The 144,179-nt window shown below is 38.6% G+C and overlaps 2 protein-coding genes and 1 long non-coding RNA gene across 9 annotated transcripts; all 3 read left to right on the forward strand.

Moving 5' to 3' along the window:
* Positions 1 to 915: 915 nt before the first annotated feature.
* Positions 916 to 84,509, forward strand: LOC117293746 (girdin-like). Of its 5 annotated transcripts, XM_033776177.1 has the most exons (27): positions 916 to 975; positions 20,720 to 20,798; positions 21,527 to 21,606; positions 23,617 to 23,652; positions 27,739 to 27,847; positions 47,582 to 47,794; positions 48,414 to 48,548; positions 51,702 to 51,941; positions 55,613 to 55,771; positions 57,589 to 57,874; positions 58,110 to 59,494; positions 59,906 to 60,033; positions 60,571 to 60,660; positions 61,136 to 61,267; positions 61,661 to 61,736; positions 62,186 to 62,838; positions 63,823 to 63,928; positions 64,791 to 64,936; positions 65,826 to 65,912; positions 66,503 to 66,545; positions 66,699 to 66,858; positions 68,098 to 68,235; positions 68,781 to 68,876; positions 69,294 to 69,374; positions 71,991 to 72,125; positions 75,377 to 75,624; positions 80,802 to 84,509. In XM_033776177.1, the coding sequence occupies exons 2-27, from the start codon at positions 20,745 to 20,747 to the stop codon at positions 81,609 to 81,611; spliced, it is 5,826 nt and encodes a 1,941-aa protein (XP_033632068.1). In that variant the 5' UTR covers positions 916 to 975; positions 20,720 to 20,744; the 3' UTR covers positions 81,612 to 84,509. The 5 variants fall into 5 exon arrangements, with proteins under 5 accessions (XP_033632068.1, XP_033632092.1, XP_033632084.1 ...); XM_033776201.1 differs by lacking the exons at positions 916 to 975; positions 71,991 to 72,125 and having other exon boundaries at positions 20,126 to 20,798; XM_033776193.1 differs by lacking the exons at positions 916 to 975; positions 69,294 to 69,374 and having other exon boundaries at positions 20,126 to 20,798.
* Positions 84,510 to 89,275: 4,766 nt separating this feature from the next.
* Positions 89,276 to 94,856, forward strand: LOC117298899. The gene is made up of 3 exons (XR_004520011.1): positions 89,276 to 89,372; positions 92,816 to 92,877; positions 93,906 to 94,856. It is a non-coding gene; the product is annotated as an uncharacterized LOC117298899 (long non-coding RNA).
* A 29,296-nt stretch (positions 94,857 to 124,152) lies between these two features.
* On the forward strand, positions 124,153 to 131,809 carry LOC117294665. 3 transcript variants are annotated; one of them, XR_004519568.1, is made up of 7 exons: positions 124,153 to 124,233; positions 127,997 to 128,113; positions 128,683 to 128,899; positions 129,195 to 129,234; positions 130,099 to 130,382; positions 130,502 to 130,939; positions 131,721 to 131,809. XR_004519568.1 is itself a non-coding variant. In XM_033777174.1 (7 exons), the coding sequence occupies exons 3-6, from the start codon at positions 128,813 to 128,815 to the stop codon at positions 130,525 to 130,527; spliced, it is 432 nt and encodes a 143-aa protein (XP_033633065.1). In that variant the 5' UTR covers positions 124,153 to 124,233; positions 127,997 to 128,113; positions 128,683 to 128,812; the 3' UTR covers positions 130,528 to 130,939; positions 131,721 to 131,809. The 3 variants fall into 3 exon arrangements, 2 of the variants coding, with proteins under 2 accessions (XP_033633065.1, XP_033633073.1); XM_033777174.1 differs by having other exon boundaries at positions 129,195 to 129,229; XM_033777182.1 differs by having other exon boundaries at positions 124,206 to 124,233; positions 127,986 to 128,113; positions 129,195 to 129,229.
* The last annotated feature ends 12,370 nt before the right edge of the window (positions 131,810 to 144,179 follow it).

Below are 144,179 nucleotides of genomic sequence, written 5' to 3' on the forward strand. Positions count from 1 at the left end.
CAACGTTTAAATTGTTGTATCTTTCATTTCGGTGGTAAACCGATCTGGACTGAGGTGTTAAATGCTGCACAGGAGGCCCTTCTATGTTATTGGTTGTACTCAACCCCGTTCATTATGTCCCAACCCCGGGTCGTAATTGACCTTGATAAATATAATTTGGGATCAGTCTTGATCGGGAAAGGTGTCTATTGTCTCTGTCATTTTGTTTACGTGACGTCACATGTGTGATGTCACAAAGTTTGTTGTTGTAGTAAACTATACAAATTTTGGGCGTGATGGCGCATGGACCAGATATAGATTGTGAGCTATCGAGTATCTGTCCCTTTATAACTCAGATTAACGAGTTGGAATTTGCACTCGCATCAAATACCTTGACTTGCATGAAAGCTACCACCACCAAGTCAGCACTAAGCATTGTCATCATAAGGCTGAGTTTGCCTTGAAGAATTAGGAAGCCATATAAAACAATTTACAGTGCAAATCTTCCTTAATCTTTACCATGGTCAAACGTGGCGTTCTCTCGCTGCTAATTCTATGCAATATACAGTGTTTGAAACATTTTGTTTACCACCACTGTTCATAGCTGCCAACTATCCCCGATTCTTCAGAAAGCTCCCTGAAAATACACCAACCTTTCCATGTTCTGATATACAAACTTGGCAATCTAAATTTGGAAATTCTGTCTTAGTCCCCAGTGTGATGAATGTAGTTCTTAATATCTTTTAGAATGTTTTGCGAAATCTCCCCGATTGCCAGATGAAAAGCTCTGACAATGTAGTCCATCAAATTGCCAAATATTTGTTTGTGTCTTAGATTTTATGAGAATAAAATACCCAACTTGTACACAATCACCCTGTTATATTGTTACTTTAGTGTTATTTTGTAAATATGTTATTTCATTTCGTTTTGCAGTTTGATCCTTGACAAGCCACGCTTTTTTAGGAGGCACACAACCAAGTACAATGGATTAACCTGGTAAGTCTGCTGCCACCTAGCGTTCAAAAGTCCCCCTTTGAATTGCATATAACTTGTCAAACTATCAAGCTGCTCGATTGTATTCCCTGTATTCATTTTGATGACTTTTCCTGTGAGTGTTTTGATTTGGTGGTGTGGTAACAAACTCTGTGAATGGTGGCTCTCAGAGGAGCTAATCCACCGGGAGAAATCGCACTAAAACCTCGCCCGCCTTTATGATTAGTTTCCGCTCGTTGATAAAACGAGGCCGTCTATTTTTTTCACAAAAAGACTGTATTTTGTTCATGCATGATTGCAAGGACTACTGGATTTAGCCTTCTATGGGATTTAAATGATGGCCATATTGTGTAAGACATAGAGTCATACCATTCTATGTTACTTTAGTTTGTAGGCCCATGTGTGAGTTGTGAATCCATGAAAGTGGATGGTGATAAATAGGCTACTTGAGTTTTAGGCAGAAACTGTATTTTGAATAACTATGCAGACTGCTTGTTACTAAAGGAAAATCATAAATAGAACAGCATTACAAAAACTCCAATAGTAATATTAAAACAATTGTAAGCATGTTTAATTCGTGCATTTCGTGCTTAGAAACTTTGAATAGTTGAGGTATCATAAATTAAACCATATTTGTGCAGTCTCCAGCCCAACCATGATATCTAAACCCACAAAATCCACAGGGGACTAAGTCCACAGTACACAAGCCATGGGGTTTCCCCATGGACCCAAGCCTATGGTACTTGTGGTAGTTTGAGATGCCTGTGTGTTGTAGCTGATTTTTTTGTTATTCAATTCGTATAATCCACCGATCGGATGAATTTCCAATCTGCAAAAAGATTTGCTTGTTATGTTTGATTACAGAAACATTTTTACCGTGTAACATGATGATAAATCGTATATAATCTTCAGAAAACGCCCGAAATGCTTCTCTGTCATAAGTTGAAAGATAACACACGGTACAATACGCCTGCTAAAGCGGATTATATCCAAGCATTGCTATCCGTGCACGGTTTGATCCAATGCCAGTTAATCTCTCCACATAAACCCATGCTTAGTTTCAGCAGATAAGTACTTCCTAAGTACAACAAATTGATTAGTAAAAAACATTATTAAGTATAACACCATCAAAATTGTTATAAAGGAAATACACCGTGGTCTCCCTGCTTTAGCGCCAACGGAACAACCGGATCGGGAGGTCTCTACCGGTAAATTTGAAGCACTTCACCTATAACACGTGTTCCGAGCGCGTTCCGGGTAACTAACAGGGTGATCCGCGGGCGTGATTCGGAACATTACGCCAGGGCTATTTCCATTAATCTTATGCGGTAAAGTGACAAAGTATGCGGATATCGAAACCCGCTTGGCTTTGAAACACATGTTTTTTATAAGTACATTTGCCCCATTTTTATGAGATTGAAACAGTTCTCATGACGCTATTGCGTTATTTCACTTGGAGATCGCTCGCCGTGCGGGCTCTCGAGTACAACGGTTGAATTTCACACACGGGGTGGCTGTGCTATATGCAGCGGCTAAGCCATTCTGCTCGCCGTAAAATGTCTGATAATCCAGGCACCTAATCATCAAGAAGTAGAACAGCCTCACATGAATAATGTCCAGACATGTTTTGTATCTAGAATTCAAACCCATGACATCATGTAAATTGTTTTATAAGTGTATATACAAGAAGTGTTTTAAAGAGCATTGATCTGGCCTACTGGATCTTTGCATCCCTTATTAGGTTTATTTTCTTGTTTTGCATTGCAAGATATCTTTTTAATCTAGGCGTTGGTGGCTGAGCCTACTCAAGTTTCCTCTCAATTCGTCTGGACTTCTTTGTGAAGATTGGCTAAAGTTACAGTTTTAAAGTTAAAAAACAAGATCTGGAAACGTTAAAGTGCAGTTCGGCGATCTTTGATTATAAATGATGGATTGAAAATTGTTCTGGTTACCTGTTCCTAATGAAAGTCAATCTATATCAATAATACTTTTCAAACACGCAGTTGTGTGAAGATCGGTTAATGTTACAGTGAGTACAAAATCAAGAACGTTTGAAACGGCAATCCAAAGAAATAAGAAAATACTCTTCAAATATTCGGTTTAATTAACTGAACGGACTATACCACCAATACGTACACCCGATAGTACGTACTGAGCATAATACGCAATACTTGGGTTGGGTTCTTACGTGAGTGGATGTACTATTAAAAACTAATGCACTCCACTCAAAACTGCTTTCTCATTCAGCCAGTTTTTTTCATCTTCCAACCAATGTCTGGTAGATGGAGCTTTAAACGAGTGGTCACGAAGCTCTTTTGTTAATTTGGCGACCTAATTCTACCCAAATGACCGCAATGTGAAGTTGTTGAAGTCAACGACTGTGTGGCACAATGCAAGTGTCATGAACTACACGTTTACCAATTCAACCATGTTAAAGAAGTGTTGTCATACACAAATGGGCTCCAAAAGTCAACAAACTTAAAATGCAATTCCATATAATAGATTTATCTGTTAAAGAGATGGAACCATACTTCCTGACTTAAGGTACAAATAAGTTGAAATCGGTCAAAATAGTTTGACATCTGATTGCGACAAGCTTGAAACGGATGAAGTTAGCAATGACATAATATTGTCTGAATCAGCAATGTTGTTGATGTTCGATGTTGTTGTTTACAGAGCACTGCCGTATAATAGATGTTCTTTTCTTTTGCAATCAGAACACGATGTGAATGAGGTCATATCATTTCTAAATAGTTCCCATAACCAGATCCTAAGGAACTTGATAATATCAAAGTAGTGTCATGCGCCCATTAGGTAATATAACTGGAAGTGGGAAGGAAACGTGTTTGCTATTGCATCTTTTCTTGGTCAAATGTGCAGTCTCCCTAGAGAGTATAATTACCCGTTTTATCAAAAAGACAGCAAATTGACTACTTTAAATGCAATCTTGGTAACAATGTTTACTGGGGCCGTTGTCTAGCTCATCTCCGGTCTCATATTGACCCTTTTCTTGTACTTTTCCTAGAATGATGTTCTATTTTGGTGAAAACTCTAAATGCCATGTTTCCCCCCATCGCCAAGTATGTACTTTGGTTTGGGGTTTCCAATCCAATTTCACAACTCTCATCCCCCGGTTGAAATTATCTCCAGAATACACCGATAGACCAAACTCATTACGATAGGTCGTCACTCTCTAAGCACACACCATTGAATAGTACACGTACACCGTATCAAGTAACGAATAGACAAAGGGTGATTGGTAAAACGGATACGTTCACTTGCACCGAACAAAAATACTATTAATTGATTTTCACATGGGATTGTCAAAATACCTGGAATGGTTTTGTTAGCTTATAGGGGGATGTCTACTTCATCCTGAAGGGTTGTTTTTGGTAAATCGATATTATTAATTTCTAGTGAGTTTACACGCCGTAGAAAAACATGGGTTAATCGTGGTACGGAAGCACGTGCCTTTGAGTAGATATACACATTCAAACCGGGACCTATAACAAAAGAAGACAATAGGGTCCACAGTTCGGGAAAGGTCCACAGTTGGAAAACGTGTACAACACCAATGGGAGCTGTTTATACCAGAAAGTTAGGATATAAACAAAAGATGGACAAAAGGATTGTCACACGGTTGCAGGCGTATAAGGTTGTGTGGGTTGTACGGAGTACGGAAGTGCCTTTGGGCTGGTTGCACGCAAGTGGTATCCATAAGTCATTTTGGCCAAGGAGTCAGAAATCTACGTAATGTTGCAAGATCTGATCACACTGATAAATGTTTCAACTCAGGGTGTTGCTTTGACAGACACTTTCTACATGAAAGCTTTCACTAATCTAGAGATACGACACGAAGTCATGTTGTGACGTATTAGTGACGTTGCTGCGCGCGCTCGTTCATTACCCTTTCGATTTTTAGTCGTCAGTCGACTGTGTGACACCAGATGTAGCCCAGAACTAATGTGACCAAATTTGAGTATCTTAAATATTGTCCAAACCTACATACAGCCCAGCCTCGAATAAATGTAGCCCCAATATAAGCCTAAGTATAGCCCTTCATAGTACCCAAGTGTAGCCCAAACCTAAGTGTAGTCCCAGTTTGTACCTAAATGTAGTTCAGACCTATGTGTAGCTCCAACATTCAACTTGTACCTAAATGTAGTTCTTAACTGTAACTATAGCCAAATTGTAGCCCAAACCCCAAACGTAAACGTTACCACAGTCATACATAAAATAAACCCGGACCTAATGAGCCCAGACTTGTACCTGAATGTAGCCCAGACATAACTGTAAGCACAGCCTTGTACTTACATGCAGCTCAACCTTGTATCTAAACGTAGCCTAGACCCAAACACAACTACATGGCTCTGGCTACCTGGGGGGCCGAGCTACAGTATGTGTGTTTGTGTAGACAGACGATTAGTGAAAGAGCGAGATCATTGCGTGCTATCTCTATTTTATCAATGTTCATAATTCCCTTTAAGGAATCGACTATCGGTATCCCCCCAAAATTATTACAAATCCAGAATCTAAATGAAATTTGCCTCCGAACTCCTTTAAATATCTTGCATATTGTATTCCAGCTGTGCACGAAACATTGCTAACTCAGCAGGTAGTGACACCTCTTAAAATTACAAGATGCTCTACTTGACACAAAACATAGAGGGACAGAACCTACGGGGAACTAAGGCAGGGGCTTGGGGAGCCATCAGCTCAGATTTCTTACCATCAGATGAAAACAGATTTATACAGGGCTTACGAGACGGATTGTGAACAACTCTCTCAACCCACGTTATTTGGTGTCGTGTGGCGGTTGAATTTCGACTCCCCTGGCTGCTCGGTGCTGCAATCTGAACGTAATAGTCACCTAGGGTGTTTTTACGCTGTGATTGGTGTTGGGTGCTGGTGGTTGATGTAATTATCTATAAAGGGAATATTTGGGTTAATGCCCGCCATTTAGAAAAGCTGCCCTGTGACGTCATAGGGGAAAGGCCACAAAAGGTGTATTCTCAGGACCCGCAAAGCTACGAGGCCAATGTATTAGAGCTGGTCAGATAGCCCAATACACAATACTGTTGCCCGGCCCTCGTAGCAAGCAGAGCCATGTAGTCATGTTTAGGTCTAGGCTAGGTTAAGATACAAAACTGGGCTGGTTAAGGTACAAGCCTGTGGTTACATGTCTGGGCTACCTATTTATGTAGAAGTCTGTGCTGCATTTAGGTCTGGATGGGCCACAAAAGGTCTACTCAAAGGATCCGCAAAGCTGCAAAGCCAAAGTGTATAATTAGAGCTGGTCATTACAATCATTTTACTGAGCATAAATAAATGTTGGCTTAAAGAAATATGTTAACACCTCACTGACGCATCTGGATCTCCTGGGAATTGACCCATTAAAAATGGGTCATTTTGACTTACCATCTGTGTTAAACTGACTCAGATATTGGTCAAACTGACGCAGGATACGGGTCAAAGTTCACTTCACCAGTTTCCGTGTCAGCCTGGCCCAGAAACTGCAAAAACAATTACACTGTGTGTTCTTAACACCTAAGATATTATTATTATTTTTTTTAATTTTTTATTTATTATGTGACACCATTCCATGGTATCAGTTTTAACACCCAGATTTGTGCAGTGCAAATCCCCATAGTCCCCTTTTGATACCACGTCTTAAGCTTCAGATTATGCTCTGTCAGTTGTGTATAAAATGTGCATATCGGTACGTGGCTTTATGTGGAGCCTTAGCTTATAAGACGTGGTTTTAAGAACTGCTTAGGCCTATGTAAAGGTATGTTTTTTGTACATTCACAATTAATATGATGAAAGGCTGTTCTTTTGAAAATAATCATCACTTTAAGCTGTCTTCAAAACTAGACTACAGCCCCTATACGCAACATTGTGGCTGTCTTCCACACAACAACAATGTTGTCATCGTTGCCAAAAGCCTTTAATTAAGCCGTGGTTGAACTGTCTAATGTATAACGAATGTCACCTTTAAAAAAGATGCATTTAAAAAAGATTGTACATCAATGAAGAAAAGCTTCTTTTAAAATGATTCTCACTTTAAGCTGACTTCAAAACTACACTACAGCTTGGCAATAATGAGACTGCTTTCATTTAAAGAAATTGTAAATCGTGGTTTGAAAGCGGCTGTACTATTAAGAAACAATTGATGCACAGATTGGCTACAGATCCCGTATTAATACAGTCAGAATTACAAGGCACTCCACTTCGTTACAATCGGAAGCTTTTAGTATCCGACGTTGATTTGAATGCAAAGTCGCTGAATTTGTTAAAAGCGCTTAAAATGTCACTCTTCAAGATCGTGGCTCACGATAAGGACGAGTAGTCAATACTTGTACACATTAACCATCGGCACCTGATACCACTGTACGTGCGGGGTTTATGTAGACTAGACAACTTCACCCTGATCGTCACCACTTATTAACGTGTTTAAGGACGACTAACTGGCAACCGAGGATGAGATATAGGGACCAAAAGGAGGAAGGGTTAAACACTGATTCGTGAGTAGGTGCATTCATTGTAAACCTTATTTTCAAGTGATGAAGTGATGTAGTCTTCGAGAAAGAAGTATATTTTCCACGAATTTGATTTTGAGACCTCAGATTTAGAATTTGAGGTTTCGAAATCAAGCATCTGAAAGTACACAACTTCGTGTGGCAAGGGTGTTTTTTCTTTCATATTTATCTCGCAACTTCGACGACCAATTGAGCACAATTTTTCACAGGTTTGTTATTTTAATAATTATGTTCAGATACACCGAGTGAGAAAACTGGTCTTTGACAATTAGCAATAGTGTCCTGTGTCTTTAAGTCAGAAAACGATATGTGCGTGCAACGTCAGAGAAGCCTGCAATGACAGGAACAAGTCCTGAGTTTGTAACTTTGTTGCTGACAGAAAGTGCGACATCGGGATGCCCAGGAAAAACATCAAGACCCTCGCGAGGGACTGTGGATTTGAAGAAAAAGAAAAAAAACGACGTTCCGGAAGTTGCCCGCATTCGCTCGCACTCTCTCATTTTGGTGTTGTCAGGCAACGCTGTGGTCATCTTTAGTACGTTTCGCATGACACTCTTTATTCCCATCGTTTTGCTCCGGCTGGAAACAAAATAGTGTGCCTAAACTCTTGCAAATCATGTTTAATACATGTCCAAGCTTCTTCCTATTTTCTTCGAGACGACTGCTAAAGGGCGATGCAGGGTTGTTCTTAGTTGTTCTAAATATCAAATGCTACGAATGCCCTAATGACTGCGATCGTCAGGCAACGTCGGTTTGCACAAATTACGTTTGGTGTTTTTCCTCGAGGTAAGAAACTCTGAGCTAATAAGCTGAACTGATATAAGAACTTATCTATCAACACTGTTTGTTTGTCCCCGGGTATCCTGAGAGCAAGTTTCAGAACTAACGCAAATATTGTTGTTTCCGAGAGATGTCGTGTTTACTCTGTAACTGTTACATCAAGAGGAATACGTATTCGTGTCGCTCTCCTTGTCCATAGGCATGCTGTAATGTTACAGTTAGAAAAACAATGCAGTCGAGCTGGGGGAAAACACACGATTCTGTTTAACTTTAAACACATACCCTGTTATTCTGAGAAACAGGTTTGTTCAAGGCAATGGACACTATTGGTAATTACTTAAAATGGTTGTAATCAGCATAACAACTTATTTTGTAACGAGAGCTGTCGATAGTATAAAACATTTTGAGAAACGGCTCCCTCTGAAGTAACGTAGACTTGAGAAAGATGTTATGTCTCACTCTATAATTCAGGCCTGAAGTCTTTTTTAGGCATCTTGAAACTAACAAATGTGTCCAACAAGGGTGTTTTTTCTTTCTTTCATTATTCTCTTGCAACTTGACCAATTGGGCCAAATGTTTACAGATTATTGTTTATTTTGTACATAAACAAATGTTGGGATACACCAAGTGAGAAAATTGGTCTTAGACAATTATCAAACGTGTTCATGGGTCGATTTTACAGGACTAGTCCTAGGAGTTATTCAAAACGTAAGGCCAGTCCAAAGTTAGGAAGAGTAAACCTAACTCGAGATAAGACTAGTCCTAACTCTTTGAAAGTCCCCAAGTCTGTAAAATCCACCCAGTGCCTTTTAAACACCTCTTACAAACTGGTTGGAAAGTGTACTGAGTTGCTCTTTAATGTCTTGCGTTTCAGACAAACGTTCAATGTGAAGGTCGATTATGAAGAGCCAGACTAATACAGATAGAACTTTCACAATAAAGGATAACAACTAGTTTTAGTATCCAACCCTAAAGGACAATTCCTATCCAGACTGATGTATGACTTTCGAGACACAAAACCCACCTGCGTTCTCGCTATATCGGAAGTTATGAAGCTGTAACCAAGAGAAGCCCAGAAGCTTGACTTGACCCGTCTTTTTTTGACCCATCTTGTGACATCCCAGAGGCAATTTGTTTTTCTGTGCATCAAAATTGCCATACTCAAAAATTGCCCTGGTTTTTCTTTTTTTAAGGATTCCCTTTTCCAATCGATTTAGAACAAAATAAGTAGGATTTGAAACTTTGCATTGTGGAAATACAATACATAATACTAAAGGTTTGCGGTTATACATGTAATGATAATCTCTAAATGAGTTTGGGTGGTTCTGAAAAGAACCGTTGGTTTCAACTCGACGTTTCGAGTATGCTCTGATCGTCATTTGAACAAAATAATTCCCCATTGAAAAGCACTAGGACAGTGGCCTTTTTTTTGTAGGTACAGAAACAAAATTGCATCCTGGAGCCCTACAGGTTATACCCTTTCCAACCTCGTCCCCATTTCTAGTCCATTGATAACCGCTATAGTAGTTGAGTAGTTTCACCTTGGATGGTGACAGGAGGTCGACACGGTTTCGCCATGAGAAGTGACGGGGGGAAAGAGACAGATAGTGTTTGCCTTGAGATGCTTGGCGAGGCTTACAATAATTTGTTGGCTTTATTTGCTTATGGCCAGGTCCTAACTTCTTGGAGCTGCTTAAGGACATAAATGAACTAAGCACAATTCAATTTTGCTTAGCAGAATAAGATTACCAGCCAATACCATGTCACATAGACCATTTCTGGATGGAATTCTGTCTAATATCTGCTGAGCAGTTTGTTAAGCAAATTGTCTGATAAGATTGTCTGCGTATTAGATACCCCAAAAAAGCAATATAGTATAGGGTGTTAAAGTACACTAATTTCTGCCAAAACAATTATACTATGTAATTTTACACGGTTACATTTGATTATTTTTATGTGTATTTATGTGGCAACACCCTTGGTGTCAATTTGAACACTTAGTGTTTGCAATGCGAACTCTGCCACACTCGCACACTCCGCTCGGGCCGACTAACGCGCCGCTTTTGAATAAAAGAGAACATATATTATGAGAAAACTACTAACATTTAAAGGATTTGGGTACTTTTTCAAAATGTCCATAGTTTTACATTAAACTTACAGGGTTTGAAGATAATGTTAGTGGAAATCTTCCCATCAAATCTTACTTACTGAGGTGCTGTAGTTTTTTAAGAAATGAGTAAAACAGTGTCATGAAAATACGTTTGTTAATGATTAAAATAATGTTCGCCTCATGAGACAAAAATTATTTTCATGACATTGTTTTACTCATTTCCCCAAAACTACAGCACCTCAGCGCGTAGTATTTTCAGGGAAGCTTTCTGCTATTATTATCTTCCAACTGTGTAAGTTTAGTGTAAATCTGTGGACATTGTGTTTTTTGTCCTACAAAAGTTACATAGGCCCTTTAAAAACAAATGTAGTTCACAAGAAAACTTTGCAATGGGAGCGTCTTCATCTTTATAATGTCTACCAGGACCCTGGGAGCGTGTCCGGGTCCCTGCGTCATCGCAGCTCATCAGTGCGCACTTCCATTGATGATGTTCCGCGCCCTTTAGCATAGATCCTGGCTCGTGGATAAAGTTGAAAGAAACGTAACCATAGATATAGGAACCATCCCCCAATTGGTCAATATGGATCTACGCCGGTGATTGCTTGCATGTTTTAAACGAGGCACACACTTAAAGTGATTGCTGCCCCCTATCGTCTTAAAAAATTCCACAGCACAAAATAGTCTATTGAGTTCCAAAATCTACTCCACAGCAAAATAATAAAAATCGAGACAAGTTCTCAAAGAACAAATCTTCGCAGCAATGAATTAAAATAGTATAAACAGTTTGTTATCGCAAACCAAATAATACACTATCTGTGTACTGTTTCTGGGAATTGAAGAACGAAAACAATCACCACTTTGAATTGAAATATGAGAAAAACACATATGGATTGATGGAGATTAATTCTCTATTGATATTGATTTTAAGATTGTATTCCAGTTGTAGGGGCAAAGCAGTGCTGTAGTTTTAAAAATAAACATTGCTATAAAAAAAATGATATTTTGTCATGCTCATAAGCAGAAGTGGTATGTGCACTCGCTACTAAATAAAACTGGATGTATGTCTCTAAAATATGACTTCAAATTGATTTTATATTATCGCAAACCATTCGTTTCTTTCATTGTTCTATGAAGCCCAAACGATGATAATTATCCCCAACTTACTATAAATTCTAGGTTAGTTTTAAAACCAGCAGCGAATCACTTTTCACAAAAGGACCAATTGGTGTGGTGCGGTGTCGTTTAAAAAGAAAACAATGTAGATTGCCGACAAATTGTAGTTGGGTTAGTTTGAAAACCAGATTTTCTATATGTCGATTCTTTTCAAAAAATAAACTGAAACAAATATCCGTGTTTGTGTCTTTTAAAAGAGAATGCCGGCCGATAAAGTACGCGTACTAAATGAGTGAGTTTAAGGAAATAGGCTAGTATTAAGTATACTCTAACATCCCCTTCGTCAAACATCAACGTCGACTCTGTCTAAAATCTTCTGCACACTCACCGTGGCAACCGGTCGCATAAGGCGCAAAGACGAACGGTTTGTAAAGATACGATGTTAGGTAAGACAGTTTTTTGCGAAGACTAGAAATTGTCTTAATTAACTTTTTGTAAAGACGACCGCCTATCCTTTAGTGTGTACCGAACTTGAAGGTTTTTCCCGAAACCTTAATTCTAATTTCGTACTAACTTGTAAGATATTCAATACGTCCAGGGTTGGATTTTACAAAGGGTTGAGACTACAGTCTTATCCCAAGTTAGGACGAGTTACTCCTCCTTACTTAGGACTAACCTCAAGTTCTTATCAACTCCTAACGAATCATAGGACTATATAATAACAATAATAATAATAAGTTATAACAATGATCTTCGTGAACTCGAACCCAGCTTCTTTCATGGTGTTGTAATATTCATTACTGCAATGGATGAAAGGAGTTTGTTGTACTTCATCGTAAACAGTTGACCCTAAGTTTTTAACCACGTCACGCAGAAAGTCGTCTCTCTTGTGCATGCTAATTCGTTTAGCTTCATTGTTGTTTGTTTACTTCAAATTAGAAAAATAATACGATCGGATGATTTCGTCTTAAACTGAGTGAATGTCGAACTTTAATGATCTGGCAAAACAATTCATGAATTTATAGTATGTAATTTAACTCATGTAACCGATAACGAAATAGACTCCAAATTGCAAGTCACATTGTCTAATTAGCAACAACACTACATACAAGTTAGCCGGTTGAGGTGTCCAATTCATCAATTTAAATCGATCTCTGGTGATTTACTTACCCAAGTACAGATCCTCCAGGCTGTTAGTGTGACTGAATTACATAGTGTCTAGAGCATCATAGGCCTATACCATCAGATGTAATGTCACAATGTCTAGAGCGTAAGACGCCGACTCAATCTCAAAGTTGACAAATTAAGTGTTTGTGATGAACTGGGCGGTCCGATCCTTTGGTGGCGAGTATGATCCCTTTGCGTGTATTTTACCATAGAGCAAGATCTGGTATCTTTTTAAGACACCAGTATTGTGGCAATGATTCCGTAGGCTGGGATAGTCAATTCATGCTGGTTTATTCGCAGTGTTCATCCAACAAGTTGTGCTGAAACTTAGCTCCACAGCCGACTGAAGCTTCTGAATGAAATGTTGACATCGCACCATGCGCTCCCGTGTATAAAAAAGTGATGTTCACAGCGCATTCCTTTCGCGCAGTAGTCACGCACCGAACTCTTTTACGTCTTCTGTAGTAGAAAGCACAACGCACTGTTTGCATTGGCGTGGTATCCCCACTGGCCTCCTCGCACGCTATGCATATGCGCCTGAGGTGATGGGGAAAACTCAGTGTCGGCACCGACCTAAACCTTTTCTACGTAATCGATTGGTCATTAGTACTGACAGGAAGTGAGAGATTCCTCCATGGCTGGTTCAACCCGATACACCTGCAAGACTCAAGAAGTTTTTTAGTCTAGGCTCTTCACCATACCACCTTGAGTATTGCTATGTTCTTATCCCTTCGGAGGGTACTGGTGAACCGACTTCTACGCCGGCTGTATGGCAGGCTTGTGACACACCATGCGTGCGAGTGCAGGCTTCCAGAATTGCTGAACAATCAATATGTATACACGATGTGTTATGATTCGCTACCTTATGGAGACCGAAGACAAAACAAGTAAAAAACAGAAGGTCTTCGTAAGGAATTATGTAAATGGGGCTCCAAAAGGAAATTGTTTTAAGGGAGGATGTTGTGACTTAACACTTTGTATAGCGTTTAGTTGAAAATATTTCACTCGTTTATTTTACGCCTGTTATTTATGATGTCATCGAATTGTGCCACACAGCCGTGACCAATTGCTTCGTCCTTCAGATGGGACGTAAAGCCGTTGGTTCCGTGTGTTGTGTAACGAACGTACACAACCCAGTTCACTTATTGTAATAAGAAAGGGCTCGCCTCGGTGGTCCTGATTTGATCGGCTGCATATTGCGCCACAACACTTTGTAAACCGTTACATTGTCCTATGTAATTCAAACGTAGTCCCACATCATGTGCAAGAAATACTAAACGTTTTTAAACAATTTGTTTGCCACGCACCTATAGTTGTTTGTAATTTACGCAAAATGACCCAGCACACTTTTCAACAAGAGAAGGGTCTCGCCCTAGTCTTTCCGGTATGGATGGCATGGGCCAAACTTAGCCTCCCTTTTTTACACGTCATCGTTAATTTTGAAGTGAAGAAAAATTGTATCGTTGAATAGTGCTGCCAGCCCCGTCGATAGAGGGGGCAATTTTGATTGACCACCTGGATTATTCATGAGTATTTTTTTACCGTGCTGCTGTATGGCATTGATCTCATAACAATATTTAAAAAGGTGCAAGAACCGGTGTTATGACAGCAACAGTTCTTTGCAAAAAAAAACACCTCAACTCAAAGAGGTATTGGAAGAAACTATAAATAAAAACAAAGAGATATGCAGCCATGTGTAAATCTCTTTTGTGTTGGCTCTGAAAAGAGCCGTGGTCTCGACGTTTATGGGGATATGAATTTATTTACATTGTTACGGTAAACCTTACTAACGATTGGTTTGATTTGGTGCTATGAGCTTCGTTAACGGAAGTTATTCTAACAGACACCACTGAAGTACCTACACCTTATAATCAACGTCATCAATTTGCAATGATAAAAAATACAAAATGGCCACCGGCGTTTACAGTAGCCTCGTTACACAAAACCACTACACATTTCTCTCTCGCCTAATTTCCTTTTCCTTTACACTTTTAGTTTGTGGAACTATTAGCATAAGCGACGCCACACATCCTGGTTATCCTATGCCTGGGGTATAAGTCATTTTGAAGTTCTAGTCACAAAATAATAGATGATGCTTGGTTGCTTTGTAATTGATTAAATGACCCTTATACTATAGACGTCTGTGATTTATTAGAGTCTTATAGGGATTGTTTGTAAGGCAATTGTAAGCAATCAACATGAATGGGTTACAACTACTGTTGGACAAAAATGTGAAGATATGAGTGGTGTAATGGTTTGGGATGGTTTGGGGACAGTTATTTAGTTTGAAAGCTAAACGGGTCAGTGAGTTTTATATAAAAAACAAAGTGTTATCGACACTTTTCGGTCGAGTCACCAACTTTGTACTTTTATACAGCAAGAGTTGCAATTTAGAATAATAATAATGATTACATAGAATGCTTGTTGCAAGAAGAAACAACAGAGAAAACAGAATTTATCAAATGTTGTTCAACCTCAATGTCATAATAAAGATTGTCAGACAACTCGTCCGTCGGACAACTCGACCGTTCGGAGCTTGTTGATAACGGAGATCAGCCATTCAACCGTCGACTTGTCTTGGCCATCCGTCGAGTTGTCTTAAAGTCGAGTTGTCTCAACAATTGAGTTGTCCAAACGGTCGAGTTGTCCAACGGACGAGTTGCCAGCCGTCGGTTGACACGGTTTTGCCATGAGAAGTGACGGGGGGAAAGAGACAGATAGTGTTTGCCTTGGGATGCTTGGCGAGGCTTACAATAATTTGTTGGCTTTATTTGCTTATGCCCAAGTCCTAATTTCATAGAGCTGCTTAAGGACATAAATGAGCTAAGCACAATAAAATTATGCTTACCAGAGTGAGCGTATACCAGCTAACTTAGGATTAATCTTAATGTTTGCATGCTACAGTGCAGGGTTTGGACTCGTCCTAAGTCCTAAGATTAGTCTTAAGCTAGGAAGAGTTTTGTGAAATTGACGGCCGGACACCATAAGAAAACCAATCCTCTGTACACCACGAGGTAAATCTTCTGATACTGTAAAATGCAAAATAAAATGCAACAATAAAAAGTAAAAAATTAACAACGCCGGCCACACACCCACGCTCATCGTTCTCCCGCATTTGCATTTCTGGATCATCTTCTTCTACATTTGTATGTAGATTAATTAATAATTGAGAAAGATTAGTATTTTTGTCAAAGGATTACTCTGCAAGGTTGTACTTTGGTGACATTTGAATCTCCAACGACGCGTGTCAGACTGTTAATACAATCACGTCCACAAAATATCATACCATTGATATTTAAATGCATGTTCATGTATAGAAGTATAAATAATTAAAAAAATAATAACAAATTTACATGTCTGGTTCAATTCACGTATAGACCTATTTTGTATAGTAAAATGAAGACTAAAAAAAGACAAAATTATATTTGTTAGGCGTGCATATATAATTGCGGATTGGCATAATTAACTGAAACTAGGGGGGGACCTCCTATTTATAACAAACAAAAACAGTACCGATTTGTATTCTTTGTTTCAATACATGCCGGTATACGTAATACTCTAAAAAGTAATTCAAATATAAACTTTTTTTTAGAAGCCTACAGCAAATTGTAATATAGAGAAACATTTCACTTAGAACTAATGAGGTAATGTAAAAAGGTGTCAATCAATATGCTCCAAAATTGGCATGTGAGAAGTGTTACTGTCAGAAACGTTTCTCAGATTGTATTCCTACTTGGGCTCGCTCTCTCTGCGTGGACATTATTTTTAGTGATATCTCAACAACGAGACCACATTTTGAAAAGATATTTTCGGATGTTAGTCTAAGTGTATACAATGACAATTTAAAACTACATACATCTAGATCTTTAAGAGTTCTCACAAAGCATGTTTAGCATCTAGAAAAGGGAACAGTTTCTCTTAAATTGTCGGAGCGCAGCAGAAGAACCAAGACATAAATATTGTTTTTTTAAACAAAACATCCAAATCAAATAAAAACAGTTTGCAATTATCTTTGTTTTCCATTTTATGTCTAAAGATTTGGAGAAAGACACGAGAACAAATTTTGATGTACACTCCCTTAAAATGATTTCACCTCTTGGGAGAAAATACATCGAATCTTTCCTAATCTGACCATAATAAGCCTGCGTCATTGGTTACCATGGCAACAAAAAAGACTAAAGACTAAATTATGACAAATTAAAGATCAGTACGCCAATTGTAGCATTAAAAAGTACATTGACATTTTCGTTTAGTTGTATTATTATTTGTTGTTGACATTATGAAAACACGTTGAGAACGTCCCAAAGAAAGGGACAACAAAGAAGAAGAAAAAAATGTCTTGCAAAAAAATGTGCTTACAAATTTTTACCAAGGCCTTTGAAATTATAACCCAATAATATCCGGAATGCAGGTGTAATTTGGTTTTGCGGTAACATCAGGTGTACTATTTATTATCTACTTGCTTAGATCCGGAACGTGCAATGGGCTGGGTTTTTTTAAGGCACAAAAATGTTGTTCACAGTCTTCTGCCAAGCAAACATTAATAGGATACCAGTCACAGATGATGGGTGTTAGGTATTTTACATGGTAACTGTTTTGGTAAGCAAATTGTAACGCTAGCGCCAGTTCAGTCTAGCGTCCTCTCGTGGTCGCTTGTTAATTGTTTTATGAGATATTGCCTTTAACAACACAATGCCACGGCCAATCACTTCAATGTGGGAGCTACACTTAAAGGCAGTGGACACTATTAGTAATTACTCAAAATAATTATTAACATAAAACCTTACTTGGTAACAAGTAATGGGGAGAGGGTGATAGTATAAAGCATTGTGAGAAACGGCTCCCTCTAAAGTGACGTAGTTTTCGATAAAGAAGTAATTTTCCACGAATTTGATTTCGAGACCTCAAGTTTAGAATTTGAGGTCTCGAAATCAAGAATCTGAAAGCACACAACTTCGTGTGACAATGGTGTTTTTTCTTCCATTATTATCTCGCAACTTCGACGACCAATTGAGCTCAAATTTTCACAGGTTTGTTATTTTATGCATATGTTGAGATACACCAAGTGAGAAGACTGGTCTTTGACAATTACCGATAGTGTCCACTGTCTTTAATTGACTTGGGCAGCTCAATTATAGCGACCTGGGCATGTTGCCACCTATTCCTGGGGCTGAAACAGGGTTACACCCCCCCCCCCCTTCACAGTCCGTAAAGATGTAGGCATGGGTGTCATCCACTACGAGCTTTGCTGTAGAGTAGAGCTGTATAAACAAGAGTAGCTAAGTACAACAACAAATTTGCTTACCAGAACAAGAGTACAGCCAAATTCAGCTCATATGAAATTGGGCCCAGAATGCACTATCCAAAACTGTAGTGTCGGTCCTGCGTTTAGCTCCCCCGGGTCGACCCCGGTGTGTGGCGGGTTTTTTTTTCAGGACGAACGTGTGCAGATAATTACCCACGTTCGTCCTGGAAAAAAAAACCGCCACACATCGGGGTTGACCCAGGGAAGCTGAACGAACGCACCTATATAGTTCCTCTCCGTATTCTGACATCCAACACTAAACCACCCTAGTACGAAATGCAGCATAAGAAGAAGTAGGGCAGTTCATCCCAAGTGTCATTCTTTGAATTTGTTTTGAAAATTTTGATCGATCGATAGGACTCATGGAACAATACTCTTACCCAGTATATTATTTTGTGTGGGTGATAAGTGTTTGTGCATTTCAACATGTTATGGCTGATTTTTCTTTGTTGTGACAACATTCATCAATCGTGGGGTAATCAACCATCGTTTCATAAGTGAGAATTTGTTTATCTTTTTCTTAAGTGTCCGCTTCGGGCATGCATACGAAATCGAGAAAAAAAACTAGTGTTTTGTCAGTAGCCCACACCTTTATGCATAAAACAGCTGTAGATAGGAGGACAGATACTGTTCATCAATAACCATTTTAAACATACATTTTATTTACCTATGTATTTTTTTCAGATCGGTCTTATTCATCTGGGTGGTTAGTAAGTTGTTAGATTATTCATTGGTTAACTGGGTCTGGCCGGGGGCGAGGTAAACCTAACGAAGTCCACCATACTTGAGCTGTCTGGAGACGGTGATCTGAAGAACACAAGATCAAATGATTGAGAGAGCTTTATGGGCCTCGTAGCTTTTTATGAGTTATTTTTCTTAGAGATGAGGTAAATCTCGTCACGGAAATTGTTTCAAGTTGAAATATTCTGTAATTTGTAGGTTGTCTTTGTCATGGGTAACTATCTTTATTGTGGTGTGTTTCCTACGGTGGTTGTTGGCTAGAAATTATTCATTAATGAAATATAAGTTACGACACTGAGACGTTGATAAGGAAGTTGTACCGGTAAAGAGACTATCTGCTTCGAGGAAGGAACATCTTCGTTTTGATGTCATGTTACTGTTACAGCGAATATTGCTTAGCCCCCCACTTCTTAAGCTTTTCCGGCTTAAAAGATTAACGAAAATGACCGCAGGGTGCACTTTTCTTGTGAATCAAAAATTTAGGTTATTAGGTTGTAGACTAATGACTTTTCACATCTTCATTTAAGGCGGCAATTGCTCAGAAGAAATCGTTCACTCAGATTTGGGAGGGGGGTGGTGGTCGACCCGGGAATTGGACCAAAATGACCCTTTTCCGGGCAATTCTGTCCCGTGTGTTCAGCAGTCTCTGTTTGTTCTGTGGTCATCTGGATTCTCGAATCTCGATTAAGTCTATGCAACGTCTCAAGCGATACCTGCGTAGACTACTTCATTGCCAGCTCACTCAGCAGGCCATGAGGGCGGTATGTAGATGCACTGCATGATCAGGGCCCAATTTTATAGAGCACAAAATAACCAATGCTTAGCAGAAAGCAAAGTAAGCTAGACAAGTCTCACAGAGGGACATGCCAAATAGTGTTAATGTTGTGATAATCTGTATCTAAGATTCCAAAATTTCTGTGCTTTATTTATTTTTGTACAGCTCTGCATAAAAACGGGTTCTTTTTTGGGACCAGTCACTCACATCTAAGACCAGAGCATGGTTATGTTTCGATCACTGTTTCATCTCCTACAATTGTTTTGTGTTTGTGTCTAAGAATTATAACATCAATTATAACATTCTTATTAAATATGTAGTTACTTTCATTAGTTTTACTGCTCTGGTTTTACAATCAAAATAATGCAACTACAAAAACAAAGATCAGAAAACTTCAGATAAGATGGCTGTTTTCGTTTTTGGGAACTGTAAAGAGCGCCCTCTACTCTAAAACGGCCGTTTTGGGGACCGCAAAAAGTGAAGAGCGCCCTCCCTAAAATAAAAGCAAGGCTCCTGTGTTTCAATACTATACTTGTAAGTGCAAAGGAGTCTAGGTACCATGCAATTTCTCGTCCGTTAACTTTCTGCTGCAAAAAAAGACATACCACATTTTGACGGGACGATAAAAAGAGTGTGTGAATCCCGTCTGCCGAAACTGAGAGAATTACTGGAAACTGTTTTCTTCACAGAATATGTCCTTATGGGCATAATGTATTCGTTTTGGAAACCATAAGATGGAGTAGACATTATTCTCACACGTATGTTCATCTTTAAAGGAGCAATAATGGTGGAATTTGTGGAATTCTGACGGCAGAAACCTGTTTGATTTTACGGGACGGTTAGTCACTTTTTGTGTTGTGTGGTTGAGCAAGCCAAGCGGTCAAAACATCAGCTGCAGCCCGCCTGTGTGTGGAACAATATTGCGGTGATTCATCAGACGGTAATCCTGGTCGTAAATAAACCACCATGGTGGTGTTGCCCGTGAATATCACAGCCGTGTAATTAGACATTCTGCTGGCGAAGGAGAAGGTGGAACGTCTGCCGAATCGTCCGTAGTGAGCGTCTCAAACCGCCACCCTTATCGTGGCCGTGGGTGTTCAGGATTTGTGTTCGACTTTCGAAATTCGAGTACACAATTTGTTGTTTATTGTTCAGAATTCCGCCCACTGCACTATATTTGTGTATTGACATTGAAATGTGATTTGTTTCGACTGAAGGGACCAGGAAATATACCTAGAGAAGATGTCTTCAATAACAGCACTAGAGGAATTTATGTCCCATCCACTGGTGGTGTGGGTAAGTTCATGATGTAGTATTTTTTTTATGATACAAAAAGAAGCTGCTCTGTTTATTAACTTATTTATCTTTCTGTTCGGGGGTATTATTCAAATGCATTTCTTCATATTTGCCCGATAGCCTATTTTTAGACACACTCGTATCTCTGTGAACTTGTTGATAATTGTAATGATAAAATATTTGTGTTCCTGTATTGCTGACCCCTGTTCAAAAAACATGCTGACCCGAGAAGACTCGAGATTCCGAGAAGCAAAAACAAAATCATTTCGAAAGGTTTCCTGACCGAATGCATGTAGCATGTTTCACCCAAGAAAAATCAAGAATTTAAAGAGAAATATGTTATCAAATTTGATGGCAAGCAAATGTAAGAGTTCCTTCATATTTGTATCCATCCATATTTTTGTACTTTATTTCTCAATCTGCAATCTGCATGTTAAATATTTCCTAAACTAATTTGTTATTTTGCCCCTTCTTTATCCAACCATCTGTTTTACTTCATGTTGCAGGAAACTTAACAAAGCTCAATAAGGCCTACTATTTACTGAATAACAACGTAATGTTCTTACAATTAATTAGGCCTAATTGAGGTTTTGGATGGACACTTACACCATTCTACCTCCATGCTTACACATGTACTACTACTAGGCCTAATTACATTATTTGTTTAAAGCAAATTACCAATCCTGTACTTTGACTTTCAAATTAAATATTGAACAATTTAATTTCAGGTGACGACATTTAAAGATGGCAGTTTGGATTATATGGACCTGGTGGATGGCATCTTCTTGAATGACGTCATGAATCAAATGTAAGTCCCTGGTTCCAGTCAGTTTAGAATAAAAACAAATATCCTGTTTTTCAACACTTTTGTTCTTTACTGCACGATGACTCATCATTTTTTTGAGTCTTAATTTTGAAATGCATTCGTCAGTTGCAACTGCAAGTATAGACTGTTCAATTTTGTCTCTAATGTGTTGAGTTTGTTTTTGAAATCATCAAATCATTGCTCCTCAGACTTCCATGCATGACCTTTGACCTCCTTGCTCGTTGTTACGGATTGTATCACATGTAGGCCAAGGACATGTTGATTATGAATTAATGGAATTAGTGAGTGAACCACCAGAGTGTATTTATTACCACTTTAACAGTCCAGTTAACAGTTCCTCAGAAATACATCCTTTAGTGTTTTCTGGTTGCTTTTAAAAGACACAGGTTTATGAGGCTGTTTACATCGGACTCTGTTTGAACTGTTGTTAGTTTGAGCACACCCAATTCCTGTTGTTTTTACGATATTTACATATGGTATTACCATTAAGTGAGTTGTAAACCTCACTTGATTATGTGATGTTGGTAGAATATTAGCAAGACAGTTCTTTTTAAAGAACAAAATCTACCTGGCAAGTAGATACACACATGGTGTATACTAATGTTACCGCAAACCAAGTTTGTTTACCATCTCGTTAGTGAGTAATGGTTCTAAAAACTGTACTCATTCAGCATCATCATCTGCGTTTATTTGTACCAGTGGCTGCCTCGTCCTCGCATTGTAATGGGGTGCATTCCTGGGGTCGCGGAGCCATCACCTGGTGTCTTTCAATCGCACACGTGTTATGGACAACATGCTCTGTTTATTGTCAGGATATTGTATCAAAACATAGCAGGGCTGGAATTTCATCTTTGAGATAGAATTTTCATGGTAATGTGCTTCCATTGGAAAATCTTTTAAAGTTTGTGCGGGGAATATTATGAAGGGGGACTTGTTGGGCCTCAGTGATGCCGGCCAATGCAAGGGGTCAACTGTCATCATCAAGTGAACCACCCACTGACCATTTTTTGTTCAGAGCAACGTTTATTTTAAATCGGTCATTTTGATCGCAACCATTTTTGATGTTTTCACCATTTATTATCAACCTTTTTATATCTTTCTGAAGAATAGGTCAAGGGTTGTTACCAAAAAGATCTTTAAAAAAAACAAAGACCTAAATGAAAGTAAAAAATAACATAATAATGTGATTCTTTCTAGCCTCATGGCCAAACAGCTTCATAAAACAAACAAAATCTAAGGTTACTTAATGCAAGCAAATTGGTATTGTGTGTGAGATTGTTCAGTTCATGTGCAACAAGTTAGACTGATAATTCAAAGACGCTTATCCAGCATAAGTTCTTATTAAGTGCAGATGAGACTTGTTTTCTTAAAAACAAATTATGGATACATTTGTTAACTGCCTCGTTTGTCAACATGAGGTTTTGAACCATCAAAAGTCCTCCTTCCATTTTCCCCAAAACCCCTAATTCTAACCCGAACATTCCATTATTCCCCACCCTTTCCATACCCTCACTATGACCATTGACCATCCCTTTAACCATAACCCTTCCCACCCCACAAATTTGATTGAGCCTGGTCTGCACACCTGTACCATCTGAGACCCAAACTTAAAGGTGTTGTTGCAAGCAAGGAATTTCACTCGGTATATTTATAAAGCACTGGTCAGGCATTTGTCTTGTGTGTATTAAAACATTTTTGGGACCAGTTTGGTCCCACGCACATTGCTTTAATTTGACGAAAACAAACTAGCACACTTTATTAAGCGTTCAAATACACAAGACATGAAAAGTATATCGCTTCCATTGGTTGCCTCTTGAATATCATACTGGAATATTATAAAACCAAGGATAAAGCCATAGTCAGTGATATTCCTGGCTTGTGCATGGGGTTTATGGGTGAGTTACATGTACAATGTAGGAAGGGTAAAATTTCTCTCACCCGCCCACCTCTAAAGTGACCCTTAAGCTGACCATGGTCATTTTTCTGGTTCAGATTGCGAGGAGATGTTAAAGGGAAGGTGTTTTTCAGGTAGGCGTATAACCTTCTGATCTTCCTCCTGAGTTCTAACCAACCTGTAATACATTGGTGGCTGTCTTTATTACTATTGTTATGATCTTAAAGATGTTCCTGGGACAGTCCAAAGTTTTCAACATTTTCACAGTCTTACAAAGTGTACCACAGAGGAGTGGGGGGGGGGGGGCTGGATTAGATGCTGTGTTTGAGGTACATTCTACATGTACATGTAGGACCTAAAAATGTTGAAGATGTTGGTTAAAATTCTTTCTTTGTACACTGTAATGCACAAACTAAATGTTGTACAAGGATGTACTGTACTGTACATGTTACTGTATGTAGTCAGCAAAACAAACAAGCAAGAAGTAGAACAAAATACAGAAAGAACAAACTATTATTTTTATAAAGTGCACCAACTCCCACTTTTGTTAATCACAGAGTAGTCTTTGATTTCTGAATTACTTTGGCATGAATATCCACGGTGTTGCACTTAATATCAATTGGATCTGTTCAGATCTCTAAAAAAAGAAAAAATGATATGTTCAGGATCTTCCAAGGTTATTTGTCTACTTTCACATTAGAATATAACACAAATGTCTTATTATGTTTTCTTTGTAACCCAACCTGCAAACTAAACTAAGTTTTATTTGATCTGCCTTCAAAATAGCTGATTTTGGGTCTAGCTTTCCGCTTTGTAAGGATACAAGTTTGCAACTAAATCTTAGACTTATAGCAATATTGGGTCAAAATATATTAATTTAAGGCTGATTATTTTGATTATTTATCTTGTAGAAACTATAACAAAGTTAGGACTACTTTTTCTGGTTTTATTTTTTTATCAGAAGTCCTCCTCAACAAGGTCGTTTTCCTTATTTTACGGAAACCTTTTTAAGTTCTATTTCCGTTCTTGCATGATTGGTTTGCTTTGGAATGCATGACTTACAATTTTATTTGTTTAAGTTGAACCCAAAGTTTACTTTAAGCATTAAAGCATTGTTATGAGGTCTAACCACTATTTGTGTTCAATCAACAATAAAGAACAACAACCTATTGTGTCAAACAAGCATCTCAATAAGGGTGAATAGGGCAAGATAATAATACACATCTCAGGCAAACTGGAAACTTGTACAATCTTGTTAGACTTGCATCATGTCCCTGTTGTATAACTCATTCTTGCAAGGCAGTTTTTCTTGATAAATAAAGGGCATGTCTATTACAGAAACGAACGTTTAAGTTTTTACTGTAAAAAATTTCAAGTGGCACCCAGGCAATGATTGTGAGTGATGTAAATCACCGTAGTGATGTAAATCACCGTACAGCGAAATATCTTTACCTAAAATGAGACAGATATCTTCTTTAAAAAAAAAAAGTTTATTTTCTAATCGGTCTGATAAATTCCTTTGCCTCTCCAATCAGCAATGATCGTTTCTGAGCAGCGGAACTATCTGTTGCCACAAAATTGATGATGTGAGGCCCAGCCTGTTTATTTTCCACCATGCAATCTGCATGATTGTTTTTTGTTTTATCCGTTTTGCATGTCAATCTGCATGTCAGGTGTTGTAAAACATTTGTTAATTTCTGTAAAATGTAAGCAACTTTTTTCCAGGAAGTCTTGAGCAAGGTAAGAAGATTGACGTAAATGTAGATGTTCTGTTCATACATCGTTAGAATACCTTCCATCATAAAATCTTGAATACTGCACCCCAACATCCTGGTAGCCCAAACAGATAAAGAATGCTGAGTAACAGAGTAAATACTGATAAAACCCAACACGTTTTGTAAACAGTGATTAGGTTGTGATGATAGACACAGTGATTTGTATACAAGTTTGTAAAGACTTTGTGGTAAACCTGATGTTTCAAGCAGGCAATGAAGGCAATTGCTTCTGTGCTCCTAGTATAAGTACATGTACAGAAGACGTTTGTGCTCCTTGAATTAGTTAAACACATTTACAATTTAATAGTGAATTACCTCATAGAGATGCCCTGTAATATGCCCTGTTCCATGGAGAAAGGGCCTTAGTGCCTTTGCCCAAACATGGAGCATCAGGCCTGTTGTGTCAGCAATTATTTTTGACAAACATTTTAAAGCTTGTGGTTTAAAGAGCCCATCAATACTGAAGGTGATACATTGCTACTGTTTGTTGTGGTACAAGCAGAGTGTTGGCATTAAACTAATTCAGGATTCAAAATGTAATACTCAAGTCAAAGTTCCTCTGTAAAGTTTTAAAACCCAGTTCTGAAATCCTAGAGCTGTTTGCAAAACAAATTGAATTGTTGTTATTTAACAAAATAAAATAAAAACAGGACATGTAGTAATTTGGTTGCGCAAATGCTAGCTTCACTAAGTTCACTCTCCTATGTTCAAAAACATCTTACAGCTGGGTTATATTGTAACAATGATTATCTCTACATTCCTAGTTATTGTTATCTTCATTAGCAAGGTACCTTGTGTTAAGGTTTCCTTCTTTGCACATCAACAATACAAAGTGTTTGTCTTACGTCTTAAACACTTGAGCAATAACCACATCATTTTGCCCAATGATACTTTTACGATGCATTAAGTATGCCAAGCTTGATTGAATGTTTGCATACTGTGACAACCAACAATGCCACAAATGCTATGCCAAGAGTTGGTCCAGGCCCAAATCACTAACGTAGAGGTGTCGTCTCTAAGCAACCGACAAGAATCTAGTAGTGAAGGAAGGCTGGAACAGATAACGAGATTCTTGAGTAATTAATAATTGCTGGCTGCAATGGACTTGTAATGCTACACAATACGAATGAGTTTTTATCGTTCATCTATTGCAGTATTATCATGAGGCATGAATTTGTAGTTAACCTGAGAGGAATTGGGGACGGAGATTATCAATTTTTGTAGTGGATGGTATACACATAATGAATGTTTATGAGTGCAATGGTGCGAATATGTTCATGAGTTGAAAGATGGAATGTTCTATTCAACGAGGCGGAGCCGAGTTGAATGGAACATTCCAGCTTTCAACGAATGAACATATTCGCACCATTGCACGAATGAAAAACATTCATTATTTGTTTTATATAACATCCAAGTAGATATTTGTCATTTTGATTGAAAGACACAACTTTCAAAACAAACAAAGCGTAGGCCTACAATTTGTTATTGTATAATCCGAATGCTAGTATTAGTAATTTTACTAATATTATTCCTTGCAGTAAAACTGCTGCGTTACAAAGACGCGCACGCAGTGCTGTTTTTACTCAGCTTTTTCGTTCCATCCGAAAAGTACCATTGCACGCTGGCAGCGTGCCAGCGTGCAATGGTACTTTTCGGATGGAACGAAAAAGCACGGTGAGTGACTCAGCGTGCAATGGTACTTTTATTTGCTATCACGTGACGGACAATCCTCCAATCAAATGGCAAGGATCGGCTTGGGTGTTATATAAAAGTGGTTAATGGGTCAACCCGATAGGTGATTAATTTGTTTGCATGACTTTGATACTAAAAGGTTATCGGGCTTAGAATCTGGTTATGATTTGAAATGAGTACGGGACAACTATTTGTAAGTTCAATATTTAATCTAAAATGGAAGCCTTCAGAAACAAATGTCCCATACGGTTTGAAGTTCACCCTCTCAGTGGCAGCAGGGTTCCCCAAGGATTTTTTAAAAAGGGGATGGGGGTTGGGGCATTCTGGAACCGAATTGTGAAGTTTTTGAATTAAAATGAGCCAATCAGAATCTCTTCATACATGTAAGTCTTTTGGTTAAAAAAAACCCCAAAAGACTTTGCTATTTGGGGTGAATTTCACAAGCTTTTAAGACTAGTCTTATCTCCATTTAAGATGAGTTACTCGTCCTTCTTATAGGACTGGCCTTATGTTTGTAATATCTCCTTGGACTATTCATATTTAGTTGAATTCGACCTCTTGGGCATTCTAAATGGTTTACTCTTGATGATTTTTGTGAACTTGGTCTAATTTGGTCTGATCTGTTCTAACCAATGCAATGTTCAAGGTGTGAAATGTATGGTATATGAATGATACAAATGTTTTGGCAGTAAACATGTATTATACTTTTATGATTGTGTAGTTAATTTGTTATATTGTTTTTTTTGTGTTCAGTGACCCCCGACCTAATGCACTGAAGGTCAACCGAGAGGTCAATGGAGAGGTCAACCTGAGAATCCAGAATTTGGATACCTTGCTGAAGAACATCAAAGCCTTTTATCTGGTAAGTGTGTTGCCAAATATATATACTCTGAAAATGAATGATGCGTTTTCTTCCTTTTAGTTTTTGTACCATTGTTTCAGCAGATAAATTAGTTCCATGCGTTCTAAAACCACAAAAGAAATTTGAACTTAGGGATTTTGGCTTTGGCTTTTGCCATCGGCTGCATTGTTAGGGTAATAAGCCTTTCAGGGATCTGGCTATAGCCACTGTAAAGGCCATGAGATGTTGGAGAGTTGACTGTATACTAGCTGTGTGGTGCACTAACCAAGATCATATTAAATCACCATGATAGCCGCGTAGAAGGGCCTGTCATAGTGTCATTCAAAACCAGAGGGGATGGTATTGAATGGTCAGATAGTAAGAGGGTCAACTTTGTGCTGTGTAGTGCATTCACCCCATAATTGCAGCGTTGTTTAGTTGTACCTATCATTTAAAACCACAGTGTAGGAGGGTTGACTGTGAACAATGATGTTATAGTGCTGGAATAGTTAGAAGTATAAAAACTACAGCAGGTTGAAGATGTTGAATAAGTTGGTTATAGTAGGAGGGTGGACTGTTTGTGTGCACCACATAATGTACTGTCATAATGTCATGTAGAGTGGCATACAGTACATAGTTTGTCCATCATTCAAAACCAGGAGGATTCATGGCGTGTCCATTCTGAATGATGTTGACATCCTAATCATACATTGACATAATTTGTTGTACACTGTCAATCTTGGTTCTATACTAACACACAATACATTGCACATTGACAAACTACAGTTGGGCCTTTATCTCTCATTGTTTTATGTGGGAGTCCGTCACATATTGATCTAATTTTACATCAGCTCGGCCAAACACTTAATTAGTGAGTTTTGCAGCATCTGGTACATGGTGTGCATGGTCACAGATCAGCGTACAGATGACGCCTGCAAAACGTCAATAATATTGCCATATGTAGTCGATTGGTGCTCATTGAATAGATCACAGATGAAGCATTTGGCACTGCATGATCATGGTGTGTATTAATTCATGCATCTCCAATGACTTAATGACAACTGACAGGCTTGTACTGTCAGTAACTGTTAACATTCAGGCCTCAAAAAAAGCGAGGGCACCCACAGCAATTGCTGTGGTGCCCTGTGCTTTTGCCCGTGGTACCCGCTGCAAGGTGCCAATACAAACTTACATTTTCCCCAAAGAAGCGCGCTCGAAAGTATTTAGGCAGAGAGTTTCATGATTGCGAAAATTTTTCAACTTGATAATATTTTGCTCCACTGATGCACATCTGTAACACAATAAATTATGAGCACTTCCTGAATTATAAACAATTACAATAAGTACAAAATTTTCCCTTTCACTTTTGTCTCATTGATAATATAAAATTCCAGTTATATTTGGTTCTAATGAAACTATTGAAATGAATCTGCTAGTGACTAATATTTTTGTAACAAACACTTTGAACCAGAGCGGCCTCAAATCTATGGGAAATTCTCATACCCCTGCTAAAAGATCTGAAATGAAATGTGTTGTTTTATCAACAAACAATTACTGAAAGTTTCAATTGTTATTGGTTTATTACTTGGAGATTTTAATAGAAACCAACCAAAAACTATTGTTGGTCAATCCCTTTAAAATGTTTAAAGAGCCTGGGAACCTTGCATGGTTTCCCAGACTGTGAATAGGTAACTTCCTGCCTGAGTGGAGATGGAAGATTCCTATAACAAAGGAGAACAAATCCACAGCTGAATCACTCTATACAGTAACAATGTAAGGTACCCATCTGTGTCCCTCCTGTTCAAGGTCATTGACCTTTATGACCCCATGAGGTCAATGGTGAGGAGGGAGTACAAATTGAAGTGGGTCATGGGCCAATGCATAGTGGCTAGTGGGTTTTATCAACAAAGAATGACTCACAGCAGGTCTCTCCCCAGCCATTCTTTCAAAACTTTGGGGGAATTTTGGACCCAAAATTTTGGACGTTTTGCCGAAGTGCGTTGAATTGAAACAAGGTCTTTGGAATGTTTTCTACTTGGTGTTTATCTTGGTTTAAAAGCCATACTGTGCGTCTGGAGATATCTTACATTGTTTATTCTTGGTGTTTTTTTGTGAAAGAACATTTTTTAAAGACTTTTAAACACTCGGTTATTGTCGTATCGGCCAACACTGGGAAAATAACTTAAATTGTTGTTTTAAACCATTGAAATTGAAGAACTTAAACCAAGAATGTCACATCTTTAAAAAGTAACCATGGTTAACCACATTATGACCAGAGTGTACGCTCGATTTAGAACTCAGTCATCTCACTTTACCTCATGTAGTGAGCAAGCCATTGAGGTGTGTCCCCTAACGGTATACTAATCAACAATGTAAGATGATTCATAAACTAGAAAACCCTTGTAATGCAGTCACTGCGTAGCCTACAATGTAGTCCATATGGCAGTTCACCATGTGTTTTATTTGTTGTGCTTTTAAAAGAGTGAGCAGTAGGCCTAGTGTGTAGGCATTTCCATGATTTACCAGTTTGTGTCCAACACTGGCAACAGTTCTTAAATTTACAGGAGCTGTGTACACAAGTCTCTATACACAAGATCCTTTCACAACTTTGTTAAAATTAGAATTGTATTCTATACAATTATTCATGTTTGAATGATTTGTGTTTCCAAGCACATTCCGGAAATATTTTCAATTCATACAATAAAACAGGTCTATAAATGAATGCAAAGAGTCCACCTGAGAAGATGTGTCATAAAATTCACCATAATGTTTCTTTTTATGTCCTGATATTGTGTAAACTACAGTATGTTCAAAGAGACAGTCGGGCATTTAGAAAATGTTGTAGAATACGTGTACGTGGTGAGAGACCAGAATTTGGCAGCAATCAAGATTCAAGATAAGATTTTTGACCCTCTGTTGGCAAAATTTACAGAGTGCATTTCACTATTAACTACTTGATGTACGTAGTAAAGACAAATGCACTAACAGCCATACAGCATGGGTCGTCGCTGGTTCCTGCCATTATTTGTATTGGCAGCAGTTAGCTAGTGACTTAGGTTTTCAGTAAGTTTTGTCCTGGAGCTTTTTTTTAAACTAAATAAATGTGTAAACACTGTGTGGTGTAGAGTTTATTTATACTCGTAGGATCACCCTTGATGAAAGACCTATAGATTATTTGACAGTATAGTCCAAGCTCAAACGATACAAAATAAGGAGCGTCTTAAAAAAGACAGTGATTTTTATTTACCTTTGAAAGACGTAATAAGCCGCACAAAAAAATACGCCAATAACAAATATTCACGATACATCAGTAAATGCCTTTAAGTAATTGCACACTTGTTGTTCGTGCCAGTTGGTGGCCACTTTATACATTGTGCAGTACATGTATATATGGAATGTGCATCTGTTGGATCGGACACATGTACTTGGATCTTGTACTACATCTTGAATTACTCATGCTGGTTTGGGTTTGATCATGGTTTTAATGATGTCTGGAAACCACTGAGTGATGTGACACATTAGACCTCAAGTGCTTCTGGCAGAATTGTGAATAATTCCCAAGACGAAATATAATCTGGTATGAGTAATGGCAAACACCTTCCATTTTACAAAGTGTAAAAAACAGTTGCATTTGAAGGGTGCCGTAGTCTAGGTCATATACATGTGTACCTGTTAGCATTTACTTTTATTATGCAAACTGGGTTCTTTCTTGTGCATTGCGACATGCTAGAAAAATAACTACATCTGTGTAGGCCTGTACATTCTATCTGAAGGATGAAGCAATAATGGTTGCCTTGCTCAGGGACACACATTGTCATTACCTGGACTCGAACCCGCACTCTGCTGTTCAGAGTACAGGAACGTCAGTGCGCTGCAGTAGACTGCATGGCTATGACACGTCCTCATTACTAAGTAACCAACTTCTTGAGCTGTCTCTCCCTGTGTGTCATGCACTGGGCTCAAGATCTTGTGGCTAATTCATTAGGGTGTGGGTTCGAATCCCAGTCATGACTCCTGTATCCTTCTTACCCAAGACACTTGTACATGAAACTATTTAACTGGCAGGCATGTGTGCTTTGTTTTTGAAAGGGCATGGGCACAATGCGATGTCTGATTGGTAAAGGGCACCATACAGTATTATGAAATTGTAAATTTCTATTGGAATTGAGGCAGTCACCTTCGCTGCCTCCATGAAGTATCAGGCCTAAACTGTTTCACTTTCCAATAGTTCATGAGATGGTTTTTATGGTTAGCTTTATGCAGCAACTTGTTGGCATCAACAGGATGTTTCCAGCTGTGATGCACATGTACCTATGGGTTTACTTTAATTGTAGACTTTTTCTTGGTGTAGGCTCTGGTTAAGGCACTGTAATTTTTTGCCTAAAATGTGCTCCTTTGGTGCATAGCTCAAACAGGTAGATAGATGGAGCCCAAGGCAGGGGCGAAGAAGCTAATTTAAAAAAGGCCCTTGATCTCAAGACTGGTACATCAAGACCGTTTTTACTGGTCTCTGTCTCGGACTGTCATGGTTGTGAACTGCAGCGCTAGTTCCCATTCCCAGTAGACTTTCTGGGTCACTTCCATAACCCTTCCTTTTCCTCTCAGCTCATAAATGATATCCAGTATTCATGTGTCACTCAACAACATGATGCACAGTAAGCTACTGTACATTGTACATACTGTAGGAAAATGTGGGCTGTCAACAGTACAGTGTTTTAATCAAATACAAAAGGCATTGCAGTACGCATCATTCAAACTCAGGAAGACATCATATACCTGAGAATGTCAAATTTCCAAGCACCCCTGTTAGAGGTGGCAACAGACTTATGAAGTTTTTTCTAAACAAAGTCCCCCGAAAAAAATCTTAAGTGATGCTACAGATTTAATAAATTATGAAATAAACTTTATACCATGTGTTCTTAAATGTTTACTTGAAATAGCACTATTTATAAAGCACAGTGGGGTTTTAAGACCAATATTAACACCAAGGTAGAAAACATTCTAAAGACCTTGTTTTAATTTGGCGTGGTTTGGCCAAACTTCCAAAAATTTGGTTAGGAAAAACACAATTGCCTTCTCATTTTTGCAATATTCACTGTGAAAAGAACCAGTTTCTAATGAGTTGAAAACCATCCCAGGCTAGAGATTTTATCTATGAAGTTATAGGGGGCCTAGGCTATACGGTGGTTCAACAATTTTTTAAATTTTCACAAGCAGACAGTTATTCAGTCAGTGCTTTTTTAGTAGGAAAATAACGATTGTTCCTGGTAATGGGTTGCAAGGAGAGGCTATTTTTCCAAGAAGCAGAGAGCTATAAAACTTAATCACAATCGTCCACTCCCATGTTATAGATTGGTCTGATCCCCTGTCTTTATTGTCTATCAGGATAACAGCCTTGATTTGGTGACGTCAGATGTCATAATGACTGATAAAGAGTCAAGACACTTAGACCAGTCTCTTTGCTCTGAAAGATAACAGTAGACTATTGATCCATTTATTTTATTGCTACATGATCTTGCTTGTACCTAAGTACTGTACCTGGTATACAATACGATACATGTAGACTCCATCAAGTGCTAGTCTGGGTTTGAAATTGCAGTATAAACTCGGATTCTCCTTGGATTGCCCTTGCCGGATCAAGTGTAGACAATATGTTTGTGTAGACTTCATTTTAAGTGCTGGTCCAGAGGTTTGAGGTTTTACAAACAGACAAACACAGAACATGTTACCCTTGTGAAAGCAATTTGAGCAATATTAGTACACAGAGAACAGACATAAAACAGAAGTTGAAGTGTGCAATAACATGAGACAGTTATTTATGGAGGCCATTAGTGTGTCAAACATCTGATTTACAATATGGCTTTGTTTTTGTACTCTGGAGAGTTGGTTTTTAGCCCATTATCTGCTGTAATGTTCTGTTCATGTATCCAATCTTAGGCTCGATAATACTTCACTGAGACAAATGAGGCAATTGCCTCCACGTCCCTTGATGTTGCCTTAGTGCCCCTTGTCATTTGCCTAACGGAATACCCCTTGTGCAAATTTCACTCATAGAGGTGCCTTTACTTACATTTATAACTGACTTGCCCTTACAAATGTAAGAAAGAAGTGCTTCAGGCGTTTCATCTGAAAGCTGTCTTGAAGTTGAAGGACAGTTTGTGAAGGCATCGGCTCTGTAAAAATGTAGCCCACATGTAAAAGTGTACAAGTACACGTATTTGCGCATGAACATTTTTTACATTTTGTTGGTTTATTTGCTCCATCTGTTTGTCTTTCAATGCAGGCCTGATACTTCACGAAGGCAACGAAGGCGATTGCCTCCGTTGCCCCTTGCCATTGCCTTGGTGCCCTTGAAATGCTCCAGTTTAAATTTGCAATTTCCTCATGGGGTGCCCTTTGCCAAAGAGAAAATGCCTAGACTACTTGGTGCCCTTGCCCTTTCAAAAACGAAGCATACAGGCATGTCAATGTGTTGAAGCCCTCTTGTTTATGGTGCAGCAAAATGCATTGTAAACAATTGGAATGGCAGAATTACCTTTAGCATGTCTAGTATGTTTACTTTTAAATGATGCATGGTAACTGCAATGCCATTTTGTTGAACATTCATTGTTATCTGCATGTGACGTTAACGGTAGAGCCTTAAGACCTAAAAGCGAACAAATGATATTAAATAAGACATTTTGCCTCCCTCACCCCCAGCAATTGCTATGTGCCCCTTGCAAAGGTCCAATTATACAAATTTACATTTCCCTTATGTGAGCGAAAGTCAAGGTCTGATGTAAAGCAGCTCATTATAAGTCAAAGTTTGATTATTAAACTATCAATAATGAGTATCAAGCAACATTGTGTACACACGCAGGGCCTGATACGTAACACTAGCAGAGGCAACCAGGGCGATTGCCTCCATGCCCCACTACCTTGGTGCCCTTAAATTGTTCCAGTAGAAATTTCAATACTCTTTGTAGGGTGTCATTTACCAAGGAGAAAATGCCTTGGTGCCCTTGCCCTTTTAAAAACAAAGCAAACAGGCTTGTGAATGCATCTTTAAAAGACCTGCACTTGATCTTGGGACATGTACACAAGAAAGTGCCATTGACTTACTACAATGTATATGTACTAAACATGTACATGAAGTATGCGATGTTCTTCATACTGTATTCTGAATACACCGATGCACTTTTCATATCAAGTGCAATCCATTCAGCTGGAACTATCTTAAGAATTTAGCAATCTTCCCATCCCTAATGCATTCTTGACATTCTTATTATCTATTTCCCATCTGGGAAATGGGGACTTGAGTAGAAACTTCTGTCCACAGGAGATTTAAAGCCTTGTCATGGTTGATGAAAAAAGAATGCAAAACAAATTGAAGAGGGTTCCATGATGGGAAAGGTGCATACAAGTCAATGTTTTTTTTAAGGGGCTTTGACAACTTTCGTTTAGATAGCCTACATGTTTTATGTGTAGTATGTCGGCTTTCATGGAACATTCCATCGCCATAGACGAGGCTTGAATTTGGTGTAAAATTCCACAAGCCTGCAGGTCTCGTTGCTAACATGTTTACCGAGTCAGAGTTTATTGTACAACAGAATATTCATAAAAAGAGATTTGACAGCGTTTTAAACATATTTTTAATGTATTTTGTCTAAACAAGCACTAAACACAATTTTTAACATTATTTCTCTCTGTGAAAGAAATGAAATTGTGATGTATTTTTAAAATCATTGAGAAACACAAGACCACTTCTTGCCCAGCCTAACATCAAAGGCCTCAGGCCTACAGTCCAGTAGCCACCAATGAAAATATTGGTCAAGGACACATCCAGTAGAATTTGAACAAAAAGGAATTTCTGGTTTTGGTGTTTTCCCCCTTCTGAATTTGGCTGAGTAGTGCGAAAAGGGCTTTATAATTTACCATGGTGTGTAGTTGTTATTTGAGTACAATTTACTGACACATGTACACCAACATACGTTGTACATTTGCATTTTGTTTCCATCTTGCTTCAATCATGGAGGAAGAAACATGCTTCAATTCAATACATTTCTGACATTTGCTGTTGCTCTATGCTGTATGCAATCATTCTAACACCATCCTGTCATTAGCCCCAAAACTTATGTGCTCTTTCAAGAAATAATAGCTCCCTGCTACTGTGCAAATAGACAAGTAGAACTTTACCCATGTCCAGATTGGTTAGGTAAACACATGTACAGTAAGTGTGCACTGTAGGGTAGCTTTTAGTTTGTCTGTAGTGGAGTCCGTGACTTTTCCCAAAGAAAACAAAGCTTGGTGGGGTTAACTTTTGGTAGAGGGGCTTGCCCTTCACTCAGCACAGGTGTTGCTGCTCAGTACAGGTGTTGGTGCAAGTATGACTTTGCTGTATTTCTGGACTGGGGGGGGGGGGTCAGTTTTGGCACATAAAGGAATGACTGTGACATAATGCTTTTATAAAATCTTCTTAATTTTCTTTCAAATACATGACAATAGATAATTTGCTCAAGAAATTAATTACTGACATGTGTACATCGTAAGTTTGTTTATAAATATTAATAACTTTCTGAATCTATGCATACAAAATGGCTTGCATTTCAAGACTGTAGGAATCATATCTCCACTAGACCGCAGATCATATTTTTTTAAACATCAAATCATTAAAAACAATTACTCAAAAAATTATTTTATTGTTCAGAAACATATACTGTAATGTTTGAAGATTTTTTTTCTTCTTTTTTTCTGGTGACTTTTAAAGAAAATTAGGGTCTTTGTGTTTGGAAAGCAGTAGACTGCGTTAACTTGTTAAGTTCTAGGGTTACCGGCCTAAGTGCTAAAGATGCTAGACTCTGGCCAGTGGTCCAGTGGGTATTTCAAGCCCTGCTCCAGCGTACCTTTGTACCCATAGCGAATATGTTTTTAATATGCCCATGAAGTTTTAGCTTTTCTTAAAAGCTGATAGTCAAACAATTTTGATGTCGGCAAATATTGGCCGAAGAAATATTGATCGTTTGTACTTATTTCAATGCGTTTAGTAAATTTCGTAAAAGTAAATTAGGGTCTTTGTGTTTGGAAAGTACTAGACTGCATTAACGCAATTTAGCCATTGGCTACAAGTTAAATTTTAATATACCATCAATAACAATAATAATTATTTCTTTGTTATTTGTGTGAAGGACAACATGTGTACCAGCATATCAAAGGAATGTCAATGTGAACCATAAATGATTTATTGAGTGTAATGTACTTTGAGGTGGATGACAATACAGTAATAATGATAAACCAAATATAGGCATTTTGTAAAAGTATGACACAACACCTGGCAAAAGTGCAAGATCCACATTTCACATTAGCCTGTATACTGTATACTGTACAATCATCACTACAAGTACAATTATCCACAATTATGACCAGGATTTCCCGCATGGTTCCTAGAAGTATTTAATTGTAGGGCCTATTAGTTTCTTTCCTTTTCCCATCAATTCACAATCAAAAAGAAAAATATATAAACAAATTTACATAAATAAATAGATGAATATTTTTTATTTTTTTTAATAAACTACATATATTTTTGAATCCAAAATTATTATACAACGTGAATAAAACTAAACAAAATAAACAACAGAAGGTGGGGGACCTGCGTTGAAAACAAACTGGAATTTTTAGAAAGTGAATCGTGAATACATATATGAAGGGCCTACATGTACTCCTCAGTTTTATCTCTGAATCTTCACCAGCACTGGTTCAGTTTACCTTCAACTCAACTCACCCAGAAGGATGTGTGTTTATTGATCGCATCATTCTTTGAGGAATCCGCCTGGGTGGGGCCCATGACTCAGCTCATGAATAATTCATGAGGACATTCACCTTCACAATTCATTCACTCTCATAGTAGTAGTACCCAGGAAAGTCACATCCCTGGAAATGTGCGCACAGAATGTGTTTTGGTTGCCTTTGTTTCATGCCACGTTCAAACCACTTTGTGTGTTTGTGATTTGTAATGTAAATGAGTCTGTTTAAGAGTCTAATTAAATGCTGTAGCAAATGAACTGAGACGCCCATATGGACACCTGTATGATGCTTTCATTTTCAAGATGTGCTTTCCAAACATGTAGGGCCTACTATACATGGGGCAATTGCTTGTATGCTGAGTGTTTTGTACACACAATAATTTACCAATCATTTTGATTGAGACAGCGTACACACATTGTAGCCTTCAGTGTAGGCCTTCATGTACAGTACAAGTATGTATTATACACTGTACATTTATAATTAATGTTTTTAAAAACTCAAACAGGTTGATACACATTTTATACTTTGTACAATTCACGTCACACATGTTTACAACATGTACAATATGTCTTGACACAGAATTATGAACTCATTCCCATACTGCACGCGAGCAAGCTCTTCTTGTAGACCTACCACACATACTAATGTGGGGTACATCTGAGCACCAATTTCAAATATATATAATCTTCTCCAGACCACTGGTTGTTAATGCAGTGTAGAACAAAATATCTTCAATTCCATACAATTTACCATTGAGCATTAGTTTTACTGTAAACATTTCAAGATACAATGTAGGATGGTGTCCGCAGCTGTAAGCTACACATGTAAGCTAGGGCAGACTGTGTACCCAATTTCATAGAGCAACACAAGGTGAACATTGTTGCTTAAAAACAATTAGGCCTATCTGCTAAGCAAAAATGAGCAGGATACCAGTCAAATATGGTACATTCGATATGACATTTTTGGCTGATTATTCTGGTTAGCATTTCTGTTGTGCTTAGCTATTTTGAGCAGGGTGTGAAATTGGACCCAGATGAGATCGTTCATACATGGTTCATATGACAAGTTTGCATGTTAACCGTATTCTGGTTCAGTATCTGTATTGCAAGTCATGGATAATGTACCGTAGCATGCATAGTAGCTATACTTGTACATATTTCATACTAACTTTTCCCAACCTTACTGACATCAATCTAGATCTATGCTTCAGTGAACCATGAATGAACACTTGGCTGAATGTGATTATATTCCAATGGACTGACAGCTTGTCTAGCCTTGGATTAACCAGGGACCTTTATCAAGTAGCAAGGACACGCCCCCAAGCCTTCACACATGGTGTCTGTGAACAGAGGTCCTGCCTGCCAATTGGCAGAAGCAGTCAATACAAATGTAATGTATGTTGTACATATGTGATTGCTTCTCAGCAGCCAATCCTGACCCAAATTCCTCTGAAAGCTACGTAGAGTCAGGCCTAATACTCCACGGAGAAACAAAGGCGATTGTTATCTTGCCCCCCTAGTCATTGCCTTGGGACCCTTGAAATGCTCCAGTTGAAATTTAGTTACAGTTTCCTCATAGGGGACCCTTTACCAAGGAGAAAATGCCCTGGTGCCTTTGCCCTTTCAAAAACGAAGCATCACGTAGGCTTGTAGAGATGTACATGCGTTTTTGCTCCAGGAAACACAATACAACCATGTGACAGGCCTGATACTTCACAGAGGCAATCGGAAGCAATGAAGGCGATTGCCTCCATGCCCCTGGTCATTGCCTTAGTGCCCAAATATCTACATTTTACAAGTTTACAATTTCCCCATAGGGTGCCCTTTACCAAGGAGAAAATGCCTTGGTGCCCTTACCTTTCAAAAACGGAGCATACAGGCCTAATGTGACACAGATGGATAAGAACCACCCTTGTCCACTGTGAGATTGAGAAATTTGTGCTGACCCATCTTAACACTACATGTGTGCACACAATGAAGGTCATGTAGATGTGTATCAGTTCACACAGCCAACATTTTCTATGTGAACATTCGTATTTGGTCTTAATCCAAAAGAATTCAATTGTACCCTGTGCTCTTGCTGTGGTGCCCTTTGCAAAATTCCAATACAAATTTACATTTTTTTTTTTTTTTTTTTTAACTAATTTTGTTATCCACTGAAATGCGAGAAACTCTTGAGGTAATCCAAATGTTGAATGTGTCTTTAATCCAATCACTCCCTGGCATTGCTAGCAGACTAATCAAGCAAACCCATCCCCGTGCTGACATGCAATCAAGTCTGACGCCTAGCACGGTGACAGACTCCCCTTGCTCAGACAGTTCATGTAATAATACGCAAACAGCACCTTGCTATGTGTCAAGACGTTGACTGCACCGTCAAAATTGGTGAGATATTGGATGATGGAGTGTCTGGACTGTTGTACAGTTCACTGCATGCATGTCAGACCCTGTGAATGAGTCTTGGGCAATGTGCGCTGATTGGTTGTTGCCCGGTATTTAGATGTTGCTTTACATGTACTTAAAACCATAAATCACGAGAGGGATTTATCTAACACCAATTTCCTGGCTCTGTTTCTTTCTGAGTTCTAATCCAAGCTTGTTATCACCATTCTGTCCAAGCGCTGAATTTCTGCATTTATCTGTTTAAGCGAAGATTGCCTAGTAATGTGAAATACACACGCACACATAAATACAAAATTCCCTACTGCAAAACATGTGTAACAGTAAAATACCCTTGACAAAAGGGTGGAATTCCCTGCCAATTGCGTAAGTGCCAATTATTTACCATAAAATTGAGCCATAATGGACTCCTGTATAGCATTCATCAGTTTTCTAGTACAGTCCTCAGCCCACACCATAAACTCAACACCAAACTGAAGGGAGATCGGGGTTAGTGTAGACATTATTAGTGAAAGGCAATTTTATTGTTTTATGTTTGTTGAAGCTTAGAATAATAAATAAATGACTCACAGAGTGTACATGGAGTCACGTAGCAAGTTCGTTCAAAGGGTAGCTTTTGAAGACTTCTGTGCCATTGTCATTTTAATTTCACATTTTGTCAATTACTTTCAATTAGACCATAGCAAAATAAATTCAGGAAGTGTGACCAAATATTTGTGTACAAGAACTATATATTTTTTTATCATTACAAATATTGATACTCTGAATAGAAAAAATATTTTCAAGTTAAAAGTAGGCCATCGTATTCAATGCATGTTGAGTTTGCAGTTTCATCAATGTCAATGAAACTTGAACTTTCATTCAATTGCACTCTTTTATATCATCTAGCGTCAGATGAAAAACGATCCCTGTATTTGTTCACTCTACAAAAGCACAGACGCTTTGGACGTAATGAAAAGCTGAGTCCGTCTAGAAATTTGTTAAAAGCAGAAAAACCAGGATGCTGTGTGCAAGTGGGGCTTGGAATCTAGAACTAATATAAACCTTTGTGGTTAAAATTCAACTATGATATTTATAATCCTTAAAAAGAAATCGGAAAGCTTGTCTTTTATAATGATATGTGACACCCAACTCAAAAAGCAGGCACTTTTGGGAATTAGTGAAATGGCATTGCACATGAGGTAAAATGTTCATATTCATACAGTCTTAACTTACTAGCCTTCATGAAGTTTTCTTTGAAAACTTTTATTCTTAGGACTGTAATTTAATTCCACGGTGGCATGGACTCTGTTGCCCTGATCTTGGCCTTGGTGCCCTTCAAAAGTATCCCATGATGGACTTTTAGGTTTAAAAATGGAACTGCCCTTTGCAAAGTGAAAATGGCCTTGCCCCCTCAAAGATGAAATTCCAGGCCTGTATTCTCATCCGTTTGGTGACCAAGTTAACTAGGTAAAACCCTAAGGTATACCTTGACTTTAATGCCTTCTGAAATGTTCCATTCTAAACATTTCCTCATAGAGGTCCCCTTTACCATGAAAAAGTGCCTTGCCCATACATTCAGAACAAAGTATCAACACATGTGCTTTCCTTAACACAATTACATGTAAAGAAAGGAAATAAAAAGGGCTTCACCAATCAATAATAAATAATGGGATTAAGAATGTTTGTTCTAGTGTGTGTGAGAGAGTTTTCAAAGCTTGCAAATTGGGCCTAGTGTGGATTTAAAGTACTTGAAAGCTTTCAAGGAGATTAGCGTGCTATTGTTGGCGCTAAGCTGTGAATTCAGGGTTGGTGTAGGTCAAACAGGGTACTCTACATTGACAGTTATATTGTAATAAGCTAGACTGCATACCAACACACTCATTCATGTTTGGTTTCTAACAATGGGTGTGTCTACAACCAGAAACATTTTCTACAGGTTGTTTTTCTCATGTGTTAATCAAACATGTATGCCAAACTCATGTCCCGTTTTAATGGCGAGTAAGTCGTCCTAATTTAGGATGGGTTCAATGCGTCTTAAGTTCTATGATTACGGAACTTAACTCGACCTATATATAAGTCCTAAGATTTATTCTAAGTAGGGAGAGTTTGGTTAAATCGACAGTTTGGATGTTGTGTAGGCTAGGGGGTGGGGGGCAGTACATGTACCAGCACACAGTGACAGGGCTCGGATTTTACACTGGAGCACAGGTATGAGGCAAGTGACAAGTCTGGCAATCTTGTGTTCGAATAATAAAGTCACACTGAAATATTTACAACAAAATTAAGTGGATGTTAAAATTACTCGTCTGATAAACAACTCTCAATTCTATTGAGTAATGAAGTACACATGTTGTCCGATTCTACCTATAAAGACAAATGAGACAAAACAGTATGCATGTTGAACTGTTCACTTCAGCATCATTGAAGGAGCACTAAGGCCTTTATGCAATTGGCGCCTGTGTTAAAAAAATTATGCAGCCTGACTGTTCTTTTCAGAACTGAGAAGTCTCCCGATTCCCGAACCCCTGAACATCTATTCTGCGGTAGTAGGATAAAGCAAGACAGTTCTCTATGAACAAACTCTACCTGGCAAGTAGATACACACATGGTGTTACCGCAAACCACATACATATACAATTAATTGTTGATTTTAAAAAAAATTATTATAGGGAAGAAACTGTTCTGCTGACATTGTGTTCCTCAGGAGTTAACTGGTCTGTAAATAATGTACTTAAACTGAGTGTTGCAATTAAGCTGAGTAAATACTTAACTCGTTTAAAGAAGGGTTTACTACGCTTCACCACCGTTACTGTGGCAACCCATCAACAACCAGGGCCAAATTTCATAGAGCTACTTCAGCGGAAAATATTGCTAGCAATCTTTCAGCTAAGCAAAAATAAGCAGGATACCAGTTGTACATGTGACATGCTATTTTGGCTGGTAACCTTATTCTGGAAAGCATAATTTTCTTACAAGTGCTTTCTACTTTTTGTGCTTAATTAACTGTATGAAAGCTCTTTCAGGGCCAAATTTTTGTTTGATCTGGGAAGCCATCTATGAAGCATTGAATGCCACACCTTAAAAATAGGAAGACTTTTACGCAGTCAGAGTGAGCGAGCCAACGACACAAGATGATCTGTCCAATTCTTGGCGCACTTTTTCACGTTGTTGTTGCAGTAACCGTGACCACCATGGTGACCAAGGGTGTCTTTGCAGCGAGCCGGTGCCCCGATGGATGGGTGCCTTATGCTGAGTCTTGCTACTTGGGTCTGGATGGATCCATAAAGGGCAACTGGACCACTGCTGTGATGCAGTGTGATCAGAATAACGCATCTATAATGGTCCCAAGCTCAGATGGCGAAAATGCCTTTATACATCATTCATTTCAGCGTCATGACCAAAGTTCCTTTGGTGTTTGGATCAATTGTAATGACGCTGAAGTTGAGGGCGAATGGAACTGCTACGAGGATGGTCAAAATCCGACCGAATATCGGAAATGGGAGCCAAACCAACCAGATGATGATAGATATAATAGGGATCAAGATTATGGCTTCATGATAACCAGTGTTTACAGCACAAAGCTAGACACCGTGATTGGCAGTTGGGGTGATGCTTGGGAGGTTAAAGTTTTCTTTGTTATCTGTGAGCGTCCGCAAGGCAACTGTGATCAGTCTGCTCTGGATATGTATTGCCTGACGGCAGATGAGTCTACTGGCCGCTTTACACCTCGCTGTCTCTTCAACCATACCCTGAGCAGTTATCCAACGGACACGGTAGCCACCTGCGGACAACGATGTATGGAGCGCCAAGACTGCCGCTCGTTCAACATCAAGCGGAATTCATCCGGTTCAATGCCACGTGTTTGTGAGCTCAATAACGCCACACGCTACCAAGTCTTGGGGGAGTATTTTCAAGAGAGTGCCGGTTGCTACTATTATGACTTCAAGTGTTTCTAAAAGAAAAATGGAACATCTTTAAGATGATTGATGTCTTTGGTGTAACTTGACTAGATTTGAGCAAAGAACTTCTTCGTGATCCTGTAGGAACTTCTTCAAGATCCCTGAACAATTGTTGTGAGGAGCAAGAAAAGAAAAAGAAAAAAACTGTTTTCTCCTAAAATTTTGGCTACATGAACAATCATGTGTAAATCGTCGACGTCATGTGCATGGAAAAAGGACATGATAAAAAGTTATTGGAGAAAGGGAGTATGCAAATTACTGTGCACAATTGTGATTCAAGAAAACTGAGTGTCGATGATACAATGCAACAATCATGCTATACTTCTTTGTCAGATATAATTGTATTGCTTTATGGCCGGCCTTTTGTTACTGGAGAAAGGTAATTTGTGAGCATGGAAAAAGGCATATAGCCTTACCATGCGCCCTTCTTCTGGGCAGACGATGACAAGTCTTATAAGAAGAATGCTGGCTCTCTGTTGCCATGGTCACTTACACTACCATTACATGTATACTCAGCTCATCTTCAGGAGAATAACACTACAAAAGCATTGTCTCTAACTTTTATTGAGTAGAACAACAGACATTTTGTTATGGAAGTAGAACAACAGTCATTTTGTTATGGACAAACCCAAACTTTTTCTTCTCACTATTCATGTTATTTGTGTATATTTCCCTCTCCCCTTTTGGCCCAGTTATCATTGCTGATAGCTTTGTTGCGCACTCTGGTTAAGATTTTGCACCGGTTTTTAAAAACCTTTTTGGAGCTGTAGATTGTAGCTTTTAAAACTGTTTACCCCCCCCCCCCCCCCCCCTCATTCCAGCAATGATTCTAGCCACTTGAATTTGTGATGTTCAGTTACCGTGTCATGCCTGGCGATTTAATGAATAATTAAAATTTCAAACTTCAACAATCAAAATTAAGAAGAAGCCTCAAAGGAAACTGACTGGGTAAATTTGAAAAAAATTGGGTTGAACAAATAAAATTACTAGAGGAGGATTCAAACCTGTGACCTCCAAACCTCTTTCAACTGAACTATCTATATCTAGCCTTAAAGATGGCAGTCTCCTTATTTTGTCAATATCTTCGTGAAATGGCTTCTGATTGCACCTCCCCCCCCCCCCAACAAAAATATTGATATAAATGTTGGCAACCTTTTACTGAGAGAAACGCATGAAAAATTAAAATAATAGTGAACACTAATAAGTTACTGTGCTTGTTCAGCTTGCATTATTTCTTTTTCATCAGTCAAGCCCCTTAGGCAAGGAGAGTTACATTAAAACTTATTAAGCTAAATAGTATCAGGTGTTACTTGTAACCTTCCATTGGGTTCCATGACTGACTGTACAAGCATTGCACATTCATAGTTAACCCTACAAGATCAGCAAATTAAAAACAAACAAATGACTGGTGAATTTTCTTCCAAATTTGTGTATAAACCATCCAACCTTGTACTTTGAATGTCTGGATGTAAATGAATTGAATGTTTTGGGTGAATGTGTGCATTGCCTGCGATCAAACTCCATGTTGTTTATCCTCAGTTCACTTCATCCAATTGAACTTTGGTTTCATTCCCACCACATGTAGGTGACCTCATTTATTGTGTTTGACCTCAATGGGGTCACACTTGGGCCCCAAATGGTTGAGTCTTGGTACTTGATTGCTGGGTTACCAGCCATGTACCAGGGAACCATTGTGGGTCTATTGTTATCATTGGTTTGTCTGTGAATTATTTCTTAAAGGGAAGCTAAACGTTTTATCTGTAAAGTTATCAACTCTATTTGAGGACTTATTAAATGTTGAGTACCAATATCTGCAGCCCTGGAATTATACAGAGAATATGTAGGCTATCCCTATGGCCTCCTTTGCTCTGTTCTTGGCCTTGGTGCCCCTTCCGTGGCCTTGGTGCCCCTTCAAAGGTTTCCCATAGTCTTTAAGATTTTCTGAAATGTGTTCTTTGCAAAATGAAAATGTCCTTTGCCCTCTCAAAGATGAATTTGTTTGGGTCTGCACAAGTAGATGGTATCAAATCCAACTTTAAAGTCTTTTACATTAGAAGCCAGTTGCAGTCAGTCATGCAAGTAAAACCATCAAAAGCGGATGAACAGCATCTTCAGTGACTCCTAACTGACACCTCAGCAACAACTATATGTTTTGATACTTGTTTTCCTTTTTAAGAGAGCGTTTGTGACTATGCAAGGGGAACTGTTTACATATCGTGTTTGCATAGATCAGGAGGCTACTACAGTAAGATACACACAGGGATATACCGCAAACATTCTATTCGTGTTGGTAGTTTTACAGTATTATTGCTACCTACATGTACATGTACTTCCAGATATCTTGTTTGCTACTGGAATGATAGAACATGACAAGAAAAGTTGTGAAACCATTAGGGCCAATGTCACATGAGGCAATTAACAGGCAGGTATAATAAAATTCTTCCTGCTTAAGTTTGATTTCTGATTTGTTTGCCTTTGGAAAAATCAAACAAATTGCTTTTAAATTACCTGAAAAGTCTACTAAAGCCCTGTGTGTATAAATGTAGATCAGCCATAGTACTCAATGTTTCCAGGGACCAAGTATCATGCCAGTTTACAGGCTAACAGTTTCAAGCAATCTTCAAAAAAAAGTTTTTTGTTTTTCACATTTATTTTCTTGTCGCATAGTTCTTGTAACCCTGTTTTTAAATCATCCAGGGTTTGATACATAAGGAAAGGCATTTTTTTCTTGTAAAGGGCATCCCAATGAGGAACAGTTATATTTGGACTGGAACTTTTCAAAGGGCACCAAATCAATGGCCTCCCATGCCTCCATGAAGGCCTGAATGTCTCTGATTGTCTCTGATTGTCTCTGATGCTACCCTAGTTTTCCTTGTGCATGCAGTGCAGTTGGTTGCCTCCAAGTTGCCTGTAAGAATGTACTCCTGTGGTTTGGCCCTTAGACTATGATGTTTTAACATGACACAAGCCGCCTTCCCCTTTGGTTTGTCAATCAATCCAACAGTCCCAAGTGTAAAGTTGTAACCCATACTTATTAGTCTAAGGAACACAGGGGGATTGTAAATTATGCAGCAATTGCCAGACATGCCAGGAATGAGGTTGACTGGTAAGAATATCCCATATTAAATGACAGACCAATCATCATATTAGCCTGGCTGTTAAGAATCCTACAATGTACATTGCTTTTGTTCTTGTAAAAGCAAGAGTTTTTCCTTTATGGTGAAATGTAAAATTTCTGCTGGAACAGTTGAAGGCATCAAGCCTCTATCAAGTGTTCGAATCCCAGCCAAGAAGCCTGCAGATATTTATTTGGGGTTTTTTGCAGGCTTCACAGGCATGATATTTTCCCATTTTTCAATCACAATTTGTTTTTTGAATAAAAATTTGGGGGAAATTATTAATGTTTGTGAAATAATGAATAGCTCAAATTGTTCTGCTCTTTCCCAAAGGCCATACATGCCCTGCACCCTAGCAAAGGTGTTGGGTTTGAATCCCAACAGAGTGATTTGGTTGCGGATTTTTTTTAAACTCAGGAAAGTTTAAAACCTCAGGAAAGTAAAAAAGTAAAAGAAGTAAAGACAAATTTAAAAAATGTATAATTGAGTTTGTTTTCTTGATTCTTTCTTATTCTTCAGGACATCCTTGATCAGCTTTTAGTGATGAAGCTTCCCAACGTCTTGACACTGAGTAAAGATCCAATGAGTGAAGATGCAATCAATGAGATGCAGAAGCTTCTCTTACTGATGCTGGGATGCGCTGTACAGTCTAGCCAGAAGGAGGTCTTTATTGAGAGAATCAAGCAGCTGGAGATTGACGTCCAACATGCTATTGTGGTCCACATCCAAGAGGTACGAGATCACCAACTTGTCAACCACAGGCCTGCAGTTTCATTTTTGAGAGGTCGTTTTCATTTTCCAGTGGGAAATCTTCAAAGCAGCATAACAAAAATTGCAGCAAGTGATCTTTGCTGAAATTCATTTATAATTCAATCAAGAAGGAAATTGAGTTCACTTGAGAATAAACAGATTTAATTTGGAAAATGACCCAATCATTTTGAATACCCTTCTACGGTGCCCAACAGAAAAATTTGCAAAAAGCCCTGTTCGGTCATCACTCGATGTTACGTTACCACTCATGTTTGGTCATTTATAGCAGCTCCGTTTTGCATAGCTGCTTAAATACAAAGCAACATCCCACAAATGATGACAAAGTATTGTCATTTGGATGCACTCCATCAACGACAGAAGTGTAGGTTGTTTTTTAAAACCTTGCGTTGGGGGCCTTTTTTTCTTCCAAAAAGGCTTCATTTCAATGAACTACTCAAATTTATATCGTAGTTTCAGACTTTTTGTTACGAATGACTCATCTCTTCAGATATCAGGTACATTTATACTGTAACAGCAATTTATGTTAATGGATTACTACGAAAGGCTTGACTTTGTTTTTCCGCTTTTAATATCTCCTCAGATAACGGACAACTCTGAGAATGTCGTAAATCTTCAGTTCGGGGAATTAATAGAGCAGGACCAGCAGGAGAGCCTGTCCAAGAATATGTTCAACCATGTCAAGAGATTAGTCATGGAGAGGGATGATTACGCTGAGGTAATACTTCGGATGTGGCCCTTATTAGTCCCCGCCCATCCTGTGGGACCCTGGTCACACCCCTATGGAGTCCCAACCCCACTTTGGGTTAAGCTGGCCATTAAATCTTGACCGGTGTTGTAGTGGTCAGTAGCATGTGTCATAACAGGGTGCAGCTTCTTTTTTTTCTTTTGCTTTTTTTCCAAAGGAAGGGGCTCAATTGTGACATTCGCTGTTGTCATAGTTCTTCATTTACATGCGCTTTTCTCTCAATTCTCCTTTCTGCCAAATCTGCATTTAACAAGTAAAAAGACTTGTCCAAACCATCGGCTCAGTGTTCCTGTTTTGACACCACAACACCTTGTAAACTATTACGTGGTGCTGTGTAAAGAAATTGTTCTTAGACTTCAAAAACGTACATGTAGCTCTACAATACTGAGTGTCGAAGCGCCTTGAGCATCACTGAGTGACATACATGTATGAGCGATTGAATAAGAAGCCAATATTCTTGTTGTAAATTTGAACACCTTGTCTTATCTGTCATTTACATGAAAATGTACAGGACTTTTTGGACACCTATTGTAGTTTTGAAATTTCCAGTAAATTTTGACACCCTTTTACCAAGTGGAAAACATGTAATTAAAGTTCATAAGGTTGTGTAGAGTTACAACTGTTACGGTGACTGAACATCAAATTACAGACAGAGATGAAGCTGTGAACACTGAACTTCCTGTCAGTGTGGAAACATTTAATTAAGGACTCATTGGGAGCTCACTGACATTGCTTTCCTGTATTGAGGTGATGTATCTTTGCCATGGCTGTGCCGAAACCTGTTGGATAAACATCGCTGTGAATGCATATTATATGCATAATGTATTAATGAGTAAGTCCGCAGAGGACAGACATGTAGCACGATGTATGTACTGGACATGGGTGCGCTAAAGCTGTGGATCACACAGAAAAAACACCATATTTTAGGTGCGCTATTTTGATGCGCTGTCTACTGTGCGATTTCGACAAATGTTAGGTTTTTCTGACGGTAAACAATATTAGACGCAGTAAGGAACAACATGGTTACTGGAGATATTGCCCAAAATCCTGAGCGAATCTGTCGATGCAGGAAGAATAATCCCTAAGAGGAAAACAGTTTTGACAAATTTTATTGACAGTAACGCTTCTCATATTAAATTCTCAATTATCATATCTTTTTTACATACATGTACATTGTAAAACCTCAGTGAATGACTTCCCTTGTATAGCAGAGCAGAATCCTACACAAATGTTTTCAGTGTGTACAAAGTATGTTCAGTCAAAATATTTTGATATGCAAAAGTGCTGCATGAAATCGTTCCCTGCATCTTACTTTGAAAGAAATGTTTCTCAAAACATTGACGGCTGCTGTAGACTTCTAACCAAAAGTCGTTAATGGCATTATTTTTCAAAGTGAACACCTTCCCTTTAAATTAACCTGTCTTAGGTATGATCGAGATGTCAGAATAACCTCACCACAACCCTACTTTGAAATTGTTATTTCCCCTTTTGCGAAACCGCAGATCTTTCTTGTCACACTCCTAATCTGCTAAACTAACGACCGTTGTATGCTAATCAAAATGGGCAGGAATCATTGCATTAAGATTTGTCACAGCCAATGCAGTCCTTAAAGATGCGTCGCCCTATTCTTTTTAGCCAACTCAGGCCTGGAATTTTATCTGTGAAGGGGCAAGGCCTTTTTAATTTGGACACGCCCATTGGAAAATCTTTTCTTTTTTTTTGTGAAATTTTCGATGAAACTCCTACTAGAGGTCAAGAGCAGGGCAATGGAGACCATGGTGTGCGTTCGTGTAACTCCAGGCCTGCAAATTGAAAAAAAAAAGGAAATTTATATACTAGATAGCTGTTTCCTCAGTCGAAGTTATATCAATTGTGGTTTTCTAAAACATTAGAGCATCGTTCGTGGTGTTCCAAACCACTAGAGCATTGAAGCAATCCTTTTTCTCATCCCCTTCAGATTGCACGATCTCTGTAGAATGCAATGTATACATTATGCCCATGGCCATCTATGTACATGTAGCCTGGTGTCACAATTGTTCCGAACAGTTATTCTCAAGTAAAAATCAGTCTGCCCATGGCTAATCTTACCCATGGCCATCTCCCCTGGTTGAAACTGGAGTGTCTGCAATTGTTACCTCACTGTTTACGTCTCACCATACATGCGATCCATTCACTCTGCAGACTGAGCGCAAATACCATGTAACCACCTTGAGGTCACTCAGGTCATGGACTCCAGGGTCAAGGTTCAAGGTTCATTTAGTTGGAAACATGACAGTTACATTAATGGTCTGCTAATGCCATTAGTGCATTCCGATGGCCTGACCAGGTTATTCTAGGTAGCACACCATGGAAGAAAACTGTCAAGTAGAAGAGAAGTCGTGGGAAATCTGAAGGGGGTGTGTTTGTTGCGTATCTGGTTACTATTGGATACAGTATTATGCATCCAGATTTGGTTACGCAGTCCACGCCATTAACCAAGAGGAAAACTAGACATGAGGTTTATCATTTCTAATGGCTGCCAGCTTGCAGTGTGCAAGATAACAGAAAATGTAATTGATCTTGTGTCTCGCTAAATAAGTACGTGCTGAAGCCATTTGCCTCACACAGTGACATGTATGAAGTTTCAGATTGGGGCCCGATTTCATAGAGCTGCTTAAGCCACAAATATTGCTCAACAATATTTTGCTTAGCAAAAATGAGCAAACTGCATTTAACAGATCATATGTGATATAGTATAATGTCTGGTAAGCATAATTTGTTATAAGCTATTTTTATGTGTTTGAGCAGGCCCACGGCCCATTTTTATGAAGCCTGTTAGCCCAAATACATGAGAAAGATGCTTTGTTGTAGTTGCTTCTCTTCACTCAGGGGTATAAATGGGTACCTGCGAGGGTAGAGGTTGATATTGTGTTTGAAAAAACCTTTGGAGTGCCACGGCAGCCCAGGGATGTATACTCCTAGGGAATTGAGAAAGAGGAAAGGAATGTTATGGACCCAATAACCAGAGCACTAACGCATTGGAAAATGCATTTATTTTTATTATTTTTATTTTCAAGAATTTTGATATTTGTCAAATGTCATTCCTGATATCATTTATTATTTCCATTCCCTCAATACCTACAGACCATCATGGAACTCAGTCAAGAGAAAGAGATCTACCAGGCTACCATAGAAGGGCGGAGGGTTGTCCCGTCTCCAACAAGCCCAGGATCGGACAGGAGGCACATCACGGTAGAGCTCGCCGAGACCAAGGCCAAGCTAAGAAGGACGAGGCAAGAGCTAGAAGAGAAGAATGAGATGGCGCTGGAGTATAAAGAAGAGATTGATAAATACAACGTGACGGTGCAGAAACTACGGCAAGAGGTGAGAGGGGAAAATGGTTGAAGGGCTTGTATACGTTTGGTAATTGAAAGCCACTGTTTGTTTCAATCCTACATGTATTTAGGGTGTGTTCGATTAGCTTCCCCAGGTCGACCCTGATCTGCCCCAAGTATTCGAATAGCTTTGGTGTCATTCCATGCGCTCCCCGGGTCGGCCCAAAGTGCCCTGCTTGTGGACAGGTCATTTAGGGCTGGCTGAGGTGCATGACGTCACCACAGGAGGGCGAGAGTGATCATTTTATAAGCTCTTGTCAGGGGCTCACCCGAGTGAGCATCGCGGGGTCGACCCAGGGAAGCTAATGGAACATTCCCATAGTTGTAAATAAACCATAAACTACTAAACTATACAAATGGTGTTGTGTAATGCCAGAAAAGAACCCAGTTACACTTATCGCTAAAAGAAGGTGTTTGCTTGGGTACGCCTGGCAGTGGCTGCCGAAACCACCGCAGCACCTTGTAAACCTACAATATGGTCCCATAATTAAATAAAATTTAAAAACCTGTGTTAGAATGTTTTTTTTATGGTTACCAACGTGTGCTGTATAAGACTACTTGTAGATTACTTGTTTATTATTATGTACTTGAGATACCCTGGGCATTGCGTATAGAGGTCATCTGGTCAATGGATGAATCACCACTCATTGTACACCCTTATACTTTACTACACTACCTTCATGATATAAACAGGATATTGGCATTTCCCTGGATACATTCAGCCCTGTCAATGCTGCTCTTACTGGCAAGGTGAACCAAGTTGAAAGCAAAGCCTACAAAGACTTGGCCAGTTACGGGGATAGGGCCTTTTCCAACATACATATGTAGGCTACATGTAGCACCAAGACTCTGGAAATCACTTCCTGAATACCTCAGACAAATACACAACATCACTCTCTTCCAGCAGAAACTTAAAACACACATGTTCATGCTTGCTTTCCCACTGACTTGAAAACACTTCAACAAATTCTACGTACTAGACATGCGCCTTAGAATGGTTGACAGGAAATGTACCCTATAAATGCTGTATTAATATTATTATTATCAATTTGATGGCACTGCTAACTCCTGAATGTTGTGCTTACGGCATCCTGTAAAGCGTGTCATTCAATAGGTTGGCAATCACTCTCACCCCCCCCCCCATCAATTAATAGCCAGCCTATAACTTACAAGTACATAGCACTTCAATATTGTTTTTATGGCTTATTCAAAACTTCAACCTGTTTTTAACCTTGGGATAGTATGTTGCATGATGATGTTCCAACGTTTGTACGTTTCAATTAGCACATTGAAAAACATATGCCGAATTAACCTACATGCGAACCATCTGGTTAAACTGTAATGAGAAAACTTTGTGTACAGTTGACAATGGAATTTGTATTCATCAATATAATAGCTTGGATTGATTGATGTTTGTAAGTTCAGCTTCGGGGCCATTTGTTCTTTTGACACGCATTCATGCCGTAATCAATATTTTTGAAGAGTAAATCTTGCAAAAATAACTTAATGTCCTCACGATTTGATGCAAGCACAGTCTTTCGCAAGTGCTGATAACAACACAACATACATTAACAGGTATAATGAGTGTAACAAAAGCATTCAAGTTTAATAGAGGAATAGAGGAGACAAGAGGCAGAAAGCACATAGAAAAAGAATCACAAAGTTGAATTTGACTTTGGAGCCCCACTTTAACTCAAATCAGACTGAACCCTTAACCGAGTTTTTCACGATTAATCCTTGTATAGGGACATTAGTTGTAGACTGGGAAAAAGACGGAGACGGCAGCAGCCTGTTAAACAGTCTCTCACTACTCATTGTATATTCAGATAACAGGTTTAATGGGTGTAACAGAAGCAGTCAAGGAATAGAGAGAGCGAAAGGCAGAAAGCACACAGGAAAAGAATCACAAAAGTACAATTTTACCTTGAAGCCCCTATAAAATCAGTCTAAAGGCCTGGTCACACTGCAGCGATAATGAAAACAATAACGACAACAACGCAAAGAGAACGCATTGGTTGGGTTGCTCAGTGTTAAATATGCACACGCTTATTCAACCAATAGGATGTGCATTGTAAACGTTCTCTTTATCGAGGCCTGTCTGTGTGACCTGTCAACCTATTTTAGTTCAATGAGAACCGAGTGTGTTCATGATTAATCTTTGTATAGGGACATTAGTTTGTAGACTGGGAACAAGACAGAGGCAGCAGTCTCTCATTTCTCATTGTATGTCAGATCATGTAGTAATCCCCATGCCACCGATTGTCACATTTGGGTCATCTGGGTTGATATGAGATGAATCATTCAGCACAGGGCCCATTTGCGTACAGCTGTTAAGCAGACAATGCTGCTTAGCAAATCTCTTTCAGACATTTTTACTCAATGTTTCAACTAGCTTGCTGTAGGATGTCTTCATAAAGAGTTTCAGGGTTTGCATGGTGAGATTAGATATTGAATTCTTGTTGGGGGGGGGTGGTAAATTCATGTCAAAATCTCCTTTCTTGGAAGAAGCATTGGCTGTAAGAAAAGCCATTTTGGTTGTGTTAATGTTTCAACTAGCGCTTGCTCTACATGTAGCAATGCTAAAGTACATAGTCTCCATGAGTCTGGGTTAGGATCACAAATTATGCAAGCGATTAATTTGCCTCTACTGCTCATTCCACTGTGGTACTCCCTGAGTCACGCATAGAGGTCATTTGTAGCAGGTTACATCTTCAAGTTTATTAGGCATGAACAAATTGAACCGCTGGCAGGTGATGTAAAATGGAAAACCAGGGTTTCACACTCTTGAGCATCTTTAGCCATTTTCACCTGAGAGAAATAAGCAAGGGTCCCTTGCATAATTTTAGCATGGTTGCGAACTTGCACCTCGTGTGAAAGGATAGTAATTTTATTCTGTCCATACAAGTGATAATGGATGGCAAATTGAGAAGATTTCACTAGGGACAGTCCACGCTTCAATTAAGCAAGGGACCCCTGCTAAATGGCTGTCGTATGTAAAGGTTTTTTGGGGGTTACATTGCATACTATGTACTCTGTGAGATACTGAGGATGTCATTCAAGCGTGCAATGATCATGTGTACTGTGTGATCAATGGGGCTTGGCGCGAGACTTGCATGAATTATGTATACCTTGACACCGAACTCCTTCCATGCTTGCATATATCCACTTACATGTACACAGACCATTAAATTTTGATCCATAATTTATTACAAGTCAGTCTATGATAGAACTCTGCATTCATTGACCACTACTCTCAATGGTTCAACCCATTTAAACTTTTCAAAGTTGCATTAAGTTTTGCTTTATGCAAGACCATGATTGTGTTATGAATGTATTATAACATTTAAAGGGAAGTTGTCAAGACTTTTTTACGGCAAGGACTTTTCCAGCAGTTTCTTATTGACAGTTAATATAATTTATAATCGGGTGAGGTTTGCGGTAACTCTATGTGTAAATCTTTATTGAGTAGTGTTGGATATCTAGGTTCAATGCATCCTAACATCTATGATCTTAAGATTAATCCTAAGTTAGGAAGAGATTGGTGAAATCAATGGCTGATTATGTTCATGAGGTCCTTTCATAGGTCCTGTTAAGAGAATTAAGACAGTTATAAATTTAAATATAACTGGTTTTCCTAATGTTGTTTGTTCAAAACCACAGAACCTTGAGTTATCCCAAGATGCCAGATCAGCGAGGTCATATCGAGACGAGTTGGACGTGTGGAAAGAGAAAGCATCCAAGGTGGAAAAGTATGAGAAAGAGATTGCCAGATACAGAGAGAAACTGAATGAGCTGGAGTACCTCAAGAGGAGAGTAGAGGTAAAGAACCACAAATACAGCAAAAATGTTTTCCATCTGTTTGCCAGAGAACCACCAAATAAAGCCAAATTATTTTTCCCTCTTTGATTTGTGACACATTTTTTAACAGTTGGAGGCCAAATGTTACATTTATCCATCAGAACACTCTGGTGGTCCATTTGATTGCTGGTGTACATTATGCCTAAAGGAATGTCCCTTTGCACCCGGAATGTGCCCGTCTTTTGAGACGCTCTCTAAACAAAGCATACTGAGTGTTCAGTTTACTCTAAAGCAAAAAGTATCATGTTTGAAATGTACCTGGGGTGTAGGTAGGGTTGTACTTGTAGTTCCCCAGGAATTTCCTAGTGTTAATTAGCCTGGTACATGTAGTTGGCTACAGATGTACAGTGTGTGTCTGTCTGTCTGTCTGTCTGTCTGTCTCTCTCTCTCTCTTAATGATCTTCCCACCAAAGAAACTCGGTAAACTCCCACAAGGAGATATAAACACCAAGTTTTGAACAGCCAATCTCTCTAGATGCAAACATTGGTTTAATGTCTATGATTATGAATTGCACAAATCAAGAACTTGTGATTCAGCAAAAAAAAATCAAACACTTTCGATCTTGGCTGTGCTCCGTGGTCATAATGGGTTGATGTGGCTGGCAGCTGAATGCGCCCTTGCATGCCTGCTTCTCGAACACGTTGTAGCCGCGTTCTTCGCAATTCAGCTCTAGAGTAAGGACGGTTAGCCCCCCAAATTATTATAACTACATGTAGACGACAATACTTATTGTAGTCTTTGTGAAATCAGTGGTTTTATTGGTAGGATTTCAAACCCAAAACCTTGTGATTGCAAGTCCTGCAGTCTAATGATACAAAGTACCTTTAAGTCAATGACACTGTACTAATCATTCATAGACTGAAACATAACACCATCTCATGTGCGACTCATGAATGAGGAAGTTAACATCAATAAAGTATAGAATAACAAACTCCGTTCAATGACTGCCGCTTAAACGCCACAGGAAATCCTTTCATAATCCAACCCTTTTCCTTGATCAAATTCAGCAATGGAAAATTCAAAATAAAAAAGTGTATCTTTTTGAGAAATTGTGATAGTGTTTTCGAGGAAACAACACCCTGTACCTTTGTATTAGTTTAGTTTGCAGTTTTTGATGGAAAAATAGATTCAAGGTTTAAGCTCAATTTAACCCTTCAGAGACCCAAAAATTTCAAGACATCTGCGAGATCTGAGCTACTTCCAGTCCAACAATAATGTCAAATGTAAAGGTCATGACCCATATTGACGTTTTCCAATGTTTTCCATGTTAACATAGTATATCTTTGTTTCTAAAACAAAATAAACTTTCTGTTTCAATTTTTTTTTTTTTTTCAGACAATTTGTGTCAAAAGCTCAACAATATTTGTAATTTCTGTGCTTATGGTGATGTATAGATATAGAAAAGTTTGCGGTAACACCATGTACATGTAATAACAATCTCTCAATGAGTTTGGGTGGTTCTGAAAAGAACCGTTGGATTAACTCGACGTTTCGATCAGTATGCTTATGGTGATGACTATACAGAAATGAATAGTCTCTAATGCGTTAACAATGTGTAACCCTCAGACTATCTGCTAATTCGATAATTTGCTTACAGTGAGCAGAACTGTGAAATTTATACCCAGGTTTGTCTGCTTTTGTTTACAAACAGTTAACAGATCAATGACATTGGGCCCAGGACTTTGTTGTTATAAAATAACATGGTTAATGGCTTAACATTTGAAAATCTGATTTAGTTACTATTGATTAATTTTCCTAAACCCCCCCCCCCCCCCAGGAGTTACGAGAGGACAACCAGCTTCTCCACGAGACAAGAGGCCTCCTTGAAGACCAGCTAGAAGCCGCTCACCACAAAGTAGAGAAGGGTCGCGAGGCCGAAGGTGACTGCCTTCGTCTCCGAGCTCAGCTAGAGGCCATGGAGGAGGAGAAAGACTTTGACCGTAAAAAGATCCAGGAGTTGGTGGCTGAAGTCTCAAAGCTTCAGCTGGACCACAAGCAGAGCCTGGATGAATCAGCGTCTCTAGGAGTGGAGTTGGAAAAGGCTAAATCAAGCCTATCGCCACGTGAGTCACTTTTGTGTAATCAATATCTTATAGGCATGGATCTTTACAAGTTTACCAAGCTTCATGCCTGATGCTTCATGGAGGCAACGAAGGTGTTTGCCTCCATGTTCCTTGGTCAATGCCTCGGTGCCCTTGAAATGCTCCAGTAGAAATTTAATATTTTCTCATAGGAGAAAATGCCTGCAGTTGGTTCTTTAAATCTATTTCAAACAAGTTTTTTTTCTTTGTCTTATAGTTGGAAACTCTTTGTCAGCTGAGTGCAATGAGTCTGCTTCCTCCCGCATCCTGAGACTGGAACGAGAGAACCAGCGCCTTCTTCAGGAGATTGAGACAATGAAGGATGCAGCCATGCTGCAGAGCAACACCCGTATCTTGGAGATCGAGAAGGAAAATAACAGACTCAGCCGCAAAGTGGAGATGCTCCAACAGGCCAGCAACACGGACATCCAGAACTCCCTGGAACTGGAGCAGGAGATCAACAAGTTGAAACGAGAGAAGCAGCAACTTGATGAGACCATCAACACGGTGCGGGAGAACGCTGAGAGGCAGAGCAAAGAGTGGTCGATGGAGAAGGGTCAGTTGGAGGAGACAGTGGAGAAGCTTAGAGAGAGGAACAAGAAGGATATCGATCAGAGGGTCAAAGACGTCGAGAAGGAGAACAAGAAGCTAGTTGAGGAGATGCAGGAATCTCAGATACAGATATCCAAACTGGAGTATGAGAACAAACAGCTTGATCGGTGTCAGGAGAAACTGAAAGAGAACTTGATCAGAGTGGAGACTCTTGAGAAACAGAACACAGAGCTGGACTCTGAAAAGGATAAGATGAACCGGAACATTCAGACCTTGACGTTAATGTGTGAGAAGTACGATGAGGTGGAGAAGGCCAATTCAGCTCTTCAAATTGAGAAGCAAAAGCTTGAGAGGTCTGTGGAAACATTGAGAATAAATTGCCAGAAACTTGAGCAAGTTGAGACTGAAAATGTCAAGATGAATGCTGAAACTCAAAAGATGAAACGCTCTCTGGACACTATGCGGAATGCCACGTCAAGAGTAACTGAACTTGAAGGGGAGAAGGAAGAGCTGGACAGGAGAAACAGGCTCCTGCAGAAATCCCTGGATGCCCTCAAACCAACCCAGGACAAGGCTACCCACCTAGAGGTGGACAACCTCCGACTCGAGACTGAAAAAAGGAGACTTGAAAACAGTGTCCAACAAGTCAAAAGTAAAACAGAAAAGCTGGAAAAGGAAAACCAGGAGTTGGAGAATGAAATAGAGCAGCTCAAGAAGAATCTTGATGCGGCGAGCCTTATTGCCAAGCGAGTCGAGGAGCTGGAGACGGAGCAGAAGGTCTCAACTACTGAGAAGTCAGGGTTGGAGAAGGAGCGGAGCCAGCTGAGCAAAGAGAATAAGAGACTGCGGCAGTCACTGGAGTCCAGGGAGAGGTTGGTTGATGAAGCTAATGCTCGTGCTCAGGGACTGGATCAAGAGAATCGGCAGCTACAGAAGGCCATCAACAAGAACAAGGAAGCTAGCGAGAGACTGAAGGAGTTAGAGAAGGACAACAAGGAGTACCTGAAACATGCTACGATAGACAAGAAGACCCTTGCAACATTAAGAGAGGTGAGTTATTATACCTACATGTGTAGCATATCATCATTGATAGCGGCTTCTTGCGCTCATATCCGTCACTCAGTGAGGCTCAAGGAGCTTCATCAGACAGTACTTTCCTGCAAGGTATGTGGGACTACGTTTTAAGTATGAGACTTACTCCTTTTACATAGCACCATGAATGGTTTACAAGGTGCTGTGGTGCAATATGTAGCCAATCAAACCAGGAACACCGGGACGAATTTTTTTCTTTACAAAGTGCACTGGGTTCTTTTACGTGTGTTACACAACACAAGTTGTGCATGAAACAGGCTTTCTCATTAACATGGCTCACTTCTTAAAGAGGTCTTCACTACAGACCAAAAAGCCTAAACTTTCCTTCATGTAAGTATTTAAACGGCTTCTTTACCATTTCCATCGTAGGAGTTGGTGAATGAGAAGATCAAAGGTCAACAGCTGACTAACGACCTTGAGAAACTGGCGACTGAGCTGGATAAGATTGGACTGGACAAGAACAAACTCCTTCATCAAGAGGTGCTTGAGGATGAGACGTAAGTAACAAGCAATGTTCTCTCCTAGTTTCATTCCAAGAGAACGCGATGAGAAATTAATGGAAGTGTATATGATGTACATTTTGTTCCTTAATTCAAAGCTGCCAAATAAGTTATATCCCTAAATCTGCCGAAAAAGTTCCATGAAAGAAAAAAAAATAATAATAATTGTTCCGATGAACAACTTTTGTCCCTGTTATGTTGAATGTATTTTTTAAAATCTCCCTGATTACTACATGCACCCGTTTGCAGCTCCGTTTATTCCTTGGGTCATGTATAAATGTTTCTCAAGAGCTATGGTAAAATATTTCTTTTCTGTTTATTCATTCGACATTTAGGGTATTTGGTTTTTGTTTAAGTTTTTGTTTTCAATCATGTATTTGAATTATTTTGATTGATATTGTCCTCTTTGATTTAATACTAGCTGAATTCATTAATGAATTGCTATAGAAATATTTTGTCCGTCCATTGTTCCTTACAAGCTTTAGTTATTTATTTTAAAGATGTCCTTTTGTTTGATAATTGATCTGTTTGCAGACGATACAAACTGCTTCAGAACAAGATGGAGGATGCAGTGCAGAAGAACATGCAGATCAAAGAAGAGAGGATTACAGCTCTGGAAACTAGGTAAATGAGACTTGTCTAATGCTAATCCATAATGCTGGTCTTTAATCCTGTCCTTACCCAAAGCAACTCAAGTTGACTGCAATCAAACCCCCTCTTCCTTACTCAAAACTGGGTTTCTTTGCCCGTCAAATAGGTTTGAGAATAGAAGCTTTCAAATAACACTTTATTTTGGCCTAAATTCTCAACAAACGGATGTTTAGAATATTACATCTCATTGATATCAAAGCAGATGTTTCAGTTGTCATCATGTATAATGCCATTTAACTCTTCCAAAGAAGTGCCTGATCTTGCCGCAGGGCACCACAACATTTAAATGAATACATACCCAAGATAATCCAAAAGAAAATCATGCCAAAAAAAATACAGCGTGAATTTGTTTTTTCGTTGAAGTTTTGGGGCTGTAAGTTGCCTGGTGTTCCATGGCTCTTGTTTTGTGCAGGAATGATGAAAGTTTTGTTCTGCCTTTTTGTGTCAGATTGAAAGACTCTGTGAGTCAGAACCAGCAGCTTACCGAGGAGTTGAAGGGAACCAAGAGAGTCTATGAGGTTCTTCAACAACGCCATGACGAAGAAAAAACCATGTCTAGCCCCGGGGACTCCAAAGTCAAGTAAGAGATTTAATCATAATAACTAGCTCTTATATACATGTAGCACATTTTATGATAATGTGTCAATGTGCTTTGCATTAGTGCCCTTGCGCCAACAACAATCCTGTAATTTTTCTCAGCTCACATGGTAGTATATAGCCTGGACATCTTGCTCAAGATCAGGATTTGAACTTAGATCTAGTTTGTTAGACCACTTGGCCACGACACACTATTTATTTGTTTAATACATTTCCTTTCTCAGGGAATGCCCAAACAGTTGCCAATGGTTTTCAGTTTGGGCCTTGCATACAAAACTACATCAAATGTGTATAGTTTACTTTTAGCTGAAGGGTGAAGTCACATCAAATCTAACACCAAAAATAACAGATTATTTTTTCATTTTTTTTTCTTCAGGAGAACGGACAGTGATCGTCTGCATTCCAAGCAAATTATGCAAATGAAGGACCACCTTGTAGAGTTAGAGAGAACGGTATGTGGAAAAGCTCTTACTCATGGAATTGCTAAATATTTGTACAAGTTATTATTGTTTGTAAAACTTATTTAACACATTTCTGGTGATGAAATCTTTTTTGTGTAATGAATCATCTATCATGTGATTTCTTAGGGATTTTTCCTGTTTTGAGAATTTTCTCAAATTCTTGAGCATTCAAACTTTCTTGAAAGAAGTAAAGCAGTCACAAAAGTTTGATACAAATTGCCTACAATATGTTCAAACATGTAGCTTTTTTTTCTTGTAATTTACAGAGTCTGCAAATCTCCTGAAGTGTAGCATCTAGGAGGTTGTACATGTAGGTCTAGAATAAGGGGGACCCCAGGCCTGTAAGCCATTTTTTTTTAGGAATTTTCACATTTGGTAATTCTCATCCCTGAATCATTCTATGTTCATTCAGAAAACAATATTGGTTCTTTTGTTATTAGAATGCCACCCTCCTTGCCGAAAACAACAGTCTCAAGTCCCAGCTACAGAGTCTCCAGAACCAGGTAGAGACTCTACGCTCTGAGAACAAAGCTCTACAGGCCAAAGTAGAGTCAATCCATGAGAAACACATCTTCATGCAGTCTCAACAAGCTAAGCTTCAGGTCGAGAACAGCACGCTGCAGTCACACAACGCCTCCCTGCAGTCGCAGTACACCGTCATGCAGAGTAAACTCACCTCCCAGGAAGCTGACTATGACAAAGTTAAAGACCGTCTGGGAGAGCTCCTCAGTAACTATGAGGCTCTGCTCGGCGACCACGAGACTCTGGTGCAGCTCCACGATACATTATCTAGTGAGTACGAGGCCTTGACGTCGGAGCATAAGTCACTGAAGTCCCTTCACCGTGGGATGAAGGGCGAGATGAAGGACTTAAGGAATCGCTGTCAGGACGCGGACATGAAGTCAAAGGAGTTTGACAAGATGCAGACGTCCATGCGGGAGGAGGAGAAGAAAATTAAGAGGATGCGGACGGATAATCTCTCCATGGGGTCGCTACAGCTGGAGTACAACACCTTGTCTCATGCTCATGTTAGACTCAATCAGGAGTACAAAGAGGGTGATGAGGAACTGAAGAAACTGAAATCCCAACATAGGTGAGTCAAATGTCTGAAAACAGAAATAGATATGGTGCTTGACAAATCCTCAAAAGGTGGCTGATTTGAAGTAGATGTAGGATTGTGTATGGCCCTTTTTGAAATCATGGCAGCCTCAGTCATGTTATTTCTACGGAATGATTGGGATTCGAACTGCCTCAAGCTATCAGGCTAGCTTGGTGGTCTAGTAACAAGACATCTGCTCTAGATAGCAATGCAAAGGTCGTTGGTTCGAATCCCACCGGAGTGGTTTGACTGTGTATTGGGATTGGAACTGCCTCTAGCTATCAGGCTAGCTTGATGGTCTAGTGACAAAACATCTGGTCTAGCAATGCAAAGGTCGTTGGTTCGAATCCCACCGGAGTGGTTTGACTGTGTATTGGGATTGGAACTGCCTCTAGCTACCAGGCTAGCTTGGTGGTCTAGTAACAAGACATCTGCTCTAGCAATGCAAAGGTTGCTGGTTCGAATCCCACCGGAGTGGTTTGCCTGTGCATTGGGATTGGAACTGCCTCTAGCTACCAGGCTAGCTTGATGGTCTAGTAACAAGACATCTGCTCTAGATAGCAATGCAAAGGTTGCTGGTTCGAATCCCACCGGAGTGGTTTGACTGTGCATTGGGATTGGAACTGCCTCTAGCTACCAGGCTAGCTTGGTGGTCTAGTAACAAGACATCTGCTCTAGCAATGCAAAGGTTGCTGGTTCGAATCCCACCGGAGTGGTTTCCTGTGCATTGGGATTGGAACTGCCTCTAGCTACCAGGCTAGCTTGATGGTCTAGTAACAAGACATCTGCTCTAGCGATGCAAAGGTCGCTGGTTCGAATCCCACCGGAGTGATTTGCCTGTGCATTTTATTTCACAAAAGAACTTGGGAAAATGCAGAGTATACAGTGCTTAATACACATTTGTTAAGGGTACAAACCAAATTATATTCTTTATCCCGATGCAAAACCTAACATTTCTGGAATGTGTTTGTTACTCAGGAACCTACAGTTAGACTACACCTCTCTACAGGGTTACTTGAATGAGATGAAAGATCAATGTACATCAGCTGAGATGGAGAGTGCCAAGATGCAGCACCGCTGTGAGGTATGTGTTCTAACCCTTAAGAGACCACTCATTTCTGTATCGTCATCACCAGACATTGCTAACCTTGATGATTTTTTGCACCGCTATTTTCAGGTAAAAATGTCAGGGAAAAAAAAAACTTTGGAAAAACTTCAGTCACAACATGGCGAGTTGAGTCAGCTCGAGTAGCGTCAGTTAGAATTATAACACCCCTTGCAAGTATTCTGCCTGCTCATTGGTTTAGAGCGCGTCACATGACATGTCTTAGTTTCGCTAGACGACGGCCGTGTGATAGTGCGTCGGTTTGCCATGCGCTAGTCCGAAGACTAGCACACGGCGCCGTGCGATAGTCCGACAGACTAGCACACGGCGTGCAGTACCCAGACGTCCGTTGCGTGTACGAGGATGATAAATTAATAGTCTGTAACCATTTCGGATTGCACGACACTACATGCAACACAGTAAGTAAAAGTGTTTGCAATCTGTATTCGCGTCGTCCGTGGATTGTAGCATTCAGGTCTGTAACTTAATAATAATAGTACAGTATTTAGAAATGTTTGGGGTGTTATAAAACAAATATTGACTGCTTTTACTCGTGCAATGGTTAAAAACTATGACTCCCTTGGTGATCCCCGGAGCGTTCTATTTTCCCTCGGCTTCGCCTCGGGGAAAATAGAACGCTCCGGGGATCACCTCGGGAGTCATAGTTTTAACCATAGCACGAGTAAAAGCAGTCAATATTTGTATACTAGTAGATGTAGAACCAGCCATACAGTATGTACAATTCCATAAAGTTTATCCAGAAAAAAACCTCTGACTCCCTGTCACTTCTACTTTCTCTTTAGCCATCCTGACCGATTCTCTTCTTATTTTTGTCTTGAAGATGTTGAACCAGATAAATGGAAAGCTAGAGGAGGAGAACCAGAAGCTGATGGAGCAGTTGAGTCAACTCCTTGCCCAGAACTCTGAGATGTTGGTGGATGCTCTCGAGACTAAAGAATATCATCATGAAGAGCAACATCAGCTAGAGTGAGTATTGGTCCGGTAGTGGCCATTTCAATATCTTATACGTGGCGTGTCGTGGCCGAGTGAATAAGAACAACAGACTCAAGCTCTGATGTTTTTATGTTTTTGTTCAGGAGAGTGTGGGTTCGAGTCCCAGTCGTTACACTTGTGTCCTTAGCAAGACATTTAACCATTATTGCTTCGTCCTTCGATTGGGATGTAAAGCGGTTGGTCCTGTGCGTTGTGTATCGCACGTTAAAGAAGTCAGTGCACTTATCGAAAAGAGAAGGGGTTCAGTAGGTGTTCCTGGTCTGGTTGGCTGCATATTGTGCCACAGCACCTTGTAGACCATTACATGGTGCTATGTTAAGTAGTAGGTGTTCCTGGTCTGGTTGGCTGCATATTGTGCCACAGCACCTTGTAGACCATTACATGGTGCTATGTTAAAGGAGTAGGTCTCATACTTCAAGCTCCACAATACCTAACAGGAAAATACTTTTTGAGCGTCACTGTTGACGGATAGGAGCGCTATATAAGAAGCCACTATTATTGTTATTTATACAGGCCAGTACCAGCCAATTTTGACCCTCATAGCGCATGAACATTATTACCCGGTCACTGGGCCATTTATTTCATTCCTTAAACCATCTTAGATGTAGCTCCATGGGGAGTATATGTAGCGCACAAGGCTAAATCAATCACAAGACCCATCGTTACCCATTTACTACTAGGTGAAGAGAAGCAATTTGGTGAAGTATATTGCTCAAGAACACAAGTGTCATGACAAGGCTATGAAACCTACACCATGATGACTTACCCATCTAACGTTGCACAAGGCCATGTCATGCCACAACACTTGCAGAAATGTAGAAATGATGAAAATCTTACTCAATATAATTTTATTTACTAACAGAGAGCAACTGCATGGTCTCAGGCGGCAGAAAGAGAAACTAGAAGAAAAGATCATGGATCAGTATAAGAACTACTCACCGCCAAAAAGGTAAGTCAGCCTTCGATATTTAGAGTAACCTTTAGGCTCAAATCCTACATATTCTTACTTTACTCCCAAGTTTGTGCTATCCCAATTATCTGGATCAGGTTGGCTCAATTGTTTCTTAGTACTTTATTTGCACTATTTTGGTCTAGTCGTTAGTTTTTGGTTTTTGTTCAGTCGTTGGGGTTTTTCGTTCTTAGATTTTTGTATACAAGCAGTTCCTTGACAAGCTCAGGGGTGCGCTTTCATGGCTGTAACTAATAACTGTGTCGGTCCGGTCAATGGCCAGTGAACAACCAATGGCAAGTTCAACCGAAACAGTTATTGGTTACAACCACAAAAAACGCACCCATTCATTTTAAGAACATTCCGCCACATTTTCATAATGTGGAATGTAATTTGGATTAAACAGATGTTAAATTTGCATCAGGATAAGGAATATTCATTTTGGTTTTACCCATATACAACGGTGTCTGTTTTATTTGAATTGATTTAAATATTTCATCGAGGGTACACCATTGCATATATGGCGTTTTTGATGAAATGTTTTTAATAAATGAAAACAAGTAACAAATTTTGTGTTATTTTAATATTAGATCCAAAGGGCTGAATCTTAATTTCATGAAGAAGATTTATCGGGTAAGTTTAAAGTTTGTTTTTTTATTTAAAAAAATAATAATAATAAAACTTAGAGACACCACAAATCAAAAAAGACTTTACTACGGTGCTAAATGAATTTCAAACTTCAAACCAGAACTAAATTAAATTTTTGATTGTTTTGCGTATGTCCAGCGAGGGCGGTCTTCTGATCGAGACCGACGCAAGAAGCCTCAGGAGATGACTCCTGAAACAACAACAGACGGCCTGAGTGGACCAGAGAAGGATAGTCTTGGGGAGACGTCATCAGCCGGGTCCGGAATCGACTCATTGGATGGATCAGGAGCAGGAAAAGGTAGAACCTATTATTAATCACCGATCAGTTAATCAATCAATCAATCAATGATTGACTCATTGGATGGATCAGGAATAGGAAAAGGTAGAACCTATTATTAATCACCGATCAGTTAATCAATCAATCAATCAATGATTGACTCATTGGATGATCAGGAGCAGGACAATGTAGAATCCATAATCAATTTTCGATCCGTCAATCAATCAATGATTGACTCATTGGATTGACTCAAAGGGGCAGGAAAGGGTAGAATATATAATCAATTATCGATCAATCAATCAATCAATGATTGGCTCATTGGAGTGGAACAGGCAGGAAAAGGTACACTGCATAATCAATCAATCAATCAGTTAATCAATCAATCATCAATCAATTATCTATCAATCCATCTAAATGTGGAATATCATGGCAGAGCATTCTCATACAGTGTGAGTAGTTATAATCGAGTAGTTCTGAGGGCTGAAATCATTGGAGTGCAGGTTCAATTCCTGGGATAACACTTGGGTCCTTGAGCACTACACTTAACCAGAAATGCTTCTCTTAAAATTTGTATGAGGTGTGATACAACAGTATTGTGTTGAAAGAACCCCTTGATGTTAATTACGCAGCTAGTTGTTGTATGTTCCCTAGGGAGTTGAGAAAGTTAGAAGATCTAGCCTTATAAGAGCTAACCAATATTAATAGTCAATCAATTCGTCAAATTTTGAACTATTTTTGGGGGTCAACAAACATGAAAATGTCTTCCAGGTTTACTTATATAGAACTTAAATAAAACTAAAAAATATAACAAATGAATTCTTCTACAAACCATTAAGGTACTTTTCATTTTAAAGGCAGTGGACACTATTGGTAATTACTCAAAATAATTGTTAGCATAAAACCTTTCTTGGTGACGAGTAATGGGGAGAGGTTGATAGTATAGAACATTGTGAGAAACGGGTCCCGCTGAAGTGCCATAGTTTTTGAGAAAGAAGTAATTTTTCACGAATTTGATTTTGAGACCTCAGATTTAGAACTTGAGGTCTCGAAATCAACCATCTAAACGCACACAATTTCGTGTGACAAGGGTTATTTTTCTTTCATTTGTATCTCGCAACTTCGATGACCAATTGAGCTCAAATTTTCACAGGTTTGTTATTTTACGCGTATGTTGAGATACACCAACTGTGAAGGCTAGTCTTTGACAATTGCCAATAGTGTCCACTGCCTTTAACGTGTTGATAATTGATTGCTTTGTAGATGAAAGGCGTGGTAGTGATGATAACTACTACATACAGCACAGGAGGAGAGACAACGCTGGCTTACCAAGTCATTACAGGAAGTCAATGCCTTCACATGTACTGGAGGCACATGAAGACTCTAACCTGCCTGGCAAAGGTAAATAGCACTTCCAAACTGTTTCTGAAAAGAGTTACTTATAGAAACAATTACACTGTAGGTCGTTCGAAGGACTTGGAAAAGCACTGAGTAGGCCTATGCAGTGCATTTCATGCATCTGTTTCAAGCGAAAAACAAAAGAAAACAGCTGGCGCACAGTTTTTGTGTAGCGCTTGATCACACCTGGGCCAAATTTCATAGAGCTCCTTTTAAAGCAGAAAATATTGCTTAACAATTTCCTTGGAAGCTGAAATGAACAGGATACCAGTCATGAATTGCACATGTGGCATGGTAGTTTGGCTGGTATCCTCATTCTGGTAAGCATGCTTTTGCTATGCTAAGCTACTTTTTGTGCCAGGATTCGATCCCCCCTCTCTCTCTCTCTCTTCAGTCCAGTGGTGCAAATTGTATCATTTCTTTGTGGAAACCTCAACAAAATTTACATTTTTTAAGTCCACTGCCCTAGACCGCTAAGCCAGACACCCCAGAATGTAATTCAAACAATAAATGATTAAACCGCCTTTACAACTTGCTCTCTGTTTCAGGTGTTTACAGTATGTCAGTTGAAGACTTGAGGAGAACAAAGACTAATCGTAGTCACAGTATATCATCAGTAGAGCCTAGGTATACACCGAAAAAGGGTGAGTCTTGACCCGTGGGTCAGCTTTGAACATTTGTGCATGAAAGACAGTACAGACTTTATTTCCTTCAATCATTGAAAGCTGGTTGTCAGTTTCTCACTCAAACTGTGGATCCACCATCAGAAAATGTGTACTGTATTATTTTGTAACACAACAAAATGTTAAAAACAGCTTGTTCTTTTGATTATTAAATGTCTTCAGTTTGATGGAGTGTTCTCATCCCAACAAAATTTGTATTAAATCCTGTTCAAACCTCAATATTAGTGAGATCTGTCGTTTGAAAAAGCTGTTTTTATTGTGTACTGTCCACACAAATGTATTTGTATTATTTAAGTATTTATTGTTAACGTGGCTCCTTCTCACCTTGCCCTCTGTAAACAACCAAACCCACCCCCCTAACCCTTTCCCTTGTAACAGTCCGTCGACGAAGTATGTATGACTACGATCAACCAGTCGGCTTTTCTCCCATGGCCTACGGTCATCGCCTTTTATCCTCCGGTACAGTAGCAGCCCAAGAAACTATTCCATTTGTTTTAAGTCTGGTTCATTCTTTCCTCAAAATGTGATTCAAATTTTGGCGTTACAACTTCGCAACAAATAGTTCGTAAGAGTCGAGATAATAATTATAACCAGTTTTTATATAGCACTTTTCACACCTGAAGGGTACTCAAAGCACTTCCAACATTCCGTCACTAGGCCTTAAATCTATCCTTAAACCATCTCAGCTCCCTGGGGAGTATACAGCATGTGCAACAAATATGTGCTACTTGGCTAAATCAATCACAAGAACCATCTCTGCCCTCCCAGGTACCCGTTTACCCCTGCGAAACATTCCCGGCGAAAACAGAAATGTGTGGTAAAAATTTGTTTCGCATTTGATTTGTGAAGTATGAACCGGGCTTTATTGGGTGGCACATTTGATCCCCTAATGCAATGGTCCCTTCCCATAATGCTCATCGGCATGGTGTTATGACATGCATATAGCATTGCATGGTGGTAATGGTTCACTAACTAGGGTGTGTGGCAAATAATATTGTGCTGTTTTTTGCTTTAATATTCACTCTCCCATGTCATCCAGGTTTTTTGTCAAATTATATACTAATTCACCTTCATTTGCAGCAGAGCTTCTTACAATTCAACCCTTTAAAAACAATTGCAATTTGGTAGAACATTGACTTAAAACATAATGAAGTCATTTTGGTCATTTCCCCTTGTGGTATCATTAGTAATTAATAGCAATTCTCATCATATCAGAAAGGTACCAGACTGTTTAACCCTTCCAGCCTCAGTATGGTCACATTGCATTGAATGGGAGAAAAGCAAAATGGTTGCTCTATGATAAGGGTCTAGTACCCAAGCTTATCAAAGTTATAAAAGATCGCAAAATAAAATTGCAATCTAAAAGTTTCCTGACAAGTAGGAGACCATGACTTGCATTTTCTTTCCCCAAAAAAATAAATAACTAAAATAAATAAACAATAAATATAAATTTTCATCTTGCTCAATTTCAATGTAGTTTTTATTCAATGCTGAAAAACATCTGGGATTGACTTGATTTTCTTTAAGTCATACTATAATTACAGGTCTGAAATACTTGGATCTTTATTCTGCATGGTTCCTTATATGGCCTCTTGATAATGGTTTTGTATTTCAGTTATAAAACCCCTCCTGTTCCTTGGCATGGTCCTGGATCATCCGAGGGGCTTGGTTCTTAGCTATAATTAAAGGCACTGCATGTGGCCGAGTGGTACAGTGCACTAATTTCAGGGGCCAACTTCATAGCGCTGCTTTACGGAAAGCAAATGGAAGGCTTTTACTGAGTGCAAACAAATTCTGAAGCTTAAATCTTTTCAGAGATTAATCGCAAGCGTTTAGGCAGCCAGCTTGCTAGTTCACCATGGATAATTTGCATTGTTACGACATTCACTTTCATACAGCAAGAACATGAAGGTTAGCATAATGCATACCTTTTGTGTGCTACAGTAGTGATATTAAATGGAAACTCGCTGAGTGAGCACTGGGTTTGACAGTTCCTGATCTTGACATGTGTTTTCTTGATAAGACACTTTAGCGATCAATGCTTCTTCGTAATAACAAACTCTTAGAAATAGCTCATTTCGCAAAAGCCGTCTCAATGTGCTTTACATTAGATGGGACCATGTTTTGTGTAATGCATATCCAAGAACCAAGTACATTGATCTTTAATTGGCAGCATATTGCGCCACAGCACCTTGTAAACCATTACATTGTGCTTAAGGATTAGGTCTTATATTATCTCAAAAATCGCCCCCACTCCTTGCAGTAATAATACCTGGCGCTTTGTATCCTTTGGCAAAAGGCGCGTTATAAATACGGTTATTATTAAGAGAAGGGGTTTGCCCTGGTGTTTCTAGCTTGGTTTTGGGGCATGGTTTTTGTCATTGGTTATAATTGTCTGCAATAATAATATAAATTCTCAATCTTTTGGGTTCGGTTTTGATTCTTGCTAATGTTGCATTTTGTATTTCTTGAATATAAATCCTGGTTAGATGGTTTGTGGCATGGTGTTGGTTTTTGCTAGGGTTCAGTTTTCAATGGAGTTTGGTTTTTGCTGAGGGGTTTTGGATAGGGTGTTTTGATGTTACTAACTATACATGTAAATCTTCAACAAGCCATTTGCGAGTTTGTTTTAAATAATGTCTGGTAAATGACTTCGCTCAGTCACATGTGACTGGTTAATTTAGTTTTGACGTCAAGTGGTATGGGTCAAGCTATTGCATTTTTATGTAAGAATGGCACAATGGTATACAGGTAAACTAGACATGCAGCTTCGCAAACAATTGAAAGAAACATTTATAAAATCATGTAGTGTAAGAAGGAGATTAGAAAAACATGTACACTTTTCCTTGATGTATTCACTTTAATGAAATGCTTTCATTTTCCCCTTAATAATTAGACTATGGTAAGTAGATAGTCCTGTATGAAAAAGATTTGTAATGTGAAATTCATAATGCAAACTGAACAACTTGAAACTAACCTATAGGTTACATAGATGCTATTCTCCTTTGAATCCCTAGCGTAATTACTAATCTCTTTTATCCCCTATTTAATCTGTTTAATCCCCCGTATTTACAGAATCTGAAGAAGGAGAACTACCCCCCATCTCGCCCACCAGCACCTCCCCTAAAGTCCATTCCCCTAAATTTGCCCCTCAACTCTCCCCAGTGTTCGCCCATCAGCCTAGTGGAGATCCACCCCAAACAGGGGACGGTATGCACATTATAAAGTGTTTTATTCCACCGCTAAAAGAAAAACTTTCAAATCATGCAGGTTTTTGTTGCATTTTTGTGTTGTCGACCTTTCATTTCTCTTTCTGTACTGATGTTAATTTCTTCTTCTTCATCTGGATTGTCCCTTTGAAGTTTTATTTTCCCAAACAAGCAAATTTGTTGGCTAGCTCAAACACCTCATTTAGAATGGAATGCTCCCAATGCTCCTCTAAGCATTTTTCACTCAAAGCTCAAGTTAAATCTTTTTGAAAATAATTTTTCTTTTTAATAATAACAATAATACTAAAGACTTGTAAAGCGCACATATCCAACCAGCTGGGTGTTCAATGCGACGTTCGTGCCAGCCAGCCTTCAAAGTTTCAGATTAAATCAAGCAAATATTTTTAACTGTTGTTTTTCGGTCATCTGTGTGTTTGACAAACAACTGTACCTACTTCAGGAGAAGTTTTGTGTATTCGTCTTGGATAAAGTTTGCCAGTGGTTTAATCTCTAGTGGTCTTCTCATGAATAATTCATTTATTTAGTTTGATCTCAGCAAGGCCCGGTTGAATAACAACTCTTGTTTTTCCTTTCTTTGATTTTGAAGGTTTGAGATGCATAACTAATCCTTCAGTTTAATCCCATGGCTGCATTGGAATGCTTGTGTTTATCTGGAGACCCAGGGCCTTTCTCAAACCTCGGCTTGGGCTACGGCTCCAGCAGCCGATGTCATGAAAGCTACGATTAATCCTATCAGGAGTGTTAGGACAAATAACTAGTCCTAACTTAATCTTAAAGTTTACATGTTACAGAGCAAGGCTGGGACTCGTCCTAAGTCCTAAGGTTAATCCTAAGTTAAAAAGAGTATGAGATTGACGACAGGCTCTCTTGACGTCTGTTAATGTTTGAACAACCGCATGCAAAATGCACACTGCTCCAAAGGCCAGTTCAAGCCCAAGTTTGAGAAAGGCCCCAAGTGTTCATGCAGTTTCTCTGTCCACCATTTTTAAATTCAGACTACAGGCAGAGGCTATTGTGGTTTTTAACATGCCTGCAAAAAGATTACACTGCATTTGATTTAGGCTTGTGGACAAGTCGTTAAATGTCTGTCGAGGTGATAGCGTTCCGAATCTCTGTGCGACACTGCTGATATTCTCGTGAGATTACTGCTTTCATGATGTGCATGATTACACCACCACAACGACTCGACTATCACCATGACAAACCATTAACGACTTGTCCACAAGTCTACATTTGATGTTAAAACTTTTGTCTGGTACCATGACTTCTGAAATGGTTTTCAGTAGACAACTTCATTGGCCTTGATCTGCCGATTCAAATGTCTGCCAAATTTATTTTGTAACTTGTAATTTTACAAGGACTGATTTGTCTAAGCTGTGGATGTAGCATGGACGAAGTGAATTTATAAAAAATACCGTTGCATTTAAAAATGTCTTGCATTCGTAATTACCTTTAATACATTCATACATTCTGTTTGTTGTTTTAGAAACAAAACACACAGAATTTTATATTTTCAAACTTTGTGACTTATTTTTAAGTTTTAGGAAAAATTTACAATAGAAAATTGTTTTAACTCTTGGAACAAGGTATTTTGTTTTCATTGCATAAATGCATGCCTTGCTTGCTGCGAGTGCAAATTCATTCTAAAAACTAATTTATTTTATATATATATATATATATATATCAAATAATAAACCACAGGGGAAACTGACTGGGAACATTTTTTTTAAATGATTTTGGATTGAACAAAGAAAATTGACTAGAGCGGGATTTGAACCAACGACCTCCGGTTTAACGTGCCGGCGCTCTATCAACTGAGCTATCTAGCCCTATGTTGGTGGTCTCCCAATTTTGTCAATAACTTTGTTCGGGGGTGCCTGTCAGAAGCCATTAAACCGCAAACTGCCGTGTAGCCAGGGATCACACCCGGGTAACGATACAACCTGGGAAGCGGCAGACAGGGGATCACCTTAAGGGGATGCGACTTTTTTATATCAGATATCAAATAATAAACCACAGGGGAAACTGACTGGGAACATTTTTTTTAAATGATTTTGGATTGAACAAAGAAAATTGACTAGAGCGGGATTTGAACCAACGACCTCCGGTTTAACGTGCCGGCGCTCTACCAACTGAGCTATCTAGCCCTATGTTGGTGGTCTCCCAATTTTGTCAATATCTTTGTTCGGGGGTGCCTGTCAGAAGCATATTTTTTTTGCTGTGAGGTCACAAACAATTTTTTTTTAAATGGCATGCTTACAACTTTTGAGTTGGGTGATGACGTCATCAGCCAAAAATATGATTTTGCATTTCTTAATTTTGTATGTTTATTAAAAAAGAATACAGGCAGTCTCTATTTACATATCATGTGTGTACAGCAATGCTAACAAAACTGGTGCTTCTGGTATGTTTACTTGCTTGAATCAAGACAAGGTACAGCATTTGTTGACAAACCCAGTGGTGCTTAAATTCTGCTGGTTAGGTCAACCTGTTGGCTATTTATGATTTTGATGTCTGAAAACATTTTTGAGAGCAGTAGTAGTGAGGAAACATTCCCAAAAGTTAATCAAGAACAACTTTTGGTGTTTGATTGTCCTACTCAGGGCCCAATTTCATTAAGCTGCTTAAGCAAAAATTTTACGCTAAGCATAAATGAATAGTATACCAGTCACATAGTCTACAGGTGTATCAGTATTTTGGCTGGTAACTGTTTTCTGCTTAGCATAATTTTGATGTGCTTAGCTACTTGTTGTGCTTCAGTGGCTCTATAAAATTGGATCATGGGCTATGGTTGCATTGTTTGATTAGTCCACCACATTATTCACTGGTTCATTTGTCAACAATTCCTTTCTGCAATGTTAATTGAAAATCTAAGAACTGGCCAACATGGCCCGAGTTCATAAAGTTGTTTTGCAGAAAGTACTGCTTAGCAAATTTCTTTGCCAAGCGAAAAATGAGTGGAGTACGGGTACCAGTTGCAACAATCTTAACTTCAGTGATGTTTGACTTGTTAACTTCATAGAAAGTCGGCTAGTTACATGTTTCTGCAAAGCAAGCAAGTTTTTGTACTTAAAAGGTTTATGAAATTGGGCCCAGACCACATGAATGGTATTTTGACTGGAATGAGAAAGCTTACTCACTGACAAATCAGTGCTGTACCTTGTCTTGAAATCAGATTCCAGAATCAAGATTTGTTCATCATTAATATTTTACTTCGTTTTGTTTTTCTAGACAACAACACAAGCTGTGATGAAGACTCTTTGCGCGATTCACCACGAGGCTCTCCACGAGACGGTCTACCGCCCTCGGGGAGGCCGAGACGCTCCGCCATGCTCTCACGCATCAAGAGTCGCTCCCGGGAGATCCTCGACGACATGAAGTTGTACGGCTCCACGCCCAACTTAGCCAGAGATTTCTCATTTTCGGAGGAGCAAGACTCTCCACGCTCAGTCGATGCAGACAGCCCTCGGAGTGATAAAGTAGGTGGTAGAAAACATGTTAAGTGGTTTCCCAAGTTAAAATAAGTTCCATGCTTTTTTGGTGAGGCCATGCATGAGCATGGAGTATGTATCATTGTGCCGTCTTCGTGCATGCTGTGTTGTCTGTCTGTGGAGGCATGTCTGTTCTGCTTGGATCAATGCAATCATCAGACCCCCTCCTCCCCCCAAAAAAGAAAGATCATCGCCCCTAGCAAGTTGCCCCTTGGCGTTACCCTCAACTCAATGTCCTGTCTTGTTTTGTCTGTAGTTAAACATCATACTCTATTATAAAATAAAAATTAAGCTCACACTGCAGGTGGTAGACCTCGAACCGACCATACTAGCAAGAGGGCAAGGTTACAATTTAGCGTGAAACGATCATCTGATACCTCCGTTATACAACATTGTTATTGTGCTAGCTATGCAGGGTATCAATAACTTGATCTGGGGTCAGATTTCATACATCGTACTAATAAATAAAAAATCATGTGGACAAAAAAACACATGTCTTAGAGAAGTTGAGTATGTTCTAAAATTCTCAACTTCATCCAAGTTTCAATCCATCTTTACACCTGACAAATCAAGCATTTTCAGCAAGCATGGCTTCATTATGCCAAATCATTCAAACATATATATCCATAAAGAAGTTGTAAATGGACAACATGAATCTTCCTCGCCAATCCCCTGCAAGCTGGAGCATGAGGTAAAGACAGTGACAAAAAGGTGACACAACCCCTCCTCCCCCTCCCAAACCCGCTACAAACACCAGAAGGCAGACAACGGGCTCAGAGAAATTATGATAATGTACTGTATTGTGAACCTTCAGTAAGGCCCAGTTGTATTCCAAATTTAATACTTCATAGGTCTCCCATATAAATGTCCCCATCTTGTGTTTCTAATGCTTGTTTTCAATCCAGTCTGTTTATTCAAAGCACCATCTTTTTACATAGGGTACTATTTTAGTTCATTTGAGACAATTTAGTTAGTTTGATTTTATGTTGACAGTAAAGGGAAGGTACATAAGGTCTAGAAAGAAAAGTTACAACGAAAGCTACAAAATATTTCATTGCTTGTTATTGAAATACAGTGTACCTTCCCTTGAAAATTTCGGTTTGGTTTTTTTTTTTGCCGCCCCTTAAACCGGAGTTTGGTGGCTCAAATCTCACTTCAGGTATTTTTGTCGCCCCAAACATTGTTTTTAAATACACCAGACACTACTCTTTGAAAATTGCAAAGGTTTGATGTAATATTTTTTAATCAAAGGTTTAGATCGCACATTTCTTCTACTTGTTATATGTCATCTCATTTCTTATCCACATCTACACACTGTACAGTCACTCTCCCATTTTGTACATTTTTACACACCAAAGTTTTTAGAACCTTTTTTTATTTGAATTTTTAACAAGTTTTGGACATGTTTAAATTGTAAATACAAATTGAAATTGGACACATGGTAAAGAATCTGGAATTAAAACAGTAAGGGAATGATTAAAATGATAAAGGAAAACAGTATTGCACATATTAGCTGTATGGTTAAGACAAAAATTAGAGGGAAAAGAAGACTTCTGGTGGTAATATTAGATCTGTTTTAACAACTGTGGGGTGAAGATTTTGTGCAAAATTTGACATAAAGATAGGCATACACGTACTTACACATGTCATATTTCAGTGTTAAAATCTTGGCTGCGTTCCATTTGCACAAACACAGAGCAAATGTTTATGCAAACAATGTTGCTTAGTGGAAACAATTATGTAAGCACCAAACTGACAATATGGCAGCCTCCATTCATACCATTTTCTACACGTAGTTCCTACTTATTACACAAAGAGATTCACCCAACAGCAAAGTGGTATTACGGTTTTTTATACTTTCTGCCATGTTATGTTCGTCCACTTTTAAATTTAATATCTACAAGTGAACACCTCAGAAATATGTTCACGTCAGAAATATGTTCAACCAGAGATTGGTTCCAAACATTTGCAATGTTTGTGCAAGCGGATGGCACACCAGGTCACCATGTCATGAAGCGCCTGAGCAGACAAACATGCTAAGCTCAGACAAACCTTGCTTAGCGTTTACAAATCACAAGCCAAATGCGTTCTTTGTGATAAGTTCCCACAAAAATTTGGGAAACAGATACATGTTTTTAAGCTGAACAGTTTTATTAATGTTGAGAATTATTGTTGTTTTGGTTATAAGTTGTAACCATTTCAATTTAATATGGCATTCTGGCCGGTAACCTTTTCCAGCTAAGCAAGTTTTTCTGTTCGTTAAGCAAACTTGTGAGCTGAGGTACTCCATGGAATATACGGCTAAATTTCTTGTTAAAAATCTAAATACATTTTTTACAGTATTTCAGTAGTCGAGACAAGTTAAAGATAAATACTTGCAGGTCTAAAAATGTATTGAAAAAATTACAGAATCCCAATTGAAATTTTGAAGGAACATAATTTCTGCCTTAGAATCCTAATCCGTTTTTACAAATATAGTCATAACATTTTTAAAAAGACTTGCACAAATTTGTGTGCTGTTTTTTAAACAAGCGATTAGTTTTTCAAGTGCTTGTTCACAAAGAGTCAGCAACTTTCTCAACCTAGAGTAGCCTATGGTATCTTTAGTTTGCAGTCCACTTGATTGACACAAACTGTATGTTTTGAGTAGCAAATAAATCTTTATGTAAGCACTTGTAGTTATGTGTTTAGACGTGCACTATCTATGTTTGATGTAGTTCTCTGCTTGCATGACTTCTTCAGGGCTTTCGTTAGTGCTGGTATTTTCTTTACATTTGAGCATTCTGGAGTTGCCTTAACCCTTTTGATATGTTAGAGATCGTAGCCATAAGTGGATTTTACCAAAATGGCCTACAGCGCCCGCAAATGGCCAGGAGATTTTACCTCTTGCACTAAGGTTGTAGTAAAAGTCATGTCTTGATTTGAGTATTTCAAATGTTTCCTGTGTTATCGAAGTATCCACATTTTAAAAACAAATTGAAATTTATGGGGTTTTTTAATATTTCTTCTAGAAATTTTTAGTGAAGTTTTACAAATTGTTAAAAACATTAGCCAGAGCCCCTATCGCTTCCCATGCTGTTTCATAAACTTGGGTGTGAATTAAAGGAATTAACGGCAACTTGTTCAAAAAGTGTTTTGGTTTGGGTGTTTTTGTTGTGTGTGCATGGTTTGGGTGTTTGCATGGTGTATATGGTTTTGTGTGTTAGTTTTTTAGTGGTTTGCTGAGGATATTGAAAGCTTCCAAGTGCCTATGTCGTGGGAGTGAGAATAACACTTAGTTTTATCAAATGCATTGGAAGTTCAATCACAGTGAACTTTCATTGTGTTGTCACTTGCTGCTTACAAGAACTGAGAAAGTTTTCTGGTAAGCAGTGGTTATGAAAAAAATTGTGCTAAGCTGAGAATGTCTACCATGTACTTACAGGCTCTGCAAAATTGGGACAAGTTCAGAAAACAGCTAAAATTAGAGAGCTGTCTTGAGTATCCATTGATACCTGTTTGTTAGTCTTGCTTTCAAGACACTCCACTAGTTGCAGAAAAAACGGGAGGGCACTATCATTTCTGTAACCGCTATCACCCCACTAACCACTATCAAACGAGTTACAGGAATGATAGCGCCCTCTGACAGTAAGTGGTTCAAAGGAGCGATAGCAATGTAAATAGCGGTTAGGTTTTCGTGACTGCGTGTGCTCTTGACTACACAGCTGGAGTGTCTTGAATTAAGACTACCCGTTTGTGCGCTGTATCAATACCATGCTGTGTGTTGAAGCATGCCGCCCTTCTTTGGAGGGTTAGGCTGTTTGGATGAAACACCAAGTCAGCTTTGTTTCTTAAATGGGGGTAGAAGTCTACCCAAATTAGTATAGTTGGCTGGTATTTTTGTCTAGGGGTTTCTGGATTGAGTACCATTTATATCCTATTTGGGAGAAGAGTTTTCCAGGTGGATAGAAGTAAACCCAGTTGGGCTGGTTTAGTTCAGCGTTGTCATCTAATATGGGTTTACTGACTACAGAGATACCATTTATATCCACATCTGGGACAAGAGGATGCAATTGGGGTAGAAGTGTACCCCAATTGGTTGGTCGACATTGTCATCTATTTGTTTCCCAATGACCTGTGGCATTTCTGACAAACAGTATCATGGCCTTTTATGTTAAAGGAGTCCAAACATTGTCATTTTCTACATTTTAACTCCAATTAAAAATGCTATCAAACTTCTTCTATATGAATTGTCACATTGTTCATTGAGTTGAGAAAAAAAACACAGAACAATCGAAGCTTTTAGATTGGTTATTCATAGAAAACAAAATCTTTTAATTTTAACACTTTGTTGAATGGTGGGGGCAAATAACAGAACACTTGATTTCAAAGTTCCTATTTAAGATTTTCATTTTCATTTCCACCTGAAATAACACTGACAAGGCATACTAACATTGCTAAATTGATCCCCTTTGCATGTGGTCTGTCATTTCTGTATGTTGCATGTGTGCTGATCATTGTAGCTAACCATTGCTCTTGCTAGATCATCCATCTCTCCATCTCTCATTCATGAAATCTTGCTTTCTGCACTAAACAAAAACCTCTAAAACCAACCCTTATTTGCCAGTATTCCTAATTCAATTGTATGGATTTGTACAGTGTATGTGTATTACAAGATTGATTTGTAGATATATAAGGATTTGGGGTTGAACAAAGAAAATTTTACTAGAGTGGCACTTGAACCAACCAATGTTTCCTTTGTACAACCCCATATCATTTAAAATTTACCCAGTCAGTTTCCCTTGTGGTTTATTATTCGATATATGTAGATATGAATCCTCTGGCTGCTATATCTGTATATGTGTGCATTGTGACCCGATTGGCTGATCTTACATGTTCGTTAAATGTAACATTTGCAGAAATTACACAAAAGACATCATAAGAGGCTATAAAGAACGCATTAACTTACAATAATTTGTAGCTGTAATGTGTTGAGATGCTAGTTCATTTCAACAAAACTTTTTTATTTAGTAAACAATATGGGGGGGGGGCTGATGAGCTTATCCTGTGAAACTTTGGAAACCAATCTGTTGCATGAAATTAAATGTTTGCTTGTGGCTGTTCAACTGACAAATTGCAAGCAGAGCCCAACCAAGCAAGCCATTGTACATTTTCTCACTCCACAGTATGACAGAAACGCCAATGGAGAGGACAGTACCAGGCTACCTTTACCAGACGCCATCCCCTCAACATCCCCTCTCGGGAAGAAAGAAACAGAGGATGTGATAACCCCGATGCGACGTGGTGCCGACCTCCACAGTCTACCGCCCTCAACGCTGGACAGAAAGCGCAGTCAGACGGGAGACGTCGATCGCAAACGCCAGCACAGATACAGCATGCCCGAACCACCAAAGCTTGTAATGTTAGCGCAAGAGTTTAACTCCACCCCTCCGCCTGTACCTGTTAAAAGCAGTAAAGCAGCCCCTCTTAGCTCTCCTATTTATTCAGCTAGACCTTACCCTGGGAGTAAGACGGAGCACTCCGCCGAATCAACCCCCGTACCTCCACCAAGATCCTTAGCAGGAAGCCATAAATTGGTCAAACCTAAGGCTCAGTATCCAACCGAGGCATCCCCGATGCCTTCCACAACAGACAGTACCTCAAAGGACTATTTAACCACCAGCACCCCAGAGCCAAGGTATCGATCAAGTAGCACACGCTCCCCGGAGGAGAAACCAAACAAACAACCCCCTACTGCAGTGGTATCACCCAACTCCAACAGCAATTCTAATAATACCTCTTTAGGCTGGGCTATACCATCATTCGATAAAGAGGAGACCAGGGATAGATCAGCGTCTGAGCCTGCGAAATCTAAATCGAAGAATGGATCGCCGACCAAGACTGAAGGGGAGGAGGTGGAAGAAGAGGGTCCAGATGGAGAGACCAAAGGGGGCAAGAAGAAATCCTCGGTGTGGTATGAGTACGGGTGCGTTTAGGGTCAAAGGTCGTATATAACTGAAAGCAACTTCGATACATCTCATGCAATAAATGTTGAACAAATAAATTATTTAAAATGTGAAATTATTGGTAGTTTGTAAAGTGATCAGTGTCAGCAAGGAAGTTTTAAAACACTGCTACGTCAAATGTTCCTTAATACATCAAGCCTGTGACGAACAAAATTAGGGTGGTGTGCAAAATAGACAGGTCCCCTTCAAAATGTTGCAAATTGTTGCCTGGATTCCCAGCAGCATGGAACAGGCAGGACCATGAAAATAGTTAATGTCAGTTTCTGCAACTCAGTTTCTGTATGGTTACCGCCAGTGGTGTAACTAGACGCCATTGGAGGTTGTGGTGGGGGGGGGGGGGGACTGCTTTAAGGTTGTGGGTATTCAGTGCATCAACCTATTCATTTGTGCATGTTTTGGGGGGCCAAAGTGTTGGGGCATCTAGCCTCCCTGCCCCCCTCAGGTTAGACCCCTGGTTACCACAATTAGTCAAAATACAACCTTGGTACCTACAGTTATGGTTACTGATGTGTACATATGTATACTGTAATATTGTTTTCACCATAGCTGTGGTTACTGTATGTACATATGTTCATTTACTGTAGTCATCGGTGTGTAAGGATGCTTACTGCAACTTTGTTTGTGCGGCATTGCTTAAATGTAGCAATGGTTACTCAGCTTTGGTCACTGTAAGGGCAACTACAACCATGCTTTGTCAAGTGAAATATGTAAGTTGTGATTTTGGAATCCGTGATGGAAACTTTTTGGTCTGTTTTATATGCAGACTAGATCAAATAAAATTCAATGAATTGTTGCAATTTCTCATCCAAAATTAATTCATTATGCAAAAACTGAAATCAAATTTTGAAATTTTCAAATCAATGGGTGCTTTGTTGTGAGCAAATGAGCTGTGATCATCAATAATATTGCTATGTGTTAATTATGTAAGTCAAATATTGAGCTGATGAGTGTTTTTGATAAAGCGATGGTGTAAGGATTAGTTTTCACACAAGCCTTTTTCATCCCCAATTATCCAAAAATAAATCAAAACAAATAAATATGATCAAAAAAGGTCATCACAAAAAAAGCTGGGGTTTGAGAAGCAAATGAAAAGATAAAAGCGGTAAATTTTGTATCATACATTAAAACAAAAATTGTGTTCACAAAATAGACATCTTTTGAAATATATTCTTCATATGAGAAGTTGACACAAAAGTCAAGGTACAATAAAGGCCCAATTTCATAGAGCTGCTTTTAAATATTGTGCTTAGCAAAAGTAGGCAGGAAAACAGTTACAGATTGTTCATGAGAAATTTCATTTTGGCTGTTAACCATATTTGGGTAAGCATATTTTTGTTTCGCTTAGCTACTTTTTGTGCTTAAGCAGCTCTATGAAATTGGGTTCTGGATGTTGTGATCCACTGAGCTGTGCCTGCAGGAAATCCAGGTTATTATAAATCAAACGTGGGTCGTACACTTAAGTTCCTCTCACCTAGTTGTTCCGAAAAAGCTTAACTGATCAATCACTCCTTAGTTGTTAATTTAAAAGTTGCGTTACAGTTGCAAGTAATTCTTTTTTTGTCTTTCCTGTAAATAGTCATTGAGTAGACTGTTTTGTTTATTATGTAAAAGTTTTTAAACAGCATAAAGGTTTTAAGTCCCCTTGTTTGTGTTTTACCACTGTTGATCAAAATCAGAATGCCAAAAATTATATCATTAAAATAAAACAGATGAAGATCAATAGTTCTATTTACGCATTTTACATTTCCTTTAATAGAAGACTAGCAAGACTCAAAATAAATCTCTATGTATTTCACCAAAGATTTTCACCAGATCTTTGAATTTGTGTCAAGTTTGAAATTGAATTGTGCTCAAAGTTCTGGCACAATCTGGGCCCAATTTTTTTATAAAGCTGCTTAACAACAAAACTAGCTAAAAATTGTCTGCTAAGCTAAAAGGAGCAGGATACCAAACACATATGGTATTTGTGAAATTGCTGTTTTGGCTAGTAACCTTATTCTGGTAAGCGTGCTTAGCGTATTTCTTTTTAAGCAGCTGTATAAAATCAGGCCCTGCTATTTTAATAGCTTTTAATATCTTGCTACTGTCTTGTCTATACTTGTCTCTTAATGTAAGTCATGCACTTGCCTTTTACTTTGTTTCTTTCAACAATTATTTTAAATGCATAGAGAAAATATTTCACTATTTAAGGCAAAACACTTCTGTGTGTTGATATTAACATGTAAAAGTGAGATTATTTTTTTCATTGCACAGTTAATTTTCTGTTCAGAACATGGTGGTTGTTCGATTTTTCATGATCTTCTGACTAATTTGGGTAAAAACAGTAGGGGTTACTAAAAAAAATATCAACCCTCTTGTTATTGTGTAGACTTGTGGACAAGTCGTTAAATGTCTGTTGTGGTGATAGCGTTCTGACTCTTGTCTCTGTGCGATTCCAAATTTCCCCACGATACCCGTGAAACTGTCGGTATTCTAGCGAGCTGCTGGCTTAGGGAGATAACTCTCTCACGACTATGGACCCATTTGAGTAGAAGTCAGCAACCACCAGTTCGCGCGACAACAGTATTCGATCACAGAGACCTGGATCATTACGACACCTCCACAACTCAACTATCTCACGTGGCAGACCATGAATGACTTGTCCACAAGTCTTGGAAGACCATGAATGACTTGTCCACAAGTCTTAATATAACATCTCTATGTTTCAACATTAATTTTTCCTTGTAATTTAACAAATGGGTTAAGATGCTATATCCAACAGCCACGTTGTCACCAGACACAATATCTTATTTTGGTTAAAGACCTGCTTGAACGAAAATGTCAAGTCGTGAACTTTGCTGAATTCCATTTAAAATGTTTTCAATGAATAAGGAAATCGAGTCATATGATTATAAATAGATTTTGATTGTGTAAAAAAACAATCATTTTGAATACCCTTATCCAGTGCTTTTCTGAGAGATTTGCGAAAAGCCCCGTTACGTAATCACTCTTAAAACGTCATAGTTGGGAGCTCCAATTTGTAAAGCCGCTTTGATGCAGCATGGAGGTATAACAAAGCAAACTCCCACAAATGACGTCAGCGGCATTGTCCTTTGGCGCGCGCTCTCAACGGCAGAAGTGTTTTTAGTTTTTCAAAACCTTTAGGTTGGGGTCTGATTTTTTAATCGATAATTACGAAAAACTCAGAAGTGTAAACATATCAAAATTACATTAAAATGGTCAACAAGTGCATTATAAACAAGTCTAAATACCATTTCCGTTAAAAACCTTCTGCTCAGGTAGCTGTTTAATAAGATGTTTTTTGGTCACAAGTGAAAAGTTGCTTTTGGATACAGTTTTCCCCCTGAATTAACTGTTCATTCCATATCCATTCTAAATGTCTTTTGGAATTAAGCCATGTATGTGGCTTGTCAAGCTGTTTCTATCTTTTGGCCTGTTTAATGATTATCACAGCCTTCTTGTTTCTTTTTCAAAAACACGCTTCCAAACTAATAGACAATTCTTCTGCAAAGTCACAAGTTTTGCTGTTCAGTGGTTGGCAAAAAGCACGGTCTGCCTTCACCAATTGCCTTCACCAGAGTTTCCCAAATGAATGTTCTCAGCTCAGTAAAAACTTTTGCAATGGTTCGTTGAAAGCCAAAGTGGACAATGCTGCCATCAAAAAATGATAAATCATTATTTGTTAATGATTATTACCATGTTAGTTGATTGTGTTGATAAACATCAGAGTTGATATGACATTGGTTATTACATATTTACATTAATTTTAGATGCTTCAAGAAATCAGAATCAATCCATCTTTGTCGTGAAACCTCATAGTTTTGGTTACATTTTGTGACACTCCACGCTAACACACATACACTTATTCAAACTGGTTCATATATCTGCTCATCAATAATATCTCCAAAGTATGTTAAAAGTATATTTTTAGACACTACATATGGGCCCATTTTCGCAAAGCCTGTAAGCAAAAAAAATTACTTAGCACAAAAAAGTTATGTTTTGCGTAGCAAAAACAGAATACTAGCCAGAATACCATCAGTAACCTGAGCTGTGACTGGTACCTTGGGGAGGGGGGGGGGGGCCTAAGCATTTTGGCTTGGATATAGTAGAGGTACCTGTTTTGGGTCCTTTGGGTGTCAAATATAGTTGGCATAACACAGTTCATTGTTCAGTTGATCATGTCATTAAGGAATACCTGAAGTTGTCATGTGTTGAAATCAGATAGATACATGTGCTGTCATTTTTGTTTTGCGGTTATGTGTTTGAGTTCTTTATTTTATTGATATTTATGTCTGTTTGTTTTTAACACATTGGTGATGAATTTGGCAGAGAAAAACTGTTTTTAAGGACATTTTTTTGTTATATTATCACTTCATGCTTTTCTGGTTTTTATCTTATTTTATTTTTTATATTTAAATAAAAATGGTTGGATTCTTGAGCAATTGGAGTTATACATCTCTGTGAGCTACAAACTCTGCTCTGCTTTACCTTTCATTTTTTTTTTTAAACTACTTTACTTCTAGTTATGAGAAAACCACTGAGTAAAGTACATAACAAATAAAATTTCAGACTTCTGCTTCAAGACCAAAAACAAACGTTTTCCACAAGAACAAATTATGTTTTTATTTTTAATACTTTTAATACTGAGAAATTAGAATTAGCTGTTGAAAATTGCTTACCAACCAAAAGAACCTATTGTATTTATGCAACACAAAGTTAATGGCCTAACGTTTTGACCCTAGCAGAGTCTAACTCTGCTAGGATCGTATTAGGCCATTAACCATGTGTTACTTGAAAACAAGATGTAATTTTTACAAATTTAATTGGGAAAAAAAATTCAGCAGCTTTTCGTTTCAGCTTGCGGTGTTCCAACGGTTGTGCTTCCAAAACTGGGAGAAGATAATTCTGCGGCAGCATCTTGAAAAATGACTGATCATTCAGACGTATGAAAATGATTTAGTTTTATACCAGCCTAATTGTGTGTTTCATGGTGACATACATGGCAAACAGTCAAAGGTAAAATGTGTACAAACTGTGTTCAGCAATTTTATAAGATTTTTGTTTTTATTAAGTTAAAAAATGAAATGTGTCTGTGACAGTTAATATTGAAACAAGTTGGACTGAGGAGGACCTAATGTCTGTCTTCAGTTTTTGTGTATGATTATGATTATCAAGTTTGTTGCAAGTTTGTGACCAAGATGGCTAATTTCGTAGCCATGTCAAGTCAAATATTGCTAAATGGATGATTATTTAACCACAAATGTGCCAAGAATTTCATGTAAAATAGTCAATGAGTGTAGAAAACATTTAATGAGTAAACAAAATGTCATTCATTCCAATAGTTTTGTCAAATTTTGTATAAATTTATTGTGCGTTTTTGGACAATGGTTTGCGTGCATGTATGGTTTATTAATGAGTTACAACAGAAAGAACAAGCAGTCGTCAGTGATTTGCAAATTAAAAATTGTAAACTAAAGCCATTAGTTTGTTAATTTCTTTGTGTCAAATCTGTATATATTATGTTACTTGTAAGTGGAAACATGTAACACTCTTGAATGCTTTAAGTAGTGCTTTAATTTTGACATGACTGTTTTAAACATCCACAATTCAAAACCAAAGTTGATAGTATTGATTGGTCAGACAGTAGGAGGGTTGACTGTGTACTGTGTATGCATTTACCACATGGTATCATGTTTGTAACGTATACTATCATTCAAAACCACAGTGGATGATGTTGAATGATGAAACATGTTGGATGGTTAATGTTGTAACCGATAATTTGTTTAAGAAAATACATGATCTTGCACCTGACACAAACAGGGCCCAGTTTCATGGCTCTGCTCACCATATAGGCCTAAGCAAAGAATCAGCGCTTGCGGAAGCAGGGAATTCTGCGCTTTCATCAAACATATTTTACGGGTTAGCAGGGAATTTGTTTAGGTTTGTGCACGTTAAGGGCATACTCCATTTTATTAGGCATTCTATGCTTACACAGATATCGCAGAAATTCTGCGCTTGATGTGCAAGAGGTGGAAGAATAGTGATTGTAAGCGCAGAACTCAGCAGTAAACAGAGTCACGAAATTGAGTCCAGCTTGAGCATGTAACCTTATCCTTTGCACTGGTACCCACAAATTACTGCCATGCATTCCAGCACTATACTCACTGATACATAATACATGTAACCTAGGCTGTATCCAAAGTAGCGGCTACAGCTACGACTATTGCCAAGTATGTTGCTAAGGGCGACATATACTTCTACGCATGACGCAGCGAAGCCATATACATGTAACTGTAGCCACTAATTCTCAGCCTAACACTCTCACATGAAACCTGACAAACTTTATTGGAATCTTTGGTCTATCATGCGAAACCCAACACTTTTCATAATCTTGAATTGATAATGTAAACATTATGGTTCCAAACATATACTTCCAATTTTAAAAGGTGTGCTTGTTATTACTGATATCATACTTATATGATACAAGGCCCAAAACCTTGCTAAGCACAGAAAAGAATTGTTTAACAGAAGAGGGTTACCAGCAAAAATGACATTATGTTTACAATTCAGGGACTGGTGTCCCACTCAAGTTTTGCTTAGCAAAGAAATTTGTTGAGCAGTATTTCTCGGGCCGGGCCTGCAGGCTTTTTTTTTACATCTCCATTTTGCATTCAAAAATACAGTGGGTGATAATGTCATACTCTTTAAGACAATTGAACTTCCTGAATTTGTTAAGCCAAAAAGGGACATCTTACGGATTTGTTTCCTTTATTCTCTAGGTTCCCAAAGAGAGTCTTTTATAGATATCGAGCGAATATTTTGGCCATTTGCCTTTTCCTTAGCATCCTTAATCTTGGCATTCCCCTAGACTTCTTAAACGTTAATGTAACTCACTATTGGTATCCACATGAAGGGTACAGACTACTAATATATGTAAACAACGTTTTAAATGGCCGTACTAAAAGCCCCGCCCACAAATAATTTATGTAGGCGTACGTGACGGGACTACATTTTGAGGGGGGTAGGGTGGGGGGGGGGTGTTACTTTAAATACCAAGCTGGATTAACTACACCCCACCTAAAGAGTACCACCAAAGCCTATAACTTCGTACTATAATCACTAAACTTATTTAATTATATGTTTTAGCCACTGACAGTATTATTAATTTGACAACTAAACATCCAGAAAATGTTCAAAATCTTGCTAACAACAATTTCAGGGATTCACAAAATTAGATTAAAGTTTTATAATTTTTTAATTTCTCCCTACCCACTTGTCTGTCGTAATGGTTTGTTTGCTATCCTATGTGTAATATTGATTGACTTCTAAATTATCCTTACCTCCCGACAAAAATCTCAAACAACTCTTTCAGTATGTCTTCCATTCTCTTCAAGGGACATTTGTTTTCTTAAAAAAATCAATTTCCCCATTCTGTTGTTTTACAATTAACGAGTGCACCTCCTGTATTTATTTGTGTTAGATCACCCCTTTCAAAATAAATGGTCTAGTATCGAACATTCGTGTGACCTAATAAGGTCACATTTTCTTTGTTATGCAAATAAGCCGGGTGGTGCGATTGGGAAAGTTTCTTTGGGAAAGTGCAATGTCATTGCCGTGCATTACTTCGAAGAAAAAATGACGACTTTTGGAAAGACACGGTGAGATTTGCTCCAAAAAAGTCAAGTTTTCACCGCAATTCCGAGGATAAACTGCTGCCAAGGTGTAATGGTAAGTTAAGCATTTTTTTGTCGTAAGAATTGAAGATTTACAGGATTTTCATTCGCGTTATTTGCAGCAATTTGGGGGTGTTTTGGTCACCATGCGTCAAGTTTTAAAATACCTAATTACGTGGACTTGGCCACCGGGGAGGCTTCCACCACCCCCAGGGCAGCGGTCGTTTTGCCCCGCTATGCCCGCAGAACGTGCCCGCAGAAGTTTACGTTCTGCAGGTTTCACAAGCATATCTCCACTGACTTGCTTTCGGTGTTAAAGGCAGTGGACACTATTGGTAATTACTCAAAATAATTATCATCATAAAACCTTTCTTGATTACGAGTAATGTGGAGAGGTTGATGGTATAAAACATTGTGAGAAACAGCTCCCTCTGAAGTGACGTAGTTTTCGAGAAAGAAGTAATTTCCCACGAATTTGATTTCGAGACCTCAAGTTAAGAATTTGAGGTCTCGAAATCAAGCATCAGAAAGCACACAACTTCGTGTGACAAGGGTTGTTTTTATTTCATATTGAACAAAAATGTGTCAGTCGGATATGGAAATTTCACGAACAAGTTTCACATAGGCTTATACTTAAAGGTAAAATTCCAGGTCTGGAGAGTGAAAAAGTGTACTTGCAGAAAGGGGAAGCACTGTTTACCGAAAGGGTCCAATGGCTTTAAAAAAAATCTCAGCATTCTTTTATTTTACATCATAAGGTGTGTACTTTTGCAGGCCTTTGTTGCCTTGTTTTTGCATGCCTGCTCAGCTCTCAGTGCCAAACAGTTTTGCCAAATTCTCAATAATAACATTTTTTGGAGCGTATTACAAAATAACTTGGAGTCTTAATAACTTGGCTAACTCGTAAAACGAAAGTCTGCAAGGTGTATAACCATAACTGCTGTCTAAATTATCATTTTGAATAACACTTCAAATGCCTGAAAAGTCTATAATAAGACCCTACACAATTTGTACATGGACATGTAGGTCATCCCCCATACTAAAGTGGGTACCATACGGTACATTTCTGGTATATTATTAACATTTTCATATTTTCAAAAAGTTTTTGAGACATTGCAGGAATATTAAAGCTTATATTTGCTTTTTTTGTATTTATATCTTTTGTTAAAAAAGATAACAAACATATTTTTTGTTTTACACAAAACAAAACAACTCAATAGTTTTAAAGACAGTGGACACTATTGGTAGTTGTCAAAGATTGGTCTTCTCACTTGGTGTATCTCAACATATGCATAAAATAACAAGCCTGTGAAAATTTGAGCTCAATCGGTCGTCGAAGTTGCGAGATAATAAGTAAAGAAAAAAAACACCCTTGTCACACGAAGTTGTGAGCTTTCAGATGCTTGATTTCTAGACTTCAAATTCTAAACTTGAGGTCTCAAAATCAAATTCGTGGAAAATCACCGTTTCTCACAATGTTTTATGCTATCAACCTCTCCCCATTACTTGTTACCAAGTAAGGTTTTATGCTAATAATTATTTGAGTAATTACCAATAGTGTCCACTGCCTTTAAGTGAAATGGAACTCAATTTTGTGCATTATTTTTTCATAAAATTATGTATAGCCAGGCCGATAACTAGGAATTTCTTTTTTGCTAGATTGAATATTATTTATTAAAATTGTTGTATTTAATTTTTTTATATTTATTTATTTTTCATTACAGTTTTTATTTTTTATTTTTTAAGGGGGTAGGCGGAAATGATTTTTTTAGGGGCCGAGTAAGCAATTAATACGAAAGAAAAGAATGTTGGACGGCGTTACTGTTGCTTGTAACAAGTTGGGGTGGGTATGTTTCTTAAAAGATTTTCCCTGATTTGTTTATTTTTTGCACAATATTTTTGTTATTTTTGTGTGGACTTTAGGGCTTTTATGGAATTGTGGGGGGGGGTCAGCTCACTGTGCTTTCTGGCTGCTTAACTCAGTTGTGTAGGGATATCTAACTCTATGCCTTATGTTTCAATATTTTAAAACACAAACAGCGCAACAGGCTGTGCTTATAGTAAAAATGGCCCATGTGTTCAAGAACAGTGGCCAAGGGGTTGGGTGTTGGACAAGAAGTGTAATATGTGATGTGAACGAAATAGTCAGCCACACATCAACAATATTGTTCGTTTATCATCATATCACATCAGGAATATAGGTAAGATTCGCAAGTACTTGGATAAAAGTGCCACTGAAAAGGTCATTCATGCATTTGTTACTTCTCGTCTTGACAACGGCAATGCTCTTCTATACAGTATACCTAACAACCAGATTTCCCGACTTCAACGGCTCCAAAATACTGCTGCCCGCATTGTGACACTGTCTAGAAAATCCTGTTCTATCACCCCCATTCTGAAACAACTACACTGGCTCCCTATCTCTCAACGAATCATCTTCAAGCTGATGCTCATTGTCCACAAAGCTCTAAATGGCAAGGCTCCCCACTATATTTCTGAACTGCTTCAAGTTTACACTCCATCAAGGAATCTTCGATCAAGTTCCATGCTTCTCCTCATTGAACCCAAGTCTCGACACTCATGGGGTGACAGGTCTTTTTCTTCAGCCGCGCCACGCATCTGGAACTCTCTACCACTTAATCTTCGATCTTGTGTTTGTACCGCAAAATTCAAGTCTCTTCTCAAAACTTATCTTATGTCACAGGTTTTCAATGACTAATTTTGTTGTGTCTGTTTTTCTTTGTGTTTTGTTTTTGTTTTTGTTTTGGTTTTACTGCGCCTTGAACACCCAGCAGGGTGGATATGTGCGCATTACAAGTCTTATTATTATTATTATTATTACATAACTTAACCAATGTAATCAGCGTTCTGTTAAATAAAAATTGGGATTTAGAATGATTGGACTGCTCTGGTTTAAACATTAAGTAATAATATACACAATACTTTTGTGTCTTAATTGAATCTTTTTACAGTTGAAAGGCCAGGTTTTATTTTCACTGATGGGGGTTACTGTCGACTCACACGTTCCTTTTTCTGATTGTCTAGCTCTGGAAAACAAGTATAGTAACGAAAATTCCAAAGGGAATTCCGGGGAGGGGGGGGTTGCCCTTTAAGAAATTCCCTTTTCGTGATTTTATTTTTTTTCTTCACAATTTACACCAATAAGCACAGGTCTCAGAACACCTTTTTTTTTTAAACTGTTGATAGTTTATAATTTAATACTTGATATTTTCAAAGTTAAGTGCTATGTGCTAAAATTAGTTTCATGCTCACTGATATTGAAGTTTGACATATGCTCACCAATCCTCAAAAGAAATGGAATTGCGTCTCCCAAAAGCACTATACAGGATTTCAACATTAAAAATGTTCCTTAATGTGTACAAGTTCCACCAAACCTATCTTGAAGTAAATAAAAATGTACCTGAAACAAACTGTTTTAGTGATGGAAAAAGGTAAAACAGTAAATTTTGCATTTTGTTCTTTTTGTTTGTGTTACAGTCAGGCTCTCCGAGTAGATGTCCAAGACCGGCCATGAAAAGAAGCTGCACTCTCAGTAAAAGGTGATTTCTTAAAAATTTGTTACAAATTTTGAGTTTAATCGGATCTAAAGTAAAGCTTGTTAGTGTACAATAATTTGTATATGCTGTGGTTTAAAAGGAAGGTCTACGATTGGTTCTCACTGCGTCCACCTTTTATATGAAATGAATTATTCACATGTTATTTTAAACATCTACATTAAAATAATTAATCAAACCGTTCCAAAAATAAAAGAGTATGCCTTTAAACCACCAGAAGTTAGTTTTAGAGATGTTCTTGCAGCTGAACTAGAATTTAAAGTTTGCATACTTTTGTTTGTGTGCTTCATTCCAAGAGCTCACTGTTTAAAATCAGTAAAGCCATACAATTTGCTAAGCTTCAAATTAGCTTATTAGAATGTGCAGAATGTTGGTTGCTCTGAGAAATTGTCACATTTCATTTTAAGACATTTTGTGAACCCTGTGTGAGGCAGTATCAGAGTTAACAAATTGGGCCTTTTTTTTGGGGGGGGGGGGGGGCTTTACCGAGATATTTCTAGGCTCTGCATGTGCAAACAGTACACACTTTTTGCACAAAGACAAACAGAATTGGTACACATTGTTTATACATTTATTTATTTTAATTTTATTTTATTTATTTTTTATTTTTTTATTCATTTCATCAAAAAACACAGCAACAAAATACTTGTAATGTGTAAAAACACTACAAAAACATTTGGACATACCAAAATACAGAGAACAAACGGGTATTCCCCAAAAGTGAACCAAATCACTATTCAAAAGAGCGACCCCATTGTCCCGAAAATCCTGATCTTCCATGAGGTTTACTGATGTTCACGACTCTTCAACTTCTGTACTTTCCCAGAAGACGACCGAATCTTACGAATCAAAACAACTGAGTTTTCAAAACAGCAGTTCTTCCCTAAAGCAAACAACTACTCAATGAGTTTTTTACAGTCACCACATACCATGGCTGGTTCTGTTATCTCGTTCAACTATAGGAAAATAGTAAATGCTGACATGTTTTTCTTATTTTCATTTCTTTCCATTAGAAAGTTTGCTCCACCCTCCAATGAGATGTACCCATCCGAAGCGTAGGTGTCTGAGATCTGCAAACAGCAACGCTGAAAGTGTCTTCCCATCAACATATTCAATACTGAAGCAAAGTTTGCAAATTCTGGTTTTGGGTTTTTTAATAATGTACAATACTCTGTGATCTTGATAGAATGGTGCTATATACATGTATACAAATTTTTCTTCAAGCAGGCTTGACTCCTTGATTCCGATTCGTCAATTCATAGCAACAAGGAATGTGATTTAAACTTGTATTTCACGACCTATAACAAATCTTGCAACATAAGCTATATATGCAAAATGTACAGTTTATTTTATAACAAGTCAATGTAAATTCAAAAGAAACGTGTTTTGCGTAAAATTCGGATCATCAAGTGCAAAAGTATGCTTGGAGATAAATTTTGTTATCACAAGCGTGCTCCTGAATACAAACAAATATACAATGCTGCGTCCCATATCCAGATAAGTGCTATTTTGTTATATACCACTTGCGCTTGTGTGATTAACTCATAATGTTGTATGTATGTATTTTAGTATCGTATAAGATTAGTTAGTATAGATTTATTGTCAACATTTTAAAATATGTAAATAAGTGCACCATTGCAAGCAAGCACATATGCGTTTTTGTGCGCTACTTGGCGATCTTAGGGCCTTGGTGGTGCGGCACTCGAATAGTTTGGAATCCGGAAGTACAAAGCATGGGAAATTCCAAACTTAATACGAAAAGGGACTTGGACACGTGCACGTGGCATGTGGGGTCTCAGCCCGGCCGGTTGTTTCACAGCTGGTGGTTGATCTTAAAGGTGCATCATCTTCCTCAGCGGGTAGGATGCTCTGGTCACAATTGTGGTCGACCAAACGGTTTAGTTCCTAGTCTAGGCCATGGTACTAGGGACCGCGTCTCGGGGGTAGGGGGTGTTCCCCCTCAGACGGGGGCATGGACCTGGGCGCTCTGTAAAAAGAGTACGAGGGACCTGATGATCTCCTGGGCGTGTTTTAGGGGCGTCTTGGTGGTGCGACTCATTTGGAATCGTATGGTGGTAAAATCACGGGAAATTCCAAACTCCATTGCGAAAATGGACTTGGTCATGTGCACGCGTGGCATGTGGGGTCCTGACTCCTGGCCAGGGTGACAGCTGGTGGTTGATCTTAAAGGTGCATCAGGCTCCTCAGCGGGCAGGATGGTGCTGGTGTGATCACAGTTGGTGGACCAACAGGAGGAGTTCCATAGTCTACGCCGTGGGACATGGGACCGCGTTAGTAGGAGTAGAGGGCATGCCCCTCAGACGGGTGTGTGGACCTGGAGCTCTGGAATGTCGGAGAATGAAGGCCTTGATTATCTCCAAAAGTGTATCGGGGCTGGTATCCTGGGACCTGCACGTGGTGGCCCTGCTTTTAACTAGCCTTACCAGGATGATATAGCCAAAATAAAGAGATAAATTATTTAAATTGCTTGCAATGGTACATTTATACAATGCCTTACATTTAACTTGCATGAATTTAATACATTGCTGGACATTAAAGTACATTGCTCTGCTCAGTAAATTTTGGTTGCATGCCCGTTGCAGGGCTATTGCTATAATATAATGAGATTAGCATATACACCTGAAGTCTTGTTTTGTGTAAACAAATTGCTCAATAAGTTTATATTCATGCAGAGTCTGTGTTTTTATTTCGTAGTTCCTCTTAATTATTGGTGTTTATTGACATAAGGGGTTAAACTTGTTCTTTTGACTGATTAGGGACTGGTCTGAGTCGGTGTTTTTATTTCGTAGCTCCTGGTAAATGGTGTCTATATATTGACATAAGGGGTTAAACTTGTTCTTTTGACTAATTTGGGACCATTTCATTTTTCGGCCAACTTTTAAAAATGGGTCTTTTTGAGCCATGAGTTTTGGTTTAAAAACTGCAAGGGGTTAAACTTATTCTTTTGACTGATTTTGAATCATTTTATTTTTCGCCCAATTTTTTAAAATGGGTGTTTTTGAGCCAGGATTTTTTGTTAAAAAAACTGCAAGGGGTTAAACTTGTTCTTTTGACTGATTTTGAATCAATTTTTTTTTCGGCAAAATTTTAAAAATGGGACTTTTTGAGCCAGGATTTTTTGTTTAAAAAACTGCAAGGGGTTAAACTTGTTCTTTTGACTGATTTTGAATCATTTAATTTTTCGCCCAATTTTAAAAAATGGGTCTTTTTGAGCCAAGTTTTTCGGTAAAAAAAACTGCAAGGGGTTAAACTTGTTCTTTGTCTGATTCGGGGCCATAAAGTTTGGATTTTTCGGCCTGAAAAACACGGGCAATTGCGGCCTATGGTGCCAAGAATTTTAAAGCCGCGGAGGGCGCTATACATAGGAATTTTTTAGCCTACGTATTTCCGCCCACAAGAGGGCGCTATAGCAAAAACTAATGCCGAGAATTTTCTTTTGGAGGCCGAATACTTACGGTCACTAGAGGGCGCTATGACGAAACTTTATGTCCATCAAATTGATGGAAAAAATGCACGTCTTTAGTTATAGCGCCCTCTTTTGACTAAACTTTACATAATAACGCTGTAATAACTGCATGGCCAAAAGAACAAGTTTAACCCCTTGCAATTTTTTCAACCAAAAATCATGGCTCAAATAGACCCATTTTTAAAATTGGGCGAAAAATAAAATGATTCAAAATCAGTCAAAAAAACAAGTTTAACACCTTGCAGTTTTTAAAACAAAAAATCCTGGCTCAAAAATGCCCATTTCTAAAAATTGGCCGAAAAATAAAACGGTCCCAAATCAGTCAAAAGAACAAGTTTAACCCCTTGCAGTTTTTTTAGCCAAAAATCCATGCTCAAAAAGGCCCATTTTTAAAAATTGGCCGAAAACTAAAATGGTCCCACATCAGTCAAAAGAACAAGTTTAACCCCTTGCAGTTTTTTTAGCCAAAAATCCTGGCTCAAAAAGGCCCATTTTTAATAATTGGCCGAAAAATAAAATAGTCACAAATCAGGCAAAAGAACAAGTTTAACCCCTTGCAGTTTTTTAAACCAAAAATCCTGGCTCAAAAAGGCCCATTTTTAAAAATTGGTCAAAAAATAAAATGGTCCCAAATCAGTCAAAAGAACAAGTTTAACCCATTACAGTTTTTAAAACAAAAAATCCTGGCTCAAAAATGCCCATTTCTAAAAATTGGCCGAAAAATAAAACGGTCCCAAATCAGTCAAAAGAACAAGTTTAACCCCTTGCAGTTTTTTTAGCCAAAAATCCTGGCTCAAAAAGGCCCATTTTTAATAATTGGCCGAAAAATAAAATAGTCACAAATCAGGCAAAAGAACAAGTTTAACCCCTTGCAGTTTTTTAAATCAAAAATCCTGGCTCAAAAAGGCACATTTTTAAAAATTGGTCAAAAAATAAACTGGTCCCAAATCAGTCAAAAGAACAAGTTTAACCCCTTACAGTTTTTAAAACAAAAAATCCTGGCTCAAAAATGCCCATTTCTAAAAATTGGCCGAAAAATAAAACGGTCCCAAATCAGTCAAAAGCACAAGTTTAACCCCTTGCAGTTTTTTTAGCCAAAAATCCTGGCTCAAAAAGGCCCATTTTTAAAAATTGGCCGAAAACTAAAATGGTCCCACATCAGTCAAAAGAACAAGTTTAACCCCTTGCAGTTTTTTTAGCCAAAAATCCTGGCTCAAAAAGGCCCATTTTTAATAATTGGCCGAAAAATAAAATAATCACAAATCAGTCAAAAGAACAAGTTTAACCCCTTGCAGTTTTTTTAGCCAAAAATCCTGGCCCCAAAAGGCCCATTTTTAAAAATTGGCCGATTTTTTGTTTTCATTAAAAATCAGTCAAAAGAACAAGTTTAACCCCTTGCAGTTTTTTTAAACCAAAAGTCCTGACCCATGCCCATTTACAAAAATTACGAAAATTAAAATGGTCCTAAATCAGTCAAAAGAACAAGATTAAATAAAAAGACAGACTCAACATGAATATATAACTTTATTGAGCAATTTGTTTACACAATACAGATGTATTCATGACAATGCACTTATTTTATTTTTTTCTCTCAAGTTCTCTCAAACGCCCTTTTCCTCTCTTTTTTTATTTATCGTGAGAGCCAAAGAGTGAACTCAAACATTTTTTTCTGTTGGTGCCAGTAGCACATTGGACATTACACTCATGAGAGTAAAGGTAAGGTATTGTATAAATACACCATCGCAAGCGTTTAATTTATTTGGTTCATAATTTTGCCTATATCATCCTGGTAAGGCTAGTTAAAAGCAGGGCCACCACGTGCAGGTCCCAGGATACCAGCCCCGACACGCCCGGGAGATCATAAGGGCCCTCATACTATATTAAATCAGCGCCCAGGTCCATGCCCCCGTCTGAGGGGGGCACCCCCTACTCCCGAACGCGGCCCCTAGCCCCATGGCCTAGACTAGGAACTAACCCGTTTGGTCAACCATAGTTTGTGATAACACCAAATGATGCACCTTTAAGATCAACCACCAGATGTGAAACAACCGGCCGGGCTGAGACCCCACATGCCACGTGCATGTGTCCAAGTCCCTTTTCGCAATAAGTCTGGAATTTCCCATGCTTTGTACTTCCGGATTCCAAACAATTCGACCGCCGCACCACCAAGGCCCTAAGATCGCCAAGTAGCGCATAAAAACGCATAATATGTGCTTGCTTGCAATGGTGTACTTATTTACAGAAATGTTTTAAGTAGTTTAAAAACTTAATTGAAAAACACCATTAAAACATGTCAGGCCTAATAACACATTTAGAATAAAGGAAAAAAATATAAGACAAATTACAGGGTGGTTCATTCATAACTTGACAATGAACAGCTATAGTGTGTCCTAATGACTAGATGCTGATGTTTTCATAAAAGTTGCTTTCCCTTGTGTGTAGCCTTCAGCGATGTCAGTAGAGCTGATTCCCTCTGCACTTGATTTGGGGAACAGCTGCATCTCTGGCTCTGAAAGATTAAGTTCAAAGACTAACAGTTAAAAAAACAAAGCATTCTGATTATTTACATCATGTTAATTTGCTTTCCATTTCTTGGTTTTGTGTAAAGCCTAACTTAAGCGGCTATTTAGGTGTAAATATGACTAATTGCCTTTAGGAATGTACCTTTTACTAGAGAGTGCAGTTACTAAATCAAAATTGAAAGTAGAAACTCACCAATTCCAGAAGTGACAGACAGTTGCTGTCCCAAAACTGGTCCATGTTGACAACAGGAGTAGAGGTTGAAAACCTAAAGATCGTGGGGACTTTAACATAATGCCCGAATCGGCCGCGTATCTGCCGCCGCAATCGACTTTTAGTCGGTTGGAAGTGCGCTTAGGGCGAGGCATTCTCGAACCAATAAATGTGAGCATGCATACAGACAGGAAACATCAACAAACACAAACAAATTGCAAGCAAAACTTTAAATAACAGCAAAATGAAGCAGAGATTAAAAATTTAACAAAACTGATTTTCTAAAGCTCAAGAAAAAAGGTAACACTAGGACTGCTCAAATAACAGTGAAGTGTATTTTTCCATATGGAATGTCGGAAGCCTTCCTGTAACAAAACAAATAGTAGACAAGAATTAATTTCAAATGAAATGGTTTCACTTAAGAATTGTTATAAAAAATACTTTCAGAACACCAATATTGAGACCAGGAAAGATTATTCTGACGAACTTGTGCACATCAGGATTATTTTAAGCAACAGTGATTGGAGGTGAAGTCAAATTCCTAAAACAGTTTGCTTGAGGTTTTTGTGTTGGTGTTAACTTTACTATCAGTTTAAACAAACAAATTTGTTTTAATCAAATCATGAGTTTTGTTATTCAAATTGATTCTTCCCTCAAACAGTTATAGTTTCAAAAATGGATTATTTAAGGGGACCGTTAAATGACCACTGTTGTGGGCACTGTAATTATTAAGCGTCTATCACATTTTTTCAGAAAAAAAAACTTTTTTCCCCATCTTAAAATATTGACATTCCCGTTAACTTTGAGGGCCAAAATGGGTGGAATATAAACCCTAACTGATAATTTTGTAAGTATTTCTTTGACAGTTTGAACCCCTCAGTACACTCTGAAATAAAAAATAAAAAGCTAAGATGGATGCGGCATATATTTGCCATTTTGAATTCCTATACAACACACGTGGAACGTTTGTAAATTGTAGTAAATAAGCCCAAATATTTTCTTACTATAATTAATGGCAAAAGTCATAAGATGTGGTGGTGTCAGATAAAAAAAAAGCCACAGGCACAAATTTGGTACAGAGATCATGTCCCCCCCCCCCTAGGGCTTTGTAATTTAGAGGATGACGCTTCAAGGTGGAGTTATGAGAAACGAGAAATTATTATTAGGAATCTTGGCCAGCATGTGACCACAATCTTTCCATTACCTCTTCTTCTTTGTCACTCCACAAATTGGTTGTACTTTATAAGATTGGAATGGGACCTTGTGACATGCAGCTGGTATTTGAGCCTAAACTGTCCCAAGTCCTTCTGAATCCTTCACTTTGGATACTGAAGAAGGAATTGGGACTGGTTTCAATTTACCTGTTTACAGAGAAGGTAGTTCTTTATGCCAGGCTGTTTGATGATAAGTGGGTCTCAGACATTCAATTGAGGACATGATGATGTTTTGGAGACGGAAGCTGTAGGCAACATAACAAACACACCTTTTTGTTAAACACAAATACTGAAAGGTACTTCGTCTTATCTTATTGAAAGTCCTATTGTATAAACAAGAAAACAGTTATGTAAAGTAAAAGAGGCATTTTTTGCTCACTTTCCACTTTTTTGAAACACTACAGCTATGATCAATCCTGCAATGTGGTTTACAACTTGACATTTTAAATAAAATTAAAATCCCCTCAAGGTGATCTCATGGCTGCCGCTTTCCAGTTTGTACTGTAACTTGGGTGTGATCCCTGGCTACACCGAAGTTAACGGTTGTATGGCTTCTTACTTGCACCCCAAATAAAGATATCAAAAAAATAGGGAGACCCCCAGCACCAGGTTACCAAACTCAGTTGGTAGAAAACAGCAGAATGTACACATCAGGCCCAACTAGGAGCCGATTTAGGTGTACATATATGTACATAATGTTGAAGCGCCATGAGTGTCACGGACCTTAGCGCTATATAAGAAGCCACTATTATTATTATTATTATTATTATTATTATTATTACATATTTTTGTTTTTAATCTACCCTTTATAGAGAGAAAAGTTCCTTCATCACATGCCAGTCTTGGACACATACTTGTTGACGTGTAGACGTCTTTGAGATGGCAAGCCTTTCTGTAACAAAAAACAAACAGTGGAATTCAAATAATTACTTTCTAACTTAAGAATTTGTAAACTTGAAGTGGACGAACACCAACAATTTGGAAAAACTAATCCAAGAAACTTTTGCAGATCAAGATTATTATGATTGTTGCAATCAAATAAACAGTGATTTGGGAGGGGTCCCTGGAGGCAAATTTCTAAAACAGTTTGCTTTAAAAAAAATTGTTGGTGTGAACTTTGTTATCAGTTAAAGCAAACCAACCTTTTAATTATAAGTCAGTGATGATTTTGTTGGCTTGATTTGGGTCAAATTGATACTTTCCTTAAAACAAGTTTCCTTTAATCCTGTTTTTCAGACTTATTCAGTGAAAAGGGGGGCACATTGTGGTCCCTTTCTATTTTCAAATGTTCTGGAGTCACTGTTTTGATATAAAGCTTGCCACAATTGTCCATTTCGCCAAGTTCTACATGTTGACATGAACAATATAGATTCAAACATTTATCATCAACGGGAACTTTTCAAGGTGAATGAAACAGAACGAGCAGCACTAGGATTTTTACCAGCATGTGGCCTCAACCTTTCCATATCCCCTTCTTCTATATCACTCCAATCTTAATTGGTTGTACTTTATAAGATTGGAATGACACCCTGTGATATGCAACTATCATTTTAGCCTACTGGCCCAAGTCCTTCTGAATCCTTCATTTTGGATACTGAAGAAGGAATTGGGATCGTAGGGTTTCAATTTACCTGTTTACACAGAAGGTAGTTCTTTTTTTTGCCAGGCTGTTTGATGATAAGTGGGTCTCACACATTTAAATGTTGACACCTTGATGTTTTGGAGACTGGAGCTGTAGGCAAACAAAACATACAAACCTTTTGGTTAAACACAAATATTTCTAAAACTTATTTCTTCTTAGCCCCTTGAAAGTAATTCTGTTTAAACAAGACAAAAGAGGTTTTGCTCACTTTGAACTCTTTTGGTAACACTTGCAATGTTAGTCAGTCAGTTTGCCATTGTGGTTTACAACTTGATATTTGAAATAAAATTAAAATCCCCTCAAGGAGATCTCATGGCTCTCGCTTCCCAGGTTATACCGTAAACTTAGGTGTGATCCCTGGCTACATGCCAGCTAATGGTTTTCTGGCTTCTGACTGGCACCCCAACACAACTAGTGACAAAATAGGGTGTGACCCCCTGCATCAGGCTACCAAACTCATTTGGTAGAGTAGAGCTCTAGCATGTTAGCCTGGAGGCCATTGGTTCCGTTCCCACTCTAGTCAATGCTTCACATTAATTATTTTTTGAAACGTAAACCAATTTAGGTGTCACACTTTTTTTTTTAGAGTTTACCTTTATTGAGAGTGTAGTTACTTTATCACAGTGTTAGACATCTACTTGTTAGTGTGATACACGTCTTTGGAGATGGCAAGCCTTCCTGTAACAAAAACAAACGGTAGACTTCAAATAATTACTTTCAAATGAATTGCTTTCACTTTAAAATTTGTAAAATTAATTCTTGCAGAACACCAACAATGGAAAAACTATTGAAAGTGACTTGTGCATATCAAGATTATTTTGATTGTTGCAATCAAAATAAGCAAATTTGAGTGGGAGAAGGTTGAAATCATAAAACAGTTTTCTTTAGGAATGGTGTTGGTGTGAACTGTTTTATCAGTTTAAACAAACCAACCTTTTAAGGTCAGTGTTGTATTGTTTTGTTGACTTGATTTGGGTCAAAATGATACTTTCTCTCAAACAAGTTTCACTAAACCCTATTTTCTCACAGACTGAAACAATTAACAAGAAGGGGATGACATTGACCCTGTTGTGTTCTAGAATTACTTTTTATGAAACGTGCAATAATTGTCCGTTTCACCGAGCTCTACATGATGACATTTATTCAGTTTCGTCAAACATTAATTTATCATTAAAGGGCATTCATTGACCATGCGAGGGCGCTGTAATCATTTGTTTATCACAAAAGGTTTCCATGAAAATGACTCACCGCAATTTTACAAGATGACCCTAGATAATTATTGGTTAAAGTCATACAATTGGGTGGTGGTTAAATGCAGCAGTAAAAAGCTACATGCATAAAAGCTACATGCCCCCCCCCCCCCCTCAATTTACCTGTTTACAGAGAAGGTAGTTCTTTATACCAGGCTGTATGATGATAAGTGGGTCTCAGACACTCAAATGTTGACATGTAGATGTTTTGGAGACGGGAGCTGCAGGCAAACAAAACAAACACACCTTGTTGTTAAAAACAAATAATTATGAATCTTACTTACATCCAGCCCCATGAAAATCATTATTTGTTTAATCAAGAAAAACAGGTAGGTAAACCTAAAGACACATTTTTGATAACATTCCACTTTTCCAATACTGCTGACATAAATTTTGATGAGATTGCAAAACTTTTTTATAGCATGTCTCTGCTCGTTTAACTACCAAACATCATAGCCCTATAGTTGATTGTTGATTTACATTTATTAATTAGTCAAATTTACATTAAAACATTACAGGGCTAAATTTGGGGTGTTTGTTTGTTTGTTTACTTGTTTGTTTGTTTGTTTGCTGTTTATTATTATGTATCATTATTTTTTATTTCCTATAAATTACTACTTTGTACAGGTGGCCTAAATTTACATCAACAAATGTATAAGTTGAGCCTTTTGGTCAAGTCCTTCTGAATCTTTCACAAAGATGGAATTGGGAGAATTTCAATTTGCCTGCTTACAGAGAAGGTAGATGTCAGGCTGTATGATGATTGTTGGGTCTCAGACATTCAATTGTTGACATGTAGATGTTTTGAAGACTGGAGCTGCAGGCGAAAAATAAAAATAAACCATTTTTGTTAAAAACAAGTATTTATTCACCTTTCTTGGCATCTATGCCCAATGAAAGTCATTTTTGTGTATATCAAGAAATCAGGTAGGTAAAGCTACAAAGAGCAACTTTTGACCCAACAAACTGTTACTGAAACAGTTCTAATGTCATCAATTTTGGAGATTGCAAACCTTTTTTATAGCAAATATCTGCCTGTTTGACTTTTGAAACAATTGTATCAGAGCTGTTGTATTTGAGCAACAAGTGATATTTCTCTTTCAATGTTGTTTTAATTTGCCCTACAATTGAATTGTAGACTACAATTCTCTTTCGAAAGAATAATTTAAATAAGGCACTCCATTTGAATGCAAAACAGCAAGATGTTACATGTACAACAATATCGAAACAACAGTAACAACAGCAACAAAACCAAACATCATAGCCCTATAGTTTGTTGATTTACATTGATTACTTAGTCATATTTACAATAAAATATTTTTGTTGAGTGTTTGTTTGTTAGCTTGTTTGTTTGTCTGCTTGTTTGGGTGTTTGCTGTTTATTATTATGTATCATTATTTTGTATTTCTTAATATTACTATTTTGTACGGGTGGCCTAAATTTATATCAAAAAAATTATATCAAAAACGTATAAATGTTTTGGCAAAAGTCTGCTCTTCAATCATAGTTAATTATTTCTAATGTGAACAAAGAAACAAATCTATAAAGGAATATTTTTATTCAAATACTTGTTGTACTTTTGCAGTAAATGCTGCCAGTAATTTTGCCAATCATTGGCTTGCAAACACAGTTTTGCTGCTGCACAGTTGACAGATAAGTTATACATAGCTATGGTACTGTGCATTTTCCTCAAGTTTTGGGGTTGTGTCCACTCATGAATATTCATGATTTTTTCACGAATACATTAACCCATGTCTTGAATATGTGACCTCTGTCAGGGAGAGTACACCTCAGAAGGGAATCACCCTAGTATGTAGCCTGACTTCTATCTGCAAATAAGATGTTTTACTGTGTGTGCAATTGGTTACATGAAATATCCTTGGGATCTGTTCTACCATGGAGGGTTCTACTAAGCAATATTATGAAGTGGAAAACTAAGATGAACTTGGAAGTTTTTAGGCTAACATGTGACTCATTGAGAGCAAGGTGGCTCACCAAACTACAAACCAGTAAGTTGATTTCCATTTCATATAATGTTTTTCAAGAGATCCATAATATAAATTTGGTTAAAGCAAGATGCTTGAGATTGTACTTGTGTTCCTTGAAATCTACAAACCAACAACAAACCGTAAAGAACAACATTTGATGATATTTATTGAGAGCACAACCATTTTAAAGATTGAGATTTAAAGTCACCTGGAAATATTTTCTGATTAAACATAAGAGTATATGTTTATGAACAATAATACATTTTTTGGGGTAATTTTTTGTCACGATTTATATGCTTTTAAAAGACACTGGACACTATTGGTAATTGTCAAAGACCAGTCTTCTCACCAGTTGTATCTCAACATAGAAAATGTTCCGTATGGCGCCACCACTTTTTCATTCGATATGAAATAATGTTGTATTTAATTAACCTCAAAAAGATATCCCTTTTTGTAAAAATTTGTAAAAAAGTGGTGGCGCCATACCAAAGTTACCCCTCAACATATGCATAAAATAACAAACTTGTGAAAATTTGAGCTTAATCAGTCGTCAAAGTTGCGAGATAATAATGAAAGAAAAAACAACCTTGTCACACGAAGTTGTGTGCTTTCAGATGCTTGATTTCGAGACCTCAAATTCTGAATCAGAGGTCTTGAAATCAAATTCGTGGAAAGTTACTTCTTTCTCGAAAACTACGTTACTTCAGAGGGAGCCGTTTCTCACAATGTTTTATACAATCAACCTCTCCCCATTCAGGGTTGTCCACAGTTTCTGAAGAAGCAGGTGAAAAAGTATAAGTAGCCGGTTTTTGTCTAAGTTCTTAGCAAGCACGCAAGCATTGCTCTCAGAGCATAAGCTGCTCTGTGGTGCATTTTTGAGAAGTTTTGGCTTAATCCATTGAATAAAGTTTCTTAAAATAATTTGTTAAATTGACTCCTGAGCCTGCCATAAGCATGTTGCCTTGTCTTGAAAGATTGTGGGGACATCAAAAGTCCTAACATTTGCGGCGTGGGGTTCGGGGCTCGCTTTAGGGCCCGGGGAATTTTTTATCCGAATATCAAAATTTCACTATTCGCCCAGCACTAGTTTTGATACACCATTTTATATGCTATGTGGGGCAATCGTAGGTCAATATAACAGGCATAATAAATGAAACAGAACATAAAGCCTTTAAAATGTGGGCATCAGTAGAAGCTTTTTGGTTAACAGCATCTTCAGGTGTGGATCTATGACACCAACTTTAAGGGGCAAATCTGTCAAGAGTGAACATGCAAGTGTGAAGCCTATACGGCATGGGCCTGGGCCCGCTTAAGGGCCCGGCATTCTTTTTGCATTTTAGATGCTCTGTGTTGCAATCTTAGGCCAATTTTGAGGGGGGACATTTGATATAGTGTTCCCCACCCATCAGAAAGTAGTGTCATCCGTTTCCCCCAGTGCAAAGTTGAGCTGGTCAAAAACATGGGGGAATCAATTTCTGTTTTGTTACATGGACTCCTGAACCTGTCATAGATTTTGATTCCATTCAAGTGTTTGTTTTGGATGTCATTGTGAAGGGTGGTTTGAAAATTGATAGAAAGGTTGCTTCTTATTTAAAACAGGTTTTTGAGGCTTAGACAGGAAAAAGCTTGCGGGAAATGGAGTAGGCAAACATAATCTGAAAAAAGAAGGAAAAAAAAAAACAGAGAAAAAAAGGGGGGGGGGGAAAGTAGCCGGCGGCAAAGGACCCAGGGAAATCGCCGGCTGCCGGCACTTCTGGACAACAGTGCCCATTACTCGTTACCAAGTAGGTTTATATGCTAATAACTATTTTTAGTAATTACCAATAGTGTCCAGTGCCTTTAAAAAATTAATAAAGTTGTTTGGGGTGAATCCACCCATACCCTTTTGTGACGCCAATCGAGGCAGACTTTGCCTCGATCGAACATCGACCCCCCTCTGGCCTGCAATGCGTATGGAGTAAACATACGTGCAAGTACAAGTACAAGTCATGAGTTTATTAATTTCGAAAAAAGGTTTTTCTTGCATTTTCCGGCAATGCCGACCAGGTGTGTTGCTGCTGGATGCAGCAAAACAACTAAAGATGGGGTCAGTTTACATCTGTTTTCTGCAGATCCCAAGTATAGGCGGTTGTTGGCCGCGAAAGTGATTCATTCCGACGTTTATTTCACCGTGGACACTTCGAGCCGTCGTGCTTCGAATCCGGAATACACCACACATTGACAAGAAGAGAAAACTTATTCTTAAACATGACGCCAACCCAACAATTTTTCCAGCTAGTGGGAAGTCGAAGAAGGTACCTGAAATACGTGACAAACCTAGAGGAGCATTTGCAAATGTGAAAAAATTCGGGTAAGTTTCAACTTTGAGGGCATGTTTTTAGCTCACGCTTAGTGGCACAATTTTTTTTGCAATTGCATCTGATTCACCGTCAGGGTAATCCGAGTTGACTGCTGCCTGCTCCGCCATAGTTCTGTATGCAGGCAGGCTTTAACACAGTTTCACAGCCCATTTGGTCAATAACAAGTCACGTAGAAAAGAACGGCAATAGCTTTTGTAAAAATCACTAGGCATTCAAGTTTCAACGTTTCAACGTATGTATGGTGTATGTAAAGTCGTGTCGAAATTTGTTGTGATGTCCGTGCCATGTTCATCGAGACCCTGCTATAGCTATTTTACACGCAGGTCCTACAAGCCACACAGTACACATTATACCGGTCAGGTACCTAGACGAAGTGTACTGGGCGAGACTACCCATTTTCTTTTCAAATATCGTGCCTCGATTGACGTCAAAAACAGCGCCCTCTTGGGTCAGGGCCAACTCTTAAATTTATAAATAAAATAAAAACTAATTTTTTAGAACCTTAGTTATCTGTTTATTCACATTCCACTCATCAAAACACATATCTTAGTGCAAAAGCTTTATCGCCCCACGCCCCATGTTTTTTTTAAGAGGAAATTAAGCAGGGTGGTGTTAATTCATTGGAAAGCTTACACTTAAGGTGCAATAGGCCCCAATGACAACATTCACATCTCAGTTGTCTATTTAAAAAAGGAACAAAACTATTCCATGGATAAATTGCGACACTCGCTAAGTTTAATTGCAATTTTGTGTATTTTTTTACATTTATGACGTGGGTGCCTGGAATTAACCTCGATAGCATCTTTGCCTGAATCAGAGCTTGGCCAATTTTCATAAGGTCTATAAGCATAAAAACGTGCTAAGCACAGAAAAATCTTGATAAATAGAAACTGGTTACCAGCCGAAATTCAATAAATTTTGTGTTGTTGCAACAGGTGCCCCATTAACTGTTTGCTTTTACAAAGAAATTAACTACAGAATGTTCTGCTGAACAGCTTTATGAAATTGAGCCCTTGTATTACCGTCATCAAACAATAGAAAAGTGCTATGTAGCTAGCTCTACAATGTATAGATCTTTACATATATGCATGTTTCATCAGCAATGGCTGCCAATGCAAGGAACCCATGACTAAGGACAGCCCCAAAAGTAAAAAATAAATAAGTAATTATAATAAATTATTTAAAAGTCCCCAAAATCTGGGGAAAAAAAAATTGTTCTAAATGGTGCGCACAAAGAGAAAATAAGCGCACAATTTGAGAAAATTACTTGAAATCAAATTCGTGGAAAATAACTTCTTTCTCAAAAATTATGTTACTTCAGAGGGAGCAGTTTCTCATAACGTTGTATAGGGGGCCTACTATCAATAGTTGCCCATTACTCGTTACCAAGTAAGGTTTGTAATGTTAATAATATGTAAACAATTTCTGTACAGTGTTATGTAAGACTCTTTATTTCATAAATAAATAATTATTAATTATTATAATTCGCCCATTAGCAGTACCATAAAATTGGGCGCATAAAAATTGGGCCTGCAGCAATGTACCTTTCTTCCAAAATCAACGCACAAATATTCGCCCCCAGACAAAAATTCCTTGCTATGGGTGTCAAACACAAACCACATCAACTCAAGCAAGAGATATTTGTCACCATAAACAAGATTTAAAACAACATTTCTAAATTGGTGTTTGCATACCCCCAAGAAAAGGGCCATGTAAAAGAACACCATAGCGAGCTTTCTCTAGTGGGGGGGGGGGGGGGCGAGAGGGGGTAGAAGAAAATGATGAAAGAAAAAACACCCTTGTTGGACGAATTTGTGTGCTTTCAGATAGGAATAAAACACTTCTGGCTAGAAGTCTTGTAATATTTTAGTGAGAAATTACCTCTCTCTCAATATCTATGCTACTTCAGAGAGAGCCGTTTCTCACAATGTTTTATACTATCAACAGCTACATCTCTCCAATGCTCAGTACCAAGTCAGTTTTTAAGTTAATATTTGTTTTGAATAATTACCAAATCTGTACCTTTCCTTTAACACAGCGACGAGGTGGGAGTTTAAAAAAGAATTGAAAATGAGGGGACAATGCAACTCAGTGCATTTTTCAACTGTGTATTTTTCTTCCGCAATTTGGATGAGAGAAATTGTTTTGTGGCGTTGGGGGGGTGTTAGTCCCAGTGTTCCAGCCAGAAAAATATGATAGGGTAGGGACATTAAAAAAAATCTTAAATTGCGAGCGCGTAGAGCGATGCCACTACAACGTGGGGTCCAGGGCCCGCTTTAGGGCCCCGGAAATATTTAGAGACATTTCTTGGACCTTTTAAATTCATCTGAAATTATTTAAAAGAAATGAAGTAAATAATGCAGTACAAGTTTGTCCACAAAATATTGTTGGGCCCTTGTGATACAGATTTTTTTTAAAGACTAAATAAAATTTCAATGAAGCTAGGCAGTTTTTTAATAATCTTTATTGAAGAAATTAAGGCTGTTTCCCAGCTGTTGTCCATTTGATCTAGAATTATTTGTCATGAAGCTGATATTTGTTTTTTGTTTCTATTTTAAACAAATTAATTAATAATTAATTAATGTACAATAGTGTGTGCAGCCAAGCAACATATCAAGTTTTATTTACCACAATAATTAATTGTTTGCTTAATTTAAACTGACTAACCAAGTCAACTGGCCCTTTTCTTAGTATTTGTATTGCATAACGTTTTTATTATAAGTTGCTTAATTTTTGTAAATAATAATGAATGAATATTACAACTTAAAAACTATGACACAGGTCAAATGCAAGTTGTAATTGATCTTTGAAAACAGAAACATCAACGAAAGACCATGCTATTAATTATTTCTACTGGGCAAAAAACGTGTGATGGACAAATAATTTCCGGGAGGTCTAAGGAGAAAACAGCAATTTGTTTTAAACCGACTTGAGATTTAAAAATAAACAACATGAGACGTTGATCTTTGCTTAGTTAGCTATGCTATTTTATAGATGAGACTATTCTCCAACTTTCGATTGGAAAGAAAAACATCGTTTTATAAACTGCAGTTTATTCAAACATGATTAAAATACCCCTGAGATGCAAACACTGAATTACGAAAAAAAGTAGCACACAGCAATCGCGATGTTTAAAAAAAACTCTACAATGAACATTGCTTGCAGAAAAAAATCATCACATCAGCGATTGTTTGCCGCTTGCCGCTGCATCCCACCACACACAGGGCTCGAATTTCACGCTGGACCGCAGGCCCGAGGCCAGTGATTTTAGCTTCGGTCCAGTAAACTTTATGCCGAACAAGTCCGGCGGTCTTGTTTTTTTTTTTATGCATACTAATATAGTTACTACTACAAATAATTATATGAAATATATTATCTTTCATTAAAAAATGTATTTCAATCTCATTTAAAATAAAAGTTTTTGTTTTACTTGTCGTCAAATCAGTGTTCTGAGCACGCCTGCGGAACGTCAATCCGTCCTTTTTTTCACGTGCATCAGGCTGCATACAAGTTTTCCATTCAGTTTACTCATGCCCACACCTTGTGCATCTAGTCTCAAACCATTTATGTTTATGCACCCGGGGAGTGAGCGGGGACGAGGGAGTGATGTGTTGGTACACGGCGCGGCGGCACACCTTAGTACAGCGATGTTTGTTTACCACTGACCATGTGTAAAGTCTGATACCTTACAAAGGAGTGTTGAATTTGCATTAAGAAGGTCTGGTTGCAATACCGCACATCCCTGTGATGCATGGATTAACAGTAAGGTCTTGTTGCCAAACGTCTTGCTAAGTATGGCTACCAACAGTGATGAGCTTCTGACTACTGCTGTCAAATTTTTGGTCAATCTTTTTATGACGATCTTTTTATGAATGCTGCACGTTGCAGTGTTTTGTTGGTGATTTGCCTGTCAAATCGGAAATTTGTTTTTTGAGGCGGCGAGAATGACGTGAAGTAGGTATATGGAACTTTATTGATTGGGTTTCACAGCAAAAAAAAGAAAAAGGCCTGCTGTTCTATCGTGTTAACTTTTTTTTTTCTTCATAAAATTTTGGTCTTGTAAAAAATCTTCCGGTCCAGTAAAAATTCTGAGCAACAAGCCCTGCGGTCTTGTGGATTTTTTCCCCAAATTCGAGCCCTGACACACGTGAAGCCTTAAAAAAGCAACTGTAGAATGTATTCGGTATAAGGTTGACGACAGTGACGTCATGTATGCAAATCCTGAGTGCAAGGTTTATGGGATTGTAGGATGAGATTGGTACCTAAATATATTATGAAGGAAAACGCGTGTTAGTTCGCCGCTTTCATACCATGCGTGCGTGCATGGAGTTCATGCTGCTTTCGATTGACGATGTGGCAACTTTCGAATGCTTTTTAGACACCACTATGACAGCCAGACGGCAAGCTACGATGTGAATTTGCGTCGCGAAAATGTTTTTGATTAAAAAAATACAAATTTATATCAGAAAAACACGCCAGAAGTTCTTCCCACAGATTGAAAAACAAAAAAAAACTTCTTAATAATTTGTTTTATAGCATATCGTTAGCATATCGACGGATCAAAAGAGTGTCGGAACTTTTCGATAGTGTGTGGGCCCGTCACACTATTGAATGCCTGGTTAAAATGCTGGTCAGCCCCCACCAACCCCTCATCCCTATTTTCGGGCCTGATGGTGATGGATACATGTGTTATGAACAGATACATGAATGAAACTAAGCAACACACTTTCCACAATTATGTTCCAGTTCATTTTTATTTAAAAAAAAATTTACCATCCATATTTACACCAAAAGATTTCCAAGTTTGTCATTTAGTTTGGTTTCCTTATCGTTTCCTCACAAAACAAATTTTAAACTCAGTGATCAATTCAAAGAGATGAGCTGATTTGAATTCTAAGCTTGACCAATTTTACCACAACAATTGTATTGGTAAAAATAACAAAACTGGTTCTTTTTCTTGACAGAAAACAAAGTTCAACTTCACAAAAAAAACAAAAAAAAACGATAACAGCCTTTCAGATAATTTGTATCCAAGAGGGCGCAATTCAAAGTCAGCAACCATGTACTACACAGTTGAATTTTGAATGCTTGTTGTGAATAATGAACTTTTATTCGAATACTCTAGGGGAAATTGTTTTTGTAAAAAGGTGACTCTTCATGCTCTTCGTCCTTCTGTACAACACGAGTGTAAATAATTGCAAGAGGAAAGAAAGGGAAATTGTTTGGCGTGTTTAAACAACACTTAACTTTTTTGTTTTTCACTCGGCTCTTGCGACGAACCATGGAGGAAAAAAAAAATTGTGATGTTGACGAAACTGCAAAATGGACCCAACAACATAGTCATACAACACAATGAAAAAGTTTTTAGTGCAGCAAGCACGCAAGGCTTGAGCCGTACTCTTTCCTGGGTCATGCGTTAAAAGTTTTTGTCATTAAGAAAAAAGAGATAAAAGAATTCGCGTATGGTAATCGCACCCACAATTTTCAATTAAATTTTGTGCATGGACTGAAAAACACAGAAACACATGCGTCTCAAACCCGTCACTTTGGTGGAAGAAAACACCCCAAACTCCTTCAAGTTTTGCGAATAAAACAAACTTTTTAGCACTTTCGTTTTCAAGATAAGGAAATTATCAACTTACCCTCGAACTTTTTTAGTAGTTTACTCTCGAAACGGCGATAAAAACCCGAACTTTTCGGAGAAAAACTAAGAAGACTTTTCAATGTCCTGCATTGTTTCTAGAAAGTTCAAGTTTCACGCACGGCAAGAAAGCTAAAAGCTAAAAAAAAAAGCCAGCCCCTGGCCTTAGGTCACGCCACCCGTTCTCATTTGCATAACAAAAGCCGAAAACTTCTCCTTGGCAAACATTGCCCAAAACATCACCAAATAAGGGCAATAAATGGGCGGACCTTTAAAAGGACGATACCATTTAATTTTAATGGGGTTGATCTGAATTGTATACTCGCTGCACTGAACTTCTTTAATTATTAACCAGTGTTTTAGCCAGCTAGCTGGCTACGGATTTTGTAATTGTAACAATATCCCTTCAAGAAAAATGGACGAAACGAAAGAATACGGATGACGTCTTTGTCTTAAGGTAAGGAGAATTTAAAGTCAATCAATGCTTCCCATCCGTTAATGAACACATCTTGTGCCACTTGAAGGTAGATAACGCTGTTTTTAACAAGGGGTAAGGAGAAGTTAAAGACTGATAATAATTTTAAATCTAATTATCTAAAGGGGGGTTAGGGGGGGGGGGGGGGGCAAAGGGTTTTCTTTATTCGTTATTCTTTTTTAAAAGGTCGAAACAAACATGGTAAAAAGTTTTCAATATTTGTTTTGTAAGAAAGGAATTTGATCTGTAAATTCGAGGTTTCATATTATTTGGGCCACTGTTAGAATTATTTGGTTTTTTTCTGAGGATTTGCATTTTTTCCCCTCAATTTTGTAACAGACAGTCGTCACAATAGTTGATAACATAATATATTGTTGGGGTTCACTTGTCATTATTCAGAAATATATATAACTAAAATATTGTGGTAGGCCTAATCAAAAACAAATTTTGGGGGTCATTTCATCCAGCACCGCCCTCCCTCATTATGCACGAGCTTATCAACTTGAACTATGGAGGGCGCAAATACTATTACATTTTTAGTAGTCTGTACCCATTTGTATCGACTCGTGCTAGTTTGTACTAACACTGGAGAAGTCAGGGTTATGATCAACCAATGTTATTGTTTTTCCTACACACGTGTTTGACTTTGACAGCTGTTCAACTACAACCACGACCACATCACGATCGGAACCCCCCTCACCTTTGATCCAAAGAGTGTTTGAAAGACCGAAGTTTCTGATGAGCTCTAAGATTTAAACATTTTAAGGTATTTCATTTGTTTAGAGTTCATAATAATTAATAACTTATCTTAAAAAAACGTTCCAGTTATAAAAATCAGTCAATTTGAAATCAATGTTGTAATGGGTTTTTTTCTGAGGATTGTTTTTTTTTTTTTTTTGGGGGGGGGGGGGGTTCAACAAGTAAGAATGGCATTGCTGCTAGATACAAACTATTTTTGCCAAACAGATTTAAAGACAGTGTACACTATTGGTAAGTGTCAAAGACGAGTCTTCACAGTTGGTGTATCTCAACATATGCATAAAATAACAAATCTGTGAAAATTTGAGCTCAATCGGTTGTCGAAGTTGCGAGATAATAATGAAAGAAAAAACACCTTGTCACACGGAGTTGTGTGCTTTCAGATGCTTGATTTCGAGACCTCAAATTCTAAACTTGAGGTCTCTAAATCAAATTCGTGGAAAATTACTTCTTTCTCGAAAACTACCCCACTTCAGAGGGAGCCATTTCTCACAATGTTTAATACTACCAACCTCTCTCTATTACTCGATACCAAGTAAGGTTTTATGCTAATAATTATTTTGAGTAATTACCCATAGTGTCCACTGCCTTTAAGTCATACAGGTCATTCTTAAATCTTGCAAACTACATATTTATAAGTTAGTTTGCAACCAGCAAGATTTAAGAAGGACCTGTATGCTTAGCAAAACGACTTTAAGGCAGTGGACACTATTGGTAATTACTCAAAATAATTATTATCATAAAACCTTACTTGGTAACGAGTAATGGGGAGAGGTTGATAGTATAAAACATTGTGAGAAACAGCTCCCTCTGAAGTGATGTAGTTTTCGAGAAAGAAGTAATTTTCCACAAATTTGATTTTGAGACCTCAGATTTAGAATTTGAGGTCTCAAAATCAAGCATTTGAAAGCACACAACTTATAGTGTGACCATGGTGTGACAAGGGTGTTTTTTCTTTCATTAAAGGCCTATCTCGCAACCTCGACGACAGATTGAGCTCAATTTTTCACAGGTTTGTTTTTTAATGCATGTTGGGATGCAGCAAGTGAGAAGACTAGTGTCTGACAATTACCAATTGTGTCCAGTATCTTTAAATCTATTTGTCAAAAATAGTTTGTATCTGCTTGACAAAAAAACGTTTGCAACTAAGTATGAACTGGTTGCATGCTTAGTACATACATTTTTATATTTTTAATATTCTAACAATAGCTTTAGTACTTAGCACATCTGCTTAGCAAAAACTAGTTTGCAACCAGTAAGAATGGCTTGCTCACTTAGCAAATCTGCTTGACAAAAAATGTTTGCAACCAAAGAATGGGGTGCATGCGTAGCACATCTGTTTTGCAAAAACAAGTTTGCATCTAGCAACAATAGCTTGGATACTCGGACTAAAAATCAGTCATTTGCCAAATAGTTATTTATCTTCTAGCCCATTAATTGTGCCTTCCAGCACAACATTAAATGTTTATTGCTCTAAATGCAAAGAAGGGTTACATGCTGTATGCAGCAGTCAGTCTTTTTTCAAATAATGAGTGTGGAGAACATGTTGTAATTGACCAGCAAGTTGGCAAACTATCTTCCATAAACCCCTCCAAAAGAAATTAATGCCCACACGTGCCCCTGCTGACATCAACCTTGGCATTCAAGTTGGTACTTTGTAACTGTATCATCCTTTGAATAAAATGTATATTTTTATAATTTATTTATTGGTTTATTGCTTAAATAATATTGCAGCCAAAAGCTGAATGACATGAAATTCACAATAATAAAAACATACTTGCTTTCATAATCAAGGCAAATGAAGTTAATGATAAATATCACAAGTCTATCTCTTGCAGACCAAATGCTTTATACGCTACACACAATTTGTTTGGCTTATTCGGTGCATTCTGTACACTAGGATTCTCTCAGAATGTACAAATGCTAACAGCTAAAGGTTGGGAAGTATAGAAGTCCCTGTTTTATACATATTAAAGTTGTTATTCCCGGCACACAAAGTAAGTGTTAGAGCTAACACCGTGTTCCATTTTTTGAGCAGTCCCTATGCAATCAAGATCAAACTTGTAGCCAATCAAACTGCATAGCAAGTATTGTGTGCTGCTGGGGCATCAGTGCACAGAGTATGTTGATTGTTCAGTTTATAGGGGTAGTTGGGTATTTCCCTGTGGAGAGGGAAAGTTGGGATAGCCTAGGATTTGACCCGATCAGCCAATCAGCCAATCACAGATAGTTACAACTAATTAACCAATCAGCACACTGAACTGAATAATGCATACCATTATACAATTGTTGCATGCTGTGACGAGGTCCATGGCGTTTTGTACACTTGAGGGGGGAAATGGAACCCGAGGCGAAGAAAAGTGATGTACACCGGTGTTCATCACCTTGATCGTTCCCAGCGTTGGTCGATTTCCAGCACTGTGTACGAAACAACCGCGGGTTCGATGGAATTGTTTCTTGTTCATCTGCTTATTAAACAATGAATAGTCCGTCGTAATAATGTTTGAAGATGACAACAGAACTTCGAGAAGAGGAATAACAATTATACAAAGGTATAACTAAATAATTGTTGCACGCTGTGACTGGGGTCCATGGGTTTTGTACACCCTCGAGGGGAAATGGCACCCTTGGCTTCGCCTCGGGTTCCATTTTCCCCCTCGAGTGTACAAAACGCCATGGACCCCGTCACAGCGTGCAACAATTGTATAATGGATAGGCAATTTTTACATTGCTTTTTCCATCAAAATAGAAGAGTAAAAAAACGATGACACCTTAGGTTTTAGGGGGTATATTTGCTATTAAACAATTGCACATTGGAATTTCCCACTTCATGACAATGCTGAGTCATAAATTTACATTGATTTCTATTATTTTGACTAGATAGGCAGGTCAGGCGCGTTGTACAAGTTTGATGATCAACGTCGCGGCACGCCAGAGGGCTATCAAGTAAACACTTGTGTGCCAAAAGGACTTGTTTGCAGTTGCCATTGATCTCTACAGATCAATGACACACACCTATTCATTATTAAACGGTTATCCAAACCCTAAAACAGGCTAAAACACAGCTTGTTGAAGGAGATTCAAATTTTCTGAACATCTGAACTTCTGCTCCATTGCGCTCTGACAACCTATAATAAATGCACAACACTAAAACCATTGTGAGGTATTTGACCCTTTAGCTAAACATTTAAATTCTGTGAAAGTTTCATGAAATCTGATGAAATTTACTTGCTCCAGAACCAAACTTCATGTTTTTTTGCGTACAGAGTGATATGTGACAACCCAATGTTTGCTTTTCAAAACCCCTTAGTAAATGCCCGCGTAGTAGACGCATCTGGCCAGACGTATCCTATCCAGTCAATAGAGATCAATGGTACTTTTTATAATTTTTTTATTTTTAAGTCTTGCAGCGGCTAGTCATCAAGTATTTAGGGCTACTGATTGCGGCCACATAGATATAAACAAATAAATACAATTAGAGAACAGCACCGTACCCTAGCTCTAAGTAATGTAGTTTTCGAGAAAGAAATAATTTTCCTCAAACTTGATTTCGAGACCTCAGAATTAGATTTTGAGGTCCCGAAATCAAGCATCTGAAAGCACACAACTTTGTGTGACATGTTTTTTTGTTTTTTTTTTACATTATCTTGCAACTTCAATGACCAATTGAGCTCAATTTTTCACAGGTAACTTAAAGTTATTTTGTGCAGATGTTGATGAAGACTGGTCTTTGACAATTACCAATACTGCAAAAGTGTCCAGTGTCTTTATAAAAAGTAGGCTTTACGGTTATGCACACTAAAAGTGATGATAACCAAGCAATAGCTTTACACTACGTACGCTCAACGCTTGCCTAGAAAGTTGACAAGTACAATACAACAAACCAAATTACATTACAAAGCATGCAAAGCACAAAACAAGTAATACTGATACATACTATTATACTAGGGACTAGGCCTACTGATTGATTATTGTTAAATAAAAAAAAAGTAAAAAATGAGGTCCAAAACAATGAAGAAAAACAACTTATCCACATACATAACATAACAGCTTACCCTCGCCTGGTTTCTTCTCCAATATTTATACTCCAGTCCAGCTGCTGAAAACCCTTTGCCCCCAAAACAGTTCCTTTATTAATATAACTGAGATAGGTCGCCTATATCCGTGTACCAAAACCAACAGAACAAAACTTTAAAGAAGTTAACTAAAAACTAGGTCAAAGATCGAGTAAAGTTCAAGTTTCATGACGTCAGACAATAGTTGATTATTTATTTTTTACTTTTATTTATTTATTCATTAGATTTTTTTATTTTAAAAAAGGTACTATTGAATGCCGAAATATTGAATACTCGAGGGATCCGGGTTCATCAATTTTGTTTTGCACCCGAAATTAATTTAAAAATACATTCAGATAACTTCAACTTAAAAAAAAGTTTTTTATACGAACGTGTTGAAAGTTGATCCGAAAGAGGGCGCAAGACCGAGGTCAATGCACTTTTAAATTACATACCCTGATAAATCGACATTCCTTGACGAAACACAAATTGAAATGAATTGATTCTTGCCAAGAATCGACTCCAGTTTTGGTTAGCTTTGTGCTACTTTTGCCTATAGATTAGCGTTATGTTTTCAAAAATTAGTGTTCTTTAAAATATCGACTTTAGTAACCGGCTAGTATTTCGGTTATTTCTATTATTCGGTAATCGGTATCATTGTTCTTCGCGTGCCAGACTACTGCTGGGTTTCCAACGAGGCAAGCATGGGATACAAAGTGAGCAACCTGAGGCCGAGGTAAATGTCCATTATTTCTTCATTTACCACCACTTTTCCTTCATTTAACTGAATATATCAGAATCTTCATGTATTTCTTGTTTTAAAATTTAAAATGATACTCTTGCATAGCTTGTTAGACTTCAACAAATTTTGAGTTTATTGCCTGGTCAGCGGTGGAAATTATTTTCAAAATGGCGATTTTAGCCCGCCGTGTGTCATGTATGTTACACATGTGTTACTATGTACTACATGTACTACAATACAGACACGCCCATAAAGACAAGAAGGCCATCTGATGACACACACTTAAACATAAATATATCCATGGACTGGAAGAAATTATTTCCGAAAATATGTTGAAGTTCTGCACTGGCGATGAGATCATCATGTACCAATTGATAATGATTTATTGATAGTGTGAGCCCTAGCCCAGGTTGGACTCCTCCGTTGCAGGCAACGCGACGGAGTCCAGGGTATAAAGGGGAAAAGTTTCCGTATGGCGCCACCACTTTTTCATTCGATGTGAAATAATATAGGAACTTATTTACCTGATTGAAATATCCCTTTTTGTAAAAATGAGTGAAAAAGTGGTGGCGCCATACAGAAAGTTATCCTATAAAGGTCCCATACCGATGCGAAAAATTTTCAAAAATCTGTTTAAAATATTAACTCAAAGTTCGCATTATTTAACATTGTTGAATTTTCTCCTTTGGTGTTCATATTTTGGGAAAAGAAAATTGAAATTAGTGTGTTCCGATCCCACGTCGTGCACTAACTTCCGTGTAAACACTTTCTTGCACTGATCACTGGCAGCCTACTATTTGCAGCCAAATCGCTGTCAACTTGCGTTAACCAAACACTAAGCAGATGGATAATAGTCGGTGAGCAATTTACACAAAGCGCAGAAATATGCGATACCGAGTTGATGTCTTGTGCTAAGACTTCATGAGCCGGAAGCGTATTTTTTTCCTAGGACAAATGAGGCCACTTTTTACCATAAATTAGCGCATGCTAACCGTCCCAATAAAAAATATATGGAAAGCGCCCTCTGTTGTCCGCACATGTACAAGAAGCAATGTAAAAACCAAGACGGCGGCATTTTTGCTGCACGCTTATATATTTTTTTTTCTTTACAAGAAAAAAAACTTGATATTTGTAACCGAAATTCAACCTGAAATTTATACAAATTCTATTTGAGCTGGAAAATTTTATGCCTCCTGGATTTTAAAATGTATGTAGGAGGTGTTGAAGGCGAGTTAACGGCACCTACCCTGTTTTGACGGTGAATAGCGGCAAGATAATGCACTGTACTCAAAGCCATGCGCACTTGGGCTCACACTATCAATTGGTACACGATGATCAACATCGCCAGTGCAGAACTTCAACATATTTTTGGATATATTTTCGTCCATGGATATATTTGTATAGCTGTGAACTCTTTGAGAATATAGTGAGGGACACTATGAATATATGAACGGAATTTCAGCTTCTCAAATCAGGTAAAATTGTAGTAAAACATGTGTTCACATTGTAAAGAACCTTTATACCCAGGACGTCAGTGCAGTGGCACTGACTGACGTCCTACCAGGGCTATGTGAGCCCAAGTGTGCATGGCTTTTGTGTGCAGTGCATTATCTTGCCGCTATTCGCCGTCAACTGGTACGTAACGTCCGTCGATATATCAAAAATACTCAAAAACTCAATATTTTTTTGACATCGAAATTGCCGGTGTCACTTTTATAATCATATCGTAATATCGGATTTTCGATATATATCGAAAATTTTGATGTTTTGAAAATTTCGATGTTCCTAAATGATATCGAAAATACCAAAAGAGTGTCCGATTATTTAAAAGAAATCTGTGTTTGAGTATTAGAAAAGCCGTCGTCATTATGTAGTTTCATCATTTTGAGTTGCCCTATTAAATAAAATAAGTTTTACAACCAAGTATGTCTGCATGTTCTTTGTGTTTCCGCCATCAGCCGCCGGCCCGCCGCAGAAGTTCACGACCCCGCGGCGAGCGCACAGTAAAACCTCAAAAGAAACCGCCGCTGCTGCCCTAGCCTATCGGCTGTTTAAGATGCAACTTCCCATTGTGCATGTGATCAAAATCAATGCGTCTTCATCACAGCATTATTGACTTTGCAAAAATACCCCGCAAAAACTTCCCCGAATCAACAAGATAAAACAAAACAAGGAAGAAAACAATCTTACGTTATACAGTAAAATAATCTTTCTATCAATCCAAGGTATCATAATGGCGTCATTTTGGTCAAATAAAGCCTACACGTTGTGTTGTTTTCGGTAAACAAGCTAACATTTCCGAGGAACTATATGCTTCGCTATATGACCACGCTGTCGGCGGCTATTGCGTGCGTACCAGCGAAGACTATGCTGTTGTACGGTTTAAGCGTGCACACCAGCGTGTATGGTTATTGCAATTCGGGGGGAAAACCCGTTTGCCCAAGCATGCGCAGACACATGCAGTCTTTGGTCAAGGCGGTATCGCGTGATACACTGCGTTATTTCGACAATAGAGGGCGTTCTAGCATTCAATGTTTCTTGCCTTTGTTATAGAATGCAAAGTAAAAAGACTACGAGCCTTTATTGGAGACTATGTGACTGCATGCTGCGTGCATTGTATATTGTGATCGCTGAGTGGTAGGTCTGTGTTTTGCGGGACTTTCTAGTGATTTTTTTTCAATGATTAACTCAACCATTTTCAACCATAAAGGTAGTCCGCGCGCCCGTCGGACAACTTGATTGACACTTCTACGTCAATGCATCGGCAACTGACACCTTAATGTCGGCGAGTCACGTAACTCACAAAGGCTCTGTGTCATTTTGAGACGGCCAATCATGGCCAATCACGAATCGAGAATTGTGGTGAGCGTTCACCAATTGGCCAAGCCAACGGTAGCGGCGATCATACTTTGTTGTAAAACCAGAAATAATCGGGGCGGGACTACGCAATCTGAAGTTGTTTGGACTACAAACAAGTTAGGGGATCAGACAAAAACAGGTTGAAATGTAACCCTATTAAACTGTCAGTCTGTGGTATATATATTTCTACCTCCATGAGTATACCAAGTGCTGTTTTTAGGCTTCCATCTTGCGCGCGGGAAATACTTGATATATCGAGTATACTCGATATTAAATTTTCAATATATCGGGTATTGGAAAAAACCGACATCGACGGACGTTACTGGTACGTGTCATCAACTCGCCTTCAACTCTTCCAAAATCTAGGAGGCATAAAACTGGAAAGTATTACAGCTCAAATAGAATATTTATAAGTTTCAAGTTGAATTTCTTTTCAAAGCGAGTTTTTTTCTTGTGAAAAAAAATATTTATAAGCAGTAAAGCCGTCTGCCGCCATCTTGCTTTTTCACAGGGCTTCTTCTTGTACGTCCTGCGTGCATATATTGTTTTCCCAGGACAGATGAGGCCACAAAAGCATGCGCCAATTTTATGGTAAAAAGTGGCCATATCTGTCCGCGGAAAAAAATACGCTTCCAACACATAGAGTCTTGGCACAAGACGTCAATGCTCGGTATACACTGTTCTGCACTTTGTGTAAATTGCTCGGTGACTATTATCCATCTGCTTAGTGGGTCGTTGACGCAAGTTGATGGCGATGTGGCTGCAAATAGTAGGCCGCCAGTGATCAGTGCAAGTAAGGGGTTACACGGAAGTTAGCACACCACGTAGGGATGGGAAACATCAATTTCAATTTTCTTTTCACAAAATATGAACATCAAAGGAGAAAATTCAAGTACTTTAAAAAATGCCGTCTTGGAGTTCCAACTACAAGGAACATGTGAGTAAAAGTTCAGATTCCTGAGTTAGGTAGAAATATTTTAAAAACATTTTAGAAAATTTTTCGCAATGGTACGGGGCCTTTATACCCTGGACTTCGTCTCGTTGCATGCAACGGAGGAGTCCAACCTGGGCTAGTAGAAGTAAAAAAAGAAGGAATATGTTTACCGATGGGCATGATCATGAGGGAGCATGGAGTTCAGTCACACAACTCGACGCGGGTCAGAAAACTCAATGGCTGGTATGGTTCCCAACTGTAAAAAGGCCAACTTACTTTTGGTCAGACTTTGAGCATGCATTAACGCAATACTTGTCAGAGTTCTCCATTGGGTTAAATTATGCCTGGGCGCTTTATACCCAATCCTGTGCGATCTTCTTGTGCAAACCATTCCTGCACTGTTGTCAAATTGCGCAAATAATTCAAGCACGGCTGCCAAGTTGCGCAAATTATTCCTGCACGATAGATAAGCCAATTGTACAAACTTCCTGCAAGCATTTTTTGTGCGAATTTCAGCACGAACAAAACCACTGATCCTGAACTAAAAATCCACTCTGTGCACAATCTCCGATAGCTTCTACTTTGGAATGCGAGTTTCAGATTTGGATAAAATATCTCTCATGATAGCGCAGGGTTGACTCAACTATCGAGTCTTGGATACAAGGTTTCAATGGAGCACTTATCAATTAAAGTCCTGACAGTTTTGTTTACATTATGTAGGTCCTACATGTACGTCAAATTCTAGTTCTGGTGAAGTCTTGAGTATGAGTTTGAATCCTGGTCATGACACTTGTGTCCTTGAACAAGATGCTTTACTATAATTTCTTCTCTTCACACAGGAATATAAATGGATACCTGTGAGGGTAGGGTTTGATTTTGTGTTTGAAAAAGCCACTAGAGCACCATAGCAGTTATTGGAGCTGAGAAAGATTAAAGGAATGTTATTGGCCCAATAACCAGGGCACAAACTGGGCATTGAGATGTTATTTTTTTTTTATTAGGATTATTATTGTTTGGTATTATTTCTTATAAATACAGATTCAACCAGCTTCAGTATGAATGTTGCTTGTTACCATACTATGAGTGTTTGCTGCACTGAAAGCACAACTGTACATGCTCATGTGGCCCTCCCCTGCAGTGAGAAGCATGCAAGCTCATAGACAAGGAACAGCGTGTTACAGCTACAACATCAAATTGCTTAGGTGAGTCAATAGGCGTATGAAAAACTTTCTTCAGGTAACTGGTCCTGGCTAAAGGCTCCATGTCACCAATCTGTATTTTTTGAAGGAAATTTTGAGGTAACAATTAAAAAAAAAAAACAATCACTGTATGGCCAGACACCTACTTCAAGGTGATGGTTACACTTAAATGATTTGGGCTGTTGACTCAAATCAACTATCACCAGGGGAATATTGCCACCTACTTCTCGGGCTGAAACAGGGTTACCCGCTTCACAGTCCTTAAAGATGTAGGCATGGGTATCATTCACTATGATCCTAGCGTGTAGAGCAGAATGCCAATTCCCAACTTTTTTACGAAGCAGTTATGGGTTAAAGGAACGTTACAAAATTGGTAAGAAAAAAAAATCGTGAAGATCACAGATTTACATAACACGGTCTAACTTACATGGTCTAATGATGATGATAGTAGAAAGCATCCTTTGAAATATTTCTGTCTGAAATTTCATATTTGATGAGAAATAAATAATCTAATTTCGCGTCTGGAGTTTATCGCTCAGTGAGCGATTTGTTCATTTTTAGTTTGGCATCGATGCAATGCAAAATTTGTAATCGGTTTTTCACTATTTTCTCGTGACCCAGATGGGCCAGGGTTGTCGTTTTGGTAAATGATGGATTACATAAAGTGCTTACACTGTCAGCAACTTTTTTGCTAGCTAAACCAATTCTGTAATGTTCCTTGCTTAGTGTCTTGCTTAAGGGCTCAAGTTTCATGACCGGGATTCAAACCCACATTGTGCTGCTTCTAACACCATAGCTTGGGGTCTGGTGAACTAGACTGCTTGGCCAAGACAAACCACAAGCACAGGCATAATAAATCAAGATTTTGTTCAGGTGAACGATGCAAAAAATTTATGTCTCCAAGCAATTAGGCTCTTCCTTGAAATGCTAATGACATTCATGCATGCGTACTGACACTGTTGTTGGTTGGCAAACAGCATATAGTTGGAGAACAGGGCAGACGCATGTATGCAGTACGGGGTGTTATGGTGTCAGTAGTGTTAGTGCACACCGAGATGTGCAATTTACAGCATGGAAAAGCTAACTAACATTGAATGAAGTGAAGTGTTCAGAACAAAATATTTCCTCAAAGTCATGATCCCAATTTAATGTAATGTAAAATCGCTTTGAAGACAATTTTAAAGACAAATGCACTGGTTTAAATCTCTGTTTGTTTATGATGTGTGTTTTGTCCAGTAGTGTTAGGTTCTCTAAAGGGTAAAGAAAACAAATATTTAAGTCTTTTTTGTTTTGTTCAAACAAACAAATCAACAAACAAATGTATTCTTATCAAGGTAATTTTTTATTGTATACCACACCTGAATGTTTATTTGTGCAGAGTTGTCAAATAAATTTGTCCCAAAGATTCCCCCCTAAAACCCCAATGTGTGGTTTTATTTGTGTTGAAGTAAATTTTGATATAATGCGTTGTGTCCGACTGTATGCAGGAATTGTGGTCTTGAAAACAAATTAACACCAGATAACTTATGAGTAGAGTGACAATTTCAGCCACCCCCCCCCCCCCTAAAAAAAAATTATTAAAAAAATGAGATATATAACTTCAGAAGAAACAAATGTTTTCCAGTCCAATGCCTCCAGATTCTGACCTTGCATCATTAAGGACTTAAATGTAAGGCACAAATTACAATTGCTTTTTCTTTGAGGAGGCATCTGTCATTTAGGCATAAAAAAAATATTATGTTGGCGTAACCCGACCGACCTTAAAAATACGCCCAAACCTAGATATTTTTTATTTTTTCAAGGGAAGAAATTTAATGACAAAAATCTATTCAAGACATAAAAAAATTAAATAAATGTCGTCAACAGTTTAAAAATACTATTTGTTATGTGTAGCCTTGTTTTCTTTTGTTATCGTGTATACTACTGGCTTAAACAATTAGAAAACATGTCATTTTCGTTGATGGGAGGGGACAAAAAAAGAAGAAGAAAAAAGTATTTTTGAGGATATAGGCCTATGGGATGCTCTCTAACAATAGGCCAAGGATTAGGTATTTAAATTTAACCCCCAAAAATATGACCCCAAAAATTGAACTGGTTTAATCTGTTTCCACATTTTTGTGTGTTGTGTTTCCGTTATTTATTTGCTTCAAAAAGTGTTCAGGTTTCACTCTGTTTAAATTGTTTGTCTTGTCTGAGTAAGAAATAATACATTCCAAGAAGTGCATTGCTTTTAATCTGTGTCAATAACTTGAGTCAACCTTGCTGTGCGTTGCCAACATCTGGACACTCACTACCTAGCAGAGAAAGACCTTACATGGGACTTGGACTCATATGATGAGGATATAGCCTTAGTTCTCCTCTATTGTATTTACAAACATATCGGACAAGAATTATGAGCAATGAACAAGAGATGCAGTGAAACATATACCTATATGCTGAGAATCTTTGTTTTTGTCATGGACTGACCAATGAGGAGCACCCATCTCTATCATGTCAACCAAACGTATCGGACAAGTGAGCAATCGTCAAGAGTTGCAGTGAGACATTTTCCCATGTGTATGCTGAGAATGAGAAGCGCACCCACCTCTATGGTGGTGTATACCAAACGTATCGGACAAGAGTTGCAGGGCACTGTTTTCAGCAACCTGATGAGGGGCAGTTTACTCACTCAGGAAAGGCATAAAGAGGCAAGAGGAAGGCGCAATGACTGAAGACATACTGGCTCCTGCATCTGATGTCACTCACTGGAGGAAGATGATCAAGTTGCACATATTGATGGAGGACCTCCCCAAGCAATGACTACAATAAATTATTCTGTGTAAAATTTAAACAATTGTAGGCTAAAAGTGTGTTTGTAAAACTGTGAATTTGATTTGCTAGTTAGACATTGCTCTAGAATTGCAAAGGTCGTGAGTTTGAATCCCATCCGAATAAATGCCTGTGATTTTTTTCACAGAGCTCAGGGGAAAGTACTGAGTTTATTAAATTCGATCTGAAGGCAAATGATGCCAGAAACTATTTTGTCATCATTGTTTGGGTTTTCATTGTTTGAGCTTTCATTGTTTGACTTGGCATCCTGCATAAACTGATTGGTTTTGGAAGATTGAGGCTGTTTTCAGCGTGATGTCCAGGGTTAGGCTCCACACATTGTAAACATTGTTCACTCCTAAGCTTTCGGTAACTAGTGAATTACTTGATAAACATTTTTATACTAAGTTAAACAATGAGTCGAGTGTTGAGTATGGTGGTTTATGGTTTATTTAAAAACTATTGGAATCGCTGCCAGCAGCAGAATTACATGAACAGTAGCACATGTATAGGGGTACGTCAAGAGACCTTATGTTGTTAAACACTTTTGTGTGATAAGCACTGTATACTCAACCATCTACATTTAAGCCAAGGGCTAAGTTTCATGGCTCTGTTGAAGCAAAAAATCGGTGATTTAATAAACCCCAGAAAAGTCTGCACACATTTTATACAAGGAATTTCCACTGTGTATTATGTATCATTTTCTGATGAACTCTTCTTTCATATTCAGCTACAATGTAGCATAGACATTGGCTTTTACCCTGCAAGAGGCCAAACAAAATAATGATGGCCAACTTATGCTGGAAGCAAAACATTGGCTTCATATTTCTTGACCAATAGGCCAACAAGCATGCCCAGCCTTATTTGATTGTAACTTTATACAAGTATTATGAGGTCAAAAACTTATTTATTTTTTCAGTAATCTTTAAAAGACATTGTTTTGTTAGTCACCTTGCAGGCTGTCATCCCTCAGTGTAGTCATGGTGTGGTGAATGCAACGCTGGAGCTGTCGTCTCAGCAAAAGATGAACCCCTCCCCTGATCCTACCATCCCATGACAGAGAAGAAATAATAAGGTTTGAATTAATGCACTCTTTCAATATTACCCAAAAAGTACCATCCACTTAAACTCAAAATGCTTGATTGTTCTTTGCTGATGGGGAAATATTTCCTTTTGCAGTTCATACCCAACTGAAGGGTAAAATGCCCCAGCAAGACAGAGAACACTTCCTGTGTCATGGCCATACCCTAGAGAAGATTGGATAAGTGCGACTCCTGAAATGATCGATGCCTCAATTGTCCTTATCATTTCCAGCTGACGGAGATAATCTTTTCAGTAATCACCTGATAAAGATATATTCTTGTCAGTTGCGTTGCAGGTTGTCATCACTCAGTGTAGTCAATGCTGGAAGTGTCCTCTTGAGGGAAAGATGTACCCCTCCCCTGATCCTACCATCCCATGGCAGGGGAGTGTTATCAAGGTTTGAATTAATGCATTTTTCAATAACCAAAAATACTGTTCTTTGCTTGGGGAAAAATCATCCCCTAGAAGATTGGCATGCCTTCAGACAGGTGCAAGTGTGGTATCCATCAAACAGTTCAGTGTACCTTTATCAACTCCTACTCTGTAGTCTTTTACTTTCAGATGGCTGACCAGGATATCCACCACGCCTTGTTCTGGCACAGTGAAGTAGATGAACCATCAATACAGTTGAGATGTCCTCCTACTAGGATGGAAATTACCACCAGGGGCATTGGACATTTTGATTTCTTCAATGTGGAGACCAGACCTTCACTTAGACTGCCTTCCACTTGAAGCCTTTGTTTGGCTGAGACATAATTTGGCGAAGCAGTCCCTAGAGGTAAGACAATCTGAATAAAGTGTGTGAGGGAAGTAATAATGTTCATGAGATTGTTGTGAAAGTATGTATTCTTATAAGATGCTTAATGATGCAGGGATAATCTTGCTGGTAGGCAGCCCTAACAGTCGAGATGTCTCAACTAATTAAATACAGATATTGGACTGCTCAGCAGAATTACTTTTGAATTTTTGTTTTGTTTTGTACAAGAAGGTGAAATTTGGCGTTATTTTATGTCATTCCTGATCCACAGAAGCTGAACTGAGATAACTCTCTTTTGTTGTATGATTCTTTGCAGGGGATAACTGGACTATCTTCAAGAACTGAAATGAGGCAAAGTATTTTTCCATCTCATTTTTTTGTACCTTATTTGACAATTATTTGAGAAGGAAATGACTGGGTTGTAAAAATTTGGGGAAGTCTATTAGGAATATGAAGCTAAAAACATAGGATTTGAACTGCATCTAGCTACTGGCAATCTCAGTGGTCTTGGTATGACGCTGCTCTAGAATTGCAAAGGTCATGGGTTCAAATCCCACCCGGGTAAAAAATGGCATGTGATTTTGTTTTTACAGGACTCTGTAAGTACCGAGTATACAGTGCTTATATACACATTAGTGTAAGGGTAAAAACCAAAAGTAATAATCTGAAAACATTTTTTATGCAGAAACATTTCTCGGATTTAAAGCCGTTGGACACTTTTGGTTATAAGTATTGTCCAAAGGCCCACACTTTGTGTATCATAACTTATATATAAAATAACAAACCTGTGAAACTTTATAGAGTCAATCGGTCATCGGAGTCGGGAGAAAATAACGGGAAAACCCACCCTTGTTTCCGCATGTTTCGCTGTGTCATGACATGTGTTTAAAATAAATCCATAAATCTCGATATCGAGAATTGATAATTGTTATAATGTTTTCTCAAATACTAAAGCGTTTAATGGAATAATATTTCAAGAGAAGTCTTTCACCATTACCTTCTGTAAATCCTGTAAGTTATCTGTAAATCTGTGAACTTTCTGTTCCGAAAGTGTATAATGGCTTTAAATGTTTTTGACTTCCTCACTAAGAACTACACTTGCGTCTAATTCCTACAACACTGGAAATGTAACTGGAGTCTGAGTCATATATCTCTGGAAAGAATACTACCTTGACTAATCATTTACCCTTTTGTTATATTTAACTTAATCCATATTGCAGTAGATCGTGGGCCATGTGGATGGATGTGAGACAGAAAACAATCTACCCTGATGTCACGTCATACTCCGGTGGCGGCAGTCAGCCAGCCAGCCAGTTGCACATCTACCCTGATGTCACGTCGTACCTTGATGTCACGTCAGACCCTGATGTCACGTCGTACTCCGGTGGAGGCAGTCAACTTCATACTCCGGTGGCGGCAGTCAGCCAGCCAGGTTGCACTCAAGATGTCTTCCTGATTAGACAGCAAAGCCATGTAATGATGACCACATCTCCTGACGAGTCAAGTGAGTCAAACTATTTATTGTTGTCTTTTTATGCAGTAATTCTGCGGTGGGCGACTTTTTGCCATATTTCAAAAACCAGACCATTCATTTTGTTATATTTGACCTTATCTCAATTGCAGTAGATCGCGTGGGCCATGTGGATTGAGGGGAGACGGAAAGCATATCTACCCGGATGTCACGTCGTACTTCAGTGGTGACGGCAGTCAGCCAGCCAGTTGCACTCGAGATGACTTCCTTATTAAACAGCAAAGCCATGCTATGATGACCACATCTCATTAACAGTGGGCCATAGTGGATAGAGTTGAGACAGAAAGGATGGCAGTCAGCCAGCCAGTTGCACTCGAGATGTCTTCCTGAGTAGACAGCAAAGCCATGTAATGATGACCACATCTCATTATCAGTGGGTCATGTGGATGGAGTGGAGACAGAAAGCATATCTACCTCTGATGTCTCGTCGTACTCCGGTGGCAGCAGTCAGCCAGCCAGTTGCACTCGAGATGTCTTCCTGATTAGACAGCAAAGCCATGTCATGATGACCACATCTCCTGATTAGTCCAGTGAGTCAAACTATTTATTGTCATCTTTTTTTGATGCAGACATTTTCAACTCTTTAGCTGATCAGCTAATTGCCTTTTGTTTCATTTCAATCTTGTGCAAGACCAACCTAAGAAACAGGAGATGCACTCTCCTGGTTTACTTTGACTGTTGTTTTACCCTTGGTCCCAAATGGAGCTCTATAATAATGCATAATGTTGCTCTTGCTTGAGTAGAACTTTCACAAATTTTGTCGTCACAGCTTTGTTTTTGCTGCGAATACTTTGTAGGAGTTGAACCCAGCTCAACTCTTTGCATTTTTTTTTGCGATTTGTGATGAAGTATGAACCAGGCTTTACAGTCATTTCAGACTTGACAGACTGGGTTGTGTTTTTCTGTGGGGTTTTATCAATAGGTTTTTGAAAATTACCTGCCAAATCTTCTGGTCAAACAAAAATATCAAGACAAATTCATAACGTTTCATAGTTTCCTTCTTAGAGAGAGAGAGAGAGAGAGAGAGTGGGAAGGGGAGCTCACTGATGATTAAAGTTCATACCAGTAACAATCCTCCAGAGAATTGTTTGAGGAAATTGACATTTCCCAGTTTTACTGTTGCATATTTTGATTGTAGCAACCCAAATGGTCCTGTATGAGCTCCTTGGAACAATTTAGTTTTTTCTTCTTTTTTCTTCGAAGTTTTGTTTACAAATCCAAAGGTGAAGGCAAGTTTTCTGTACTTTTCTGTTTGATGTTGGGTATGTTCTTAAAAACACTAAATGTTGCAAACTTTTAATTTATTTGCAGTCAATCTTAGCATCTTCAAAGACATCTTCCCATCAACAAGTAGATCTCCATTCAAGACCAGTCAATGATGAAGGAGCTACACTCTACAATCAAAGGCGAGTTCATAACAAGACTGCTTCTATCATTTACCCAGCCTGAATGGAATTTTTAATAATTGGCCGAATGCATGTTCTTGCTGTGATTTAATCATATAAATTCAAATCAGTCATTTTTTGTAGCCTTACATTTCATCCTAAGATATTTGTATGATGTTTGGGAATGATTTTGCCAATCTCGGGCCAAGTCTACTGGGTTTGCAGTACTCTCTTTCCAGAGCCATAGCTGTTTGGTTTTTGGTGTAGTAGTTGGACTAGTCCAAGATTCTCTACTGCAGATTTGTCTGTGTCTTCCCTGTGTTTAGAAAAAGCCACTGCTGTTGACCCTGTCTATGGAGACGTACTTTTATGGTCCCTGTTCTCCCCAAAAAGGGTGTCTCGGCTAAGCGGTGGACTCGAGTTCTTTACCTTACCAAATACTGGTTATCCTATCCTGGCAGGCCTGTGGTGCTAAGTTGCTGGTTGCAGATGTCGGTTAACTGTCGTTTCTTGAGCAGTAGGCCTTTGGTGCTATGTCACGTTGGTTGGCGACATTGGTTCACTGACCTTTCTTGACCGACCGGCCTCTGGTGCAAATGACACTGGTTGACGATATCGGTTCAACTTCATTTGTTGAGCGACAGGCCTATGGTGCTATGCCAGTGGTTGCGATGTCGGTTCACTGTTGATTCTTGAGCGATAGGCTTCTGGTGCTATGTCACTGGTTGCCGATGTTTGTTCACTTTCAATTCTTAACCAACAGGCATTTGGTGCAAACGTCACTGGTTGCCAATGTCTGTTTTACTTTCATTTTTTGAGCGAAAGGCCTCTGGTGCTATGTCACTGGTTGCCGATGTTCGTTCACTTTTATTTCTTGAGCGATAGGCCTCTACTGGTGCTATGTCACTGGTTGCTGATGTTCGTTCACTGTCATGTCTTGGGCGATAGGCCTCTGGTGCTATGTCACTGGTTGCCGATGTTTGTTAACTTTCAATTCTTAACCAACAGGCATTTGGTGCAAATGTCACTGATCGTCAGTGTCTGTTTACTTTCATTTTTTGAGCAAAAGGCCTCTGGTGCTATGTCACTGGTTGCCGATGTTCGTTCACTTTTATTTCTTGAGCGATAGGCCTCTACTGGTGCTATGTCACTGGTTGCTGATGTTCGTTCACTTTTATTTCTTGAGCGATAGGCCTCTGGTGCTATGTCACTGGTTGCCGATGTTCGTTCACTTTTATTTCTTGAGCGACAGGCCTCTGGTACTATGTCACTTGTTGCCTATGTCTGTTCACTGTCGTTTCTTGAGCGTCGGGCCACTGGTGCCTTGTCACTGGTTGCAGACATCCATTTGCTTTCAATTCCTGAGCGACTCGCCTCTGGTGCTATGTCACTTGTTGCTGATGTCTGTTCACTTTTGTTTCTTGAACGACAGGCCACTGGTACTATATCACTAGTTGGCGATGTTCGTTCACTTTCATTTCTTGAGTGACAGGCCTCTGGTGCTATATCACTAATTGCTGATTTCGGTCCACTTTCATTTCTAGGAAGACAAGCCTCTGGTGCTATGTCACTGGTTGCCGATGTCCGTTCACTTTCATGTCTTGAGCGACAGGCCTTCTTGTGCAAATGTCACTGGTTGCCGATGTTCGTTCACTTTCATTTCTTGAGCGCCAAGAAAATGGTGCTATGTCACTGGTTGCCGATGTCAATTCACTTTTGTTTCTTGAGCGACAGGCCTGTGGTGCAAATGCACTGGTTGCCGATGTCTGATCACTGTCATGTCTTGAGCGACAGGCTTCTGGTGCTTTGTCACTGGTTGCCGATGTCTGTTCGTTTTCATTTCTTGAGCAACAGGCCTCTGGTGCCCTGTCACTGGTTGCTGATGTCCATTCACTTTCGTTTCTTGAGCAAATTACACTAGTTGCCAATGATCGATCCCTTTGTTTCTTGAGCGACAGGCCTCTAGTGCTATGTCACTGGTTGCCAATGTCAGTGCATTTTTACTTTTCGAGCGACAGAGCTCTTGTGCCACTAGGTGTCGATGTTGATTTACTGTTGGTTCTTTTAGCAACAGGCCTCTGTTGCTAAGCCAGTGGTTGCCAATGTCAGTTCACTGTCATTACTTGAGCGACAGGCTAATGGTGCTATGCAACAGGTTGCCGTGTCGGTGCACTTTCATTTCTTGAGCGACAGGCCTTCTTGTGCAAATGTCACTGGTTGCCGATGTTCGTTCACTTTCATTTCTTGAGCGCCAAGAAAATGGTGCTATGTCACTGGTTGCCGATGTCAATTCACTTTTGTTTCTTGAGCGACAGGCCTGTGGTGCAAATGCACTGGTTGCCGATGTCTGATCACTGTCATGTCTTGAGCGACAGGCTTCTGGTGCTTTGTCACTGGTTGCCGATGTCTGTTCGTTTTCATTTCTTGAGCAACAGGCCTCTGGTGCCCTGTCACTGGTTGCTGATGTCCATTCACTTTCGTTTCTTGAGCAAATTACACTAGTTGCCAATGATCGATCCCTTTGTTTCTTGAGCGACAGGCCTCTAGTGCTATGTCACTGGTTGCCAATGTCAGTGCATTTTTACTTTTCGAGCGACAGAGCTCTTGTGCCACTAGGTGTCGATGTTGATTTACTGTTGGTTCTTTTAGCAACAGGCCTCTGTTGCTAAGCCAGTGGTTGCCAATGTCAGTTCACTGTCATTACTTGAGCGACAGGCTAATGGTGCTATGCAACAGGTTGCCGTGTCGGTGCACTTTCATTTCTTGAGCGACAGGCCTCTGGTGCAAATGTCACTGGTTGCCAATGTCCGTTCACTTTCGTTTCTTGAGCGACCGGCCTCTAATGCTATGCCACTGGTTGCCGATGTTGGTTCACTGTCGTTGTTTTAGCAGCAGGCCTTTGGTGCTAAGCCAGTGGTTGCCGATGTAGGTTCACTGTCGTTTCTTGAGCGACAGGCCTTTGGTGCTATGCAACAGGTTGCCAATGTCCGTTCACTTTCGTTTCTTGAGCGACCGGCCTCTAATGCTATGTCACTGGTTGCCAATGTCTGTTCACTTTCATTTCTTGAGCGACAGGCCTCTAATGCTATGCCACTGGTTGCCGATGTTGGTTCACTGTCGTTGTTTTAGCAGCAGGCCTTTGGTGCTAAGCCAGTGGTTGCCGATGTCGGTTCACTGTCGTTTCTTGAGCGACAGGCCTTTGGTGCTATGCAACAGGTTGCCAATGTCGGTTCACTTTCGTTTCTTGAGCGACCGGCCTCTAATGCTATGTCACTGGTTGCCAATGTCTGTTCACTTTCATTTCTTGAGCGACAGGTCTCTGGTGCAAATGTCACTGGTTGCCGATGTTGTTTCACTTAACTTTCTTGAGCCACAGGTTGCTGGTGCTTTGTCACTGGTTGCCGGTGTCTGTTCACTGTCATGTCTTGGGTGACAGGCCTCTGGTGATATGTCACTGGTTGCCGATGTCTGTTTACTTTCATTTGAGCGACAGGCCTCTAATGCTATGTCACTGGTTGCCAATGTCTGTTCACATTCATTTCTTGAGCGACAGGCCTCTGGTGCAAATGTCACTGGTTGCCAATGTCCGTTCACTTTCGCTTCTTGAGCGACAGGCCTCTAGTGCTATGCCACTGGTTGTCGATTTCCGTTCACATTTACTTCTTAAGCGACAGGCCTCTGGTGCTATGCAATAGGTTGCAGATGTCGGTGCACTTTCATTTGTTGAGCGACAAGCCTCTGGTGCAAATGTCACTGGTTGCCAATGTCCGTTCACATTCGTTTCTTGAGCAACAGGCCTCTGGTGCTATGTCACTGGTTGCCAATGTCTGTTCACTTTCGTTTCTTGAGCAACAGGCCTCTGGTGCAAATGTCAGTGGTTGCCAATGTCTGTTCACTTTCGCTTCTTGAGCGACAGGCCTCTAGTGCTATGTCACTGGTTGCCAATGTCAGTTCACTTTTACTTTTCGAGGGACGAGCTCTTGTGCCACAGGTTGCCGATATTGGTTCACTGTCGTTTTTTAGTGACCAGCCGTCTGGTGCTAAGCCAGTGGTTGCCAATGTCGGTTCACTGGCGTTTTTTGAGCAACAGGCCTTTGGTGCTATGTCACTGGTTGACGATTTTGTTCACTCGTTCTTGAGCAACAGGCCTCTAATGCTTTGTCACTGGTTGCCGTTATTCGTCCACTTTCATTTCCTGAGGGACAGGCCTCTGTTGTTATGTCACTGGTTGTCGATGTCTGTTCACTTTTACTTCTTGAGCGACAGAGCTCTGCTGCTTTGCTAGTGGTTGCCAATGTCGGTTCACTGTTGTTTCTTGAGCGACAGTCCTCTGGTGCTATGCCACTGGTTGCTGATGTTGGTTCACTGTCGTTTTTTGACTGACAGGCCTTTGATGCTACGCACAGTTGCCGAAGTTGGTTCACTGTTGTTTCTTGAGCGAGGGGCCTCTAGTGCTATGCCTCTGGTTGCCGATGTTTGTTCACTTTTACTTCTTGAGCGACAGGCCTTTGGTGCTTTGTCAGTTGTTGCCAATGTTCGTTCACTGTCAGTTCTTGAGCGACAGGCCTCTGGTGCAAATGTCACTGGTTGCTGATGTTGGTTCACTTTGGTTTCTTGAGCCACTGGCCGCTGGTGCTATGCCACTGGTTGCTGATGTCCGTTCATTTTCGTTTCTTGAGCGACAGGCCTCTTGTGCTATGTCACTGGTTGCCAATGTCATTAACTTTCGTTTCTTGAACGACAGGCCTCTGGTGCTATGTCACTGGTTGCCGATGTTGGTTCACTGTCGTTTCTTGAGTGACAGGCTTTTGGTGCAATGCCACAGGTTGCCGATGTCGGTTCACTGTCGTTTCTTTAGCGACAGGCCTTTGGTGCTATGCCACAGGTTGCGATGTTGGTTTACTGTCTTTTCTTTAGCGACAGACCTTTGGTGCTATGCCACAGGTTGCGATGTTGGTTTACTGTCATTTCTTTAGCGACAAGCCTTTGGTGCTATGCCACAGGTTGCGGATGTTGGTGTACTGTCGTGCGACGGGCCTCTGATGTTATGTCACTGGTTGCCGTTGTGGTTTCTATTTCATTTCCTGAGCGACAGTCCTCTGGTGCTATAGTTTGCCGATGTGTGTTTACTGTCATTTCTTTAGCGACAAGCCTTTGGTCCTATGCCACAGGTTGCGAATGTTGGTTTACTGTCATTTCTTGAGCGACGGGCCTCTGATGTTATGTCACTGGTTGCCGTTGTCGATTCTCTTTATTTCTTTAGCGACAAGCCTGCAGAGCTCTGCTGCTTTGCTAGTGGTTGCCAATGTCGGTTCACTGTTGATTCTTGAGCGACAGTCCTCTGGTGCTGTTCCACTGGTTGCCGATGTTGGTTCATAATTGGTTAACCAATATCTTATAACACTTTAAATAAAAATTTACACCACATTGATAAGGGGGCCTGAAATTTTTTTATCAACCCTGCATCTTATGTGCAAATTAAAATTGTTGGCTGATATATAATTTTTGGTCTTTAAACTTGACCTTTCAGAGACGGTGATGTAGGGAACAGTTTCCTGAAAAGAAATGCAGAATGGAATCACCACTGCTGATGTCATCAGGGAAACTAGGGGTAAAGGAGAGCATCGCATATGAAAACATTGCTGTCATCAAGATGTCTAAGCTGCAAGCAATCATGGATGTAACCATTATTACTGGCTGCCTTTACAAGGACCATATTGTGTTCAAGCCAATGTTGCTCACTTACACGTCTCATTATGGTCTCGCTCCTGCATGTAACTCTGAACTTATAACCTTGTATATACCTCCTCGTTGTCTTTCGCTCATCATCACAGTGTCTACTGCAAGCTCCCCACAGAGTCTCCACTTCGCATTATGGGAGTCAGTGCTGCTCCCACCTTATGGAACCGTCTTCCTCTAATTGTTCACCAAGCTATTTCGGTCACTTCCTTCAAGAGTCGTCTGAAATCGCCTATGTTTTTGGAATAATGATGCACTTTTTGTGCTTTTAATTCTTGTTTTAGCTGATCTCTTTTGTGTTGTTTTCATGGCCAGATGCTGAGGATCTTGGCTAAGGGTGTAAGTGCTGGTAACCTCTCCCCTTTTTAAAATGTGTCTTTGAACTACTGATGCACTTCTTGTGCTTTTTGATTCTTGTTTTAGCTGAACATTCCTATGTTGTTTTTATGGCCAGATGCTGAGGATCTTGGCTAAGGGTGTAAGTGCTGGTAACCTCTCCCCTTTTAAATATGTTTTCTGTTATTGGTATGTTACTTTTGTGTAGAGGTGTATAGGCACTGGACACTATTGGTAATTACTCAAAATAATTTTTAGCGTAAAACGTATTTTCTAACTAGCAATGAAGAGCTGTTGCTAGTATATGCAACATTGTGAGAAATGGCTCCCTCTGAAGTACTGTAGTTTTTGAGAATGAAGTAATTTCTCGCTCAAATAATAAAGACTTCAGCTGAAGCCTTTTATTGTGCATCTGAAAGCAGTCACACAATTTATGCAACAAGGGTGTTTTTTCTTCAAATGACTTCAATGACAAATTGTGCCAAATTTGTTATTTTATGGATATGTTTGGATAAACCAATTGAGAATACTGGTCTTTGACAAACCAAACGTGTCCAGTGCCTTTAATAAGTATCTTTCATTATTGTTATTATCATTTTATCTAACATCTTGTAAATAAGTACACCATTGCAAGCAAGCACGTATGCGATTTTGTTTGCACTCCGAAATTGCGATAAATTGCGAAATTGCATATATGCGTTTTTAAGCAAAATTAGCGATCTTAGAGACTTAAAGGGACCTGGACACATGCACGTGGCATGTGGGGTCCTACTTCCGGCTCGGGCCACTGGGTGGTTGATCTTAAAGGTGCATTTGGGCTCCTCATCTGTCAGGATGGTGCCGGTGTTATCACAAATGGTTGACCAACGGAAGTAGTCCCTAGTCCTTTCAACTAGGGACCGCGTTACTAAGAGTAGGGAGGCTGTCCTGGCGCCGAAGTTGGGACAGTGGACCGGACCCATCCCCTTAAGGGATGGTGCAATGGCTCTTACGATCTCAGAAAGCGCGTGGGGCTGGTATCCTGGAACCTGCACGTTGGTAGCCCTGCTAATTGAACTAAGCTAACCAGGATGACAATCAGCAAAATCTGATGACAAAAAAATGATTGCGATGGTGTACTTATGTATAATGGTTTATTTAAATAAACTAATATTTTAGTTTTATAAATAAAAGCTTATAAGTCCATATTCTGCATTGCTATTGCATTAGCGTGTTGAAGGTATGTCACCCCAGTATGATGTCTTGCAGTGTATCCCATTATAGTCTGTCTCTTATCATGGGAGTATCAGCTCCTATAATGGTGACATTGTGAGATTGCACTTATCATGCCAAGGTGCGTGCCACTTCTGCATTGATGCGGAGGTGTGTGCAACTTCTGCCTTGTGTGGAGGTGCGTGCTGCTTCTTCACGGTCAAACTCCCTTAGGCTTAGGCAAAGATAGCCCATCAACCAACTAGGTTGAATAAAACCCCCCAAAAGAAATGTTAAATTTAAAATAGCATAGAACAGAATAACCCTTACCCTTGCGACAACAAATACATGAGCCATGGGAGGCGACAGCGTTTTGAAGGCGTGTCACCCCAGTATGATGTCTTGCAGTGTATCCCATTATAGTCTGTCTCTTATCATGGGAGTATCAGCTCCTATAATGGTGACATTGTGAGATTGCACTTATCATGCGAAGGTGCGTGCCACTTCTGCATTGATGCGGAGGTGTGTGCCACTTCTGCCTTGTGTGGAGGTGCGTGCTGCTTCTTCACGGTCAAACTCCCTTAGGCTTAGGCAAAGATAGCCCATCAACCAACTAGGTTGAATAAAACCCCCCAAAAGAAATGTTAAATTTAAAATAGCATAGAACAGAATAACCCTTACCCTTGCAACAAAAAATACATAAGCGATGGGAGGCGACAGCGTTTTGAAGGCGTGTCACCCCAGTATGATGTCTTGCAGTGTATCCCATTATAGTCTGTCTCTTATCATGGGAGTGTCAGCTCCTATAATGGTGACATTGTGAGATTGCACTTATCATGCGAAGGTGCGTGCCACTGCTGCATTGATGCGGAGGTATGTGCCACTTCTGCCTTGTGCGGAGGTGCGTGCTGCTTCTTCACGGTCAAACTCCCTTAGGCTCAGGCAAAGATAGCCCGTCAATAAACTATGTTGAAGAAATTCCCCCAAGAAAAAATGTTAAATTTAATATAGAATAAAACAGAATAACCCTACCCTAATCCTAGCAACAAAAAATACATAAGCGATGGGAGGCGACAGCGTTTTGAAGGCGTGTCACCCCAGTATGATGTCTTGCAGTGTATCCCATTATAGTCTGTCTCTTATCATGGGAGTATCAGCTCCTATAATGGTGACATTGTGAGATTGCACTTATCATGCGAAGGTGCGTGCCACTTCTGCATTGATGCGGAGGTGTGTGCCGCTTCTGCCTTGTGCGGAGGTGTGTGCTGCTTCTTAACGGTCAAACTCCCTTAGGCTCAGGCAAAGATAGCCCATCAATTTACTATGTTGAAGAATTCCCCCAAAAGGGCCAAGTTTCAAACTGAAATAAAATGCTTGCAGTGGTGTACTTATGTTTAACTATGCATTTTTGTGAATTTGGTGTTAAACTTTATCAGGGGTGTTTACATAAGTTTAAGTTTAACTGTATGCATTACTATTTGTGAATTGTGATGTTAAACTTTATCATGGGTGTTTACAGTACCTTTGGCTAGTTGTTGTTAAATTTTAAATAAGTATTCACCGTTTAAATTTGTTGGTATAGAAACGAGGTTGCTGCTGATAGGTTTGAGCGTGAGTCGTGCGAACATAACGTTGTCGCGCGTTGAAAATGTTGCGGAAATATCACGTTTGTTTCGTCATATAGGTCTTTTTCTATGAAAGACTTGCACTGGAACGTGTTGTCGTATTTTCTTCATAATTCACAGACAAATTATAAATTACAAAATTTAACCAATAAAAATATAAATCATGAAACTTACTTTTAATTATCTGGGCTTTGTAAATAACAAAGTCTGTTTCACAAAACAACTTATTTTGATTGGTTTTTTTTTTTACATTATACTAAATCTTACCACTAACATCGAAAAAATGAATTTAATATTTTTTATAGTTTAATTATTGTAACTACTATAACAATCTACCACATTACAAAGTAGTGTTATGAAATGTTAATCATACAAAAAAAAATTAAAAATCAGTAGAGAAAATTACAATTTATAATTTACAGTTTACAAGAATGTCATTGGTCTAATTTATGAATTTGACAATATGTAATTAAGGGGTAGTGTTTTCTACTAACAATCCACAATTAAATTGGAACTAACATTTATCAATATCATTTGAATACAATTACACTTATAAACATATCCTCTGGTAACATGTTTATGACAACTTTAAAATTACATTTACAAAAGGGGGAAGGACACAATTATTTCACTAAAATTAAAACAATACAGTTTAATTTAATACATCACATGTATGAACTTCATGTTGTACAATCAAAAGGGGCCAGGCCTACGTGTAGATGAATATTATGTTTCAGTTTTTATGACACAGTTTAACTTGAAAATTAACTATATAAAATTATCTGCATTACAAAAAATACATACTAACATAGCTGAATGTGTACAATATTCTTTCAAATTTATAGCCAACATTAAATCAAATTCAAAAATTAATGCTATAATATGAAACAAAAGTGTAAGATAAAACGTGTAACGTCGGCAGAACAAAAGTGTAAGACAAAACGTGTAACGTCGGCAAAACAAAACATTGCTTGTTTTTTATTAACCTGCGCTGCGGACATCGGACACTAATATGCACTTAAAACGCGGTCGGTGCATCTATTAACTCGGGCAAAAAATATCTTATGATAACCTTAGGACAAAAGGGTGAAGGACACAATTATTTAATTAATACTTATGAACTTAGGTTTGAACATTATATATGATCAGTGGGGGATGCCAGGCCTTCATGAAGATTAATTTTATGTTTTAGTTTTTGTGTAACAGTTTTAGTTTTTATGTAACAGTTTAATTTGGAAATTATCACAGGTTTGAACTTTATATACAATCAGTGGGGGCCAGGCCTACATGTAGATTTACATTATGTGAAACGGTTTAATTTGGAAATTAACTATATAAAATTATCTGCATTACAAAAAAAAAAATTGGATAAATCAAAAGTAAGATTAAAAGAGTTTCACAAAAGTTTAAGATAAAATGGCGTGTAATGTCAACAAAAAAATACTGCTTGTTTTTTTATTAACGAGCGCTGCGGATATCGGACATTAGTATGCATTTAAAAATGTGGTCGGTGCATCTATTAACTCAAAATATCCTAACATAGCCTTAGGACAAAAGGGTGAAGGACACAATTATTTAACTAAAATTAAAACAATAAATACTTATGAACTTAGTTATGAACATTATTATGTACATTGTGTAATCAGTGGGGGATGCCAGGCCTACATGTAAATTAATATTATGTTTTAGTTTTTATGAATTAGTTTAATTTGGAAATTAACTATATAAAATTAACTGCATTCAGTTTGTGCATCACAAACAGATAACTTTGTCGTTACAAACAACAATGTACATTATTCTTTCCAATTTATGCACCATAGTTAATTGTATTTAAAAATTGATGCTTTTATATGAAATGCGTCGTAACAGCTAATTTATTTTTGAATAAATTGAAAGTGAAATTGATAGAGTTACTCCATAGTGACGAGTTCATAAAATCTCGGGTAGCGTCGGTAAATAAAAATATGGCTTGTTTTTTATGATCGCGCGCTGCAGATATCGGACGTTAATAAGCATTTTAAATGCGGTCGATGCATCTATTAAGTCAAGCAAAAAAAGCAGCCTCGCTTCCGTAAGGGTATCATGTAAAACATCTGTGTTGTTAATAGAAATAAGAAATGATGTTATTAAATGCTTGAGTTTTAAATCTATGTGTTAATAAAGTTTAAGTAAGCTTTGATATTATAAAACCACTTTTATTGTATGATTACATTAAATATTACTTAAAGAAATGTTTTGTTAATGAGGCATGTGTAGGAGGGGTGCTGTTGGCAAGAATGAATAAAATGACAGCGAGATAGCGGAGCACCCTCTATGCAGTAACCGAAATAAATCTAAAACTATACATTATGCTATGAATATTGAAGTATGTTTGAAAAAATTATTAAGAACTTATTCATTTCAATAAATAAAAAAAAAAGTGTAAGACCGGCTTTGACGATTTAAAAAAATCTTGGGGAATGTTTTTTTTCTACGAACGCGCGCTGATATCGGACGTTAATGTGCATTTTTATACGCGGTCGGTGCATCTATTAACTCAAGCAAAAAAAGCAGCCTCGCTACTGTAAGGGTCTGTAAATCTTGTAGTACATAATCTGTAATTAAATGCTTTAATATTAAATTGGTGTGTTTATAAAGTTTAATTAAGCTTTAAATTTTTATAAAACCACTTTTATTGTATGGTTACTTTCAGAAATGTTTTATTAATGAGGCATTTGTAGTAAGAGCGAATAAAATGGCAGCAAGATAGCGGAGCACCCTCTATGCAGTAACCAAATTAAATCTAAAACTATCATATTGAAGTATGTATAAAATGCTTGCAGTGCGAGCTCTGTGTAGTTCTTGTTTGAATTAAAATAACTAGTATATTGTTTAACTCTTATGGAGTAAATTGGGGGGGGGGTAGTAACTTGATAAGAGAACACAGTTTTTGAACTGTTATTAGAGTAAATTAAATTTTACTTTAAAATTATTGAAGTATGTATTAAACACTTGCAGTGCAAGCTCTGTGTAGTTCTTATTAGGAATTAAAATAACTAGTATTATTTTCAACTCTGATGGAGTAAATTGAGGGGGGGGGGCAACTTGATTAGCGAATGCAGTTTTTGAACTGTTATTGGGGGAAATTAAATTTTACTTTTAAATTATTAAGGAAGACAAGTAACTTATGTAAATTTAGTTTGTACTTAAAATAAAGCACTAATAGACTTTAGATATAAAATGGTGGCAATGCGCAGTTTGTAGTGGTTGGGCCAATGCGCAACCTTCTTTAGACCTGTAGTTGATTGCGCTTTACGCAAATGATGTCATGTGCATAAGGTCCATTACGGTACTCTGTTAATTATTTTGTATTATTTATGTTGTTAGTTTAAATTGTAAAATTACTTGTAAGGTTTGTAGTCTTTGCGTTTACTTGAGAAACTTGTAATTTTGTGATCTTTTTAAATGTTCCTATTTTTTAAGTATTAAAATATGTCTTAAAGGTGTATAGCTTT

This window comes from Asterias rubens, chromosome 1 (genome assembly GCF_902459465.1).
Source record: "Asterias rubens chromosome 1, eAstRub1.3, whole genome shotgun sequence".
Taxonomy (NCBI): domain Eukaryota; kingdom Metazoa; phylum Echinodermata; class Asteroidea; order Forcipulatida; family Asteriidae; genus Asterias; species Asterias rubens.

Coding starts and splice junctions, on each gene's coding strand:
- LOC117293746 (XM_033776177.1), top strand. CDS start 20,745: ATGTCTTCAATAACAGCACTAGAGGAATTTATGTCCCATCCACTGGTG. Junction 62,839..63,822: donor AAACTGAAATCCCAACATAG/GTGAGTCAAATG, acceptor TTTGTTACTCAG/GAACCTACAGTTAGACTACA. Junction 66,859..68,097: donor TGGATCAGGAGCAGGAAAAG/GTAGAACCTATT, acceptor ATTGCTTTGTAG/ATGAAAGGCGTGGTAGTGAT.
- LOC117294665 (XM_033777174.1), top strand. CDS start 128,813: ATGTGGAGACCAGACCTTCACTTAGACTGCCTTCCACTTGAAGCCTTT. Junction 128,900..129,194: donor TGGCGAAGCAGTCCCTAGAG/GTAAGACAATCT, acceptor GATTCTTTGCAG/GGGATAACTGGACTATCTTC. Junction 130,383..130,501: donor CACATCTCCTGACGAGTCAA/GTGAGTCAAACT, acceptor TCTCAATTGCAG/TAGATCGCGTGGGCCATGTG.